Source organism: Orcinus orca, chromosome 1, assembly GCF_937001465.1.
Source record: "Orcinus orca chromosome 1, mOrcOrc1.1, whole genome shotgun sequence".
NCBI lineage: Eukaryota > Metazoa > Chordata > Mammalia > Artiodactyla > Delphinidae > Orcinus > Orcinus orca.
The window spans coordinates 9394972-9523434 of NC_064559.1; the positions used below are offsets into that span (position 1 = coordinate 9394972).

Below are 128463 nucleotides of genomic sequence, written 5' to 3' on the forward strand. Positions count from 1 at the left end.
AATGGGGGTAATAACAGTATGTATCTCATACGGTTGTTATAAGGATTGAAATGTGTAAATATTTATAATGTGCTTAGAACAGTGCCTGGATAATAAGTGCTATATAACTTTTTTTCTTTGTTCATTTAAAATCATGGAAGGCTACCAGATTCTGCTTCAAGATGCAAGCCAACCATGCTGGCTTCCAGATATGGCTTTTGCTCCATCTTTTCCCTAATCCCTGCCGTCCTTGGTAGCACAGTTAGAACTTCAGACTGGTAGAACTATCATTTAGTTCTACCGCCAGCCCAAGGCAGGAATCCCTTCAGCATGCCACACCTGACCAGTTGCTGGCTGCGTTCTGAGCAAGAACTCTTCATTCAGGAAGCCTGAATTTCTTAATTCTTTGGAATGCCAATGATGTCTGGCTGTGAGGTGACAGTGAGAGTTCCCAGAGGCTGGAAAGCTAAGATTCTGTGTTCACTGTATGCACTGCTAGGTCCTCCAGTTGTTTCCACCATGACACCTGGCATGGGTATTTGCATCTCCTATGATAGGAATAAGCTCCATGGAGTGGGTCTCCTGGGAACTGGCAGCTCCTGGTTCTTGTCACTGGGGAAGCGAATTAGGGGCAAGGGTAGAGCTGGCTTCTCTGCCTTAGCAACTGCCCAGCTCCTGAGTCAACACCTGAATAAACTCTGGGCTCTTTTTATTTAGCCCCATTGGGGATGGGAGAGGAACGAGGCTCAGTCTTTTCAACATGGCACGTTAAAAAAACAAGTAGGACTCAAAAGTGTCTCATTCCTGGGAATTCTTAGCTAGAAGATCTCAGTTTCAGATTTAACATGAGTCTTTTTTCTGTTGCAGCAGCAGGCAGCTTTTCTCACAGAGTATTGTTACATAAACAAGCAAGAGATGGGTTTGCCACAAGCAAAGTCAAAATTTCCATCTAAATTTTAGCTAATAAGACTATTAGGACTGATTCAGGCTTTAGAGTTTTACATTTCCTGAGCCTGGCAGCTGTGTTTTCCCTCTTTCCACTAAATTCTGTAGTCTAGAATTTAGGGAATTATGGAAAACACACTTGCAGCACCAGAGCTTAAATGGGGTAAGATCCCTGCCCAGTAGTAATTGCTGATGTTGGGGGAAAAAGTCTCTTGAAAATCATCCAGCTGCAGGAGACTGAGCAAGGGGTCTCAGGCCTTCTCAGTTCCAGGACTATTCTTTTTCTTAAAATACCCTTGAGAACTGAGTGCAAAAATATGCCAATGTCACATTTGCTGTGTGCATTTAGTAACAGAAAACTGTGCAGTGCAAAGGCGTGTTTATACAACTAGCAATTGTACTGCAAAACCATCAACAGCTCACAGCCCAACCAGTCTTCCAAAATACAAGTGTGAAGCATTTAAAATCTGCAACTCTGCAACGAGGTGCCCACAAAGTACCTTCTTCGAATTTGCATATTTGTGTACAAGAACACAAACCGTTTATATAAGGCTTTAGCCCGTTTTAAATGTTAAAAAAGTCCCCATGATTTGCTTTGCTTAAAATGCACGCTCAAACTTTATTAAAAACACTTTTCAAAAAATGTTTCATCAAGCTAGCCGTCAGCGAGGCTCACTGGAGGGTGTGGAAAATGGATCGTATATCTTTAACCCGCAGAAGTTAAAAGGTTTTTTTTTTTTTTTTTTTTGGTTGTTAGCTAACAATGGAAACTTTTTTTTTTAAGTGTTTCCCTCCCTCGGTCTTGCCAAGCAATAGAAAAAAAAGAAGAAAAGAAAAACTTGTTCCGCTGAGTTCAACCCCAGACAGGCTCACAACTTCCTTCCTGCTTTCCTCCCCCAAGCCCCCGCCTTTCTCCCTCCTCCCTCCTCCCCCCCAAACCCCCCCGCCCCAACTTTTTTTTTTTAATCGCACATTGAACAAACACTGAAGTAGCAGGGAGCAGACACTGACAGGGGTAGTATCTCAACAGCCCACAAGGGCGTGCAGGGCCGGCCGGCGTCGCCACCGCCCGGATCTCCCGCCCCGGCCAAGGAGCTTTCCCTCTTTTTTCCCATTCCCCCCTTTTTTTTTGTCTTCCAAAAGAAGTGAGGAAACCATTTACGAGCTTTTTTACTTTTAAAGCCATCTTTCTCCTTCGAGGTCTGCTTCCCCGGGCCATGTAGTCTGCACAGGACGCGGGAATCTTGAGCAATTGTAGGTAAGTTTGGCGGCTTTTTAATGGTTCTCGCCTCCGAACCCTCTTTCCCCTCTCTCTCTGCTCTGGAGCGAATCTGAGGGTTCCGTGTTCTGAAAAGGCGCAGAGAGGTGGGCCAGGGAGACGGGCAAGGGGGTTTGATTGGGGAGGGTGGCGTGGAGAGGAGGGAGAAGCGAGTTTTCGGCGTTTCCCGTGCTCGCCTTCCGGGCCGCTGACTCCCCGCCGCCTACCTCGGCGCGCTGCAGGCGTCCACGGGCTCCGGCCGCCGGGCAGCCGGCTTGGCGCCGGGCGAGGCTGCCCAGGATGCGGAGAAGCCCTGCACTCGGCCGCGCCGCCTCCGGGCTTAGAGCGGGGCCCCGGGAGGTTTGCAGAGCCCGGGCTTCCGCCTGGCTGCAGCCATGCACACCCTGGAGTCCTTCCGAGTGGGCAAGGGTCCCGGAGCCCGCAGAGGCAGCCGCGTCCTCCGGCACAGGGTGTGCGGAGTGCGGACTCGCTGTCCGCGCGCGTACACACACACACACACACACACACACACCCCTACGCGGGGGGCGACAGCGTGCGGGGGGGCGGCGTGTATTGGTTCCGGTACAGGGGACGAGCAGCGCCTCGGCCCCGGGCGCGCGCAGACGCACCCACACTCACAATACACACTTGTTTGGGGACTGGCGACAAAGCCAGTGCTGAAAAATGCCTAGGCTGCGGCCCCGCCGCGCGCCCAGGTCGTCGTAGGCCGAGGGACACAGCACCAAGGCCAGGGTCAGGAAGGTAAAAGGCAGGCACGCAGGGGTCTTCCTAGATCCGGGCTCAGGCAGCGACCGGGGAAGGCAGGTCCAGCTCAGGTTCCCTCCGAGTCGGTCCCTGATGGCCAGAGAGGGTGGAGCGAGGAGATCCTGAAGCCCAAGGCGGGTGGGGGGAGCTGCCCCGTTATACCCGATGCAACCAGTGTTTGCAAAGCCGAGGGGACCCAGAGACGGTGGAGGGGGTGTCCTCACTCTCGGAGAGCTCGGAATCTGCCGCGCCCCGCACATAGCCCGCTTAGCAATCAAGTGGTTGTACAGTCCCCCGCCCGTCCGCGCGGCTCTGGAGGCAACTCTTAGAATTTGGAATTTGAAGGGACCTTCAAGCGCATCACAGTCTGGGGCGAAGGGTGGGAGCGCACTCGGAAAACACACCCACAACCTAGCTGGCGACCGAGGGCCCCCGGGGTTTGTGTCCTCGCCGTGCCGCACAGCCCCTGTAGATAAGATGTCCAGTGGCACCGATCCCCGACAGATTGGGGGATCCCAATCCCAGTCCTAGTCCCCTAGCCGTCCCCCGCACCCGCCCTCTAGGGTCCTGACTTTTCTCCTTGTGTCTCCACAGCGGCGCTGTTGTTTACGGAACTCGGCGGGGGCTGAGCCCGCGGTCTTGCCCCCCGCCTAACGCCCAGGCCATGCCACCCCATCCGCGCGCGGAGCCGCGGCCGCCGGGCCTCTGGGGCTGAGCCGGGAGCCGAGAGCCTCGGGAGGAGGAGGCGCCGGCGGCGGAGCCGGAACAGGAGCGGCGGCGGCGGGCAGCGCGGCGGACCCAGTACTATGGCTATGTACTGCTATGCACTCAACAGCCTGGTGATCATGAATAGCGCCAACCAGGTGAAGAGCGGCGGCGGCCCTCGGCCCAGCAGCAGCGAGACGCCCCCGCCGCCGGGGAGGGCCGTGTTGAGCCCCGGCAGCGTTTTCAGCCCCGGGAGTGGCTCCTCTTTCCTCTTCCCCGCAGCTGAGTCGTCGCCGGAGGAGCCCGGGAGCCCCCTGGGCTGGCGGAGTGGCCGGCGCAGGCTGAATAGTAGCAGCGGCAGCGGCAGCAGCGTGGGCAGCCCGAGTTGGGCGGGTCGCCTAAGAGGCGACGGGCAGCAGGTGGTGACCACCGGTACCCTCTCCCCTCCGGGGCCGGAGGAGGCCAAAAGGAAGCTTCGAATCCTACAGCGCGAGCTGCAGAACGTGCAGGTGAACCAGAAAGTGGGCATGTTCGAGGCACACATCCAGGCGCAGAGCTCCGCCGCTCAAGCGCCCCGCAGCCCGCGTTTGGGCAGGGCTCGATCGCCCTCCCCGTGCCCCTTCCGCAGCATCAGTCAGCCCCGAGGAAGGGTCCTGGCTCCGAGTGAGGGGCGGAGGACAAAGTCCTGGGGGGAACAATGTCCGGAGACTTCAGAGGCCGACTCCCGGAGAAGAGGAGGGACGCCCAGCCAACGCCTCTCGAAGGACAAAGAGGGAGTAGCACCTTTCCCCGGCCCTGCTGCCCCGGCAGGATCAGCGGCTCAGGGTCCAGGCGCTTCGGTGAAAATGAGAAAGCCGGTCCCGGCCGGACGCCACTGTGGCTCACCCATTGCTATGGAAGTTGACAAGAGGGTTTCTCCTCCTTTGGGAACTCAGAATTACCAAGCTCCCCCGTTGGGGCTGGTCGGAGTGAACATAACGATGGCCGCAGAAGTGGCAGCGAGAGCCACATCCACTGGGCCACACCATCCACAGGACCCAGCCCTCACTGAGCTGTCTGAGAGGGCCCGCGAGCTTGGGGGTGTGTACCCTCGAGAGGCCCTGGCCAAGAGTCAGGGGCAGTCTTTGGGCAGTGAGACAAGTCCGGCCCCAGAGAGGGGCGGGCCCCGCAGTGGAGAGCCCCCTGGGAAGGTGGGGAGAGGAAATCTGCCCGGTGGCATGCCGGGCTCCGGGGCGCCTGAAGCGGACAAAAGGCCAGAGGAGAGGACTGTGAACGCGCAGAGTCCAGCGGACTCCTCTGAGGCCCCGGGCTGGTTCAGGCAGCCCAGAGACTGGGGCTCAGTAGGCTCCGAGGGGACCCAGAGTGGGGCCCTAGTGGCCAGGGAGGCACGGCCGCGCTCCAACAGAGTGGATGAAGGGTCTGCGTCGCTGGGCTTGCTTGGGGGCAGCAGCTCAGCACAGCCAGGCCCCGGGGAGTTGGAGGCGGGGATTCCCTCTGGCGGAATGCTGGAGCCTTTGCCCTGTTGGGAAGCAAAAGATCTGAAAGAACCTCAGTGCCTTCCTGGGGACAGGGTGGGTGTGCAGCCTGGGAGCTCCAGGGTTTGGCTGGACTCCATGGAAGAAGCGGGTCTGGCCTGGACGTGTGTCACAGGGGTACAATCCGAGGGGACTTGGGGAAGCCAGCCTCAGGGCAGAGATGCCCACCCCAGCCCAGAGCAGCTCTCCCCAGATCAGAAGGACAAGCCTTCCAGGGGAGAGGCCTGCAGCCGAAGCAATATCCCTGCCGTCATCATTACAGACATGGGTGCCCAGGAGGATGGTGCCTTGGAGGAGGTGCAGGGAAGCCCTCTGGGCGGCCTGCCGCTGAGGAAACTGTCCTCTTCCTCTGCGTCTTCCACTGGCTTCTCCTCCTCCTATGAGGACTCGGAAGAGGACATCTCCAGTGACCCCGAGCGCTGCCTGGACCCCAACTCTGCCTTCCTGCATACCCTGGACCAGCAGAAGCCCAGAGTGGTAGGTCTTGCCCTGAGATTTTTCTAGAACTTGTGCTGCTTTCATGCCCACGTGTCCCTTTTTCTTACCTTCTACTGAGTCAGAAAGACTCTGACCAGGGCCCTGGGGCAGTCACAACTTATAATCCTCTCCAGGTGTGTTTGCTGGGGAGGTACCTAGGCACTGGCCATGCACTTTGTAGCTTGGACAGTGAACCGGAGTCATTTCTGTTGTTATTTCCATGTACATCTTAAAAGACATTTTTTAAGGTATCTCTGGTAGGTCACCACTCATTTTGGGGGAAAATAATATTCATGAGTGTTACCAAAAGCTTCCTGGTGAATCTCCAAAGATAGTGAACAGAGCTGCTGAGTGTAGCTTTTGTCTGATCAGGTGAAACACTTAATTCTGTGATTCATTTAGGCAGAGGAGAACTGACAAGGATGTCATCGAATTAACTCAGACTCTACTAATAGGCTAGGAAAATGAGTGACGTGATTCTGGAACAGGGCCCTGAAACCTGCAGATGTGGCATTGGCCGGTCTTTTGGGTGAACAATCACCTAGCCTCAGTAAATTGTCAGGACATTGCAATATTTGTGGGGCCAGCAGAAGATACAGTTTGATGTATGAATTAAAATGAAAACTAGGCTTTGAGCTAAGCAGATAGTTTCTTTAATAACAGGATATTACATTACATTAGGTTGAATTGCATCTGGGTGATATCCCTAGGGTAGATATGTCCTCATGGATATGCTCATTGGCTGGTACAGGTACATTTCAAGTACGTTTTCAAGTGCATCTGTTGTGATTCAGCACACTGACATCTTGTTCTGGCTATGGCGGTAGACGGGTTTATTTCTGTACACAGTTCATCTCAGTCCTAGGCTGTTTTTACTCTTAGGAGGATCAGAGCATCGTATGAAAGATGTAAGAGTTGAAGCTAGCACTTCTGAAAAGGTCTGGACTTTCTCTTAGCTTTTCCAGAGTCTGGGGAATTTCCTAGTTCGGCGTGTAAGGGGTTCTCGTGCTACCTTGGGCGAAAGTCTGCATTTTATTGTAGTAGGTAGTCTTCCGATTTAATCTTGAATATCAAGTACTATTCGCTGTACCTCAATAACGTAAACCACAGCAACTGAGAACTTTATATTTCTACTCTACATGCTGCTCTAAGTTATTCTGGACTCCAAAGCATGTGTCTGTCATACTCCCACTTCAGAAATCACAGTCTGAATCTTTGTAGACCAGGCATTTCTTTTCATGAGACTCTGCCTTCTGCTGATGATGGGGAGGCAAATATGTATGCAGAATCTGGCCCCAATCAGCCTGGCATTTTGTGGCCAGCACAGGGCATCTGGCACGGGCACACCACCTTTAGAGGAGGGATGGTCCACCTGGAAGGGGACGGATGGTGGTGAAGGGCAGGTGGAAAATGCTTCTCACTGAAGGAATGGCTCAGGTTTCTCGGCCTTCTTGCCCACAATTAAAGGTCTATGAGATGGTCCTCTGTTCCAGTCCTCCCTTTGGCTTTTTATACCCTGGAGCGTAGCCAGCATAGCCAAGTTGTTTTAACTTGTTCTCCAACTTTCCATTTGCCCTTTCTAGTGGTGGATTAGCAGCTCCTACTGGCTGGCTCTCAAAGTATTTTGTGTGTCCCGATGTTTGAAAAGGGCTCTTGTCTGGAAGTGAGTTAAAGGGGAGATAAATAATGATAGATGACGATTTTCTTTTTTTCATTTGCCAGAGGGATGCCAGCTGAGAAACCAGAGGGTTGAGTGGTGTCAAGGTAGCGAACAGGTCCAGAGGTAGCAACGAGGCCTGCCTGTGGTCCAGCCTACCTCCCTTCTTTAAACAAGGTTTCAGACACCCACAGAGAAGGGCCAGGGAAAAAGTCCCTGCCAGCCTCGCTCTCTGGTCATGTGCGGCTGATAGGGAGTGTCTGTGGGGGAAGGGTGGGTAACCAACTGGAAATTATGGGATCCTAGGGACTTTTGAGCTTTTGGTTGATTGCTTGCACGATACGCTCAGTTTTCTTTTTCACATACAGATCGTTGCGGCGGAGCCTTATCTGTGACACCAAAACATCTGCTCCTTGAGTCAAAAATCACTTGATTACCTGAGATTGATATTTTGTCTACAGAAGGCCAGACAACTTGATTGACGGGGCCTTTTGGCTTGGCTGTTCAGTGTTTTATAGATAAAACCCCAGCCGGCGCTGTTTGAGGCTCTACAGTATCGATACTCGGTCCTCTCCTCGGACTGTGCTGCTTCTGTCTACGCTGCAGCACCGCACTCAGGGGCCCCCGTCCTCACCTGTACGCACACTCACACATACACTCCCAGCAGCCCGTTCACACACACAGGTTGGAAATTGCATGTTCAGCCTCCGGTCACACAACCAACCCCTGACCTTCAGACCCATACTGAGAACACTTTTTTAGTGTGCTGCTGTGTCTTTGAGCAGAGTTAGACCTTTCATGCCTCGTGTGCGCGGGCGGTTCTTTGCTTCTGCGGAGGCATGACTGTGTGACGAGGTGCGCGGCAGAGGTGACAGCCCCGCAAAGCCTGGAGCCTGGCTGCTGGGTTAGCTCTCCTGCTGTGTGGCCTCCCTGCCAGCTCATCACTGTGAGAAGTCCCAGCGCCAGTGTAGGGGAATTCGAAGATGTTCCTGTAGTTAAAAACAAAGTGCAAAGCGGGTTGTTTGGAAGTGCACTCTGAAACTTATTTAGCCATTTAGATTATGCAAATTCGCAGAGGCCTTTTTACTGAAAGGGAATGTGTTGAGAAGCGCCTCTGCTCATTTGCTTCCATGGGTCGGAGCTGTATGCAAAGTGCTTCAGGCCTTTCCTACAGCTCAGGCTTCAGATATGCCTGTCTCTGAAATAGAGTGTTCCAGAGTTTTTGCTCCTCTGTGTCTGTTTGTAAAGGAGCAGGCGCTTGAAATTTGCTCACAAGTAGTTGTATCACGTGCTTTGTGTTCAATGGCTTAAATTCAGGCGTGTTCACATTTACGGTTTTCTGAGATCTGAACAGAAGCGAATTGCACTGAGGAAGGAGGGTGTTCTCTCTTGTTCTTTAAGACAACTAGAAATTAATCAACAGTTCTTGACCTCCCTGTGTTATGCCATTTAAAAGTAACTGGGCCATTGAAACACCAGGTTTAAAGTGCTAAATTAAAATAAGCATGCATCTTCCAAAAATAGGTTTTATTGATTTATTCCAAAGTTGTACTATCAATCATGTGTACAAAAACCAAAACAAAACGCTGGTCTAGTTACCTGGGGGACATTTAAGGAATTATAATACAAAATCCTTGCCTTCTTGGTGCTCACTATTTTTTCAGGGCCATTAGAATTTTGTTTCCTTTAGTTTTTTGTGTGTTGACTAGTTTTGTTGCCTTTTTTAAAGTAAAAAACGAACTAATATATGGGGTAAAAAAATTCGAGCAGTTTAAAATGGTTTTATGTGGTTTTTAAAAGTGTGAAATTTTTATCTGAGGGTAAACCCAATTAAAATTTAAAAGCCTTAGAGGGATACTTACTTAAAAAAAAAAAAGAATATGGTGGTAAGTACTTTTAAGTGGGAAATTCTTATCTGGAAGAGAATATGGAAGGTCCAGATTTATCGGGTCACGAGTTCGGGTCGCATATGCTGTTTTCTTAAGATGGGGCACCCTTCCCCCTCAGGTGTGCAGCCAGGATCTTTCTGGAAAGGCTTCAGGACTTTTCAGATCTGGGAGGACCCCTAGTCATTTATGTGAGGTTCTGGGTGTTACCCTGATCTGTTTAAGAAGGAGGAAACCAAGACTCAGAGGGGCAAAGGGACCCAAGGGCTGCAGCTCTGGCTCAGATTCCTCCTTTTAAAATATGCATTCTGCGTGAGGGTGAGCTCATGGGGGCCTGCAGAGTTCTAACTCTCTGTGACTATGTAATTCCAGACATTTGATTCAAAACCTGCTGTATGTGAAGTACGTATCATGGTGTCTGGAAATGTGACAAGATTTCTTTGGTGTGGACCTTGGGCAGTCGAGGCCGAAACTGGGCACATTTAATTGTGTGCTTTTCCTTGAGATCCATTAATTATCTGCCTCTCATCTCTCTTAACTGGAAGAATGGTTCTTTGTAATTTCACATTGAAAAAGTATCATCAAAATAAATGAGTACAATACCCAAGATTCTCGTTAATGGTTAGACTGATTGATATTAGAGGCTGTGCTGGTAGGATGCCAGCACATTAACCTGACAAGTGAAAAATGCATTGTTCTCTGAGGGCTTCGGCCTCCTCAGATAGTTCAGTTTGGAAACTGAGGCTTTGCCTCTGCAGAGCCAAAACGTCACTTCAAAGACCTCGTTTTATCAAAGATAAAAGTAATTCATCCAGCTTGAATCCTTTCAAATAAAGGTGGGGCATAGAGAAAAAGAGAGATTGGTGTTGAGGCATCACAAAAACACAGCTCAAGATTTACCAGGCTTTTAGGTTTAACAAGAAAAAACATATTAAACTGGACGGCTTCTGCTTTTAGAGAAATGTATTTCAGGTGTTACAGAAAGCATTTTCAGAACTTTGCTTTTTAGCGCCAAATTGCTACCGAGCCACTTTTCTGATTTTGGTGGCACATGCCAGTTAAATGTAGTTACAGATTAGATTAGTTCTCTGTAGTTTATTTATATTCCTGGGAGCATTGATAACATTGTTTAGGCTTATTTTATTTTGTCGGGTTTCAATGTAGTTGTCTAAAGGCAGAATTTTAAAATATTTAATGGTAAGCGTTTTATATCTTGATTGAAAAAACTTGTAGACTTCAGGTCATCAGTGATTCAGGATTAACTCACGAACTCTTCTAAATTGTGTTGTGGACACACTGTCAGCATGGAAGGATCTATATATATATTTTTTTAATTTATTTAGGTTGCACCAGGTCTTAGTTGCGGCACTCGGGATCTTCAGTTGTGGCATGACAACTCTTAGTTGCAGCATGCATGCTGGATCTAGTTCCACGACCAGGAATCGAACCTGGGGCCCCTGCATTGGGAGCGTGGAGTCTTATTCACTGGACCACCAGGGAAGTCCTGGTCTATGGGTTTTGATAAGAGACGAGATCTTGGCATTGTAAGCTATACACATTGTTCCCTCCAGTCCATGACAAATGTGCCTTGCAATGATTTTTTCCTGACTGGGTGGAATTGACGTTGTGAATGATGTATTTTTCATGAATTGGGAGCCCATTGTTTACATAACTGCAACAAACCCAACTGTGAACTCTCTTGTAACGTGAAAAGCCAGTTAGAGTGCCAACCTCCATTGTCTCATTGGGATATTTGGGATTTTGTATGTCCGGTTCTCCTGAGACTGTGTGCCCTCCTGTGGTTGCATACTGTTATCTTAGTTAACTAAGGAGTGAGGTACTACAGGTGGCCTCAACAACATGGAAACACTCAGCATTGTAGCATTCCCTCAGACCGATGGGTCCAGTCTGCTAGACTGTGGAGGCCACCCTGGGCGTCTGGAAGAATCTGGTCCAACCTGGTCCCATGATCCTGTAGTCAGACATGACTTACTGTAGTTCTGCCATCAACTATCTCGTTGTGGTTCCCCCAGACACCTGGTCGTTCATTTTTCCAGGGGTGTATTATTATTTTAAAGACAATTCAGGTCTCCTGGGCTAAAAGACACTATAGATATAAATATGATCTCATTAGGGAATTAGGCCTCTGTTCTTAGAATTTAAAAAATAACAATTTTTTTTCTATAACCTACATAAGTATCATAATATAAATCTGAGTCTGGGAGAGGCTTTAGAACTCATTTTCTCCAATACCCACATTTTACAGGTGAGGAAAGCGAGGCCAGAGCGTATTCAATACAGTCATGTTTACATTTTTCTTTTCCCTTAAAAAACTTCATTAGTGGATAAAGTCCTTACTCACCTGGGGAGATCCACCTTGGCTTTAAACATAGGACGTGTTTTTAAAATGTTTGTTAAAGGAATGGATGAATGAATGAATGATAGACAGTAGCTCTGCTGCATTACCTACCCATAAAAGAACTGTCGAGTCATCCGGGAGAGGAGGAACAAAAAAAGGGAAAAAAGAACAATTAAGGCAGGCTCATTGCTTATTTCTGTGACCTTCCTGCCATAGGAGTAGGGGTGCCAGACTGGGGTTTAGGAGACCTGGGTGAAATCCCAGTCTGCACGTGGCCTGCAAGCCCTCTGAAAAATGGAGAGAGGAGGCATGACCTCACGGGGTGGGGGATGAGAGTTCAGGGACGCAGTGTTCTAAAAGTGCCTCAGATGGCTCCTGGCACATGGTACAGGCTCAATCAATGTTAGTGGAGGTGGAATTAGGAGACATCTTAAGTACTGGTGAGGCAGTGTCTGTCTGGAAAATTCATGGGGTCCCTTGGAAGAAATGCTTGGTAGCAACTCCAGGATTTTGTTGAGGTGCCACTTTCACCCAGTACCATCCTGGAAGATGATTCTGCCTCACCCAATAAGGCTGCAATGAAATGGATTTCTCAAAGACCGGTATTCACAGGCTACCCATGAATTCACACGCTATTGTGGGACCACAACAGCTTCCTGAAGTGTATTTCATGGAACATTGAGAAGAAGGCTGGTCTTACCCTCTGTCTCTGTTTCCTAGTGTAGTTTCCTTTGGTTCAGTTATGGGGCTGGGGATCAAAGAGCAATACAAGCCTCAGGGAACAAGGTCAGTGACGATACCTTCTCACAGTGTGTGTGCAGGGAAGACCACTCTGCATGGGGAGGCAGGGCCCTCCAGGCTTTCTCTGATGAGGAATGATTTATGATCATCATTTCCCTGGTAAGCCAAGACGCGCAGGCTTTTGACTAACTTGTCTGGTGTGTTTCTCAGCAGTTCCATTAAGAATTCACTCCTAGGGCTTCCCTGGTGGCGCAGTGGTTGAGAGTCCGCCTGCCGATGCAGGGGACGCGGGTTCGCGACCCGGTCCGGGAAGATCCCACATGCCGTGGAGCGGCTGCGCCCGTGAGCCATGGCCGCTGAGCCTGTGTGTCCGGAGCCTGTGCTCCACATCGGGAGAGGCCACAACAGCGAGAGGCCCGCGTACCACAAAAAAAACGCAAAAAAAAAAAAAAAATTCACTCCTAGAGATCTGATCTTTCCCCTCCATTGAGCTTTACTTGGGCATTTTATTTACTTGATATCACTTTATGGAAACCCATTCAACAAAAGGTATCTCTTCAGGCCGCTAGTCAATACTACATGTTTTATTTCCTGAAATGTGTATTTCTATTTTGCTCCAAACCAGCTGATAAGTTTTATAAGTAACCAAAAGTAGGAGCTGCAGACAGTAAAAGTGGTGAAAGTGGCACCTCAACAAAATCCTAGAGTTGCTACCAAGAATTTCTTCCAAGGGACCCAACGAATTTTCCAGACAGTAAGCAAAAGCGGAATGAACCTCTGCAGTTCATATGTATGTATGATTTGATGGGGTAGGGGGGAGCGTGGAGGGGGAGTATACTTGTTGTACACTCTAAGTATACTTGTTGTTTTTTATGTTTTTATTTTCCCATCTCAGAATGAGTAGGAAAAAACTTCTCATTCGACCTGGTGGTAACCAGTATTCAACTGAAGAGACTCCACCCTCTTGAAGGTCACTGTTATCCTGTGAATCTAGCATTTTAACTTTGTGGTAAGATTCTGGGTGGAAAGGGAAAATAAAATGATACAGCATCTCAGACAAAGACATTGAGATCATTTCCATTGACCTGGTGACTAAGATTAGGGTTCGCCTAACCCAGAGATTATGTATGTATTGTGAGGCCCGGTAAGGCTCTGTCCTTGGAGAGCTTGCCGAAAGGGTGGTCTGGTCCATTCGCTCATGTTTATAAAATTGGTCTTAATGCATCCGGAGGGCAGGAATGAGGTACTTTGGCCTTGGGCTTTGGGGGCTGTGACAGTTGTTTTCTTTCTTTACCCTTCTTAATGGGTCCTCTGCATCCTGCCCCCCCATTCCATTTAATCAGGAGAAATAAACTGATTGTTTATTGTTCTTCCAAGAAGAAGCTGTAATACATTTTATATTAGCAGTGCTCAATATTTTCATTCACTATGGGGAGTCTTCCGTGTGCCCTGGGACGGAGGGATTTGCCATCCACCGGCTCACCTGGCAACTTCTCTTGGTATGCTGAGAGTTGGTGGGACCCCGGCAGTTACCGGGGAGGTCCCTGCACCCCCAGGCGGTTCCCAGCGAGTGTTTTTCCAATTGCACTGACATTCTTTCCAGGCTCAGCTCAATTTGTTTTCTTCTTCTCTATGGTAATTGATGACTGAGTCGTAAAATGTATAATTCAGCAGGATCTTGTGTTAAGTGCTTCTTCCACAGTCGTGCAGGAGCTGGTGTTTGGCTAATCCTCTGCTATACATGGGTGTGTAAGATTTTCTTTTTGCAAGTTAGCTATCTGGAGAGTAGGTTTAATACAATACATCTCATAACAATGGGGAAAGGAGACCGGCTGGGGTATGGAGAGGAACTCAGGGAGTATCACTTCTGTAATCCTTATCTAACCTGAATCTATTAGCAGGAAACTGAAAAGGCCTGTGTATGACAATGAGATAAACAGTTTAATCTATTAACAATGTCAAGTGGAAAATCCAGCCGCAGCCAGTAACTTAAGAAATGGCTAGGAGGTTTTGTTGGGACAGCAGATCCTGAGACCCAGGTTGCTAAGCCAAGGGTAGGAAAATTGGTTGCTGTATGTTCAAGCTGGGAGGTTGGGAAGACACTGGTTTGAGAAACTACTGAAAAATCCTTACGGATACAAAACTATGCTAACGTCGGAGACATTTTGAATGCGTTATAATTGATATTTTAGTCTGTATGAGGCCATTGAAACCTTTTCCTCCTCTTCACCGTTGTCATCATCATTGTCACAGCATTTAAGTATTCATTAGTATTCAGCATCTTGCTAATTCCAAGTAATTTAGGACATGTAAGACCTTCTCTGAGAACTTTCCTGGGCATACTCTAGGAGTGCAGTGTGCTGGGAAGACTAGGACTCTCAGATTCGGTGCTTGGCCTCTTTGGGCTTTGGTGTCCTCATCTGTAAAATGGGTGCATCGATAATCTTCCTACATCATGTGGACTTTGTGAGTCTTAAATGAGATCGTGTTTGTAGAGTCATTTTGAGGGTGTATTCTTTCCCACTTAAATTTTTTTTTCACGAGTACTATGATGTTGCCTTTTTCCCCCAGATTTTCTCTTGATTTCTACAGTACTCATTTGTTTATTTCTGTCATGCACACTCTAAGTATACTTGTTGTTTTTTAATAAACAGTGATCTATTTTATTTTTGTAATTGATGTGTAATATTGCCTTATAATATTATATTAGTTTCAGGTGTACAACTGTGATGTTGTTTTTAAAGCTTTCCCAGAAGAGGATGGACCAGGGCAATCACTGCACCAGTGCAAGATATTCCCACATCTGTGTTGCTGAAAGAGAAATTGCTAAGGACTCTGTCAGAAACAACCTCTATGTCCACAGCAGAGCCAGTTCTGACGTGGGCGTGGCAGTGGGCCCGGGGAGCAGGGATGAGTAGACGTTCGGAATTACATCCTATTTCCACACGGCAGCTGCTCAGTAGCACCGCCTCCTGCCCAAGGGACCATCGAAGCCAGTGCTGACTGTGGACGAAGCTTCATGCCCCTGTGGTTTGCTAACTGGTCCATGGAGATGCGAATGTGATGGACCTGAGGAAAGGCTGGAGGGAGCGAGGAGGGGCCACAGAGCAGGGGTCTGATGTTCCTGGAGCAGGTCTGTCAGCTCCTGAATAATTGAGAGCAGACTCCGCTCCATCCAGAGTCCGAGGATGCTTAACGGGAGCATTGATTTTTCCAATACCGAGTTGTGGTTTTCCCTTCCGTGTCCTGGAAAGTGAAAGGGAGGAATTCAGCAGTCTTGGGTTTTTTTAAAGCAGACATTACATTCAGCAGCTGTTTCCTGGGCACTTCCTAAGTATGGCCGGGCCCTGGGCTAGATCCCGAAACCCTTTCACAGGGCTGGACCTCCCTTCTGGTGGCTGCCCACGTTGAGAGGCGGACGTGGCACCCCCGTGGCTGCCAAGCAGCAGGCATTTATCCACCGTCTGCAGATACCTGTGCATCGGAGAATGGCTTAATTGATGCTATCCCTGTCCTTGGGGATGTACCCTCTAAGGCAGAGTGGATGCCAACAGACAGACTTGAGATTTGTGAAACTCAAGAACAAGTTGTCTGGCCATTAAACGAGCACATTCATTAAATATGAGTTGATAAATAATGAACCAGTGTTGGCATGGGAAACGCAGGAGGCTTCAGTGCGTGTCGTGGAACAGGGAGTAGAGGAATTGAATTTGGGCGACAGCCACTGAAGACAGTCAAGGCCTTGAGGGGTTTGCTGCCTCTGTTAGAAGTGGTCAAGCAAAGGGACTATTCTGGATCCAAAGACTCTGCGAGGTTGGAAGGGAAGAGGGCACGCCCCTCCCTCCGTAAGCCTTAATGCCCTGCGTTGAACACCACACAAATTGATGCTCAGCAGATAAAGGATGTAGTGCTTGGACGGCTAAAATGGGGCCTCGGGAGAACCCCCATCCCCACCCCAATCGACCAGAGGGACATGGTCAGGAAAACTTGGGAGGGACTTCTGCTCAGTGAGTGTCTGCTCAGTCTGAAGCTTTGGAAGAGCCCTGGGGGTGGCTGGGCTGGGGGTTGTGTAGACCCTTCCAGGGAGAGAACCCTGGCGTGGCGTCAGGACAGTCCTGGGTTTGAGTCTAAGCTCTGCCACTTCCTGACTGTGTGACCCTAGAGAAAGGTTTTACCTTTCTGTCCCTCAGTTTCACCATCCGTGCAGTGGGGCTAATACCAGCCTTAAGGTTGTGAGCCTTAAACGAGGTCATGTGTGAAGTGCCTGGCACAGCGACTGGACATACTATATATGCTCAATAAACAGCAACTGCGAGGACTTAGAGGCAGCCGTGCTCTCGTTCCTGAGCGTATTATGCTGAACCTGCAATGTCCACCGTTCTCTTTGTTTAGGTGAAAGTGATGAGGGTAACCAAGGGAGTATTGCTTGCTGGTGCCCTTCTTCCCCTAGCAGAAAAAATGGGGCCTGGGGGCTCTTTGATGCTGAGGTTAGTAGGAGGTCTGTGCTAGAGTGGGGAGGAAGTGAGAGGGTCTGCTGGAGAGGGGGCTCCGGCCAGCCACACCTGAAGCCATGCCCTCACTCCGTCCCAGACCTCGGCAGGGACTTCACTTCTTTGAGCCTTGGTTTCTTCATTTCCCATGTGAGGGTGACAACCCTCTGTCACGCGCTGTTGTGAAGATGAACTGAGACCGTGCGGCCCGAGGACCTGGCACAGAACAGGCAGGGATGGAGGCAGCCCCTCTTCTGCACCTGCACCCCCCAGTTGTGACGCTAACTTGCCTTCACTGAGTGGCCTCAGCCACCTCATCCCAAAGTGCAGTTACTTGTCAAGGATGATGACAAAATAGGCAGCAGGACTTATTTTTCCAAGAAGGTTTCTCAGTTGCAGGAGAGGCCTCACTTTGTCACCAGGGCTCAGAGCTTCAAGTTTAAAAAACAATCCATTTTATTCAGTAGCTTGGCAAGAGGTGTCAGGTTACTCACCGGGGACCAGCCTCTTTTTATTCTGTTTTGGAGGTGGAAACTGGCTGAGGTCACCCAGGCCCGGGAGGCCCAGCCTTTGCAGGTGAGGAAGCCTCCATCTCTTCTCTCCCCTCCCCTCACTCCTCTGCTTTCTTGGTGTGTCTTTTAGAGTCACCATTGCTCATAAGAGAGAGAATGAAATAGACATACATGTGTATGAGAAACATCACCGCTTTGTGTAGCTGTGGCTCTTCCTGCCAGGGAGGTCTTTGAACTTGTACGTGATTTCACTGGCCTTCATTGCTTTCCTGTGCTGTGTCTGGTGGCGGGCTGGACACATGCTTATGAAGATGTTTCTTATTCTCTTAGAATAAGGAGTTGCTTTCTTCCACTGCAGACCCAGTTGAGGTCTTGAGGCCCAGGCTGGTGGTCTCTGCAGCACGCTTTGCACACCCCAAAGGAGAGTGAGCAAAGGAGAGCCTGCCCAACGCTTCCTAGCCACACGGCTGCTTTTTGCCTTTGTCCTGGCTGAGCAGACCCGGCCTGCTGGCCTGTTCTCAGGGCTGGGAGGGTGGACGGTGGTACGGAGGGAGAACGCAGTCAGGCGGCCGGGCTCAGCTGGACTGACCTGGGCATACCAGCATGCTTCGGAGTTCCAGGAGGGCCTGTGGGAGTTTGTGCAGACCCTGGCGGGAGCTGGGGCTCTGTGGCCACAGGTCCCCGCCGAGCAGCACAGACGGTTCCGGGGCCAGACATCACCATAGTCTTGGGCGCCCTGCCTGCCAAACACGGGCTTCTACTTTGCTGCACACTCGATGTATGATGTGGAAATCCCTCTTTCCTTCTTGGCTGTAATATGGGGTGGCCGCCTGTGGTGTGCACCCTTGGGGTTCGCATCCTTCCTGTCTGCCGCTGGTCCACGCTCACCTTCCCACCCCAAGACGGCCACTAGGCATCCGGGCAGAGTTTCCAGGCCCTAAACTGTTGGGTCCTTCACGTGACGTTACTGGGCCACGCACCTTTCTGGAGAGATGGGTCTCAGGGCTGGCCTGTGCTAACATCCCCCCTCCCCCGAGCCCCAGTCTCCTCCTGTCCTTTGCAGGGATGGAGGGGCTGATGTCTGGAAGGAATGAAACCACGAAAGGAACTTGTTAGTATGTGGCAGCCTTGACCTCAGAGGCAGTCTGGAGAGTGAGTGCACAGGACAGTAACTCCCTATTGCCTGGACCTGGAAATATACACAGGACGGTAATTAGTTTCCATCCCAGGCTAAAGCCATATGGAGCAGCGTCTGGGATGCTGTTCACATTGCGGTATCACACTGCACATCAAAAATCAGCCCGCTCCCTCCGGAGAGCCGCCTGCCCCCTCACTGTGGACCGGCTGCTGGTTCACGCTGAGAAGCTGAACAGTCTTGCAGGTCAGAGGTTCTTCCTGGCATCCTTGCTTTGGCATTCTGCACTGGCCTAGATTTTCTGATCTGTCACCATTGGCCTCAAGTACCACATCCCCAGGGGAAGGCGGGAGTGTCTCACCAGGAGATGCAGAGGAAGGGAACTGGCCCTAAGGGTCGAGGGGGGTGAGCCTGGCGGGAAGTGCCCTGAATGTCCCAGGTGGCACACTGCTGGGGATCATGACTTTGGAAATAAGATTTCAAGAATTTGAGAAAATAGTTCAGCATGACTCCATGACCAGGTATTGTAAAAGAGGATGTAAGTCCCGAGTAGAGGTTTTGCAAAGTCAGCTGCACGAAGGATGGGATGGAGGGGATCCAGCTCAGCAATATTTCTTATGAAATTCGCTGGGAGTTATAATGTTAACAAAAATTCAGCGTGCATTAGCTGGCGGTGCAGCCGTTACAAACGCCCAGCAGTCTCAGGCCGCACAACAATAATCAAATAACAGTGGCTAGGATTTCAGAAGTATCTGTTCTGTGCCAGGCACGTTCCATAAGTTACGTCATTCAATTTCTGTAAGGTGTATATTACCTTCCTCCTTTTACAGCGAGCAGACTAGGGATCAGGCAGATGAGGTTGCCAGTCCCAGGGGCACAGCTGGGCATCGGCAGGGCTGCGATCTGAGCTCATGGGTCTCTCCCAGCTCCCTGCTCTTTCCGTTGTCTGTCACCCGGAGGAGAGAGGAAGGGGATGGAGCTCTGTGCAGAGGGATGCTGAGTGTAGTTCTGGGCTCCGTGCTTTAGGAATATGGGGACTAATTGTACTGAGCGCAGAGGAAGATGCTGGGCTGACGAGGGGTCTGCACCACAGGCCTTGGAGATGGCTGAGGGAACTAGAGTTGCTTGTTGCCGCGGGCATATTACATCTGGAGGGGGCAGGAGGTTGCCTTCACATGGTTGCCTTGGAGTAGCATTTTAGTCTGGTGCAAGATCAGTTTTCTGTTCACAGGGGTGGAACTGAGAGGGGATTCTTTTCCTTCTAAATCAATGGGCCTTTGTACGGAAACACAGATCGGCAGATGGAACCGCAGCAGAAGCGAGCTTCTGGAGCTGCCTCTCGGCCCCCGGCCTGGTGGAGTGGAAAAGTGGAGAACTCCTAACCCAAAAGGGCAGTGAAAAGTGAAAGCTCCTCACTGCTCGGACAGAGCTGGGCTGTGAGCCCCTCACCGTGGCGGGAGGGGAGGGCATCAGGCATTCGTCCTGCAGCCCCCAGGGGCCCTGGGGACTCGCCTGCCCCCTCCCATAGGAGAGAGAGGGCAGTGCTGCCCGAGGACAGGGGTCCCCGCAGAGCAATGATTTGTACGTGTCCCGTTTCCTCAGGCCACCCAGAGGGGCGTCACGGGTCTCTTCGTTTCATGGGTTCCTGGATTCAGTTATAGGCGCAGCCCCAGGCATTCTGGCTCCTTTCAAATGGCACAGGTGAAAGCCTGTCCTGGGTTTATATTTCAGACACAGTATTAGCACCTCACTTGGAAGTGGGTGCATCAGGTTGCATCACCTGCCTACAGACTTCAGATAAATTAGGAGACACTGGATGAGCTAAGGGAGGAAGTTTATTCCAAAGGGGCAGGTGGCCGGGAGGCCCAGGCTTCCCATAGGATGGTTGCCTCGGGGCTCCTGACCTACAAGAAGAGACTTTTCTGTGCATAGCCTCAGTGGGCAGAGCTGAGACCTGAGGGTGTGAGCTCCGAGGATGCCGTGCGTCTCCTTAGAGAGGAGCACAGCACCGTCACCACGTGAAGGTGACCTCCGCTGAGCACCATGTAGGGGCCACGTGGGGCAGCGAGCAGTGCCACAGGGCAAAGGCAGGCCGGGGCGGAGGGACCGCCAGCCTCTCACGGGGTCCCTCAGCTTGTCAGTTGGGATTCTCAGCCTCGGCGTGGCCTTCTGAGACTCTGAAGAAAGTCTCACTTTTAGGAGGGGACATCTAGGTGGTTTCCAGTTTTTGGTTCTTTAGACAGAGCTGCTGCGAACCTTCACGTGCAGGTGTTTGTGAGACCATGAGCTCTCATTTCTCTGAGCTGAATGTCCAGGAATGCAGGCGCTGGGCCATAGGCTGTTGCATATTTATTACGTTTTTAAAAGAAACTGCAAAGCTGTTTCCAGAGTGCCCACACCCTTGTATGTTCCCACCAGCAGTGATGCCGTTTCCCCGCATCCTCGCCAGCACATGGTGGTGGTACTAGTTTTTATTCTAGCCACTCTGATAGCTATGCAGGGCTGTCTCTTTGTGGCCTGATGGTGTTCAACATCTTCCCATGTGCTTATTTGCCATCTGTATACCCTCTTCGGTGACATCACCTGACTTAGAAAAATAAAAAAATTCCACAGAGCTGCTGTGAAACCATGGGCAGGGGTCAAAAGCCTTGGGCATTGGTACCCCGCCCCCGCATGAGCTTCCCCTCTCAGGGCTTCAGGTTGGGGGTGATTGGTCGTCTCTGAGGTCCCTTCATGCCCCCAAGCTTCTCTGACTCCAAAATAGCATGGTGACCTAGAGCAGCGCCTCCTTGGCGGGACCGCGGTGTGCAGGAGGGAGGTCCCGGGCGTCCGCACCCACACACCGTCAGCTCTTGTGTCCTCAGGATCCCGCCCAGGCTGACTCATGGGTGCTATATTTAAGGAAAGGTGTCGTTGGGCCTGGAAATAAAAGGAAAAGCAAAGGAAGAACTGTCGAGTGTCTCCGTGCCCCCTCTGGGCCTCCTGGAAGGCTGCGGCCCAGCAGGCCCCCGGCCCCCAGATGCTCCTTTCCTCTGCGTCTCCTCAGCGGGGCCTGTGCTGTGCGGTTTAGTTTTGCAACAGGGTCATGCTGAAGGTCCCAGCAGTGCTTCCCTTTTTATGTTAATTAAACAAAAAATATGTCTCTGTAATTTAAAACGGCTAAGGACAGTGGTGGCTGAAGTCACTTTTCAGGGTGCACTGAAGTCACTTTTCAGGGTGCACTGAAGTCACTTTTCAGGGTGCACTGACTCGCACCCTCTCAGCCTCAGCTGCTTGGCAGTGTTGTTGATTTTTCTCCTCTTGCCTCCTGTGTCAGGAGTAGGGGCGGCCGGAAGTGGTCTTGAGTGTTAATGGAATTGCTACCAGTTTGAGGGCCTGCTGGAGGGCTTGGTCTCCACTGGGAAGCAGGGGAGATGACATCTGCTTAAGAATGTATTTATTTTTGTTTTTCTGCCTAATGATGTATATGGGACTTTACAGCGCGTGAAATAAGCATCCTTGATCTTAGCGTCAGTGAGTCATAAATGAAAAGACATGGTTGTTTCTCCCTCGGTATAATGAAGTATAATATTTGCAAAATCTCCTTTGGTGAAATTGTACAAACAATCTGTCATAAAGAACGAATTGTTTTCTGTGTGGGCTTAGAGGAGTTTCGGAAAAAGAGCAGAGGAGTGTCCCTTGAGCCCGGCCTGGGCGGTGGAGATAGTCTCCTGAACGTAGATGGTCACGGGCTTTTCCCCGTGGCCCGTTAGAATATTCCAGCACATTGTAGTGGTCATTTGATTGGGTCCAAGACCAAAGATAGAGCTGAATCACATGATGGTTTGGTTCAGAATACTTTTCTGGTTTGGTACTTTTTGAAAATCTAGGTTTATTTCTGGTTTGAACTTGTTCAATAGAGTTAAGAAAGAAAAAAAAAACTCTCTTGTTACGTTCCTCGTTCAAATTAAAATTTTATATTTGCACTTGGTTTGAGGTTGAATAAATCAAACGTATTATGGCTATTGGTGAGAAGTTCATTTTGATTCAAGTCACTTCTCCAGATAGCATCACTGTTATAAAACTCATTTCCCATGAACTTGCATTCTTCCAGGATGGTGTGTGTGTTGACCTCATTTCTTAAATATTCTGGATAATGAGAGTTACTATACTTGCATTAGTACTTTGCAATGAACTAGAAGTAATAAAATACTTAACATTAAAACCAGCAGAGGTTTTGCTAAATGCACAGACTTGGTTTTCTTGGGACCGGCTGGAGGGTTTTATCTACTATTTGCAACTAGCTAACTTTCAGGAAGGGTGAACTAACTCTTTATTCCTACGGCCCACAAACATTTATTGTGTGCTGACTGCATCCAAGTTGTGCTGACAGGTAGGGATCTGTATATTAGTGAAGCTTAGTTCCTACCCTCTAGGAATTTTCAGTTCAATCGAGGAGGCAATTGACAATACCTAACATCTGTCATGCATTTATTTATTTCATTTTTTTTGTTTTGTTTTGTCTTTTGGTTTTTATGGCCATGCCACGCAGCATGTGGGAACTTAGTCCCCTGACCAGCGATCGAACCCGTGCTCCCTGCAGTGGAAGCTCGGAGTCTTAACCACTGGACTGCCAGGGAAGTCCCTATTACGCATTTATTATGTGGTGGGCATTGAATGAGGAATTAAGTGACCTGCCTAAAATCACAGTAGTAGAAGAGTCAGAGTATGAATCCAGACATTCTTATTCTAGAATAAGTTTTCTCAACTTTGGCACTATTGACATTTTGGGCCAGATATATATATATATATATATATATATATATATAGTTTGGGGGACTGTTCTGTGCACTGTAGGGTGTTTAACAGTATCCCTGACCAATAGCACTCCCTCAGGTTGTGTCAACCAAAAATATCTTCAGCCATTGCCAGATGTCCCCCGAGGGGCCAATCACCTCTGGTTGAGCCACTGCTCTAGAGCTTGTCCTAGTAACCATGGCTCTATACTGCCTACCCAGGTAATAAGTGCTTAGCACAGTATCCACGTGTTTAGAACGATAAGTCCATGCAGAGTCCTGTCGGAAGCAGAGGACAGATGCCACTCTATCTGGGGGTCATTGGGAAGAGAAGTCTCCAAGATAGTGCTGTTTGAGTTCAATTTTGGAGGAATTCACTTAGGTGGAGAAAGGGGAAGGATATTCGTAGTAGAAGGACCCACAGGCACAAAAGCATGAAAGCGTGAGAAGACAAGGCGGGTTTAAGGGATGACCGTTCACTCTAGACCCTTCACTTCCCTCTCTTGATGTTGTCTTGTTTCCTTAGCATCAGGCTGTGTTCACAGCAGCCGTATAATTCTTACTTTCAATCAAAGGTGTTGTATCAGTCAGGATGAGCTAGGTTTTGTTGCATAACAACCTCGCAGTCAGCGGTTTAAAACATCAAACGTTTGTTTCTTGCTCATGCCTCCTGCCTGATCTGGGTCAGCTGTGGGCTCTACTGCTTGTCGTCTTCACTCTGTGACCCAGGCTGGTGGTGCAGCCACTGTCTGGAACACTGCTGGGCACCAGGGCAGAGGGAACGAGAACGTGGCGTATCCCATCCTGGCTCTTAAAGCTTCAGCCCAGAAGTAGCATCTATCACTTCTGCTCATATTTAATTGGCCAAGCGAGTCTCATGTCCTCAACTTTAAGGCGACAGGGGATTCGAGTCCTACCACGTGCCCGGGGAAAGAACCGGAAGTGTTCTGGAGACAGCACTCACATCTACCACAGGTGTCAAAGGTCTTCCCCTGGGATGCGCGACCACGGACACCTCATCCTCTCTTTGAGGGCCTCCTAGCTTGGCTTTCAGTGATGGCCTATTGCCAAAGCCAGTGTGAAATCGCTGAGCAAAAAGAGAAAATTAAACTATTAAGATTCCAAAAAATTTTAATACTCTGAATAAGCCAGAGAGGTCCTTGTGGGTTAGGACCAAGTCACAGGCCCTCATTTTAGAGTTTGGACGTTGGGGGTGGGAGTGGGAGAAAGGAGTCGAGAAAATAAGACCTGGATGCCGTAGGTTGTTTTATGGAAGTGGGTGTAGTTGTTCAGGACACTGGTAGTTATCTCAACACCCACCCAGGAGGCTTTCCCTGGCTGGTCCTGTAGTAAGTAGAACAGCTTTCAAGCCCGAGCCAAGTAGCAAGATGGTGTCCTTTGTGGACTGTAAATTTATGGGGCTGTTCTGAGACAGAAGGAAGGCCTGGACGAGAGCAGGAGCCACCGAGAGCATTTGGGATGATTTTAGAAAGTCTCAACCGACGCCTTATAAATAACCCAGGAGCATTTTCCTTGCTGGAAACTCGCTCAGACCGCGCCTCTGTCCCAGGCCCTGGGGTGAGGAGATAGAGACAGAGGCTGGCTGCAGTGGATCTAAAATGGGAAAAAACCGGAAACCTGTGGGGAGGATGCAGTCCTTGTCACCCCTAGGCAGAGGGGGCACAGAGGTCTTAGAAAAATAGAAATAAAGATAGCAATCGTTGGCCACTTCCCTCCCCAGTGAAGTGCTCTCTCCAAACCTGGTTTCCAAACTGTTTCTCCCCGTGGTGTGTAGGGAGACAGGGCAAGTGAGGTGGACAGAAATGGGGAGGGCGGGGGCGACACACAGGCATCGACCCACAGGGAGACAGGATGAGTCACAATCTGGGAACTTGGAGGTAGGGACTCCAGGCACCAGAAGAGCTGAGAACAGCCAGCTAGGTCCAGAGTCTCCTTACCTCTGGGGTCTTGCTGGAGCGTGTGTGAGTGTGAGTGTGAGTGTGTGTGTGCGCACGTGCGTGTGCAGCTGTAGGGGCACGTGGGGTGCCTGTACCCAAGGGAGGGCTGCGATGCCAGGTGTGCAGTGGGGTAGCGTTCCTGACCGTCCTGCGGTTTGCTGACAGCTGCCTAACCTGGGTTGCACGGGCTTCCTCCCTCTGCTGTCGGATACCCCAGGGTGCTCCGTGATGCACGGTGGCTCCCTTCCATTTTTCACACCCCCAGCCTGTCCTGTGCTTTCTCCCTCTGAGAGCATCAAAGCCGATGGTGCCCCTCAGCAGGTTATGCAGGACCAGACGGGAACAGACAGGTGGGCCTGTGGGGTGCAGGGCCAGGGCCAGGCCAGCTCCCCCTCCGCCCAGGCCAGGGCTCCCCAGTCAGGACCAGCGTCCCTTCAACACCTTTTTCTCGGCTGTAAAGTGGGCATGCTGCAGGTAGCCGAGCAGGAGCTGTTTGCAAGTGCACGGGCTCTGGGGACCTGTTTGGGCAGAGGAGGCCTGTAGCCCAGCTGCCTTTGCCGTCTTTCTCAGTTGCCCACTTAGTGTGGGGAGGCTGTGAACTCTTGCTAACCCTTCACTCATCCTCGGATTGGCACTGTGCCCACAGAGATCAAGAGTGCAGGGGACCCAGACTGCTGTGGCCCCCACAAGGGCCCGACCCTCCCCAGCAGGGCTCCGAGAAGGGCTGCTTCCTGGTAAGCCCTACCCACCCCTGGAGAGGTGGAAGGTGGTTAAACCTGTCCTTCCCCGCTCTGAGGTCTCCGGAAGACACAGGTGCTATATATAAAACTCAGCGATTATCTCACTCTTGCTAAGTTTCCACCCTGGCTTGGCTCACTGTAGCCACTGCAGGGAGATTTCCTGAAGCCCTCCTCCCAGTCCCAGGGGCTGGGGGACTCTCCCCGTGAGGGCATTGCAGGGTTTGCTTGGGACGAGAGTGGAAGGGAACGAAGGGCGTCTAGAAGAATGATTAACCTCACGCTCAAGCTCCTGCTAACTGACTTGGGGCCCCACATGGCCCCAGCCTGCTGTGAAACCCCTCTTTCTTGCCCTTCACGTGGGGCCTCGGGGCCAGGGACCGGCGTGGTGTGTGAGGGATGCTAAGTACTGGCAGACACCCCAGCAGTTCAGCTCAAACCTGGAAGAGACAACGGACTCCTGAGCTATTTCTGTTGTCGCCTCCATGACAAGGGAGAGGAGGTCCGGAAGGGCAGGTTTCCACTGAAGCTTCGGTGACTCGAAATTCCCCTGCGTGGTTTTTCTTCCTGGGGCGTTGCTGGCATATGCTGGGTAGGGCCCGTCTCATAGTTTGGGACTGCCCAGCACACTGCTGGCCATCTAGTATTTTCCACCACTGGGCAGTATTTGCCAGTAGTAACCCCCCTGTCCACTGTGCACCCCCCCTTCCAGACACCCCCTGGGGCCAGGCCACATACTGTGTCTGGTTAGGAACCACTGCAAGGAATTAGTTACTTGGGCAGCATCTCAGGAGGACACCAGTCACAGCCAAAGGATTTTGGAGAGGTAGGGAGAAGACAGGGGTGGGATATTAGGCAAACACCTTGCTAGCTTGAGCCAGCTATGGGCCTCATATATATATTTTTTGTTTTTGGTCATTTATTTATTTTTTAACATCTTTATTGGAGTATAATTGCTTTACAATGGTGTGTTAGTTTCTGCTGTATAACAAAGTGAATCAGTTATACATATACATATGCTCCCATATCCCCTCCCTCTTGCATCTCCCTCCCACCCTCCCTATCCCACCCCTCTAGGTGGTCACAAAGCACTGAGCTGATCTCCCTGTGCTATGCGGCTGCTTCCCACTAGCTATCTATTTTACATTTTCATTCCATCTTCTCTGAATCAGCACTGTTACCTCAGGGCCGGCTTCATGGGTGCGTGAGCAGTGCAGTCACACAGGGCCCCGTGGTCCCTGCAAAGTCCCCACCCTTGGGCTTAATGCTCTGCAGTCACCATCTTGAAATTCTTAATAATTCTGTCTTTGAGTTGTGTTTTGTAAATGAAGTCCTGTGAGACAATGGAGCCTGGGTCCCCTGGGTTGGGGCACCACCTGCCTCCTTTCCCCACCCCCCAGCAATTGCTGACGTCCCAGCAGGGGCCTGGGGGAGGGGTCAGGGAGGGCCAGGGTCTATGCCACTGGTGTCGCAAGGTGGGGCGTGGTGGCCATCCCCACCCCAGGCTGGCAACGCCGCAAAGCGACAACTTATTGGGTCGAGCCTCACTCTCCCTCCCCATCCAGGTACCAAGAGTGTCCCACACGGAGGTTGTGATCCTTTGGGTGCTCCCATCCTGGGGCAGGCGAGCCTGTGGGGAGAGGAGACCTCTCTGCCCCTGACCTGGCGGCCGGTGGGAGGGGACCCAGCAGCCCCCTTGAGTGGCCAGAGTCATGGGGTGAGACGCCTGGGTCCCGTGAGGGTCTGCATTAGCCCAGAGATGTTAAACAGCAGGGAATCAACACTACCTCTGGTAGAGAGAGAGAGACTGTGGAAGAAAGAAAAAAGTTTTATATTTTACTACCTTTCCTGGCCCTTTTCCCTGCATTTTGAACAACAGGTGCTACTGTTTTCACTTTGCCCTGGGCCCTGCAAATTATATAGCATTCTTACCTGCCATTTCTGTTTAGCTCTCCTTCCCGTTTCTGGAGGGAAAAGAGACAAGTAATTAAAAGGGATCACTGTGAATGTAGGAGGTTCCATGTGTTTTCTCCCTCTGTCCTTCTGAAGGTCATGGTCACCAGCCTCAGACTTCTCCAACAATACCTGTTGGCACAGCAGCTTCTACAGGAAGCAGCAAACGGGGAAGAGAAGAGAGAGGGGAGGGGAAGGGAGATCTGTCTGTCGCTGGAACGTGGCTGGAGTTTTCGATCAGTCAGTCAGATCTTCCTTAGTCGGTGAGCTGTTTCTTCACAGGCTCTTACTGTGTGCCAGTTCTGGGCCAGTACTGGCCTGGGCAGGACACTGGAGGGATACCAGACAGGAACCATAAAGCCAGGTTCCAGGAAATGAGGCTCCCCTCTCATCGGCAAGCTGTATTAAGGGATTGTCTGTGAGCAGGTGTAGATAGTGTCGCACCAAGCAAATTACACACACCTCGTGCTCGGCCTGGGGGACTGTGCCGTAAGACATGGCCTGCTGGAGAGAGACCATGCGGCCGACGTGACCACAGATGAGGTGAGTCTATAGACAGTGTACCGGCGCTGCCCAGAGGCAGGGGAGTCATATTCAGACAGGGCAGGCTCAGGGAAGTTTCTGCTTCATCAGTGAAGCTCTTCTGGGGGAAGTTGGAGGTCAGGAGCCTCTGTGTTTCTCCAGGTCCTCTACCGCCTGCTGCATAGCTGCCAGACCTCCCAGGACCATAGCAACGCCTGCCCCATCCCTGCATTTGAAGCTCAGCCGCTTCTTGTCTGTTACTATATCATGCTCATCAGACCTTCCTAGACTCATCGGAGACCTCGTGAGGCCAGACGCAGGCCATCCTCCTACCCATGGGCCAGACACACCCAGGGCAGCCCAGATGACGACCGGGGGTCAGGGGGGCCATCTCCATGTCCAGTGTGCAGACGAAGGCCTTTGTTCCTAATCTGATGCCTGGAAGAGGGGGGAGAGCTGGAGCAGAGGCATGGAAGCCTCACATATGGGATATACTTATACTAAAAAAGTTACCGTTCTTTATCTGACTCAAACTTAGCTGGATGTCCTGTACTTTTCCTGGCAGCCCTACTCCAGAGGGCAGTTTTGTCCTAGGCTTTGTGAAATGTGTGAATCCAGAAATGAGCGTTGGAGGCCAGGAGGCCTCTGGAGGTCCCCTCTTAAGGGGCCAGACGTCTGGGGCTCTGCTGCCCAGTGCTGTCACCTGCTTACTGTGCCACCTGGAGTTGTCCTTAGGCCTCTTTTGTAAGATGGGGATAGAAAAGCCAGTGTCTTCTCTTCTTCCACCTCCCCTGACCTCTCTCCCGGGATGGGCTACAATGAGGCCTCCTGGCAGAATCCGCAGGGCCCGGGGCTTCGAGGGGGCTGCACAGGCTCCCTGCCTCATTAGTTAAGATGCTCTCGCTGCAAGTATCAGAAAACTGCAATTCTGCGGGCTTGAACAGTAAGGAAAATACAACGTTTCACCTTAATTAATTAGCTCCAGCATAGGCAGCTGCAGTGCTGGGTAATTCACTAGAGCAGCAGAGTCACTCATGTCCTTTGCATCGATCTGCTCCGTCCCCACAGCACGGTGATGCCCCTCTTCTCTGGGTGGCAGGACGGCTGGTGCAGGTCCAAGTGTCCTGTGTGGAGGGAAAAGGGGGATGACTCTTCCTTGTGTCTGAGGCATCTTTCTCAGAAGATGGCTGGCAGATAGCCCCGTCTCGCTGAACAGAATGTGTCACAAGCTTGTGCCCAAGTCCGCCTGTGGCCTGGAAGTGACTTAAAACCATTAGTACGTGTTTACTCCTGGAAAGCTTCACCCAGCACACGTTTTGCTGGGTTCCTTCAGGGCGGATGTAGACACCCAAACAATATCAGGTCCCTTGCTCTGTTCCCTGCCTCATCCTGCAAAGCGTTTGAGGCAGTGTTGATTATTTCCTTTGTTCTTTTTTATTTTTAACATAAACATTAGGGAGAAAGACTCTAACGATAACCATGATCAAACGAGTGATTTCACTCATTCTGAGTGTACTTCGATAAGCTGCATAGTTTTGTTTTACATACGTGTAATCTGATTGTAGTATTGATAGTTTTATCTTTCGATTTTATCATTTTAATGTCATCTCACATTTTCATTTTCATGAATTGACATGGGGTCATCTGCTTGTCATTTTAAGTGAATATAATAGTGATAGCACCTAACTTTTATCAAGTACTTACTGTAGAGCAGGCACTGTTCTAAGTGTTTTCTATGGATTATTTTACTTAATCCTCATAGCAGCCTATTTTCAGATGAGGAAACTGAGGCACACAGTATCTAGAAAGGTACTGCAGCCTGATTCCTGAGTCTCAGCTTTGAACCGCTATGTAATTTACACGGTCATGCCTTTACTGTAGCAGCAATGAGCATTTTCGTAAAAATTACCCTCTGTCTACTCCCTTTAGTAACTAATTTGGAAAATGTTCCTCTTAGTGGTATTGTCTGTCAGAGCCCAAGAACATATGGCTGTGTCATCTTTCCACCTTACCCTCTGGAAAAACTGAACCAATTCAGGGTCATCTGCAAGGTCTAAATGCTCTGGCTTCCCTGTCACCAGTGGGTTTTCTTTCTAGTTTGGTATTGTCTAATTGTCCCTTAAAATTTTTTTTCCCCTAAAATTTTAATTTGTAATTCTTTAGTTAAAGTGAGACCCTACATGTTTCCTTGTGATGATGCCTTTAATTATGCAAACTGGCTGCTTGTCCCCATTGAGCAACCATGTAATTGAATTGCGGTATTAATGGCCCGTGTTGATAGCATTTTTCTATAGTAAGTGATCAGTATATTATTTACAAATGTCTTTCTATTCTGTGGTTTTCTCTGAAAAGCATACTTTATTTTGCAACAGTGTTTCATTCCGATTTATTCTAATCTATCTCTTTTTTTTCCCCCGTGTGAAACTGTTCTTAATTGTCCTGGTCTGGAAATAGGGACCATGTGGTACTTGAGGGCAATGATTTTTACTGATTTTTCTTATGCAACCAACCTTGGTGATGGGTCCTTGGAGGACTGAACTGTGTCTCACCCTGTTTTTTGAAAACCCCCTTTTGAACTCCCAGGAGGCATTTTGGTGGAGAGCTGGTGCCTGGGTGCTGGCTAGCTGGCGGCTGGCCATATCCAGCCATCCCCAGCCCCTGGGCCATCTGTACACCGTGGCAACCGAGTGGCGACCGACACACCCAGGCCCAGAAAGCCAGACAGAGTGGCGGCTGGAGACTTCACGGAATCCTTGTAATTAGAAAGGGAAAGAGCCTGTTAGCGCATGCGGTGTCCTCCCCTCCCACAGGCCCAACCAGCTTTAGAAGGTGGCTTGTAATTTGCTCTGTCACCTGGAGCACTCAGTTGAGTTTCTGGGTCTTTGAAGTCCAGGAGTTGGACTAAATCAGTGGTTTTTAACCCCTTTTTGCGTCTTGTGCTTTTGGAAAGTGGTTGAAAGCAGTGCACCCTTTCCCTGGAAAAATGCACATTTCAAAAACCATTTTGCATGCTCTTTCAGGACGTGTGCAGCTAGAAGCCCATCTCAACTTCATTCCACAGTCTGCAGGTTTAGAACCCAAAGACTTGTTGATCTCTGAGGTCCCTTTTTAGCTCAGAAAGTCCAAGTTCCAGAAAGTTTCCGGTCAAGGAACCTGGGATTAGAAGTGGGCAAAGGAGAGGCTCTTGTATGTACTTGGAGGAAGCAACTGTCCAGCCCGAAGTGTTTTACTATCTGGTTTGTTTGTTTGTTTGTTTTGTGTTGTTTGTTATTTTCCAGGGTTGAGTTCAACTTTGTGATACCATGTTCTTTTATCTTATTCTTTCAAAATTTTGTAGTGCCTCTGAAACTATTGAAATCTTTTAGGGTTTTGGGGGTGGAGATGGGTTCCGAATGCTTTTTGACATTCCTGTCACAGGAAGGGGGAGGGGAACATCTGCCCAGATGTTCCTGGCAACTCCCAGCAGCTATTAGCCTTTGCCTGCTGACCCTTCGCCTTTAGCAGCTTGGGACATGAGAGAACGGGCTGGTTGCATTGATGTTTTTGTGAGCAGATGGGTCCTTGGGAGTTGGAAGAGGGGGAGGAAAATTTCTTCGGGTTCATCAGAGTGCTTTCCCAGCACCCCTGGGCCTGCTTGGTTAAGAGGCTTTGCTTTAGTTCCCAGGGACTTTTCTAATTCCTCAAATGACCTGCCTGAGAGGGAGCTGAAAGGAATGACTCGGGTCTCAGAGATCTGTTCTCAGGGGTCAGGAGAAAAGTCCCAGTGTAATTTGGTATTAGCTGGAGGGGAGATGCCCACAGTCATCAGCTGGGCCTCCAACTGTGCAGGCCAGCCCAGCCTCCTGCAATGGGACGGAGACAGTCACAGATACAAGTCTTTCTGGTTGGAGGTTGAAGGTATGTGTGCATATGTGCGCACACAGCTGCTTCTCAATATTTGGATTCGACCCAGGAAATTGACAGGACTTGGGGCAGGAGGGAGAGAATCAGAATCTTCAACCCCGATTTTATGTTTCTGGGATCTCTTCCCTCCCACTGGCCGTCAGAATGTTTACGTAAAATGTGGGGCAAGTGATAAAGGAATCAGCCCCTAAATATTTTACAAAATTTTAGGATGATTTTGCTGTGTGGGAGAGTGGCCTGAGTGTGGGGAACCTATGGACCTGGTTCTACCATAGTTACTGGTACTTTTTTTGTTTCCTGCGTATTCTGGAACTCACCTCTGAACATTTAGCACTTTTAACCAAGCAGGAGCAATGCTATGATTCTTCTAAAAAGCACACACACGATTTTGCCAGTAGTTCTCCCTTCCAGTTCTAAGTTTTGAGGAGTTTTTTCACAGTGCAAGAGAGCCTACAACTTTAAGAAAGTTCATTCCAGCACAAGATTTCAAATGAAGCTGAAATTGTGTGAAGTCACAGTTCTTCCCGTATCAGCTGAGGAGGCGAAAGCCTCTTACTCCTAGACTGGGCACTGCATTGTTGAACGTCCATCACTTACTGTTTAAGTAGCCAGTGATCCCTGAAAAAAGCCTTCCTGTAAAGTTGCCAAAATGATGCACTGCTTTGTTTCAAGCCACTGTAAACTCTCTTTCCCCATGTCATTTTTATCTCCAGTGCTTTGGTCAAGGTCTTTTTCTGTTTGTTTCTGCGGAGTGAGAAAATGTTGCATTCCCCAAGAAAATCTCCCAGAAAGACAGTTTTCATTGTTGCCTGCCCAGTTCAGTTCTTCATAATGACCCAGGAAAGAAACTAGCTGGGTTTTTCTCCAGTCTCATACATTTTCATCAGCACACACAAGTTTTATACAGGAAATTCTCACAACTTTGACCAGTTATGTTGGCTGTTGCGGGGTGGGTGTGTGGCTAGCCTGGATCATATAACAATTTTTAAAAAGATAAGTCATTTTTATTACTTTCTTAGTCATGTACAATTACATCGGGGACCTAATTTTGTAACAGTTAATAATTTGTAAATGATATTTTATGGCATGCTAAATAGATTTTTCTTAAGTGCTTGTACTGTTAATGTTTATTCTGCTCTAAACTCTTAGTTTAGCAGCCCTCTTTTTTCATACATATTGAATTCAGCCTAAGACTGAATTATCCCAGGTTCTCTGGGCTGTGAATAAATAGTATTAGAGCCTGACCCTCTCAGTGTTTGAGGTCTAGGGAAATACAAGCTTAAGTCTGTCGGTTTCGTTTGCGGAACAGGTTAGTACCCTTCGCAACCGGTCAGTACCCTTCGCAAGCTGTCCGTGGCGTTGGGCACAGTGTTTTATGAATAAATGAAGGGTTTTGTTTCTTTGTGGGTTTTGGGGTATCAGCCCTTACACAAAAGTTAACCAACAGTGAGACCAGAAGTTGTTGCTCCTGGGGTGTGAGAGGGATGGGGAAGACATAAGAGCCGGTAAGTTCGGTAATTCAGTGTGGGCTGAATTCAACATACTTGGCGGTATGAAAAACGGGGACTGCTCAACTAATGAGTCATATAAATAGTAACAGTACAAACACTTTAGAAAAACCTGTTTAGCGTGCCATAAAATACCAATTACAAGTTATTGCTAACTCAGTAAATTAGGTCAGCAGACCTAGATTGTCCCTTTCGGTTCTCACAAAATCCCTACAAAAGAGCCATTCTACCCATTTTACAAATGCGGAAACCGAGACTTCGATAAATCCTCCCAAGACCACGGAGCTGGCAGATAGCGGCACTGAGATTCCTTCCCAAACGGTGCAGTGGCGGACCCCAGACTTTCCCACCGCCAGGGCACCAAGCAAACGCCCAGGAGAGCCTGTTAGGTCCCCTTAACCCGGCTGCGGGCAGAAGCGCGGACCCGCCCCTGCCGTCACGTGACCGCCGCGGGCGCGCGCCCCGCCGCCGAGCATGCCGGGAGACGGTGGCCCCTTCCAGGCCGCGGGCTTCCGCGAGTGGGCGGCGGGCGGCGCGCCCCGGAGGAGCGCGCGCTGGGTGGTTGGGGCCGGGCGCGAGGAGGAGCCGCTGGGCGGCCAAGCCCCTCCGAGTGCCGGCTCTCTTCCGACCTCCCTGGCAGGGCGAACCAGAGCGGAGGGCGGAAGGCCCGGCGCTCCGTCGCTTAATTGTAAACAGCTCGAGTGGGAAATGAAGTCAGGCTTGGCCCCCTGGGTCCCTGGTGCAGGCTTCGCTGGTTTCAAGGGAAGCTCAGACCTTCACACCCAGGGGCGCTGCCCCTCGCTTTTTCTCATGCTTAGGCGATAGGACTTTGTGTGCAATCTCATTTTTCTAGAGATGTCTGCACCTCTTTTCCCCTTCACCTACTCAGACATTCCCGTGTTTCTTCATAATCACTTTCTCCTACTTAAACATACACACTTAGCCCTTGGCAAGCGAAGTGGAATCTTGGGTCCTTGTCAGACCTCAACGTTTAAGCTGCTGAAACGCAGGGCATATTTGGTTTAGATATTTTACTGTTGTGAAAATAAACCACCTCCTGCAGTCTCACCAGCTCAGATTTTTCCTCGTTAGGGTCAATGTAGATTATCTACTGGAGGAAAAAATGTTTAATTAGAAAGGAATGAAATTATTCTAACTCCTGGTTCCTTGAGACTGGGGGGAGCTAAGGCAAGGAGCAGTTACACAGATGAGTACAAAACATACCAGGGACTAAAGAAACCCCTGTTGAAATGCAACGTCTGTTGGCTCCTGGTGATGGACTCGCCTTAACTTTGCTTTCTGGCTCACAGCACGTGGCCCCAGGTTCCCTGGCTCTGGGTTTCCCTGTTCTTACTCCGCTCGAGTCTTAGAGAGTTCTAGACCGATGAAGTGGGAAGGCGCCCTGTTAATGGGTCTGCATTACCACCTGCCCAGTAAAGAGACTGAGCAGTTGTTCCATGGGTTTCTTAGAGCCAAATGATGGGAATTAAATCTATGCTCTTATCTATGTGTAAGTGTAGTCGCTGCCTCAGCTCTTCTCTCTCTAGGCATAGTGCCTGTTGTTTCCTGCCTTTTTAACAGAGATACAGTGAGGCCCCAGGAAGATGACAGGCAGCACGGCAGAAGGTAACTCGTGGTACCTCACTGTCATGAGATAGAGGGGGAGTCTCAAGTTGATCTTTCTGTTAGGGAACTAGTTGCCCTGCTCAACAAATACCTGGTGCAGTTTTCTTGTCTCTTTCTGTTCTCTGGTATTTTCTCTGGCCTTAGGCAAGCATTTCCTGCTTTTTCTGATCCTCTCAGTGTGTGTGCAGGGGTGTTAGAGGAGGAAGGAGGAGGAAGATTTCTGATAAGGGAGCAGCTGGTGAGCAGGAAATGGCTATTTGGTACTGGGTGTTCTGCAGAAGTAGGGAGTGTCTATGGTGCTGATGCTGTGAGGTCAGTGAGAAGCATTCAGTTCATGACCAGGAGCCTTCTCATCACAAGCGGGTACGTTAGTGAGGGTCCCTGAAGTGTGCTCATTTCAGGCCCAGTCAGCAGTGGGCGGAATCCCCACCTCTTCTACTCCCTGCCGTGCTGACAGTTCACTGAGCAGGTCTCCCATGTTTCCGTGGCGCTTAAAAGATGAGGTCCTTAGAGGAGATGGGGAAAGTCAAGTTTTCGAAGTAGGGCTCTTGTTAGAAGATGTTAGTGTCCTCAGAGCCTTACAGGAATTCTCCTGTTGGGATTGTACTTTCTGTTCTGTAGAAATGGTACTTCCAAAAGCAGGAAGTTCCCGGCTAATATAGCAGCGAGCCTCACCTGGAGCTCACACTGACCCTGCATGGCTGGCTTCTGATCAGAGTGCCAAGAGTATCTGAAACTCTTGGAAGTGTGTTCACACGAAGAATGGAAGGCACTGTGTACTGCCGTGCAATGCCCTGTGCGATCTGAAATCCAGAGTCCAAGGGAAAGCTCAAATGATGACAAACCTAGGTCCAGAGAAAGACACAGACCTTTACGAGACAGTGAATTTCTTCTGAGGTCCACAGCATCTCTTTTTATATTCTCTTCTTCTCTTGCTAGACTTCTGTTTGGGCTTCCGTTCCCGTCTTGCTCTGTGCTGAGCAGGTGGTGGTTAGCAGTCAGGCAGTGTAGCCTGTGGGAAGAAGAAGCAGGCTCTGTAGTCAGAGGCTGAGTTTCAATCCCAGCCTGGACAGTTACTGGTTTCATCTTAGGCAAGATATTTACCTTCTGTGAAAATACTTCCTGCATTGGGCTTATGTGGGGAGTGAGTGATATAAGTCTCCATGGTGCATACGTGGTAAATGGTACTAATTGTTTTTGTTTTACATTGATGAGGCCGTGCTACACTGGGCACTGCGGAGACTATCTGAGTGAGGACTGTTCTCAGAAAGCTGACGGTAAAGATGATAATAGTTAACTACTGTGGGTTTACTATGGGCCAGGCGTTGTTCTCGGCGTTTTCAGTCTCTTGGCTTATTTAATCCTCATGATGGCCCTGGGAGGTAAGGCTGTTAATATATCTGTTTTGCAGATGATGAAACTGAGACACAGGTTAAGTAACTTCCCAAGTCTCAGAGAAAGTTCTAGTATGTGAAAATAGGCAGCCTGGCTCTGGGGTCTGGGCTCTGAACCACTCTGCTCTCCCCTGCCTCTCAGTATAGGCTGTTAGACTAGGGAACCAGTGTGGTCAGCAGCCAGTGGGTGCCTGGTGGTGCTGAGACCCTCAGAGGTCATCCTCCAGGCATCCTGCCCTTGAACCTTTCCTTACTCTGTCCCAGTGCCACTGTGACTGGGAGGCCGCCTACTCAGCTTTCCTACTAAACAAATGGCCCACTGAATGCTTCCCTTTTGGCTGAGACCTTTCCCTCTCTCTTGGCCTGATAGACCCTTATTATCAATGTGTTAGAAAGTCAAGCCTGTTCTTTATGGAAGATGGTTGGGGGGAGAGGAGGCCACGGGGGGAGAGGAGGCCACAGGGCCATGGAGAGTTCAAGAAACCCGAGGGAAACTTAAAGCATTGTTCCTTGGCCATCAGCTGCTCCCTGGGTCCTCCCCAGCAGTTTGTTGGAGTTTCCAGATGACCCTGGTTTGATATGAGTTTTCCAGCTCTTTCTTGAGCTGCCAGGCTTCAATCTTCTTCATTTTAAGCAAGTAAGTGCAGCAGGTTGGAGAGGCCTGAGCTGTGACCAGCATAGCAGAGCGAGTGGTGCCCAGGGCTCTTCCTGGAGCTCATCAGCAGATCTGTGAGTGCTGAGTCAGCAGCAGGGGAGGAGAAGCCAGGTGCAGGGCTGAGCTCGAGCTCAGTGGCCTGGCGGGGAGAGGGTTGCCCCATCCAGGATGCAGCCTTCCAGAACCTCCTGCAGATGATGCCTCTCCTCTTCCTGATGCTCTGGCCTCAGTCAGCAGCTCCCGAGCTTCGGGATCAGCCACGTGCAGGAGGAGTCTGTCTTTTCTGTTTGTCTCCAGCTGCTGGAGTTATGGAGTTATGACCCATTCAAACGTGAGTGAACAGTACCTGTCCCCGAGCCTCTGTCTTTCCAGGTGTGGTTTGGTTGGGCCCTGCTCTGAGCTTGGGGAGAGGCAAAATGAAGTGAAAAGACACGCACTTTCCAGCCTTATGATTCTGAAAGGCGCTCCTCCTCTAATTAGCTCAGAGCGTCCACATTCTCAGTTAAGCGAGGTTTCTCGTCACCCATGCATTCAGCATCCCGAGCCCTGCCCCTCTGCCCTGAGGCCAGCCGTGTGCAGTCCAGAAATGAGCTGTAACCGCTGCTTTAGAAGCCTTAAGGAGTCAGTGACCTTTCTCATCTTTCACATCAACAGAGATTTCCTGAACATCCACGCCATGCCAGACACCATGCTAGGTGCTGCAGAAGCAGAAATTCAACAGATCTTCTGCCCTTAGGAAACTGTCCAGTATGAGTGATTCCTCTTGGCCCCTTGACAGTCACATCCATGACATTTAGGGAACAGAAAACAAGGTTTGAACGGGTTGGGCAGAGAAACCCAAAGCTGCCCTTCAGCCTGTGGTGCTGTCCTGCCGCGGGACAGTGCCACACCATCTGTCTGGAGGGGGCAGTGTGACACATGTGCCTCTGGGCCTGGTAGCTTTGACCAGCACTGTCCCAAGAGGCTGTTTGCTCCTCTCTGGGGCCCTTTGTGTTGCTGGCTGTCCTTGCCCACTCTGACAGGGCCCTTCCCTGGAATGATCTCTGAGGAGCTGCTTCAGCCTTCATGCACGTGGAAAGGCACTTTTGGGGGATAACGTGTAGCAGAGGACCGGCCACATCACCAAATTCTGCACTCCTTTTAGGGTTCGGCTTTGGAAGTTACTTTTCCCTTTGAGGGCTTGGCTTGGGAAAGGAAGGCTCGAGAGCCCGTTGCCCCTCAGTCCTAACCCCTCAGGCCCTCACCCACCTCTGTGTGGTCTCCCAGGAGACACCAACAATCCTAGCTAAGGGCCCTGGCCTGGGGCGTGGCTGGGGCCCAATGTGCCAGGCGAGGCCAGAGACCCGTGGCCTCGCTGGGGCAGCCCTTGCTGGGAGAGCTCAGGGTTCTGGGCAAAGATGCTGAGAGTTCTGTCTCTCTCACTCATGCCACCCGGAGCGGGGTGCCGGCGTCTTCCCCTGTAATCACCCACCCTCCAGCCCCGGCAGTTGTGCTGAGAAGTGACTGAGCCCTGATTAGAGTGCTGCGAACCACGTGCAGCCCGTCTTCATGTGAGATGTGCTCCATTTCAGCTTCCCCCTCAGCGTGGAAGTGGCTAGATGTCAACTGCAGAGTTGGAGAACCGGAGCAAAGGGATCCCGGACCCGATGTCTGAGCAGGGAGGGTGCCAAGAAGAGGAACCGGTGCCTTCACTGGCTCGTGCCAGAGCTCTGTCTCCTGTGCTCGCTCATCTCCAAGGCGGGGATTCTGTTTCTCGTGTTCGCTGTACTGTGTGTTCGTGATCTTTTCAGATTTGCTTACTGGTGGAGAAAAGGGAAAGAAAGTTCACCTCTGTTGAATATTCGCCAAACACTGCACCGTGCCCTTAAATGCGTTAATCCTTCATCACACCCCACAGTGATTATTTCCGCCATCTCTCAGCCAAAGAAACAGATGCAGAAAGGTTAACCACCTTGCGACAGGCACGTAGCCTGAATCAGTGGATTTCCTCCTGGACCTACCAACTTGTAGTCGACGCTTGCCCATGTTTTCTGGTTCAGTGAACTATATGGTTATTATTCTCAGATGATTACCACTCCAAATTCAAGCGAACCAGTTTGTTTAGTGGTTCCTGGTATGGTTTGTTCCCAAGAAGCCTGGATGAATGAACGTCAGGGTGTGTCCTCTTTTTAATTAGGGACACTCTACCTGTCCTTATGTAGGAAGCTGGCGTCCCTGAGTGTGATCCGTGCTGGGGATGTTTCCTGGGAGTGGGGAAGGGTTGTGCCGAGCTCCCTGCAATCCCTACGGGGGACTCAAGCCTAAGGGGGAGGCTGGGACCGTGTCACCTCTGCAGTGTCTCAGCTCTGAGATTCTGTGACCTTACTAAGTGTGATGAAGCACTTAGAAGCTATGCAGAGCCCTCACTGGATGTCAAGGCGTTGCGTGTTGTTTTTCTCACTGCTAATGCCATCAGTGACTTCTCCGGAGAAAATCGGTCATCTTAGTGGTCACTTTGTCTCTGAAGGGACCCTGAGAAACAGGAGCAGCTAATGCTCCAACTGGAAGACGATGTCCTCAGGAAACGGAGGAGAAGGTGCAGGGCCTGGCCCGCCACCGTTTCCTCTCTCAGCTGTGGCCTCGTCAGAGGTGGGAGCTGGCATTCGGGGTAGTAGAATAAGGTTACTATCTACCTGCCAGGGTTGTCCATTACATCTAATTCTACGTACCAGGAGCACTTTCTGTGGGCCAACCTAATTCTCATTTAATCCTATAGCAAAACTATGAGCAAAACTATTATCCCCATTTCACAGATAAGGCAACTGAGGCTTAGATTAAATAATTGGACCAAATCATACAGCTAGTAATTGGTAAAGCCAGGATTTTAACCAATTATATTGAATTCCAAAGACTCTCAGGTAGGGCATTAGTGAGTGGGTAGTGGGCGAAGCTGGGTGTCCTAGGTGAGGGGCAGGCAGGAGCTGGAGGGACGAGGGAAAATGAAAGTGGGAATGACAGTTGGAGGACTGGGGAGGAGGCCTGGGGACCATGAGTCTTTTCCCCTGCTCCGCCTTTTTCTCTTTTCTTCTTGGTCCTGGGCCTAGGGCCCTTCTGCCCTCTCCCTGCCCGCATCCTCCTGCAATGCCCCCGCACTGGGGGTTCCATTGGTGGTGTGGGCCTTGCCATATGTTCTCCATTGCCCTCCTCCACTTCTGGCCATTTCCCCCACCTCCCTTCCTTTCCCCTCTCTTCCTTCTTGCTGTCTGTCTGCCAGTTTTACGGCACGCCGGACTCCTCGGAAGGGCAGGGTGAGGATGGGGTGGAGGCAAGTTCTCCAGGGGCAGCGGGGGCTCTGCAGTGTCTCAGGGTCCTCTGCCATGGGTGGGGAGGGGAGACAGGACCACGGGGCGGTGCTGGGGCAGCGGAGCTGGACTGAAGGGCGGGAGACACCTGCACTTCACGAGCTTGGCCCCCGCCCCTGGTCTGCCGCATATAACTGCTGTTAAACTGGCATCAGCCTTACTGCACAATGGGTATCTTTAACACCAAAATACGGACTCCATTCTCTTTTATTATTGATTTTGGCCTAACATTTCACTCAAGGTAATTCTGACTCCTGTGAATTTCTGTGATTTATCCTATTCACTGTCCCGCCCAACTTTTTGCAAGGGTAGGAAGAATAAGGAGACTTGAATGCAAATACAGCCCTGGCAACTTTTTAACTCTGGACCTAGAGACATTTTTTTGTCTGTCACAACTACAAGGGAGGGGGTGCTACTGGTATTTTATGGGTAGAGGTCATGAACGCTGCTCAACAACCTACACGCACAGCAGAACAAAGAATTACTCCATCCGAACTGTCAGTATGGTAGAGGTTGAGAAACCCTGATGACTGACTCTGAGTTTCTTCAGCTGCAAAATGAGTGTCCTGATCCCAGGCTCCCTCACTTGGGAGGCTCAAATGAGATAAGATACGTGAAAGTACTTGATAAAACTGTGATATGCAATATGGGCGTCCAGTTCATCTGGTCAGTTATGATGGAAGGCATTCCAGACCAGTTAGTCCTGCTGTATTCACCAGTTATAAGAAGTCATTGATATCAGTGAAAAGGTCGTCTAGGGTTAGACTCAGGAAAGAACACTGTGGGGTCCTAACAGAAGCATCTCTGAAGGTTCTTAAAGGTCTGTTGTCAATAGTCCCCAGGATGTAGTTCAAACAGCTTCAAAACTATTCAACCACGCTCTCGGGCAGATTTTATTTCTCTGCTTCTTCATGCAACTTGGTGAGATATAAACACATTCTCTGTGGCATTCTTCCTGGTTTTGTAGCCTGCATCCAAAGAAGAAATGAGAGTGGTTTGTTGAGATTTTTTTCTTACTGAATGCATTAGACTGTTAGCAATGTCTACTTTTCTCTGTTTGTTCACAAATCACTTGTTCTATAATCCAGCCCTTTGTTTGCCAGTTGGCTGGCAGCTTCCAGAATCCAGGTTGGCAGAACATTAGGCAAATACATATTGACCTGTCTGTAGTCCTCTGAGCCTTCTCATACTCTCTGTGCTATCTTAAGGGTTACTGGTAGCGGTTCTGTGAACACACAGTGGAGTTCTTTTGGGCTGTCCCTGAAGACAAGTATAGTAAGCAAAGTGCACTGGGAGATCCCCTGTGGCTGGGGCCCTTGGATAACTTGAGTTCTCTTAAAAGAACCACATGAGGCTTTGTGGGGAAATTGGGGTCATCCAGGAAAGGGGAATAAGATACACATCAGCCCCCGACGTAGCCCTTCCGTCTGACCCATGGTGTCAGCACGTGATGTGAACTCAGAATGGGAGGACTGCCTGCTATGGACATAGAAAGTGGTTCTAAAGTCTAGAAATTACGTTCTTAAAACCATGACTCTTAGACAAGCGTTTCCCTAATCTCTGTGTATAAAGAGGTTCTCAGCATTGCTTGATGGTATTCGGTTTAGACCAGCCAGGAAAAGGCAGGAGAGGTGGAAGGGGGTGATGGAGGGCCCTGACTCCTTCCGGAAGCCCGAGGCAAACTTAGCTCAGTGTCTTCCGCGCTCTGCTTTTGGGCTCCTGGGCCTCCCATTCCACGCAGTAACTTTAACCCAGCTTCTGGAAAAGCTCTGTGCTGTCTGCTCCCAGCAGTTGACCAGAAGGTCTGTTGTAACGGTGTGGCCTTGAAGGACTCTTTGGTCCTCGGACAAAAGCAGCAAACTGGACCGAAATGCCTGCTTTGTTCCCTGACCAGCGAGCTCTGTTCCAGTCGGGTCCGAAGTAGGTCCAGGGCCAGGAGACCAAAGCCGTGGACTTAGGGTCAGATGTTGAGATTTTATTGTCTGCCGGTTGTTGGTACGTGTTAGGAAAAGAGGAGGAGGAGAAATGAGAGACAGCGTTCGCATTGGCAAAAATACTTCCACAAGGTGCTGTCGCGCGGTGAGTTGGCCTGTCTCTTTCGTTCTTTCCATCTCTTAAGAAGTTGGCGTGTTCCTCAAACTCGAGTATTTATATTCTGGACATTGATAGTTATGCAGGTGGAGCTAAGTCTCTGGAACACCATGTGCCCTCCAGCGCTTTCTTTGGGGTTCAGCCGGGTGGTGGTGTGATGTGACTTTTCCCTAAAGTGGTGGCTCAGAACTAGCCGGCGTGGCCCAGACCCCCAGGCTTTCTAGAGGCCAAGTTCAGCCTCAGCTCCTTTGGGGCCGGGTAGGGTGGAGATCGGCCCTGGTTTCTGTGGAGGATTTCAGGGCTGCAGAATGAGGGTGCTTTCTTTAGAAGCTTACCCCTTTAAAAATAAGTTCCAGTTTCCTATTTATTTGAAGAGGCTTTTGGACTTGGGTTTTTGAAACCTCTTCCCGCCATTTCACGTGACTTGGGACACAGCAGCTGGGAAGATGTTCTTTTAACTCAAATGGAAAGTTGGACTGGGCTGGGGCCTACAGAAAACTTGGGAAAGCTTAGAATACAGACAAGTGAGATTTGAAAAAATATATAAAAGGCATTGTGAGAGGCAGCTGAGCGTAATGGAAAGAGTGTAAACTGCAGAGTCAGATGACTTGGAGTGGAATTCTAGCCCTTCTTTTTGGGCAGATTGCTGAATTTCTTCTCCTTCATTAAACTGGACAGCTATACGGTTGTGAAGACTCATGAAAAATTAAGGTCTAGCATCGTGCTCATAGTAGGCCCTTGATAAATACTGACCCCCCCCCCCATCTCCCCACCCCAGGCCTTTTATCCTTGTTTTCCCAGAGCTGTTATGTTTCATTACTGGCCCTTCATAAGTCACCATGTGGACTCCAGCCGGTACCTGGGAGCCCAGGACAAAGAGTAGCCGCTATGGACTCTGGGTGGGTCATGGTTGGGGCTCCCGGGACCCACTGCGACTTGCCTTGGGGATTAGGGCTGATACAATCTAGAGCTGCTCCCAGAGCTCTTCTGTGTTTATTTTTAGTTTGGGGTCATTTAAAATTGAACTCATCACGTACAAAGACTCCATGGGGAGAGATGGAAGCAACACAGAAGAAATATTTGGAAGCAGAGTACACAGCTGTTGAGGTGACAGGACAGACTCCTGGGCATTACAACATTATTATTTATCAGGGAAAGTTGAAATTGGTCAGAGAACAAAGTTTTCCTTAACACATCAGTCTTAGTACCAGAAGTCTCTTTTTATTGTTCCTGCATCAAAATTATTTGCTGTGCTCTGTATTGGGCCAACCACACGAGCCAAAATACTATTTTGCAAATTGGGAGGGGGCATGTGTCTGCTAATTCTAGGTCCTCCGTTTCCTCCTGTTGATTCAGGCTCGAGCTAAGGCATTTATATACATTTGGGGGCTTTTTCTGGGGCTCATTCTAGAATGTCTGCTTACTGTGGGTGCAGCTGCATTCGGCCACTGCCTGCTGCTGACACTGGAAGCCTTACGGCCTGAGGTTGGGAGGAGAATAGAAGAAACTTGATCTTATGAATGTGTCTGTGGTTAATTTGAGGAAAAGAATATGCATCTTACTCCCAAGGAGAATAAACAAATTTTTTGTTAAGTGTGTGTGGAAAATTTACTTTTTTTAAAAAAAAAATTGAAGTATAGCTGATTTACAATGTTGTGTTAGATTCTGGTATACAGCACAGTGATTCAGATATATATATATCCTTTTTCATTATAGGTTATTACAAGATATTGAATATCGTTTCCTGTGCTATACCGTAGGACCTTGTTGTTTATCTATTTGATATAGAGTAGTTTGTACCTGCTAATCCCAAATCCTAATTTATCCCTCCACCACCCCCTTTCCCCTTTGGTAACCATAAGTTTGTTTTCTATGTTTGTGAGTCTGTTTCTGTTTTGTAAATAAGTCCATTTGTGTCATATTTTAGATTCCACATATAAGTGATATATTTGTCTTTCTCTGTCTGACTTACCTCACTTAGTGTGATAATCTCTAGGTCCATCCGTGTTGCTGCAAATGGCATTGTTTCATTCTTTTTTATGGCTGAGTAGTATTCCATTATATATACACACCACATCTTCTGTATCCATTCATACATAGGTGGACATTTAGGTTGCTTCCGTGTCTTGGCTATTGTAAATAGTGCTGCTATGAACATTGGTGTGCATGTATCTTTTCGAATTAGAGTTTTCTCTGGATATATGCCCAGGAGTGGGATTGCTGGATCATACGGTAACTCTATTTTTAGTTTTTTGAGGAACTTCCATACTGTTTGCCATAGTGACTGCATCAGTTTACATTACCACCAAAAGTGTAGGAGGGTTCCCTTTTCTCCACATCCTCTCCAGCATAAAATTGACCATTTTAACCGTTTTTAAGTGTGCATTTCTGTGGCACTAAGTACATTCACATTGTTGTGTAACCAACATCAGAGCCATCCATCTCCAGAACCTTTTCACCTTCCCGAACTGAAACTCCATACCCATTAAACACTAACTCCCCATCCCTCCCTCCCAGCCCCTGGCAGCCACCATCCCACTTTCTGTCTCTAGGAATTGGACCACTCTAGGTCCCTCATATCAGTGGAGACATATAGTATTTGTCTTTTTGTGACTGACTTATTTCACTTAACATAATATCTTCAAGGTTCATCCACGAGTCAGAATTTCCTTCCTGTTCAGGGCTGAGTAACATTCCATTGTAAGTGTAGCGCACGTTTCGTCCATGCATTCGTCCATTGATGGATACTTGGGTGGTTTCCACCTTTTGGCTATTGTGAGAAACTAGTTTTGACATGTTGGGACGAAGGCCTGCTTTCCCTGCCTCCTTGTGAGGTTGACAAGTTGCGTGGATGGTACTCTGTGTGAGTGAGTGAGGCACATCTGGATGTGTCTGAGTGTCCGTCTGTCTGTCTACGTGTACATACATTGTTAGGGTATAAGAGTCCTGTTTAATATCTGGAGAAACTCTCCCTGCCCACCTGGCTTGTCACAGAGTCCTGACGAAAGGATAAACAGTAGGCGCGTGCAAGGCAAGCTCTCGACACGAGAGGAGACACGCGTGGCAAGCTCCTCCCCTGGGCCCAGGTGGAGTTTCCCTGCTCTGAGCAGCCTCTTCTGACCAGCCCCACCTCACCTCCTGTACTAGGATGGCCTGTTTACTGCCGGGTGCTGCAGTGGTGGGAGATCCAGCTGGGAGCCTGGCAGCCTGGGGCCAGCACCGGTCCTGTAATTCCCGGGTTGTGTGACTTTGGCTAAATCACTGAACCTCACTCAGTCTCAGTCTTTGCATTTGAGGGGACCTTTTTTTTGGTGTGCGTGTATTAAAGGCAATGTAGCAAAAGCTGTTAGCCCAGTACCTGGCTTATGGCGTGCATTCCCCCCAAAATCTTTGTTCCCTTTCTCCTCCCTTCTCCACCAGGTAGTGAGCACCTTGCTGGGACGGGCCTTGTTTTATTTACCTGGATGGCCTCGGGGCCTAAACAGTGCCTGGCTCACAGTAGCAGCGGCTAGTTCAGTGCTTGTAACATTATGCTGGACTATATGCAAAACAGAGGCTCTGCTACGACGGGACTTCCCAAAAGTGTTCTGAACAAACAAAGCACCAGTGCAGTGAGGGCAGGGCCCCCTAAGGAGACCCCTTTGAAGAAAATATTGTTTATTTGGTTGGGCAGATTCTGGCTTGATTGAAAAACAAAAACCTAATACTGGTCTCATTACTTTTTTGCTCATCGCCTCCTTGTCTGTGTGTAGGGTGCCTCTCAAAGATTATTGGTTGGGACTTTAAAAATAGGCCAGTTGTCAGATATCTTGGCAAGAAAACATACCCCAGTAGCTTTAGGTATTTTCGTAAAGCTAAACATCTCTCCTTGGAGAGAGCTCTTTGGATGAAGAGTCACTAAATACCCTGAGGAAGTCGGAGAACAAACTCCGTCTGTCCCAAGCTAGTGGCGTGGAATCTGGATATCAGTAAAGTGGGGAGGGCTTGTGTGTTGGCGTTGGGGGCCGAAGGATGGGTGACTGGAGGATAAAGGGTCCAAATCCGACCCCCACCCTCCCCTCCCCCCCACCAAGGGTGTCTGTCTTTGGTTTGACCAGTGAATCATACCAGCCTCCGTGGGTAGTTGGTGACTTGGGCAGAGAGGAGGATGCAGGGATTGTTGGTGGTGTTCCAGACGCCAGGTGGAAGGCAGAGGAGAAAGTTCTGGCATAAAAGCTCTGTCCTGGGCTGGATAGGCTCCTCCCACACATGGGAATGTTGCACTGGCTCTGAGACCCCGGGGCTCTGAGCCTCCCCCTAACTGCGATGGGCCTCGTTAGCATCGGGCCATGGGCCCAGCAGTGCGTCTGCCGTCAGGGTTGCTTTGGTGACGAGACCTCCCTTCCTCCTTTCTCCTCGTGGCCTTCATTATTACCTAATGCCAGATATAGCGGGATGGGGGTGGCTCTTCTCTTTGTCTTACAGGAGACGCTAAACAGATGGGGCGGTCCTGGCAGAGCCGGGGGTTTACATTCTGGGTCTCCAGGAACAGCTCTGCCCAACATGGCAGCTGTCACATAGAGGGCTGCGGTGATAAAGGGAGCACTCTTCTCTTCTGAGCCCTTCAGGGCTGCAGGGATCTTCTTTACAGTAATATCACTAGTCTAGTTTGTCATTTCAGAGGGACTTGGAATTGGTGCTTAGCTCTATAAGACGGGTTAGGCCCAGGGTTTTTTTCCCTTGCCTTGGATTTGGGCCAGACTTGGTATATAAGCTTCCACTTTTCCTTATCCTAAGGAAAATTTAGGAAGATTGGGTGCTTTCTCCTGTTTCTTGTTTTAAAAAAAAAAAAAAACAGGGGGAAAAGGTTGTTGCAGACACCCTTGGCTGGTCCTGGTTCCCAGGGGCAGCTCTCCCCTCTCCCCAGATGCCTGCAGGAGCTGGTGAGCTCCCTGAGGAGGTGTGGGATGCTGTCTTTTGACCTCAGCCTCTGTTGCCTCGCAGAGGGCCACGTGTAAGGGGCCCTTGAAGGTGCTGATCGATCACGGAGCCGCCCTGGCCCTCAGTCGCATCTGCTTGGCTGTCTCTGCTCCATGCAGGGCCGAAGGAGGGCAGGAGGCACTGCGTCTCCAGGTGAGTGGAGCTGCTAGGACCAGGATTTCAGGGAACTCCTCGGTTTCACTGGCTTCAAGTCTGCAGGCTCAGAAGCAGACTCTGTGTCAGAGCTCGCTCACGTTCCTTTATGCTGGAGGAAGCAGTTTCCAGGGACAAAAGGCAGAGGCTCTTTTCCAGGCTGACCCCTGGGCTGGAGAACAGAAACCAGGGAGCTTTGGGGGACACGGAACACAGCAGACGGCAGCTGAGACCCTCCGGTGGCCCCTAAAAAGGACCACTTTTGGCAGCTCTGTGGGGGCAGTGGGTGAGGTTTTTGTTTCCGTCCAAGGATGAGAGCCGTGGACTCATGACCCTGAAAGAGCTCTCTTCACAAATAATTTATGGTTCCGTCCCTCATGGGCTAGATATTCGGCAGCATTCCTATTTCCTATCCCTATGCTCTGTTTCTGCTTTCTCCTCTTAACCGGAGTTTACTTTGCTCCACCCTGAACTTAACATCAGCCCACGTGTAAATGACGCTATAGAAAGATTCCTTTTTTAGGTATTCCTTTTTGCTCACCAACTACAGAACTCGAAACTCAAGGCAGCGGATGACTTGTACCACATCAGTGAGGCAGGGGTTGGTCCAGGGCCGCAGCACTCCCTGGAGGTTCGGGCCGTGCACCCAGCCAGGCGAGCCCTCTGGGGGCTTTTGTTGTCACAGTCAGATCCTCCCCAGCAGCACCTTTCCTCTCCCCACGTGTCCTCCTGCACCTCATGTTCTGCTCCAGCCCCTCCCATCGCCATAAACCAGCCCCAAGTAGCCCCCAGGCACATACACCCAAACCCTTTGGGTGCCCTTTTCCAACATTGTGCGTAGCTAATACTACAGAAGGGAATCCTAGGTGGGCAGGAGGCACTTTTAGCGCTGGGTTGGTCTGTGCTGGGTGAGGGCGCTCACAGCTCAGGCTGGAGGAGGTGGGGCCTCTCAGAGGCTGGGGAGGGGCGGTGCAGGAGCTTCGTGTTTTCCCACTGGGCATGTTTTCCCAAGGAGCCTTGCCTGAATGGTCCGATCCTTCTGAATTTATCCCATTTTCCCAAAGCCCAAGGTGGATCCCCAGCTCTGGACTGCAAAATGCTGGAGGGGACCCGAGTCCAGTAATGGTATCTGTGTGAACCCGAGGGAATTTTTCCATGTCCTTTGGTAACTAACCATGCCCTCCTTTTCAGTCAATACCAGGCGTGCCCAGAAGTGGAATTAGGCTCACTGGGCGGCTAAGGGATTGGAGACGTTCTCCAGCCAACCAGAGCCTCGCTGCTGATCTAAGGGCAGATGTTTCTGTGACCTGCCCCCAGCTTACTCACCTCTACTGCTTCCTTGCAGCAGACAAAACCAGTTGGGAAGCCTGCTAGCCCACATGGCTTTCCACTGGGTTCTCCTGAAGTTCCCTGGGAGTCCTGTGGGCATGGACCTTATCTACCATGCTGGACGAGCTATTCACTTTCCTGTGGCAACTTGTCCCGTTAATCGGGGGTGGGTATCGTCATCCTCCCCCGACTCTTCACTCAGCTGCTTACACCCATCTGCAGCTCCTGTGTTGCTCCACATTTATCTGCTCAGGGAAGGCCTCTTCCCAAAGACTGCCCATCAGTCAGTCCCCTGCCCTCCTGGCACTCAGAAGCCACTTCACTTCCCCAGATCAAGAGCTTTGTAATCAAGAAAAGGGATTTTTCTTTTTCCTTCTACAGTGTGTTTGGACTTTTCATTAGTTCATTTTATAAACACTGAACTAAACACTTGTTACATGCTAAGCATTCCAGCTGAGCGAGACCCAGTGCCTGCCCTGGAGGAGCTGGAGGTGTAGCTGGTCACAGGGGTGCAATCAGATCCAGAGCCTGGGAGGGGCAGGGCAGGGCCGTGGGGCACACTGGGAAGCCTCCAGCCCAGAGCCATCCGTGAAGGCTTCCCGGACGCGGGGTCAGTGGAGCCACGTCTTCACTGGTGAGCTGGACATCGGTGGCTGGACAGGGAGGGAAGAGTCCATGTCAAAAGAGCCAGCAACCAAGAGACTTGAGAGAGTGTGGTGGGACCGGGAAATGGTGAGTGAGCGGCGTCCCAGGACTGTGGGGCAGGGGGTGGGGAAGTGCTGGAGTGTCTGTACCGAGGGTACTGAACATTGAGCTCAACGGAGGCTGAATTTTGACGGGCATCACTCTCAGCAGATTCAGATATCCTGTGAGTGACAAGAGGACATGTCGAGGTTTGAAAACGGCAACAACACATCTAGGTGTGGAGAGGCAACTCCGACCACAGGGACTTTGGGATGACTCTCCGACCATGTTGTTCCCGTTGATGGACTGTTTCCCTCCTGGTGCATGGAAGGCTACCTCCTTCATTCCCCACCTTGCTTTCTTTCGTTGGACCGGTTGATCAGTCTGATCCTGAGTTCTATATTCTGCTGCCCCGGGAATGCTGACCCCTGGGCATGAGTGGCGGAGGGCAGGAGGCAGGGTGCCAGGATGGAGAGGACAGCACAGTGGCCTCTGAACCCCCCTGTGTCCCTCTGGGCGAGTCATTTAGGCTCCTGTGCCTGGGTTTTCTTATCTGTAGATGTGAATGACTGCACACTTTCTGGATTCTCCCTGAAAGGCAGACGATAACCCTGCATGCGTGCATTTGTAGTCCTGTACCTGGCCCCCGCAAGGGCTTTCACTGGCCATTGTGGAAACGACTTTCTGCCTGAGGAGAAGGGCTCTTAGAGACCCCAGTTCTGGGTCACGTGTGATTTCGGGTTTGTAGGGACTGTACCTGTGCATGTCCCTTTTTGGTTTTAAAAAAAAAAGAGCTACCTTTCGTCCACCCCTCCCCGCTCACCGACAAAAGGGCTGCTCCGTGAATCCAAGTGTAGGCATTCCGCACAGGCTTTTGAAGGAGGTTGGTGGGGTCTAAGGGCTGGCTGCTCTGCTGCCTGGGTGGTGCTCATTTCCTACTGGAAGCCTTGTGCCAGGCGGGCCGGTTGGAGAGGGCCTGGTAACAGGTGAGCAGGAGTTTCTCCTGCCCTGAGTCCTTTGGGGATGAGTCTGTACTTCTCCCACATTCCCTTCTGGTAACGCTTGTGCGGGTTCCATCTCATTCCCCTCGGTTTTGTTCCTAATAGCGCCACATCACTACTTCACGCTAAGGGCAGGAGAGAATTCTGTTGGTGAGAATTGGGTGCTGTACAGGGGCTATTTTTCTACTGTTTCAAGTTCATTTACTGTTTGTATTGGACATTTCCCTGAGACCCATCAAGCCAGATGGTTTGTCAGTATGGAGCACGCCTTGGGGAATTAGCAGGATATCTGTGCCTTCTTTGGCTGGAACTTAACATTTCCCACTTGGGATCAGCAACTAATAAACTCTCTTTGCAAAATACCTTGCACTATCCTTATTTCCTTAATTTTTTAAAATGAAGTTTGGTAAGATTAAAGCTCTGCTCTGGGGCATAGATCTTGTAAGGGGCTTGGTGACTGGTTTTTTAGTCCTCCTATAACCTGGCCTTGGGTAGGTGGCTTGGCCATTTGTCAGTTGAAGATAGGAGACAGGCATAGAAAACAAGGAATGATGTGTTGCCCACATTTACAGTTTTGGAATTGAAAATCAAGCCTGCCACCTCTCCTTATCCCCTGCCCCCCATATTTCACAATTGACTTACACTACACAGCTAGCGGGAGGGATTTTGAAATGGGTAGGGGCAAGGGGACATAGCGTGGTGGAGAGAAATGGGTTCTCAGTACACAGACATGGACTCAAGTCCTGGTTATGCCCCCTGATGAGTTCTGTGACCTTGAGCAAATCATGGGATCTGCTGAGCTTCTGTTTTCTTATTGATGAACAAGGGTAATTTAGTCCCTGCGTTGCCTGCCTCACAGGTCTGTTTTGAGCATCAAGTGACATAGTATATGCAGAAGAGCTCCATCAACTCTGCGGATGTGGAGGAAGGAGAGGAGAGGAAAAGGAGACATCACCATGTTGGCAGCAGGGTCTTTTATGCTGGGCTGCTCAGAGCATGAATGGGGAACTGTTGTTCCGGAGTGGGATTCCCCCCTTCCTCTCTGCCTTCGGACACCTGTCACAGATTCCCAAGCTCTGTCTCTTCCACCCAGGTCTGCACACGTCTGTACAGGACAGGTGACAGTTTGCTGTGGTGTGGCCGCCCCCCTGGGGCCTGGCTCCCCTCGGAACGTCATGACGTCATGGCATCAAGTAGGAGGGAGGGAGCAGGCATGGGTCCCTGGGCGGACAGACTTGTCCTGGGCAGAGCTGCCTCGGGTGACATAACCCAGGGTGACACAATCCAGTCTGATGGCCACGCACTTTGGGAGGTAGAGCTGTAGCCAGATGCATTTGGATTCTCCCCTGAGTACACACCTCCTCCTGAGGCTGAATTTGGAAGTGAAAAGGGGACTGGAGGTGGGGAACCAAAGTGGGAGGTGTCCTGGAGGCTTGGAGGGCTGCCCTGCCTGTCTCCCATGCCACTTCAGAGCTTCATGGATCTCCTCCCCAAAGAGGTATGAATCTCACTCACTCAAGGGGGCTCCGCTGAAGACTGCCGTCAGCCCACAGCATCCCTTCTCTTCATACCAAGTGCGAGTTAATCCTAGGTGGTTTGTTAACACGGCATCACCTACCGAGGACCTAATACGTGCCAGGCAATGTCCTAGTACAGCTAGTCCTTAAAACAGCCCCGTGAGGGAAGTATTATTATTAACACCTCCACTTTACAGACCAGGAAACTAAGGCTCAGAACCATTCAGTGGCTTGGCCTGGGTCACACAGTGGGCAACATGCTGGAGGTAGGGTTCTGATTTCGGCTTGCTTGGCTCTGAAACCTATGCTCTACCTTGCCAACTCACCTTCACTGCTGGTCAACAGAAGTCCTCAGGAACCCCGAATGGCTTGCTGAATGTTACTTCTGTTTTCCCAGCTCTTTGGGGCCACTATGACCAAACACTAGCCCAATGGTTCTTCCCTAGGCTGCACACTGGAAACGTGGGAGCGTTAAGCAATCCCGATGCCAGACTGCAGTCCAAACCAAATAAGTCAGACTCTCTGGGAGTGGGACCCAGGCAACAATGGCTGTAATGCTCCCAGGTGGTGCTGTGCAGCCAGGAGTAAGGACCACTGCACTCGCCCACCAGGCCTCTAGCTGGCGGTGCTCCTCTGAGTAACGGAAGTTAGGTGGTGGCAGCTGCCTGGGATCCTTCAGGAGGCCAAGAAGTTCTTCAGCCCGCCCTTTAGGTGGCCCACCTCCACGGCTGCTACACTCTTTCCAGATAGCTCTGCCACTGACTTTTCATTTAATGGTGTCAGACAGCCTATAAGCTTTTTTTTTTTTTAATTTATTTATTTTTGGCTGCGTTGGGTCTTCGTTGCGCTGCACGCGGACGTCTCATTGCGGTGGCTTCTCTTGTTGCGGACCACAGGCTCTAGGTGCACAGGCTTCAGTGGTTGTGGCATGCGGGCTTCAGTAGTTGTGGCTCGCGGGCTCTAGAGCGCAGGCTCAGTAGTTGTGGTGCACAGGCTTAGTTGCTCCGCGGCATGTGGGATCTTCCCGGACCAGGGCTCAAACCTGTGTACCCTGCACTGGCAGGCTGATTCTTAACCACTGAGCTGCCAGGGAAGTCCCAGCCTATAAGCTTTATAAGCAGCATGAAAACTCCCAGTCTGGGTTTCTCAAGACAGATGTGGGAATGAAGGTATTTGTTTTGAAGAGGGAGGTGAGGTATTGTCAGGAGAACTGTCTCCTGCAGGGATGCCAAAAAGATGGCCAGCTAGTAGACCTGCATTCACTCCCTTTTTCAGCACTCGGGTTGAGGCATGTAAATGTTGCAGGTGGGAAACGCTAAGCACAGATCCAAATCTGTACAATGCAAAAATATGCAAATTGGGTTTTAAAATAAAATACTATATTTAATTTTTAAATCAAATCTTCTACCTTGATGTAGGTGCCCCAGGCAATTGCAGGAAGGCAGCCTGACATCTAGCAGACCTGGGTTAGATCTGGGCTCTGGATTTATCAAAATTTCTACACTTACCCACTCTGTGCCCTTGCCAGGGTGGCGGATAAGCCTGAGAGAACGGACACAGTCTCTCTCACACAGTGCCAGGCATGGAACGCACACCCGATGCATATGAATCCTTTCCCCTTCCTTCTCTGCCCCATTTTAAAGACGGGGATGTCTGCTGCTCTGCAGTAGTGAACCTGCCGGTCAACCCAATGTTAAGTGAAGTAAAACCCCTCAAGAGCCGAAGGCCTGGTCTAGGCAGGATCCACAGGCTGGGAAGAAAGGAGCTATTTGGCTTCTCCGTGGGAACTGGCAACAGCCCACCACACAGTGTTAGATCTTCTCTCAAGACCACCCGGTTTGACATGGTAGAAGAAAGCGGATGGTTAACTTTCTGACCAAGGTGCTCAGCTGAAAGGCCACCGGAGGTGGCACTAATGATTCTGCCATCCCTGGTGAATTTTGGTTTCAGAGGACAGTACCTCTCAAAGGCACTGTCAGGCACAAGGACTTCACCTCACAGGCTGACCATTTCCCGTTTGGGGACATTTTCTCAGCATATGAAGAAACACACCCACCTAGCCATCACAAGGCGTGTGTGTGTGGGCTTATGTCCAGTGGGCTTCAAGGCAAGAGGGTAGCATAAATCCCTGTGATGACAGAAGGCATTTAAAATGTCTCCTGGACAACAGTTCTTGGCTTAAGTTCCTTTGATCTGACTTTTCTTTGGCTTGAGTTGCATCCCAGCTAAGCTGAAAAGCCAGGGTCCCCTTGCTTCCTCCCCAGATTGTGAGACTTTGCTTTCCTTTTTAATACAAATCGTGGCTAACTTAATACAATTAATCACGGTAAAGTCAACTGTCCAGTAACTCGTCCACCCGCTGTTCTTAGACAAGGACCCTGAAACGTTCAGTCTTATCTCTTTAGGGGAAGAGTTTCTGTTCCTCCTGTCGGTACTCAGCTGCCCTCGCGCTTTCCTGCCTTCCACCTCGCGGCCAAAAGGGATTTAGAACCTCAAATCTCAAAGGAATGCGAATTAAATTTCCAAAAGCGTGGCGCTCTTTCCGGGTCGCGCTGATTTGGGCGGCTCGTGAGCCCAGTGCGCCGGTCCCTGCGCTCCGGCCCCGCCCTCCAGCGCCGCGACTCTTCAAGGCAGGGGCGGGGCCGCGGTCACGTGGTCGGCGTGAGGCTGGGAGGCTCGGCCTTCTGACTTTTGGGTTAAGCTTCAACCCCCTGCTGGGGCCGGGGCGTCCCGGGAAATTCACTACCCGCCCAGAGATGTGTCTTAGGCTTGGAGGTGGTCTCCGTAAGCAGGTTAGAGGCGTAGACGCGGGGCCAAGGTGCCCACATCAGTAGGAAAACAACAGGTTGTCAGGGGCTTTTCGCATTTCACTTTCTCCCACGCCTGGCATCGCGTTAACTCTTGTCAGGTTTCTGCCTGGTTGGGAGCGAGGGCAGTTCACAGTGGTGAAGAGGGATATTTCTGAAGTCAGATTCTTTCTTAACCCTGTCTCAGGAAATATAATATGGAACAGGAACGTTTAAGTTTCTTGAAAACGTTATACGTCCGTTGTAGACAATTGGATAAATCCAGAAAACTATAAAGAAATGAAAATCACCTATATTTATCGTGTTAGACATTTTAAAGCATTTTTTTAAAAAATTGCTTTCATACTGTCAAAATGCAATTTTAAGTATACTCTTTTGGGTTACTCTGATAAAGTACAAATTTTCCATTCTCTTATCTGCTTTCTCTCTTAAAAATCACTTCAAAAGGGAAGCAGAATATTAATGCAGGTCAGTAACCACAATTTGGCCTTTTTTGAGATTATCCCAAGACCACGGAATTTCAGAGCCAGCTATTGTTTTTCAGTTTATGTGGTTAACCCTTCCGTTTTGTGGACTGAGACTCAGAAGTGACATGACAAGCTTGGGGTTGCCGATTTAGCTGCAGATCTCCCCAAACTCCAAGAACACGGAATATGACAACTCATTTTCAGGTTGGAAATCTAAACTAAGAAAGGCAGAGAAGGGTACAGGGGAAGTAGGCAGTCAAGTTAGAGAGAGACAATTTTCTTTGGAATTTTGATACATTCTAATTTCTTTTTACAAATGGAAATAAAATGACGTTTTCTAAAATTCTAAATAGATGCTGTCCCCATTGGAAGAAAACACCAGCAAGGAGATGGATACATAGAGAGGCAGAGGTCTCTGTCTTAGAGAGGCACCCATTTCTTTGGGATACATGGCCGTATCTATGAAGAAGTCAGGCCCCAAATCCTCTAGCCAAAATCCTGGAGGCTGTGTGCTTTCTCCTGCTGGTCTGTCCTCTGGGCTGCCACCATTCTCCATTCGCCCATTACTAGCACCTTCTCTGGGGCCTGCCCCTTGGGGATGCTCCACTTCCTGGCATCTGCTCTGTGCCTGCCCTGTTTCTCTTCCTGGGAGAATTCATTGACACTCCTTGTCACTTCCTGGGAGGCCTCTCTCTTCACACAGGAAACCTCTTTCCTGAGAGCAGCCTAGAGTAAGCCTCTTGTGAACAGGGTTGTCAAGACCATGTAAAATCCCAACCAAAGCCTTAGCGCAGCTTGGCTCTTTTTGGAATAGATAATTCACTCTTTTTCTCTCTGACTGGGACGGTAATGATAATAAAAATGGACACCTATGAGACAGGAAGGAAGGGGGCAGGGCACAATCATTAAAAGAATGACACAACCATTAAGAAGAACAGGATCCCACAAAAACTGGTTAGAACCTACTAGGCCCAAAATGGCAGAAGACTTGACTTCCAGTAAACCTTGAGCCTCATTATACACTCATTGTAATACATCAGCATATGCTAAATGACACACCCACAGGTGCCTTGACAGTTCAAAGGCCAACCATAAAAGGCCAAAAAGTGGGTGGTGCCCAATTCCTAGAAATTCCCACCCCTTCTCCAGTATAGTTAGAATATTCCTCCCCCTCATTAGCCTATGAAATTACCCCGCCCGTAAAAACTAACCACCCCACACCTCGGGGCCTTTTGAGATAGACCAGAATGCATTCTGTCTGTGGAATGTGTTTCTCCCAGTGCCCTTTCCAACCCCATGCCCTGGGACGGCCTACACTCTGTCTGTGGAGTAGGTATCTCTCTAAATAAACCTGTTTTCACTTAACTATGGCTTGCTCTTGAATTCTTTCCTGCACGAAGCCAAGGACCCTCACTTGGCGGCCCATCCCGGGGACTCAGGCGATACCTGGGACATGACCATCCTCTTGCACCCCATTTTTTCCTACAACACCTAGAGAGCATTTAATGCTATCTCACTGTGTCCCATGCTCATTTCACAGATGAGGAAACGGATGGGGCACAGACAAGCTTACCGGGAGTCATAGGGCTAGTAAATGGCAGAGCCAGAATTCACACTTGGCCTGGCTCCAGAGATCATTTTTCTAACCACTAGACTAGACTAATTGGTTTCCTACAGGGGCTCAGCCCTTTCCCTGTGTGACAGCATACTATAAGAGGTCTGAAGCCAGCTACGCAGGGATATTATTTTCTTCTCTCCTGAGCCAGAGTCTGAGGTCTTGAACACTAGGTAGAAGCCTTGGTTCCTATGCTCTGTCCTAAGTTTGCATGGCAACCAGTTTTCATTTTGTGTCATTTTCTTTTCTTTCCACCAGGCCATTTTTGTCATGTTTAATAACAAATTGTCATTTAGTAACTGGTTCTTTTGTAAAATTTTTCATAGCAATAATGTTAGAAAAATAATCTTGGTCAGCTTCCATGTCCTGGTTTGGGTTTGGACAAGTGTAGATGTGTGACCAGAGATCATATTCTGGAATTGGACAAATCTGTTTAAATATAGATCACCACTGACTGGCAACATATCTTTTAAAAAAATTCCTTCATTTGATGTTCAAGTAATGCCTATACAAGCTTGATACAGCAAGTGAAATAATATAAGTGAAATACCCGTACAGGCGGGATAATACATTACAAGATGTATAGAAGTGAAGTTAGTCATCTCCCCCTTCAACGCTGTCCATCTTCATCAGTGTTAGACACTTTCTTCTCCTGGGCAATTTACTTAGCCTCTCCAAGCTTGTTTTCTTGTCTATAATGTGAGCATGATGCCCCACTTTGTGAAGGACTGAACGTGATTTATGTAGAAGGTCCTGTTTATTTATTTAAGATTTTTTTGATGTGGACCATTTTTCAAGTCTATTTTGAATTTGTTATGATATTGCTTCTGTTTTATGTTTTGACTTTTTGGCTGTGAGGCGTGTGGGATCTTAGCTCCCCGACGAGGGATCGAAACCGCACCCCCTGCATTGGAAGGTGAAGTCTTAACCACTGGACTGCCAGGGAAGTCCCTAGAAGGTTCTCTTCAAATGGTAGTTGTTTGTGGAACCCCCCAAAAAAAGATATGAAGGAATTTATTTACAAAACAGAAACAGATTCACAGACACAGAAAACAAACTTATGGTTACCACAGGGGAAAGCGGGGGTGGGAAGGGGGATAAATTAGGAGTTTGGGATTAACAGATAGACACTACTGTATATAAAATAGGTAAACAACAAGGGCCTACTGCAGAGCACAGGGAACTACATTCACTATCTTGTAATAACCTATAATGGAAAAGAGTCTGAAAAAGAATAGATATATATATGTATAACTGAATCACTTTTCTATACACCTGAAACATTGTAAATCAACTATACTTCAATAAAAATAAATAAATAAAATGGTAGTTGTTACGCAGTGGGAACATATGTCCGTTAGGGCTGCAGTAAGTTGCGTTTTTGCCATGGAAAGAGGGGCTCGCTAGCTTTCCCACTCGCTCTGTTTTTCCAGGCTCCTCCGTCTCGCAGCCTCTGGCACAGCCCGGAGCTCGGGGGGAGTGGGCAGCGGCGGCTGGTGACTCCCAGCGAGGCCCAGAAGGCGGGTGGGAGCTCACCTCTCCGCTCCAGCCAGAGTGGGTCTGGGTCTGGGTCTGAGTTCCAGGCCTTCTGATCCTGGGCCTGGGCTTGTCTGAGGTTCAGATGAGGTTAGAGAACTGAGGAGGAAGGAGAGACAGCCTTAATGCCCCCTCCCTCCCCCTCAAACCTCAAGCAGCTCTTCATGCTACTCTCCTGCACACACACCTCTTCCTGCCTTCTCCACCTTGACACACAGGTCTCTCCCCAGCCCGGTGGCATCTTGCCTGGTGCTAAAAATAGAGAGGGGTATCTTGCCAGGCAGTGTATTCAGGAGGCTGTCCCAGCTCTGCTCTGGCAAACTTGCTGGGCTGACTTGGTAAATAGCCTTTGTGAGCAGAATATAAGCCTTTGTGTGTCCTGGAAACTCGTGCTGTCCCTCCCTGAGGGCAACACCCTCCTGGAAGTGTGATGGGGATGCCTTTGGCCTGGAGATCTTAGGGAAACCTAGTTTCAAATAGCCCTAGACTTCCAACCCAGCTGGGGTCTGGGAAGGGAGGGCTTGCAGGTTTGGCCAAATTGCTGCCCCAGGTGCTGGGGGAAGAAGTGGGAAGGCGGTGTGTGTGTGTGTGTGTGTGTGTGTGTGTAAATGTGAGGAGGCTACGCTGCATAGTTCTACCTAAAAGGCAACACAATATGCTTACGGTAGTCCTTTTCAAGGCTCTAAAGCAGAAATCAGAGTGAAAGAAGAAAAGTAAAAGATTTCCAGTTTTCCTATTAAAAAAAATCCCCGAAGCCTACTGTCCAGTTCATGTGGTGGTTTTTGTAACTTGCTTGTATGAACTCCTTTAGAAATTGTTTAAGCATCCCTCCGGGCAACTACCTTAAATTCTTGTTAAATGAATGCAGGATATATGTCCATTGATGGATTCAATAAAACACTTCCAGATTTGGGGGTTATTCTCCAGGCACTTCTGCTAGGTAATACCTCACACTTGGATGATGTTTTGTGGTTTGCAAAGCACTTTCACATCTGTTTTCTCACTTAGTTGTCACAATAACCTTGGGAGCCAGGCAGGGCATGTCTTGTTATTATCCCTGTTTCACAGATAAGGAAGCCAAGGTTTTGGAGGGTTCAGTGGCCTGCTCAAGGTCACACGGGGAGCGGAGAGGGCCCTGGAGCTCAGGCTTTCCTTAACTGGCCTGCCTCCCACTGAGATGAAACAGCAGGATGGTTCCTGGGACCCAAGATCTGGGGGTGGGGTGGGGGTGTTCTTGGATTAAATTAATTCACAGTTCTTTCAAAAATAAATTTATTTTTGGCCGCGTTGAGTCTTCGTTGCTGTGCGCGGGCTTTCTTTGGTTGCGGCGAGCGGGGGCTACTCTTCGTTGTGGTGCGTAGGCTTCTCACTGCGGTGGCTTCTCTTGTTGCGGATCACGGGCTCTAGGCGCACGGGCTTCAGGAGTTGTGGCTCGCGGGCTCTAGAGCGCAGGCTCAGTAGTTGTGGTGCACGGGCTTAGTTGCTCCGCCGCATGCGGGATCTTCCCGGACCAGGGCTTGAACCCTTGTCCCCTGTATTGGCAGGCGGATTCTTAACCACTGCGCCACCAGAGAAGTCCCCACAGTTCTTTATGAGTGTGTGGACCTGCTGGTTGTGGCTTTTCTTCATTAGAATTTGCACGTAAACAAAGATGGCTGACTTCTGTGCCAGACCCAGCCTGCTTTCGCACCATGCACAGTGGCGTGGATTAGCATGGGGGTGTCCATGATTCTCTTCTCTGCATTGCTTTACACATCAGAATTGCCCTGCAGGTAATCGTGAGTTAAAAGGCCATACACAAAGGCATCAGGCAGCAGCCAGATGTTCATTTTAATAAATGGAAAATATGACTCTGAACTGGGGCCACCCTGACCCACCAAGCAGGCAAATTAGCCATTGAAGATGAAGTCTTTGTCTTTGGATGGATTGTAGAAGATGTGGGAGCAGGGGCCCAGGGTTAGGTAGTTTTGTTTCTTTCTCCCCACTTTTTCTCTTTGGTCTTGCTTAGATCCTCTGACCAGACTCTATAGGGTATTCTACCAAAATTCTAAAGAACTGTGGGCAGAATATTAAACAAGGCTCAGAAGGATGAGTTGGGCAGGTACTCAAGTGGAAATGTAGCTGAGGGGATGGACTGGAGGAGCCGGAGCTCAGCACTCAGGAAAGCTTTGTAAAGACTTGAATCTTGTTGATGGTAACAGCCTGCATGGGCATAGCACGTTGGAGCGTCCTTTATGCCTTCACCTTTATGCCTTATTCCATATCAATCTCACAACAGCCAAGGATGTGAGCAGAGCAGTTAATAATATCCCCGTTTTATAGAGGAAGTAGAAACCGAGAAGCAGGGAGGTTGAGTAACTTGCCGAAGGTTCCACAGCTAGTAAATGGCAGAGCTGGGACTAAACCCGGGTCTTCCGACCCTTGCTTACTTGAGTGTTCTTTCCAATCCACTTTCCAGGCTTCTTCCCCTTCTCCTCCCCTCAGCTGCCCAGGGGGTCCTGGCCATCCCTCTGCTTAGAGGTAAGGGAAGTGATCGTGAGAATTTTTCCAGTGCTGAGATGTTTCTGGAAAAAAGTGGAGCTGTATCTGTGTCCTGATCTGTGCTTTTTAAGGTTTAGGGTAATAGGACTGAGTCTTAGACACTCAGCGCTGGAGAGTGCTGTGCAAGCGTTTCCAGGTGTGGCCGGTTTCTTGCACGCTGCTAGTGGAAAGTAGTAAGAGTTCCATTTTCCTGTTTCAAGCGAGCATTTCCCCCTTGGGGTTATAGTAACCACTTCCTCCTCAGCACCCAGTGGAACATGGTAAACACCAGTTACAGAAGAGTATTCCCTTCTGAGAGCCTCATCGGGTTCCTTTTTTTCCTTTTGTCTTTAAATACACACACAGGGCTGTGAAGGATAGGTCCCTTTCCCCTCGGGTGTAGGGTTTTCGGAACACAGAAAACCTACACACAAGTCAGGTGCAGGTCTGCCGAGGTGCCTTGTCATCCTGCTTCATTTTGGAGGGAACTGGGTTGGAGGCAACTTAGTAGGAATACGGAGCCGTTAATTATCGGGGGTGGAGGGGGACACACTGCATCACATCGCAGACTCGATGGTCAGGTTGTTAGAGGAACAGACCCTGCAGTGGTTCTTTTGAAATTGGCAAGGGGAGCAGAGCAGGACTTGGTGGTTAGGTAATGATGAAAAGGAAGCAAATAGGGATTCTAGAGAAATTAAAAGGGTGTGGGGAATATAAGGAAAGGGTCAGTAAAGGATGAGTAAAATGTCTGAAGGTACTGTTGATTTTAGATATTTTTCAAGTACTTTAATAATGAAAAAAAAAATTGTAATTGCTGGTTTGGGGTTACAAGAACTTCTGAACCCACCGCAGTCTTTCTTAGAGCCTCGAAGACCGTGAAATCCCATCACCAGAAAATGCTTATGATGTAGATCACCCTGGTCACCCCTGACTTTGGAGGGTGGCAACTGAGGTCGACGAGGAAGTGGAGGAGTTTGAGGCATGTATGGGCTGTAAAACCTCCTGACTCTGTCCTCCAGTTATGCGGTCACTGAGCCAAAGGAGGGGGAAGAAAAGTAAAGCCACTCTTTGTGTAGTTTGTGCTTAATCTTTATGCGTTATTAAATGGAACAATACAAGAGCAGATCTCCGAGAGATCTCTCGACAGAACAAGAAGGAGCTTCCTGCAACTCTGGTAGGGTCGCAGGGCAGTCCAGATATAGGAACTTAAATTGCACACAGACTTGTAATGTTTCTCGCTTCGCGCAGATAGATAATAAGGCTGAAAGGCCAAGAAACAAAAATATATGACGTATACCTAATGTAGATGATGTATTATGTATCAGTCTATAGCTACGCTATACTCTGTACCCTACAGGCTCCAGAAGGCCTATCAAATATTTCCGTATGTCTAGAGAATTTAGGAGGGTCCCCTGATAGGTAGGAGTTGAGACTGGCTATGGGTTGGGTGTCGGTTGAACTGGTTACTAGTACCGCCCCTGGTTGCTGTGCTTGTGTTTAGACGGACCGAGACGTCTGTGTTGGCCTTCTTCACATCATCTCCGCTCCTGAGCAGAACTGAACCTGTTTCCACAATTTCTCCCATGCATCCCTTTTTTTAAAAGTGGGAATATCTAGAAGAAGATTCTTGTTGTTACCCTTGGTACAGTTTAAAGCATGTTCTCCACTTGTCAGAAGCAGGATTCTGGTTAGGAAGGGCCAGTGTTCTGAACGTGGTGGGGATTTCTCATCCCTGGAATTGGGGGACAGAAACCAAGTGCAGGTTCTGTACCTGGGACCTACTTCCTGTTTGTCTGCCCAAGTTCACACCTCTCTTAGGAGCTGAAGTCTGGAGTGAGATTATTGCGCCCCTAATCAAACATGAATTCTTTCCAGGCTTCACCTCCCACCGATGCCCACCCAGGGCAGCACCCCTTACCTGCCCACAGACAGGCTCATATCTCTGGCACAGGATTCCTTCCCACTTCCCTGTTGTCAGGATCCCAAGGTCTTTGGAAGCACCTACTTTGAACAGGGATCTCGCCTCCAGGCTAGAGTGGGCATGTGAAGGAGCTGTGCTCTCACACCCAGAGACCAACAGTCATGGTCCAAAGCAGAGAGCTGTTGGTTTTCTTAAACGTCTGTCTTCCTCTCTTACCTGGACGATTACAGCAGCCTCAAAACTGATCTCTCTTCTCTGCCCTTCTTTCTATTCCCCAGGTCTGCTCTTCACAGGCTGAGTGAGCCTGATTTTTTTTTTTTTTTTTTTTTTTTTTTGCGGTACGCGGGCCTCTCACTGTTGCGGCCTCTCCCGTTGCGGAGCACAGGCTCTGGACGCGCAGGCTCAGCGGCCATGGCTCACGGGCCCAGCCGCTCCGCGGCATGTGGGATCTTCCCGGACCGGGGCACGAACCCGCGTCCCCTGCATCGGCAGGCGGACTCTCAACCACTGCGCCACCAGGGAAGCCCGTGAGCCTGATTTTGACACTCCTCTCCCAAAACCCTCCAGTGCCTTCCTGTCTCACTCACATAAAATCCAAGATCCTCAGTGCAGCCTGAAGAGCTCTGCCTGAGTGGACCTGGTTTCATTCCACACCCCCCTTTGCTCACTCCATTCGGCCACTCTGTTGCTCTTGCTGGCCTTTGAACCTGCCCAGCACGCCCTGTCCCAGGCCTCTGTACTTGGCTGTTCCCTTGGCCAGGACCAGGAGGTGTGCAGGGTTCAGCCCCTCACTTCCTGCAGGAAGGGCTTCCCTCAGCGCCCAGCCCAGATGGCACACTCTCCCCCTGCCCTCGGCCATACCCTTTCCTCCACCTCCCGTTCTCTTTCTTCAAAACACTTGCTGCCATCCAAGGTACTGTGTATGTATTTACATGATGTACTATTTATGTATTTATGCCTTTTTCTACTTGGAAGGGAGGGGCTTTGCTGTGTCCACTGCTGCGTCCCCCATGCCTAGGACCCTGCATGTGGTAGGTACTCTATAAATATTTGTCCAAAAGCCAGCAAAGAAATGCACCCACAAGCTGTAGCATTTATGGAGCTCTTGCTTGGGCGTCGTGTTTGTAGCAAGGGGCACAAGGATGAATCTCATAGCCCTGCTCGTTGCACAACCTTGATCTCTTCTTTGTGGGAGGGTTTCACACATAATTCTGTTCCCCATTCCTGTTCTTGCCTGTGCTTTTTGAATATTGGGAAGGCCACTCACCATGTGCTTCTAGCTGTTTGTTATCCTCTGCTAATGTTCCTGGGCTTCCAGAGTTCCACGGGGTCCCATTCAGGGAACCGTGTTCAGTCTCGACCTTGAGGAGCCTACCCAGAGGGGAAGGAAGGCTGCTTCTCGCTCAGATGAAGAGGCGTTTTGGAGGGGGCTGTGTTCTCAGATCAAATGCAGGGAGAAGCACTGAAGGTGCTGGAGGAGATATAGCAGCAGCGTATTCATGTCGCCTGTTTAGTGTGTGTGTGTGTGTGTGTGTGTGTGTGTGTGTGTGTGTGTATGTGTGTGTGTTTGATCTGTACACTTTTTTAAATTATAAAAGCAGACTAACCACACGCAGACATTTAAAAAATAAAGCAAAAGGGCCTATAACCATACTATCATCATAACCCTAAAATCTTAACTAAATCTATTGATTCTGTTGATTATTAATTGGTTACTTTATATTCCATCTTAATTCAAAAAGGTTTGAGGATGCTTACAAACATATGTAGTGCAATAGAATATAATAAATAGCTAAGAAATCAAAGGGTTAAATACGTTTATAGAAGTCAGTATAAATTTAATATGCAGAAATGCGTACTAATGCAACTATTCATATAAATTGATATAGTTCTTCCTGGCCTTTTTTGTTTGTTTGTTTGTTTTTTTTGGCGCACCACATGGCTTGCGAGATCTTAGTTCCCCAACCGAGATCGAACCCGTGCCCTCAGCAGTGAGAGCGCAGAGTCCTAACCACTGGACCGCCAGGAAATTTCCCCCTCCTGGCCTTTTGAATATGCACATTCTTCACAGTCTCTTCTGCTTTCGCCCCCGCTTAACATTTTACCAAATTTTCCATGTTTCCTTCTAAGTCTTATTGTTCAGGACTGAATGATAACTCCCAAGGACAGACCCCTAATTTATTTAATCATTCCTCTATTGTTGGATCTTGGGTTATTTTCAATGCTATTGTTAAATAACAATGGCCTAATTAACATCTTTGTGCTTGTAAGTTTTTCCATATTTTAGAGTATTTCCTTAAGGAGATTTCCAGAGGTAAAATAATTAATGCAAAGTTCAGACATTTCTATTGCCTTTGAAACATATTCGAGGGTTGCTTTCCCCGAGGGTCCTGTGCACTTGGGATGTCTCCAGCAGACTTCTATGGTGTCCTGGTCTTCACAATCACTCGTATTGATTATTTTTCTGTTTTTTTGCTCATTTCATAGGGAAATCGTATATTGTTCTTTTCATTATGTGTTTGTTGAATTTTGTGTATGTTGCCAAGTTATCTGTTGGCATCTAAGAGGGTTTTTTTCACCCATTTCTTTAAGTTCTTTATGGACAAAATGTGTTAACCCTTCCACCATAATGTATTTTGTAAAATATTTTTTCCAGTTGATTTGACTTTTATTTTGATTTGGGGGTTTCTTTGCCCTTGATACTTAGAAGTCTTACAGTTTGGATAGTCAAAGCTCTTGTTAATTTCCTCCGTCGGTTCTACCTATTTCCCTAGAGACTGTCGTCCAAGTTCATTAGCCTGGCAGTCCAGGCCTTGGTGATCTTGGCTTCGTTCTCCTTTGCCAAAGCCTCACCTTCTGCTCTCTTCTTGACACCTTCTTGTCAGGAAGCTGAATCAGTCGCATATCTAGCATATTTGGCACCTGGCGTGGATGATTTTTTTTAACACTCCTCTCTTCTGTATGACAGAGTTATTTTCAGTGATAATTAAGAGAGAAAACAAATAATGAAAATGGCTAGAAAAGAATTGCAGACAGTGAAACTTTTCTCTTACTGAATTTTGTGTATATGATCATGGCAGTAAATAAAAGCTGTGTGTTTGGTGGGGGGCTGGGGATTAGTAGTGGAGGGAGCACAGCTGGACTGTTTGCTCTCAGTAAGGATAGACCCTTCTGGAGAGGAGGGCTGACAAAGAGAGGTGACAGACATACTTGTGGAACCAGCTTTGGCCTGGGTACGGAGAGACCTGGATTCTTCTCTGCTGAGCTTGTGATCTGGGCAGGTCCCTTCCCTCTGGGCATCCTCTGCGTGATGGACCTGCACAGGGTGGCCTGAACGGTGGCTGCTTCTTGCTCCAATGGTCAGAGCATCACACAAGGTGCCTTTGGGGGATCTGCTTTCCTTGTGTGTCCTAGTCCCCAGGCGGCCCTGCCCTAGGTCTGCGGGAAGAAGCCGACCACAGTGTGTTGTGTGCAGGCCAGGACCAGCCTCTGACAGCGGGGAGGCCTGGGGGCCCACCCAGGGATACCTGCCTGGTTCCGGGGTCTGGGGCTCTCCCTGAGGGGCTGGCCCTGGTGGCGGGACCTCATGCAGGCCTCAGAGGCTGCTGCCTCTAGTTCTTGACCTCTGCGTGAGTGTCAGGCGCCCCTTCCTGGTTTAGGAACCTCCAGCCTTCAGCCAGACTCCTTAGTGAGGGCTGGGGATTCCGGGCACATCTCCCTCCTGCCTTCCCACCCAGGCTCTGAGTCTAGGGGGCTCCCAGCAGTTTAGTGTTACGGGCACGTACTGCTTCCTGACCCTGGGAAAGTAGTGTGCTAGGGCCTAGGGGTTCAGCTGTTCGCTGCCCTCAAGGATGGCTCTCTGTAGTGGGGGTGAGAGCCGGGGTACAATCAGGTGAGTTGAATACACTCTAAGAGGAGCAGCGAATGCATGTACAAGGTACGGAGTAGCAGGTCTGCAGAGGAGGAAGCAGTGAGCTTTTTCATGCGCTGGGCAAGGGGAAGTGGGGTCTGGGGAAGGGCAAGGAGCAGGTGATAAGTGAGCATGGTTTGAGAGAATGGAGGAGAACTCTCTGGGCAGGTTAGCGGAGGGCTCTCCAGCCAGAGGGAACCGCACAAAAGGCTCAGAAGCGTGAAGCAGCAGGATGTGTCTTGGAGGATCGGTCAGTTTTTCTTCAGCATAGGGGGTAAAGGGCCTGGCTGGGCAGGAGCGCTTGAGAGTCCATCTGAAGGAGTTTGGTCTTTGTCCTGAAGGCTTTGGGGAAGCTATTGAATGAAGGTTTAAAGCAGGGAGGGGTGGGCTTCCCTGGTGGCGCAGTGGTTGAGAGTCCGCCTGCCGATGCAGGGGACACGGGTTCGTGCCCCGCTCCGGGAGGATCCCACATGCCGCGGAGCGGCTGGGCCCGTGAGCCATGGCCGCTGAGCCTGCGCTTCCGGAGCCTGTGCTCCGCGGTGGGAGGGGCCACAACGGTGAAAGGCCCGCGTACTGCAAAAAAAAACAAACAAAACAGCAGGGAGGGGTCTGCTGGAATTGGTGTGATGAGCTTTACATTTTAGAAAGATCTCCAAGGCAGAGGTATGGAGAGGGGCCTGCAGGAGGGCACACCTGGAGAACGAACGGGAAGGCTGTCAGATCCAGGAGAGATGGGAGGAGCAAAGGGGTGGCACAGGTAGGGACGGGAGAGGTGTCAGTGTGGTAGAATCGGGGGCCTTTGGCCATCTCCTGGATGTCCTGGAAACACAGTACCAGGGTCTCCTTAGCTCCCCTGAGGGGAGATTCCAGGGTCCCCCACGTAAGTTGTGATTCTCATAGTTGCATCAGGCCTGCTGGGCGGGAGCGACAAGGCCGGGCATTGCAGCAGGAGCCCCTAGAGCCCCCAGAGCCCTTAGAGCCCCCAGTCACCAGGAAACCGGTTGGAGGTGAGGACAAGCAGTGGGGCTCCTCCCCTCTGGATGCTCTGGGAAGGAGCTGGTAATGCCAGGAGCAGTGAGCACTTGGGCCCCGCCCTCTGAGCGCCTCTGGCTTTTGGGGAGGCGCCCTGATTGGGTGGCCCATCGCCGAGTCCCCAGCCCCTAGCCACAGGCACGCAAGCCATGGGATCCCATCCCGTGCTCCCTGCTCTTCTCGTTTCACAGTCGCTCTCTCCCCAGCCTTCCCTTGTGCGTTGCCTTCGGGAGGACTAAAGGATGGAGGTGGGACCAGGGCATTTACCACTGAGAGCTCTCCTCGCCTGGGAGAAGCCCTTTGGCGGCTAGCCCTCTACCTTCGAGTCTGTCATTTCGTTCTTATTTTCGGCAGGTTTGGGGGAAGAGAGAGGATGGGGCAGGGGCTCTGGCTCTGGCGTGGCGACTGTCCTGTGAAATACTCAGAGGCCGTGGGACCCTCTGGTTTTCCCCTAGCATTTGAGTGTTAAGTTTCATAGCCAGGATGTGAGGGTTCCTCCTGACCCGCTTCAGATGCCATGGTGCGTGTCACCTCTCCAAGGCTTGGCCACAGCTGCCAATCCCAAGGGCCAGGCACCCCCAGTTCTAAATTCTGCTCTAACTGACTCGAGGCCCATCAGAGCCTGTTCTGTTCGGCCGTGACTGCGCGATGTCCCACCTCTCTGGTGAGCAGGCAGGGGTTCAGAAGCCCCCGGTTCTATTTCAGCTCCTGTAAGCGACCACTGAGTCACCTGTTGTCTCCCCCTCCCCGGCTACTAATCCATTCATAGAGGCCAACTTTCTCTGAGTGTTTTATTTTATCCTTTAGACCTAAATGGCCATCTCACCTTGCCTGTGGGGTGGGCAGGTGTTCAAAGCACTCCTTTTGTTTCCCCACGTCATCCTCCCTACGGTCTGAGAGGTGGGGGGAGGTTCTGAGCACTGTCTGCAGATGGAGAAACAGAAGCTCAGGGAAGGAGGCAACTTGTCCATGTTACATGGCAGTGAGTAGCCTGCTTACGACCAGTTGGGGTCCTAAGGCTGTCCTTGGCACTCCGTCCCCTTCATCTGTCCTCGAATGCCGTCGGGGGCCGGGCAGGTGACGCACATGAACAGGGCCTGGTGACAGGGGGCGAAAGGCATGTCTCAAGGTGTGCAGTTTAGCTCCAGCCCACAGACGGTCGCTACCGGGAATGTGGGCCCAGCATTTCAAAGAACTCTGGAGATGTGGATGTTTCTGTGAAATGTCCCGATTTTTAAGTGTTGGCAACTAATTTAGAACAACAAAAAAAAATTGTTGCCAAAGAAAATAAGTCTGCTGGCCACTGGCCGGAAACTCAGCCCTGCATCATTGGTCACTAAGTGGCTTTCCTCTGGGTCTGATTCAGGGTTGAGGGGGAACTCCACTGACTGACTTCCCTGGCGAAGGGCAGGGGAGAACTGAGCTTGGGAAGTAAGGGAAGAGGAAACGGTCCCAGGAGCTGCCGGTGCCTTCGCGTCATGCTGTCCAAGCACCGTGTAAACAGCTCAGCCGCCTGCGTTCGCAGGGCAAATACTTTCCATTTTCCTCTTGGGTCACCCTGAATTCTGGGGTTCTTTGGAGGTTTATCGCCTCACTTCCTTTTCCAAAGATTGAAATGACGATGGCTTGAAAATATTTTCTTCATTTGGGTTTTTCCTTGGTGACCTCATTCAGAGACAGATGTGCCCTAATAATAGCATTGAAAGTTGAAGGGAATAAATCAGCCAGCTGGTTCTGTTCCCTAGAAGTGATCTTACAGTTCCTAAATGTGGGCCGTCCCCAGAGACCCAGGGGTGCGGGCGGAGCCTGCGACAGGGCCACGGTCATTGTGAGACTCCGGAGTGTCCCTCCCTCTGGGACAGAGTCCCTGCGGCTCTGTTCACCCAGGAGGGCAGCGCTCACGTCTCATCCAGGCTTCCAGCTTAGCTGCCGGTCTGCCGGCACACGGCAGGTGGACATCGCAAAGGTGGTTTGCACTTGTCACAGATTGGCAGACAAAGCTCTCACTCAGCTCCTGCCTTTTCCCTGTGCCCAGAGGCCCGGAGCTTGGTGACACCTAAACCCAGTCTGTCTCGAGCAGTCCAGTCCTCCAAAGGGTCTCTCCAGTTCCTTTGGTTCAGGGCCACTGGCCGGAAGGACCCTCAGTCATTAAGCCCCTACCTCAGCCCCTCCCATTCCAGAATACATTTTCCAGACAACCCACTCGCATCTCTCAATAATGTTTCACTTCCTCTAACTCAGTAGGAAGGGGATGAAACACGTCTAAGAGAAGCAGAAGCATTCCATAAGCTGCACAGGCAAGAGGGGGACTTCTGTGGGTCAAGCTGTGAGGTAGAGGGTGGTGTGTACCTTAGATAGAAAAGGTACCACCCATACGCAGGTGCTGATGCTGGGTTGTGGGTTAGCTTCTCTTTAAATCCGAGGGAGAGGACAGGAGGGACTGCAGCGGAAGCCGGCTTTGCCCATCTCTAACACAGGAGATCCCCACCACAGTGCTGTGAAGGTCCGTCCCCCATGTAATTACCCCAGGAGCTGCTGTAGAATACCTCAATATGAATTAGATGTTAATGCATTGTAGCCTAAAGCCAAAAGGTGATGGAAACAGGGATGGGGTGTCCTTGCTTCCAGGGTGCCAGGGTGTGGGAGACCCCCTTGCAGTTGGGCATGCAGGCTGCCAGGGATAGGGGTTGGGGCGGGAGCCCCAGGTCTGTCCCCTGATTGGGACCCAAGCCTGGCTGAGCCCCTTGGCCCCTGCTGCTCAGGGAATGAGAGGTGAGTCCGCTGCCTGTTTCTCAGGGCCCCGGGAGGCTCCTGCTACACAGGAAAGTGCTAAGTAAGCACTCAGGGCCCCAGTTGACAGAGATGCACGGGGACGGGCGATGAGTCAATCTGTTTATGAAAATCACACATATTGACACAGACGTCAGGATGACCACCCCCGCCCCCGGGGTCATCTCACAGCTGTGCTCTGAGAGCTGACAAGTCTTGCTTATACTTGGGGGTTCACTGGTGTGTCTTTTTGGCCTCCAGCAGTCTACACGTGAACAGATGCATGACCGCCTCGCTGAAACAGGTCTGTGCCCTGAACAGCCCTGGTCGGGAGAGGGAGGCCGGGTGACTCAGAGCCGGCATTAGAGTTGTTCCTCAGCCTCTGGTGGGCAGGGCTGCAGCAGCTGGGTTTCTGAGCCTCTGCGAGTCTGCCTTCCCATTTGCTGAGCGCCGTTTAGCCACAGGCAAATCAGTGTAATCTGTCAGAAATATGAATTGCACCAGTATGTCTTGCTGGGAAATATTTTCTAAATATAGCTAAATATTTGATACTGCACATGATTTGTTCTCATGTGGTATTCATGCTCTTCCTGAAAAGTTTCCTTGTTAGAAATTCCTTTGGTGGGAGTTCCCCCCAAATCTGACTTTGGAGTTAGTCCAGAGTAAGCCCCTTACCAATTCCCTTACCAGTGCTTTCTGGGTTCTCCGAAACTACTTAAAAGGTAGTATTTTGTCTGTGAATGTTCTTGGCCTGGAGAAGTAAACTTTCAGCAAACTGGAGATTGAGGAAATCTTGTCCCTTCTACTATGTACACAGTAGGATCCTTAGGTTCTCAAATTTACAACCAGAAGATTTTCAATCTCAGAGAATCTCGGAGAAAATACAGGAGCTGCTAACACAGGAGAAGCTTGTTTCCATAAGCAGGGCTGTGCTTGTAAGAGCTGGGGGCAGAGAAGAGGACTTTTCTGATTCTTCCTCATTTTGCAGAAAACTTCATTTCAGATTGCTGGCTTAATTTAAATGTCATCTTCCAGCATGGGATGAAGCAGTCTGTTTCCACATGGGCCACCTGTCAGAGCCCATGAGCCCTGTTGCTGGGTTGAGCCTCCCTGGGAACAGGCAGAGTTACTTCCTTCAGACTTTGGGTCCGTGGGGGGGACTGGGGCGGTGGGAGGGAAGGGTCTGCAGGAAACAGAAGGACCGCTGGTGGCTTCCGTGCGAGGCCGCCTCCTTATGTGCCGCCTCTCACACCCATCCTAGAAGGGCTCCTGGGCATTCTGGACTTCCAGAAAGTCTCTGTTTAAGGCCAGCCCCCAGCTCCTCCAGGGTTCATTTCATGGCAAGGAATCGGCTAGTTCCTGGGGACCCACTGCCTGCCGTCTGTGGCCTTCACCCTCTGCCCTTTCCTCTTGGAAAAGTGGCCCCTGAAGGCCAGGGCTGGGATAGAGGAGGAGGTGATCAGACCCTGCTGCTAATTCTGCTGAGCCAAGGCAGAGTCTCCTCCTGTGTGTTTCATCCCACAGACAGTCTCATGCCCTCAGGGGGCTTACAGACCAGACTGGACACATGAGAGGTTTGTAGGGTAGGTGGTATTCCCATTTTACAGATAAGGAGGAAACTGAAACTCAGAGAGGTTTGGTAACTTGCCTGATACCACCAGCCAAGAATAACAGGATCTAAACCTAGGTTTATCCGGCTATAAGTTTACATGTTACAAATGACCAATGAGGCAGCCTAGCAGAGTGATGGAGAGCTTGGACCCTGGAGCCAGACTGCCTGGGTTCAAATCTTGGCTTTGCCACTTATCATGTGTAGAACCTTGGGCAAGTTGCTTAATGTCTCTGTGCCTCAGTGTCCCCATCTGTAAAATGGGCTAATGAGATGACCTGTGTGACAGGTTGAGATATTTGTATCATGCATACATAATACTTATCAAGCACTTGGCATCGTGTCTGGCTGTAGAAAACAGTCGAGACATATCACCTATTTATTACTAGAACAGCCCACAGTGCTATTGGCTCCACCGTACTGCCCGCCTGGCCTTACGTCTTGCGAGCTGAGAAGGAGGGATTGAGCTGCAGGAGCTGTGTTGGGGCTGGGGGTGTCATGACCGGCCCCTGTGAGGAAGTCGCCCAGGAGGGGCACTGGGGGTGCTCAGCCGTCCCAGGCCTTCGGTGCCAATTGTCTGTTGACCAGTGAAGACCTTCAGTAAATTTCCACCCTCTGTAACTCGGCCTTGTTTTTTGCATTTTAACCAAAGTAAAAATAAAATCTCTGGGGAGGGGTGGACGAAGCGGAGGGAGGGAAGGGACCTGGTGTGTGTCGCAGGGGCCGCCTCCACCAGCTGGGCAGGGCTCTAGATGCCCTTTCCCAGAGGAAAGGCTGAGCCTTTCTGTCCTGTGAGCTTTGTCCATTAGGAAGTCAGCTACTAGAGGCTGCCATTCCCCATCCCCCAGGGCTCTTCCTCAGCCCCCTGGCCACTCCCTGTTTCCTGCAATTGTTGCCTCCCCCCAGCCTCGGCTCCAGCGGCCCCGGCAGGCTCCTGGTGTGAGAGGTAGGCTAGGCCCCTGCGCACCAAAGCATTTCCTTTGCTTTCAGCTGCTTCCCCTCTCTGGCCTCTTTCTTCTAGCGCTCCATTATTTTTAGTTCTTAAGAAGATGAAGTCCAGGAGGGAGGAGGAAGGAGAAGCCAAGCCTGTGACCTTCTAGATCAGAGAAGGAGCATTTGCCGGGCCTTCCTGGTAGGGAGTATTTGGAGCATTTCCATTTTGGGTGAAGGATACCTCCATTCCTTGGTAACCAGAAAAAAAGGCTGGTTTGGCAAGACTGTGAGCCCCTTTGTTGCCAGCTCCTGTAAAGTTAGGAAGAGGGAAGGAGGGTGGATCTGGAACAGTCATTGGGAGAAGTGCTTTCTTTGCTGGGTTGACTAACCAGAGTGAACGAGTGTCCTCCAGACCCTTATGTGTGCATGTGAAAAGGCCCTGGGGCCGGGGCCCACTGTCCTGGAGGCTGGTGGTGTGTAGTGAGCCCCAGGCAGATTGGACAGGAAATCCCCCCAAGTCTTCCCCCTGGAGATGTCTCTGGAAAGCTCCAAGCTTCAGCATGCCAGCATAAAGAGGTACGAGCTGGTGGAGATTCCAGAAGATGGAATCAATTCCCAGGAGATGGCACGCATCAGGGCCTGAGCCCCGGCCGTGTGATGGACCTGTAAAATTTTCTCGTCGGTCACGCAGCTGGTAGTATTGTGCTCCCACTGTGTGTCCAGCCTGGAGGGGAGTCCAGAACAAATTCTGGACAAATTCCGGTTCTCCAGAAGCTTACCCTCTGATGGGAGACACAGCACAGGACACAGGGATCACGAAGTGCTCAGAGCCTCTCCTGCCAGCGGGGAGGGTTCTTGGAATGGCCTGTAGCTGGTCTGAGAAGCTTTATGGAGACGGTAGGGCCAGTTCACGGACTCCAGCACCATCAGCTGTGGGGACAGGTGGGATGTGGATAAAGAAAAGGAGGGGGGAGAACACTGCAGGTAGAGCACCTGCGGGAGCGGGGACCTAGCGGTGGGGTGGGCATGGGACAAGAAGGTGGCCAGCCCTGTAGGATCAGAGAGGGCGTCCGAGAGCGTGAGCGTAGGAGAGGAGGGTGGGCAGGTGTCTGGGGCGGCCCTCTGTCCCTGGTGGGGGCCTTGATCCCGCCTGTAGGTGGTCAGGGAACTCTTGGGGGCCAGTCGGGCCAGCTGGGCCTGGGCGGACTCCTCAGGCAGGGATTCTGGAGGATGGTAGGGGAGGGAGAATGGCAATGAGGGATGGACCCCTGTGTGCCAATCTGGGTGCTACCCTTGTCCCAGAAACTGGGCCTCTGGTTGCGACAGGAAGAAGGCAGCTGCTCAGGGTTTTCCTGGCCCTCAGGAAGGGCCAGCCCGAGCCGAACACTTGCATCAGGAGCTCCCGTTTTTCAGCAGGAGCTCTGGACCCTGCCCGGGTCCTACGCTCCAGACCCGGAGCAGAGCAGCCCTCTGATGCGACCAGCAGTGGAGAGGACAGAGCACCCACCCTGAGACCACAGAGCTGGTCCTGCCTCTCATGCCCTCAGTAGCCAAGGGGTCCAGGCCTGCAGGGGCTGATGAGGGCCCGGCCGTCCTCATCCTCCTGCCCTAGAGCAGCCGCTGATGCTGTGGGAGGTACGTCGCCCACCCCACTGCCCTCAGCGTGATCTGTGGGTGGGTTCCGTGCAGGACAGGTGAGGAAACGCTGTGCCAGCCGTAGACCCTGAACCACTCATCTTGTGGGAACACCGTGTGGGGCGGGGAGAGAGGTAGGGATGAAATTCAACGTTACTCAGGTCTTTCTCAAAGAGTGTTTCTGCATTCGGTTTTTAGGGGAGTTTCCTTGTCTGTTAAAGGGGAAAGACGGTTAGTCTTAAAATCCAGATGCTTATTTTTAGCCAGAGCTACCTGCCCTGCCAAGTCCTTGGGCTTTGTTTCTCCTACCCTTGGTGTCTTGGTTTTGAAAGGCCTTCCCTCCTCCGCTCCAGGCTCCCAGCTCACTTTGGCAGGGGTGGGTTTGGCCCCAGCCAGGTTTCTAACCAGGCCTCCAGGACGGAGCTATTGAGCCAGGGGCCCCTACCTGCCTGGGCTTGCACCCAGCTGCCGTCACAGGAGGGCCCTGACAGGGCGAATACAATGAACAAAGTTGTCTTGCCCTGGCTCTGCCTCCTGGGAGAAGCACAGCCTTTTCCCCAGCGAAGGAAAGAACGATCACTAGGGAAACCCAAACTGCTTTTTTAGAAAGAGCAAAAGAAGAAAAGAAGGAAGAAAAAAAGCATTTTTTCCAAACATGGACAACTCAGTGCCTTTTGCTCAGACTTCTGCAAGGCCAGAACAAAGGCACTGACACAGAATGAACCTTCCCGGGCACGGGCGTCTTCACCCACTTTCAGCGCTTTGTTAATGTGTCTTCCCAAAGTGGGTGTCAGTGAGGCTGTTCTGGGAACCACTTGGAAAGGAGGGCAAGGCGGGTCATTATTCAAGCCTGCCCCATCTGAAAGGTCACTCTTTTGACAAAGCACTTTCTGTTTATCTGAGGCTATTTTTTAACTGGAGGAGAGACGATGGGGGCCCAGTTACCCTGTTGGCTGAAACAAAACAAAATCCTCGGAGCAAACCAGGAAGCTGTGTGACCTTGAGCAAGTTACTTAACCTCTCTGAACATGTTTCATCATTTGCAGAATGTAGATAAGCATCAGTGCTGTGAGTAAGGATTACATGAAATATTAGCATAGTACCTAGCAACATGTTAGGCATTTAATATGTGATTTCTCTGCCTCTTTCCCCGGACAAGCCAGGTTATCACCACTAACCAGCACATATGCACAGGCATCATAGACACATGCACACGTGTGCAGCAAGGCAAAGGATTCTGGCAATATTGCTTTGAAGAGTCATAGAGTCCAGGGATAATTTCCCTTTTCTGATATTTTAGAGATTTCCCTTCATCTCTTCCACTCAAAAAAAAAAAAAAAAAGGATACTCTTTATAATTATCTAAAAATAAAAGTTTGGCAAGTGCTCTATTTACATAAAAAGGGAAGTACTGGAGGAAAGAGCAGAATATTAGGGGAACAGCTCAGATGGGAAAGGGGTTAAGAAGAGTGTGTAAACCCTCTGTATAAAATGAAATCCGTTCAGCAGTCTCACTGTTTATTATGTACTTCGCTGGTGCCTAGCAGAGTTCCACACGTGTGAAGTGGCGTTCTTTGAGGAACTCTTCTTTATCCTTTTAGCAACTTTACTGACCTTCTGAACCAGAAACTGGTGTCGAGGCACCTGGACGCCGGCCGGCTCTGCTCTCCCCGAGTCACAGAGCTCGAGGCCCCAGGAGCCGCCCTGTGTGTTCGCAGTTGCCATGAACATCCAAAGGGAAGTTTTGTAAGCAATTAACCACACAATTAGCTCATCTTCTTGCCACCGGCAATGACTGACCCTATGGAAGTGCCCAGCGGATTTTTGCCAGTCTCCTATGCCTTGGAGGAGAAAACTGTTTCAATTAAAACAAAACAAAACAAAATAGACACAGAAGTACAAACAAAGTGAGCATCTAAGGTTCACCTGTCCAATGACGGTGTACAGAGCACCCGTGTACATGTGTACCACCTCATCAGTTCTCTCAGAACTGATCAGGTAGAGTGTGCCTCAGGGCAAGTGTGATGTTATCGTGCCCAGTTTACAGGTGAGAACGCTGAGGTCAGAGAGGTTCAAAGGCTTGCTCACAGCTGCAGCCGGGAGGTGGCAGAGCCAGGGATCGTTCTAGCTCCAAAGCCTGGGTCGTGTGCTGTCTTCTGGAAACAAAATCCAACACTGTGGCCTGCCTCAGAGGCAGAGGATTTTAAACACACTCGAGACGGAGGGGAAGAGTGCGTCGCTTCAGCCTGAGTTTGCAGGGCGGAAACAGCGGCAAGCCTGGCAAAGCCAGCGGGAAGGGAAGCTGCAGGAAGGGCCGGCTGCCTTGGGTAAAGAGGCTTTGTCAGGAGCTGTCTTCAGGAGGCCTGCTTCTCCGGACAGGAGACAGTGCAGGCACTGCTGGGGCCGACAAGAGGGCAGCAGAGCCCGCAGGACCCTGGAAACTTCAGCTTACTTCCAGAGGCTCTGACCAGGTTCCCGCCTGCAGGCCTAGCTGACTGGCCCTGGTGGCCTCTCCTGGACCTGCGGCAGGGGGTTGCCAAGTATCTGGCGGAGCCAGCTGCTGGGGATCCTGGCTGTCGGGAGGGTACACTCGCCCAGAGGAGAGCTGGGGTGCAGGCGTGCCCCGGGCACTGTGGGAGCACCCAGGAGGGACAGCTCGAGCAGAGGAAGGGCCTCCGGGGTCTCTGAGCTGCCTGGGGGTTAGCGGAGTCCTTTGCCTCCACTCCATTGCTTGCAAAAAATTCCTGGTGGCGGAAGGTGTCACCCTTGCGGTGTCTGAGGGTGGGTGAGCAGGGGTACATGCGGCGAGCCAGGGGTCGCCTGCAGAATCTCCTGGGCCTGAGAGAACATGTGTTTCCTGAACTGCAGATACCTCTGTGTGTGGATGGGGGAGGAGAGCTAGGCCTGCAGACATCCTAGGGCATGTGAGGCAGTCCTCCAGCAAAGGAACAGCTGGCCCCCACGTCACCACCCCTTCTGGGCCATGCATATCATGAAGCTGATCCTGATGACAGCTAAAGTGTCCTGTGAGTGGGGTGCCTAGAGGCCCCCTCAGCCCCCAGCCTTGGCTCTGGGTCCCTGCTTCCCCGCCTTCCTCTCCTCATCTCCACCAGTCCTTTTGGCCTGTTTGATGGAAGTCAAAGAAAGGCCTGCCTCTGAGGTCATCCACTTAGCCTTTTTATTTAAGGCAGTGTTCCCTGCAGCACGAGGCGGATGACTGGCTGGGGGAACCAGCCAGAGGGTGGCGTTTACCCAGGAGCCATTAGCATCCCTGGGAGGCTTGGAGTCCGGTTTAGATAAACACAGAGTCCGAGACGCTGCCCAGGCTTCCTCCCTTGGGCCCCACTGGCCAGTGGACCGTTTCCACGCTGGGCTCTCAAGGGCTCTGGGTGAGTCCAGGCCAGAGGGATGAGAAGCTGCCCTTCCTCGCCAGGGCTGCCCCGGGCACCCTGAGGCACTGTGTGCTGAGGGGAGAGGTCGCCACACAGGGGTGTGGGCCGTTAGGGAGCAGATGCACGTCTGCTGTGAGGCCAGAAGTCTTCAGGCAAAGAGGAGGAGGGAAAAGTGAGAGCCCCCGAGCCTTCCAAGGGCACCAGTGGCTGCAGAGGGCTCAGCTGGGGTTCTGAAACTCCCTTTCCAGGTGACTTCTGTCACCTCAAGCTTAAAGAGGGGTGGGGTTTTGTTGTTACTAGGCTTTTTCTCCTGCTACAAATCCCTCTCCACATTCTCTGAATATTTCAGCTCCTGTCAAGTCAGGTATGAAGGGAGGGAACTGCCCAGAGCGGCTTCAGAGCCCCAGGCAGTCTCCAGCCGCTCTGAGTCGTAAAGGACCAGCCTCCACTCCCCAGGTCTGGCTCTTTTCTGATCCTTCTGAGCTCCTCTGTGTGAATGAGGGCCCTACCTTTTCCTGTGCAGCCGAAGTAGAGAACATGACCCCACCTCTTACAGAGCGAGGTCAGGGCTGTAACAAAAAGGCCCTGCCTTCACTCAAGTAGAAAACAGCTAAACAAAACCAGTGCTTATTTCACCCAGGAGTGCAGGCGTCTAGGGATTTGTGGAGCTGGGCCATCCAAGCCCAGGAGCCCGAGGTGTCACCTGAAAAACCTCACTTCTGGTCTGCAGTTGGCTTACACCCAGCACAGAATCGAGGTTAGAGCCGTGTGTCGTCAGCCCGCCCTGTGGCTCCTTCCCTGCACAAGAGGCAATCGGCTTTGTGGGGCTTGCCTTTCCCTTGAAGTGCTGCCCGAGAACATCCCAAGTGTAACATTCCAGCCACAGTCTAGGGGCGATTAGCTGGTCTGATCGGACTCATGGGAGAGCCTTGTGTCACCTGGTAGCTAAGCTGGAAGTGGCACCTGCCCAGCCCTGGAATGAGACCTATCTGGGGTTTTGATGGCCAGCTGTGGAGCCTCTCCCGAAGGCTCTGGGCTCCTCTGCTGAAGAAGCAGCCGGAAGACCCCCTGCCCCGGAGCACTGTCCTGCCGGCCCAGCGGCCTGGCTGCCCAGGGGAACCTCCTTGAAGGAATCTCCTGGTCCTTCCTGCCCGATCTTCTGTCCCCATCCCCTTGCCCAGCGTGCTCTGGGCTGGAAGGACCCCTGCTTGTTGATAGGCACAGCAGTTGGTGAATCGCTTTGAGGTTCCCAGGGTGATGTGGCAACCTACTGGCGGGGAGGAGAATGGAATGACTTTGGGGAAGCAACTCAGCTTGTAAGATTCTTCATCTTACAGAGAAAAGAATCCTATCTACCACCAGGTTGTTTGAAGATGAGAAACGAGGCCATAAGGAGCCCGGTCCAGCTCCTGTCACACAGTGAGAGCCCATAGTGATGAGTCGTGAACGCTCACGCCAGGCCCAGTGCTGGGGGAGGCTGGCCATGCGTCCGTCCTGTTGCACATCTAGGGAAAAGAGCCCTGCCGGTGAGATGACCACTGATGCCAGCTTGCAGGGAGTTTCTAAGAGCCATTCCCTTTGCTCTGTCATGCCCAGTGGACTTAGGAAGAACACCCCAGCATATCCATTAGGTGGGCCATTTTATCTATCAGATCCGCGTGTAAGGAGCGTGCCAGGGTAGAGCTTGGCGGAGTCAGCTGGCCGACTCGTCAGATTTACACAGGAGGACCCCGCCACCCAGAGAGGCCAGGGGGCCCGTCAGGCATGTGGAGCTCTGGGGGGCGTTCCAGGAAGGGTCAGCAGAGGGTGTTCAGATGACCCTGGTGATTGGGAGGTGATGGAGGGACGGGGCCAGTGAAATCATCCGGCAGCCAGCGCTGCCGAGGGGGAGGGACCAGGTGCCCTTTGCCACACCGTGTTCACGGCATTTGAGAGCTGCCTGTGTGTCTGACACAGCTCAGCTCGAGAAATTCGAGACCTGGGACTGTAGTCTGATTGCAGAGAAGTGACTGAGGCTAATTGAGACTCTCCCAGGAGAGAAAAGGGGATCAATTCCTCTGGATGGAATTCTTCCAGGTTGTTGGGCTGCCCTCCTTTCTTGCCTCGTCGGCTGTCTTTGGTGGGGAAGAGGCCTGGTGTCCATTCCTGAGGACTGCGTCCTCCTCCATCGAGGGGCTTGCAGGGAGACTGTTAGCCCAACTGACCCTCTGGGACCCACCACCTGGAAGCGGCTTCTGCCTAGAGTTGGTGGTTCTTAAAGGGGTGCTGTGGTCTCCCAGGCATCGTAAGGGAATCGATTCTCTGTCGTCTCCTGCCCTTTTGTTTCTCTCCACTCCCGTGGGCCGGCGGTAGGGGCGGTGGTCACCCTGCCGCCGTCTTTCCTGGGCCTTTCCTGGACCTGCGTTTCTGTTTAATGTTTGGCAGCGACTCTAGGCACTGCCTGGGTGCCGCTATTTAAAAACCACAGGAAAACCCCCTGCTTGCTGCTGCCAGCACAGTCGAGAAATCCCGTGGTGTGCAAACCCGCCCCAGTGGAATATTCCACCTTGGAAGCAGGGGGACTCTCTGGCCTTGGCCATATGGGGCCCGATTTTCATGCTGAAGAAATGCTCCCTTGTGGAGGAGGTGTGGGAAAGAGGAAGCTACGCGGGAAAATGCCCCATTTACTCAGAGCTCAGCCGTGTTGGGAGGCTCTCGGGTCCCGCGAGCCATCAGAGGACCCCGCCCTGGAGCACCCCTCTCCTTTCTGGACCCCTGAAGAGCGGTCCGGGAACTAGAGGTTTCGCAGCTCAGATGCCCCTGCTGGACTCGAACCTGGCTGTCCTCGCCCAGCTCTTTTCCCTCCTGCCTCCCGGGTCCCAGGCCCACTGCCCAGTGTGTCCCCATGGATCCCCAGAGAGCTGCATCCTGACAGGGTGGGTTTGGTCCAGCCCCAGGCTCCGTGACCTTTATTCCTGAGTAACTATGGCAACAGCGCCACTTGGCTCCGGACTGACTGTTCCTGGGATGACTTCAGGGGCACCCCTCCTTGAACTCAGACCACTAAGACTCTTCCACAAACACCCCTGTACCCATGAACTTCTGATGGCTTTACCTCTGGGGCTCGCAGACGCAGCTAGGACTCAGGCCCAGGGCAGCCTGCCTCCCCAACACCACACTCCCCAGAGTCCCAGCGTCTTGGCCCCGCGTGCAGAGCTGGCCTCGCCCTCTAACCCTTATCAGCCACTGCTTCCGGCTCCCATTCCCAGCATATCCGGCCCAACTGCTCCAAAGCCCAGTCCCGGACCTCTGTTCCCACAGGCCCCACTGCCTGCAGTAGTCTTCTTCTGCTCTGTCGATTGTGCCCCCAGCCTGCGTCTGTGGGGTCAGCCTCTGTGATGACCTTCCTCCCCGGCAGGCATCCATCTTTGCAGGCCCCCGACCCCGGCAGCGGGACACATCCTCCCTGGGTCCTCTGCTGGCATCGCATCTGCAAGTGCAGTAGGAGGTGACACGCTGCAGCTGGGTGATCGTGGCCTCTCTGGTCTTCCTCTGAGGGGCCCTTGCTCTTGGGATGCGAGAGGTCATTTTTCAGAGTCCTAGAGTGTCCACTGATCCAGAGAGCGTGGGGGGGACCAGTTGTCCATCCCTCACTAGACAGATGAGGAAGCTGAGGCCCTGAGAAGGGGGCATGGAGAAGGGCAGTGTGGGTTTAGTGGTCCCCTGATGGGGGAGTGGCGTGGGATGGGGTCCGCCCTGGATGGAGAACGCTCTGCCCTCCCCCTCCTCCCACCCCACTCTGAACCCGTTGGACCCTCGTCCCCTCTGAGCTCTGTTGCAGGGGTATGACCAGCAGGTGGTGAGAGCTGTGCACTTCTCTTCTGGACAAACCATCACTTGGTTGGTCATCTCATGTAATTAGGTTTTCCCATTGCTGCCCTCGTGCATTGTGTCTGTCCTGAGTGTTTGTGCAGCCTTCTGGGTGCTTAGATAAGAAAAGCTGGCTTTCCTTAGCCTTCTTCGGAGATCTCCATCAGAAGGATCTGGGAAAAACACCCTTGTCGGTGAGGCCGGTCCTTTGTCACGTGGCCTGGCAGAGCGCTGCCCTCGCTTTAGACTAGGTCTTGGCGGTGGAGTGAGGGTTTCTGGGGTGGGGTAAACATCGCCAGGCTCGGTAGGGAAGAATTCTTCTCCTTAAACAGACTTTAACTTGAAACCTTGATGACAGAAGCAGCTGAGTCTCACCAGAGAGAAAACAACAAAGGAGACTGATTTAACCTCGGGCTCCAGCAGCTGGAGTCAGTCCAGCAACCTCAGTGTGGCTGCTAGCGGACGCTGCAGGACAGAGAATGAGGAACCGCCTCTCCTGGGGTCCACTGTCGGGGCAGGACCACTCCTCACCTCCCTCTTCTGTAGAATTCCCAGCTTCTCCTTCCCAGCGCAGAGCCTTGGGGGTTTACTGTCTGGTTTTGCTGGTCAGAGATCCGCTTCTCAGGAGGTTGAAATGCTTCACTTCTCATCACTCCCTTCAGGGGCTCATGTCTGGGGACACTTGATCTTCATGTCTACAGCCCGTTCTTATTAAAGTAACTTAGGGATATTTTTATAGAGAGAAATGTTTATAGCTGGGGATAAAAAGGATTTTCTTTAAAGTAGTCATATAGGTGGAGGTTTAAATGCGGCTTTATCACTTACTTGTCTGAGGCTTGGGTTCTGCAAATGGAAATAATGATTACCTTGCATCCTTGCTGTGAAAATAAAATAACAAGGTGCTCAATAAATGTTAGTTCTCCTTTCTGTCCAAGGAGCCCCTCCTACACACACACACACACACACACACACACACACACACACACACACAGAGTTTTTACTTAAGAAATGTCTTGAGAAGGAGAAGTGCAGTGGAGAGAGAGTCCTGCGGGCTGGCTCACCCCTGTGTGCACCAAAGCCTTGGAGGCTCTGCTGTCCCCGGGGAGTTCCCTTTAAAGTCTCCTCAAACCTCTCACAGGCAAGAGGTGCCTCTGCTGGCATCGCATCTGCAAGTGCAGTAGGAGGTGACACGCTGCAGCTGGGTGATCGTGGCCTCTCTGGTCTTCCCCTGAGGGGCCCTTGCTGTTGGGATGCAAGAGGTCATTTTCCAGAGTCCTAGAGTGTCCACTGATCCAAAGAGCATGTGGGACCAGCTGTCCATCCCTCACTAGACAGATGAGGAAACTGAGAGGGGGCACAAAGAAAGGCAGTGCGGGTTTAGCTGTCCCCTGATGGGGAAGTGGCGTGGGATGGGGTCAGCCCTGGATGGAGAATGCTCTGTCCTTCCCTTCCTCTGTTCCCAGAGCCTGTCAGATCCTTGTCCCTTTGATTCTGGGTGTTTTGCTCAGCCTGTTTGTAGCATGGGACAAAGCCCATAGATGCATGCCACGTAGTTGATGGAGGTGAAGTCCTCAGACTCAACCTCTTGTCCTGTGCCACAGGCAGGGGGTTCCCTGGTTTTGAATTCATCCTAACCAGAAAGTAGTAGTTGTGTTTCTAATGGAGAGCTTTTCGTTTGCTTGTTTCTAGAGCAAATCATGGAGGAAAATAAAAAACATGGTGCATTGGTCTCCCTTTGTCATGTCCTTCAAGAAGAAGTACCCCTGGATCCAGCTGGCAGGACACGCAGGTAGCCACAGCTCTCCCGGACTTTCTGACAGGATGTCCGGCTCTCTGGGGAGGCGTCCAGCGCGTGTGGGGGACGGGCCTGGCCCTGGATGCTCCCGGGGATGAAGCATCTGAACAGGTGCTCCCCGAGAGACTTCGTGGTCTGCAGTCGCAGGCGTATTTGAGAGACGGGCCTTAACACTGCCTCGAAAATGCACATGGACACCCGCCCTCTCCACAGTCTGTGCCCCCTCTCCACAAATCACACACATTCCCCCCTCAGTCTCTCTGTCTCTTTCAATCTCTTTCTTTCAATCTCTCTTCCATTTTAATTCAATAAAACAGTTGAAGTCATCAGTCTTTATAGCTTGCCTGCCATTTGTCACCTGGGACAAAGAGACAAAGCTAAGTGTTTCCCTGAGTGCCTGTTGTATCCCCTCATCAGGGTGCTCCTCTGGGTGACAATACGTATGTAGATATAGTGTCAGCCCCGAAGGAGCTCGTAGCTGGTGGGAGAGGCAGGCAGGTCGCTCCAAGAGTGTTAAGACGTAGTGGAGTACCGGCTGCAGTGGCCATGCCCTGGGCTAGCCATGAGGTCTCCAGGTGGCCCCTCAGTGACAGGGGAGGATGTCTAGAGCTGTCTAGCCCACCATGGTGGTCCTTTGGTGGGCATCGTCCCCAGGGGACAATTCAGTGGCCGCCCGTGGATTTCAGGCCAGCACAGGGTCTGACATTTTTTTGTACACCCTTAACCACGTTGGCCCAGACCCCAAGGCAGGTGGATGGACACCCTTCCTCAATACTTACCTGAGGGTGTGGTGCAGAAGGAACACCACCCAGCCCTGCAGAGCCTTGGACCGCTGCTTCTCAGCCGGTCTCCCTCTCCTGGTGCTAAATCCGGTTCTATCAAGGCTTCTCCTCCACTGAGACCGGAGACACTTTTGTGGCTGGGAAGCAAGGTCGATGGTGGGGTTGGGAGGTGGTAGTCGCACAGAGAGGGGTGAATAGGTCCTGGCACAGACCTCTCACTTCGTCTTGCTCACCCTCCAGTGGTGAGCACTGGTGTACTTCCATCTTCAGAGGAAGAGCCTGGGGTCTGGGAAGTCCGGGAGCCACCGTCAGGGCACGGGGCGTGGCCGGGGCGGGGCGGGGACTGGGACTTGCACCCGCTCCGCTTAAAGGGCTCGGTCCACCGGTGGAGACCTGGGCACACCTTCAGCCCCGCGCTTGGCAAGCTCCACAGCATCCCCGAGCGGCCCGGGCCCTGTGACGGAGGGCGTGTCTGGCAGGGGCGGGGGTCGGAGCGGGGAGGGCTCAGGCTGGGGACCCAGGGCCTCCTCCCACCTTGCTGTGCAGGGAGCTTCAAGGCGGCTGCCAATGGCAGGATTCTGAAGAAGCACTGTGAGTCGGAGCAGCGCTGCCTGGACCGGCTGATGGCCGACGTGCTGAGACCCTACGTGCCTGCCTACCACGGGGACGTGGTGAAGGACGGGGAGCGCTACAACCAGATGGACGACCTGCTGGCCGACTTCGACTCGCCGTGCGTGATGGACTGCAAGATGGGCGTCAGGTGAGCCAGGCTCCTCAGATGGGGCACACCCGCCCCTCAGCCCCCAGCTGGCCGGGCGGCAGATACCAGGCACGGCATTCCAGGCTTCCAGGAGGCCGGGCTTTCCGGGCTGTCCCTGAGGCCTCATGTGGACGAGGCCGGGCCAGGGGTCTGGTTGGACCCCACTCTGGTCATCTCACATATGTGCTGGCTTTGCTCAGGACGGCCCCTTCCCTTCTCTGGTGAGCCAGGGGCCGGCGGGGGAGGGGCCGGGAGCCGGTAGCCGGTGGGACCAGAAAGGGGACCTGGTGGATGCGGAGCCTCCCCAGGGAGAGGGCAGAGGGAGCTGCCCATCTGGTCAGGTGGGATTGCTGGGGAGAGCAGGGGGCGGCTTCCCGTTAATGTGGGCTGCGAGGGGGAGACTGGAGTAGAGGCTGTTCTCATCCCACCCTCCCCCGCCCCCCACACCCCAACACCGAGCCAAAGAGGCAGCCGGTTAGCAGATTGTGTTGATTTGCCAAAAGAGACTTGCGCCTGTCATAAGGGTGCAGTGGAGGAGAGAAGAGTGCGAGAGGCCCTGACAAGTCACCAGCTTGCCGCATCCTGGACTGGGGCTGGCGGTGACCCCAGCCCAGTGGCTGCGTGGTCCAGGGCACAGGGCCAGATGGGTATGTGGGCATGTGTGTGGACATGGGTGTGTTCCCCCCACCAGGCTCCGCCCAGAGAAGACCCAGGAGGGAAGGAGGCGGGAGGAGTGGGCTAGAGAAGACAGGGTGGGGGGCAGAGCCAGGAGGACCCAAGCCCCAGGCGCCTGTGCTCTGGGCCCTGCTTTGGCAGCAGGGTTTCCTCATCTCCTCTCAGACTCTGACCATTCCGTCTCAGGAGTCGTGGAGTAGGTCCTCCCCGGCGGGTCAGCGGGTGGTGAAGTCCTCTGAAGCCTCAGAGGGCCGCCGACTGCAGGTGCCCAGACGGGACGGCCAGGCGCGGGCCTCCTCCATCCAGCCCGCCGCTCTCCGGGGAGACCAGGCTCCCAGACGCAGAGCTCACAGCTGGAGCCTGCGTTTACCTTGGATGGTTTAAGCGGTTTTATTTCTTATAAGAGGAGTTTGAGAAAGGGGTGTGTGTGTGTGTGTGTGTGTGTGTGTGTGCGCGCGCAGGAAAGAAGCCAAACCAGTCAGTTTTCCTTCCTTCCTCATTCCTCCTGGGAATTGTGTCATAAAATCAAACCCTGACCCTGCAGGCGGACCCGCTGTGTTCCCTTGGCTTGGCCCCGAGGGCAGGGACGAAGGGGTGGGGAAGTAGAGACCCCACTCTCTGCGCTGTCCCCAGCCTCTCCCTCCCTCCATCCAGGGGTCTCACCATCTCCAGCCCACAGGGAGAAGACAGAATGTCCCTCCAGCCACCCCTCGGCCACTGCTCTCCCCAGAGTCTTATTTCTGTCCCTGGAAGGCCTTCCCGTGGTGCACCAGGATGTGCCCTCTCAGGGGGAGACACATACATATTCTGATCGGTATTCACTCAGACCAGGGCCAGAAAAAGTGCACCCTGTGGGTAGAACGTGTGGCCAGTCCTAAAAGGCTGCCGGGGTGCCTGTCTGTTCCCTGGGAGGCTGCTGGGGACAGGAGCCCCCTCTCTTACCAAGGCTGCCCCATCCCCCTGCTGCCTGGAGCTTCTGTCCCACTGCACCCAGGGCTCTCAGGAGAGACCCAGAGTGACCAGCAAGGCTGGGATGTGTTTAACCCAGTCCTGGGCAGGGCCGCCTGGAGGCTGAGGGAGGAGGTGTGTGAGGATCCCCTATGGAGGGGAGGAGGTAGGTCTCCCCAGGACCAGTCCCACCCCAGCACCCCCTTCCCTGTCTCATGGGTCCTGAGGACGGGGTGAAGGCCCTTCTGTGCTCTGAGCGCTGGGTGTTCCTTACAGCCGCCCTGGCAGATGGGCCACCATCCAGTCTGAGCAGTCCCTTTGACACCAGAGGCTAAGGGACTCCCCGGGGCCACGCAGCCACACAGCCTGCCTCTACACCAGGCCTCTGACTACCAGGTTGAGGCTGGGCTCCAGCTCGGCGCTCCCCAAGGGTTCTGTGCTTGCCAGAGGGAGGAGGCCGCAGCCCAGGGCCACCACCAACCCTGAGTCCGGGGCACGAGAGGTTGAGGCTTGTCACAGACTTGTCACAGTGGTGGAAGGGCTGGCTGGTCAGCAGACCCAGCCATGGTGAGGCCTGAGGAAAAGGGGATGCAGCCACCCGTAGTGTCCTAACGAGGGGTGTCTTGGGACCCCAGTTCCACATGGACATGAGCTCACGTTGCTCTAGGGCGTTTTCTTAGGTTTGACCCCGTATCTCTTGTGTGTCACGTAGCCTGCCGTGGAGAATCAGGAGTGTCTTCCCGACCTCTGGACCAGGGCTGGCAGGTGGAGACCAGAGCTGTCTGTAGCACCTGTGCCCTGGTGGGAAGCAGGTTGGAGAGAGCGTGGTGGGAAGTGGATGGCTTTGGTGTGTCACCTGTTGGCTCCCCATGGGCTGGCCGACCTTCCTGCTGGGGTGGGCAAGGTGGGCCGGGCCAGTGTCGGGACACCAGGGTTGGGGAGGCTTTGCAGCTCACCTCCCAGTGGATCCCTGACCCCACCACCAGGCTCGTGACCCCTGTGGGCATCTCTGCCCGGCCCTTTTCCTCTCCCAGAGGGCGAGCAACTCTGCCCAGACTGCGCCGCACGGGCCCTTTCTGGAGCAAGCCCCATGTGGAAAGGGATTTGACGGTGAGAGCTGCCTCCTGCTTACGGAACTACTGAGAAGTCTCTGCAGAAGTGCAACACCCACCCACCCGCAGGCCCCTGCAGCACGCTCAGGAGCACTGGGGATGGCAGACCCTTTGCCCACCACACAGCACACACACACAGATACACACACGGGCCAGCATGTCACAAGTCCACGCGAAAGCAGCCTGCCTCGCAGCTCTGCACTGTAGCGCTCATCGGCACTGACCGGGCTCTGCACGCGGTCGTGTTCGTACATGCACGTGTGCATGCGTGGGCGTGCATACAGTATTGCGTGCGTGTGTGTGTGTGCGTGTGTGTGTGCAGGGGCACAACCAAGGACAGAGCCTCCATATGGTCTGCATCACCCGCTGGAAGGTCCTAAACGACCAGACCCAAGTTCACCACCAAGGATTTGCTTTTTCCTTGAAAGAGTTGCTACAGTGGTTCTGGAAACTTATCTTTTAAAGGATTTGACCAGTCTGTCCTAGGTCCCAAGCCGGCAGGTTGGAGGTATGGTGGGAAGTGGTAGAGCAAGGCCCCGGGGACAGATGGAGAGTGGAGGCTGGGCCTGCTGTCACAGGCCGCCGTGTGGGCAACGCCCACGCACACAGGCCCAGGGAGAAGACTTCCCTCCACTCAACTGACATTGCGGATTCCTGTTTCAGGAAGGGTCACAGGCAGCAGCTGAGCCCACTGTGGGGGAGAAGGGGAGCTTCAAATAGAAGCAGGGAGGAGGGTGGGCGTCTGTGATGTGCAGCAGGGGTGACTCACCCCGTTGGCGAAGGGGGCCAGGGAGGCGGCCTGGGGCCGGGAAGCCGGTCTCGGGCTGCCCAGATCCTGTACTGTCCCCAGTCCTGTTACCTCTGCCAGTTCCTAGGGGACCCTACCAGCCCGTGCGGAGGCCAGGGCGGTGAACAGTTTACTTGGCCACGTCGTCTTGAGGCCTGGGGTCCGAGGGGCAGGAAAAGCCCAGCACGTCTCTGTGGTAGAAGAAGAGCCCCGAGGCTTTGCCTCCCATCACGGGCTTCTCCCTCCAGCACTGGGGCCACTTCAGAGGCAGCCTTCTGGCCTGAAGGTGCCCCCTCTTTGGAGAGAGCCCTTAGGCTGCCGGGGCACCAGGGAGACGTGGACAAAACGCACTCCGCGACTCACACAGGTGCTGGCTTACGAAGCCCTCGCCTCGTGGAAGGCAGCCGGGGGGGCAGCTGGATCCTGGGGGGACCCGCCCTCAGCCCCCTGCCCCACCCTACGCCAGCAGGACGAGCCACCAAGCTGCCCCTCTTCCTCGCTCCTCGGCTGGTCCTGTGAGGTGCCCAGAAGGAAGAGCTCCTTGGGCTTTGTCGGGCCTTCCCAGCGCTCTTGGAACGAAGCTGCTCGCGTTAGGCAAGGCTGCCCCGTGCTCGGTCGACAGCCAGGCCCAGCGCAAGCAGATGTGCGCCTGTCCGGGACGAGGCTGACTTGGCTAAGCTGACTGCAGCCCTCGGGCAAGGCACCAGGGGGCCGCGCTCCGGCCACTGGCCCTCACGTGGCTTCCCCTCCCTCCCAGGACCTACCTGGAGGAGGAACTCACCAAGGCCCGGAAGAAGCCCAGCCTCCGGAAGGACATGTACCAGAAGATGATAGAGGTGGACCCAGAGGCCCCTACCGAGGAGGAGAAAGCCCAGCGGGCTGTGACCAAGCCGCGGTACATGCAGTGGAGGGAGACCATCAGCTCCACAGCCACGCTCGGGTTCAGGATCGAGGGCATCAAGGTGAGGACAGCCTGCGGTGGCCTGAGGCTGCCTGAGCCGCCCCGCTCCTGGGTGGGGAAGCGACTGGGTCCTGGGGCTCCAGCAGCGTTCACCCAGCGGTCCTGGATGCTCTCAAGACCCTACGGAGGCTGTAAGATTCCTCCCCATATGGGCCCAGGGCATGGGCAGCCAGCCCCAGGGACAGACATCTGGGGAAACTGGCCTACTCCTTGGTCTGGGTCTGGGTGGGATGGCCACGTAGGGGGCTGGGGCCTCGGAGCAGGGCTGGCTTCTAGCCCCACCCAGCGCTGAGCCCTCCGCCGAGGGCCCTACATCTAGCCCAGACCATGCCCAGCACAGAACCCCACCCACCCAGGAGGCGGCTTGCCACGTGCCAGTGCCGGGAGCTGGCTCCTTCTGCCCAGGGCCCGAAAATCAGGACTGGCAGTGAGATGCAGCCAAGGGAGGGAGCGCACCGGCTGCCTCTGACACCCGAGCCATCTGCCTGGGAGGCAGAACTAGGCGCTGCTCCTCCGGTCACCAAGCCCCTCTGGGGAGGCTGTACCGAGGCCACCCCCCGTGTCGGGGCCGCCTCAGTGTCTTTTCTTTCCTCTCACTCTCCCGAGAAGGGCCTGAGAACGCTCTCCCTAGACCCAGGCTCCCACACGCCTCCTTTGCTGCTAGATGTGAGAGCCTCTGCTCAGACACACGCTTCACCCCAAGGAGCGGGGCTGTGAGGCGCTGGCCCCTCGGTCTCGGGCAGCCGTCCCTCTCAAGCAGAGGACAGTCCGAGCGTACTCGGGTTTCTGTTCTCTGCCCATTCCTGGCCCACGTTGGCCAGCCCTCGAGTCAGAGTAGGGCAGCGGGGAGCCCTGACTCACGAGCGAGAGAAGCCAGGACAGCCTCCTTGCCGATGGCATTGGCTGGAAGTTCCTGCGGGGCAGTGCCTCGCTGCCGATGGTTTCGAGTGGGGCAAAGTTTTCGCCTTCTCCCGTGACAGCTGCTTTACGACCCCCAGGCTGAGAAAGCCATCTGCCCCTCCCCTGTCTTCTGAAATCGGCTTTTGCTGTATTTTTGGATCCAGTGGGAGAGTAAATTATATGCTCATCCTCTTCCTCTTAAGGCTCCTTTCCTTTCTGTATCTGTCTGAAACAGTCTGCTTTTCCCTTGACCTCTCTCTCCGTCTCTCACTGGATCTCCTGGTCTCTGTCCACTGTCCAGCTGCAGGAACGGCCGACAGCCCATCTTCTCGGACTGTGGGCCACCAGCTCCGAAAGAAGCCAGCTGCCTTCACCAGCACACCCCCGCCTCCCCCGTCCCTGGTCCAGGAAAGGCCCTGCAGAGACCCCTGTGGGGAAGGCCCAGCCCTCGGCTCTCTCCCTCTGCCCAGGGTCCTGCCTGTTCTTGCAGAGGCAGCGACAGTGCTCAGCGCCACCCTGGTGGTGCACAGATGCACGTCTGGGGGCCTAGTAGAGCCAGCCTTTCTCACCCTTTGATCTTAAAGAACAGCTTTCCTCGTAGAAAGGCTGAGCCCCACGTGCTGCCTGAACAGCCTGGAACAGACATAGTACTGGGCTCAGGAAATGGAGCCATTCCGTGCACTGGGTGGGGAAGGGAGCGGGATGGGCTGTGTTTTATCCTCGCTTTCAGGGAGCCTAAATAAGAGACCTTCCATTACAAGGGAATCGAGCTGAGCTTGGGGCGAGGAACGCCTCTCTCCTGTGGTGAGGGAGGGTGTCCCTGGGCAGCAGGGACCTCCAGGCACCCCGGTTCCAGGGACGTGGCCCCTCGTGGAAGCAGAGGCCCATGCATCTCCCTCAGCCCCCAGTTGCTCACACTCAGGACCCCCAGGATGGACGCGCGGGCCCCGCAGCCTCACTCCTCCAGTCTTGGTCCAAGCGCCCCTCGGGCCTCCGGGCCTCCCTAATGCCGTTTACTCTGCCTGGGATGCTGGTGCCACCCGCTTTGTTCTCCTCAGCGAGGGCGCAGGACAGGCTCCCCCGTGCCGTGCGGTCGGATTGACCACGCGGCGCCTGCCTCCTTGTGCCCCATGTGGGCACCTGGCTGCCCGGGGGTCAGCCTGGGGCTCGTGGCTCTGAGGCACGGTGTCATTCTCCTTCTCAGAAAGAAGATGGCTCCGTGAACCGGGACTTCAAGAAGACCAAAACGAGGGAGCAGGTGATCGAGGCCTTCAGAGAATTCACTAAAGGAAACCGGAACATCCTGGTGAGTCAGGTGCCCCCTGTGAAGGGGTCGGGCCGTGTGGTCTCCGGGCAGGGGTAGCTGCACCCCCTCTGAAGGTTCTTGCCCAGCCTGAGACGGAACCGAGATTCCCACACAGAAAACCCTGGCCCCAAGCTTCTGCTTGGAAGGTGAAGAGGGAGGTGGTGTGGTTGTCAGCCCGTCCAGCGGGTGAACACGCGCTCACTCTTTCCCTTAGCCAGCAGCTCAGCTCCCAAAAACGTCTCCATCCCCTTCAGAGCAACCCTTTCGGATGCCCGTATTCCTCTAAGGCCAAGTATTGTGCCAAGTGCTCATCAAACCCTCGTAGCAGCCCTCTGCCGCGGGTTGGCATCCTTGTCCCCATTTTACAGATGAGGAGACTGAGAGGTCAAGGGCACACAGCTAGGAAAGGGGGAGCTGGAGCTCACACCCAGGTGGGCCGGCAGCCTGCTGGTCCCTGCGCTTCTAGGCCTGGCTGGGCCTCCGCCAGGCTGAGACTGAGTGAGGGAGGTGTGTGGGCATTGCAGGGCGAGGTGCCACGTCACCCTCCCCAGCCAGAACTGATGGGCTCTCTGAGCCTGGAGGTGTGGGTGGCAGAGGTTCACGACAAAGTGACTTCATTCGCTGCAGGCAGGCTGCTGGACAGAGGCTCTGAGCACTGAGATCAGCTGAGGTAGGGTGTGTTGAGTCCCCACACCCCAAGGACAGGGCGCCCTGTGACAATCAGAGACCTGGGTATACCAGGGACCTGGGCCCTGGAGCCCCTGTGAGAGGCATCTTCCCCTGCACAGGCTCCCGGGATGCTGAGTGGGGAGGGCTGGACCCAGACAGCCTTTCTCCAAGGAGACTCAGCACCGGCTGGAACTGGGGAGTTTCCCTACCCCCCTTTTCCAGCTGGGAGACTTCGCTTGGCCCATGGTAAGGGCTGAGGCTTCAGTCACGGGGCAGGCACCCCAACTCTTCCATAGCTGGAACCTCTGGACGCCGGGTCAGCGGCCGGGGAGGATTCCGGCTCCTCAGCAGAGTTTGCCACAGAACGCACGCTGCCTGCGCCCGGACGAGAGGGGTTATTCCTGGTCCTGAGCCCCAGGCTGGCGCTGCTTCAAATGGGCATCAAGGGACCCTATGAGCCTGTGTGCGACAGGCTTCCCTCGCAGCCCCTGGGGAGGGCGGGCACCCCCAGGGCCAGCACAGCTCTGTGGAGAGGCCACTGGCAGAGATATTTGTGGCTCTGGCTCTCGTATTCTGTCCTTTTCAGGAGTTCAGGGCGCTGAAGTTTGTATCAGGAAGACAAGCACCATGGCAACCGGGCTCTCTGGGTGCTGCCTCCACACTGCTGGCGTTCCAGGATAGACTTAACCCTCGCGCGAGGGGCTCCTGGAGGCCTCCGGGCTGTTCGGGAACTGTCCCCCGCTCCCCCGTCCCCAAACCGCGCCTCCTGTCACAAAGCAGTGTGTAGTGGAGGGAGTGTGGGACCAGGGCCCCAGCTGCTCCGCCTTCTTTGGGCCTCAGTTTCTTCATTTCTAGATGAGGAGGTTGGAATAAGCAGGGTGTAAGGCCCTCTCACGCTGACTCTCAGAGACTCTAATGGGCCAATTAGCACCCAAAATCCACCTCCCACGCCCACGTGTTTAAAAATCTGGTCCTCTTTTCTGTTCCCAGATCGCCTACCGGGACCGGCTGAAGGACATTCGGGCCACCCTGGAAGTCTCTCCCTTCTTCATGTGCCATGAGGTAGGTGTGGGGCTTTGTCCTCGGGGACAGAGAGCCGTGTTCCGTGTGGTTGGCCACGACCCCTGGGCATGCCCGCCTGAGCTGTGCGCCTGACCCCCGTGCTAGCAGACCTGCTTGCTCCTGGACGGGCCGCCCATAAGGAAGGAGTGGGGCATACGGAGGGCCGGCTCGGCCTGGCTCTGCCCTGTGTAGCTGCACTGGGTCCGGCCATCCTGGAAATGCCCTCTTCTCCCTTCGTCCTCACTGAAGCCCGGCGTCCCTGGGTCCTTGGCTTCTCCTGGGGTCTCTCTGTCTTCTTAGCTTTGTGCAGCCAGCAGAGCTTCCTCCAGCTGGCCTGCTTTCTCTGGAGGACAGCCTGGGGCCGAGGCTGAAAGGACCTGAGGCCGAAGAGCCGCCCATGACCTCCTGCGTGGACGGAAGGACCCGCGGCTGCCCACTTGGCAGCCCCAGGCTTCGTCTCACGGCTCTGCCCCCCCTTCTTCAGCACTTTGCTGTTACTTCCTGAAAAACTGTTTTGCTGTACTCTTTCTGGAGTTTCACTTGGAAACTTCAGGTCCAGACTGAGGCCAAATGAGCTGGGGCTTCTGCTTTTTTCCATCTGGGAAGAGAAAGCCCCCTTCTCTGAGCTCAGCACGTCCAGGGGGTCTTCCCTGCCCTGGCCGGGGCCCTGGGAGCTAGAATGACACTTCAGCGCCTTGCCACACCTCCACGTCTCCTTCGGGCCTCACACAGGTGACCCAGGGGGTCGGAGGGTGTGTTCATATTTGGGAAGGCGCCTTACCCCGCGCAGGTGCTCTGACCACAGCAGGGAGGGTGCCCGCTGTCCCTGGCAGAGACCGTGAGCAAAGACCAGCCTCAGAAGCCCTGTCTGCCCAGGACTTGCAGCAGGTGTGCTCCCGGGCTGGGGGTGACCTGAGCCTGGCGGTCCGCTGTCCCCGAGGGGCTGTGAGTGCCTTGGGACAGGGTCCTTTCCGGTCTCCCCACAGACGGGCGTGTGGCATCTCCTTGGCATCTCCCCCTCGGGCAGTTGGGTAGCACTCAGAGGTGCTGAGGGATGGGTTAGCTGTGGTCTAGAAATAGAGGAAAGTGTGCAGGTTGGGACTGGGGGATGGGGACAGGGTTTGTCGTCCTGGACATTCCTCCCTGGCAGTGTGGGCCGTCATTGTTCTGGGTCCCATGTCCCCCATCCATGGCGTGGCCACTCGGGCAGGCTCTGCCGCTCAGGTGAGAATGGGGGACAGAGCCCATCGGCTGAGCAAAGCTCGCTCCACTTCCCTGATGTCTCAGGCTTTTCCAAGTCCCCCTAAGGTGCCGGCTTGTTGTCTGGAGGGCAGGGCGGGGCCCCAGCCCTTCCCCGCCTCACCCCCCTGCTCCCCTCCAGGTCATCGGCAGCTCCCTCCTCTTCATCCACGACAAGAAGGAACAGGCCAAGGTGTGGATGATCGACTTTGGGAAAACCACGCCCCTGCCCGAGGGCCAGACCCTGCAGCACAACATCCCGTGGCAGGAAGGGAACCGGGAGGACGGCTACCTGTCGGGTCTGAACAACCTCGTCGACATCCTGACGGAAATGTGCCCGGGCGCCCCCCTCTCCTGAGGCCACCCTCCGCCCCACCTCGTCGCCACCCTGGCGTCTTCTCCCCCTTGCTTCCCTTCTCCTTCTGAATTTTTCCTTCACTTCCACCTGGGTGCAAGCCCGAACGGCACTACGAGACACTTTGTCGACGAGACGAGATTTTCTAGTTACTGCCTGATTGAAGGGTTTGGAGCTGGGGCTTCCGTTTTGCTTTCTCAATAGGATCTCCTACTGGCAGAGAAATGCCCAAACCCAGGCTTGGCCGCCTGCAGGGAGGTCAGTAGGGTTTAGACCTGGAGGGAGGTTCAGGTAGCCGTGGGGTTCCTGGCTCCAGCTAACAGAAGAGCCCCCCACCCCAAGCCTCTGGGCAGGTTACCTGTGGAGGCCTGCTGCCCCCTGGTGGCCAGTGCTATTGGCACCACTGTTAGGCACAGCCGGTTCCTGCCCCATCCTCTCAGCCTGGGGATGGGCTGGTGCTGTAAAAATAGGTGCCTGGTGCCAGGCTTTCTGGTATTTGGGGCACAAAACCACTGGGAACAGAATGTTGGCCACGAATAAAGTACCCTCTGCCTAGCAGCCTGGGGACTCCGAGAGATGCCGTGGTGGCCTTTGTAGGGCCGCTAAAGCAGAGACCCCATCCATCCGGTATTGAAACCCTCCAGCATTGGGACAGACCCAGGAGCCAGAAGTCCAGACCCAACCTGACTGTGCTGTCTGACACTGGCCTTCCCAGGAGGGGGCAGGCAGGAGCTGCGTTCTCCCGTCTGTGATTTTCGCCCATGAATTCAGAGGGACATTCTGCAACCCTGAGCTTCCAGGGATGCCACCCAACCCCCAGAGCCACTTATACCTCCCACTCCCCACCTTGCTGTGACAGGGTCCTCAGGGCTGGAGGGCAGTGGGCCAGGGCCCAGGCAGCCCCAGGGGAAAAAAAGACAGAACCTGCCAAGGACATTCCTCTCCTGTCCCCTCACCTCCCAACTTCCTGGTGCCAGGTGGTCCACCTGCTGCACACCCAGGATGCTCGTGAGGCCCAGGGTCCCCAGCAGTGATGGGGCAGAGCTCCAGGCCAGCGCTAAGCAGGGAGGAGGCAGGAAGCTGGCTTACTGCCATCATTCCCCCACCCCCACCCCCACCCCTGAAATAAGTCTTAACGGCCTGAAGGGCTTAGACCCGCTTCCCAGATATGGTGTGAGCAGCTTCCAGAGTATGTGGAGGGTGCCAGGCATCTCTTCCTGGCGTCTCTAGGTTGCTTGAAGATTCACAAGGAACCAACTGTAAGCCTTATTTTAATTGTAAAGCAAGTAGGTCTACATTATTGAGAAGAATGTAAATTTGCGTGAGTTGTAAAGAACAAAAGTCCAGCTCTTTGGCCATTTGGAGCTGGGCCCCAGGTGTTCACCTTTGCTGTCGGAGGTTGGACCCATTGCTCTGCAGGGAGCTGGTCCAGGGACACTTGGAGATGATGTGTCCCCAGGGGTGTGTGCCTGGAGGACCAATCCAGGGGGAAGCCTTCCTGGGCTGCCCCCTGTCACCGCAGGGTCTCTGCGGGAACTGTCAACTTGCCCACGTGACACGTTCGTTTCCCTTTTCATGCTGGGTGAGTGACGGTTGGTGGGGGCAGAAGGTGGGACACATGAGGATGCATAAGTACAGAGTTTAAAAATGGAAATCACTTTTGAACTTCCTGGCTCTTGTTCAAAACAGCAGTGAGCTCCCGTGTGGGCTGCCTTGCTAAAGGTCACACCCCCTCCCGGCTGAGCACGAGAGACCTTGTGACACCACATGACCCTAGAAGGCAGAAGCACCAAAGTCAGCCCGGGGTCTTGGGAGCTGTAGTCAGCTGGGTCAGAAGGGACCCCGGGGGTCTGGGCTGCTCCTGTCTGCAGGGAAGGGACAGCGTTAATTCAGATGTAAAATTCTACGACTGTGGGCTGGCCAAGTTACCCTCATTCTATCTATGAAAAGAGTTTGCTAAAGCAAATTAATGCTATGAACAAAAATTACAGGGGACCAACTTAACCAATTTAAGAGAACAAACTTTCCAAGCACTTTAGGCAGGCACCAGTTGTTTGCAAACAATGTGCTAATATGCCAGTGACTTGTTCATTAAAGGAGGCCCATAGGGCCTCTTACTGGCGATCTTTTGCTTTGAGTTACAGTATATATGTGAATGGTAGAAAGTGGCATCTTTCTAGGGTTAATGCTATTAGGGGTTTGGGGGGTTTGTAGTTCCCATGCTAGTTCTCTTGCACACCTACTCTCTCTCTCAACCCATTCTCCCCTCTGTCCCCCCACTCCCTTGACCGAGCGGGATAGATGGATCCTGGAATGTGATTTCCCAGAACCCCTGCCCAGGCGGTCTGAAAACCTTCCCCAGCCAGCCTGGTCCAGGCAGGGACTCCCTGGGTCCCGGCCGTGCAGGTGCCAGGAGGGTGGGACGTGGTGTGCACACCTGCGCACAGGTGAGTGGGCGCCCTTTCTGCCCTGTCCCCATGGGGCCCCGGGGCCCTTGGGGTTCAGCACTGCTCAGCAGTGGAGGGAGGTATCTCAACTGCTTGTCCCAGATGTGCCTTTAGTGTCATGTAAGAAGTTTTTAAGTTATATTTATTTTGTCGGGTTTTTTTAATTGCACAAAACACTAAGTCTGAGAGGCTGGATTCTGTTTCTCCTTTAAAGCTTTGCCTTCTTTCCGAACTTCCTTTCCCACCCAATGGAAAGAGCCGGATGCAGCCCTGGCCATCCTCCCACCCTACCCCACCACCCTCCGCCATGGACTCTTTCCACGCTTCGCTGTATTTAGCTTTGAGTTTCTCTGCGTCTGGTCAACCCCCGCGTGTATATAACCCAGGCCGTTGCTTGGGAAGAAGCAGGGTGCTCACCCCCTGCCAGTGCCTTTTTCTGGAGGAGAGAACTCCCCTGAGCGTCCTCCTTCCTCCTGCACCCCTCTCCCCGCCACACCTTTGGAGAAAACTGAGCTGTTACAAATGCCCGCACAGTGCCTGGCAAACAGACTGCAGACGCTCTGTACCTTCCTGAATAAAGGCCCTGGAGACCACGGTGCTGGGTGCTGTCTGCGTGTGGTCCTTGTCACCCCAAGCCCTCCAGGAGTGTCTGGGGGTGAGGGGGTCTTTGGTAGCTGGAGGATCCAGTGGGGGCTATGACAACCCCCAGGGGTGGGGGTCAGATTTGGGTAATATTTTAATCTGCAAAGGATTTTAAACACTTCAAAACTGCTCTTTTCTGCTCTCTCCATGAAAACTTACATAGCAGCTCAGGGACGAAGCAACAAACTCCTCCCCACCTTCCCCACCCCGGGCTGGCCGAGCTGCCAGCAACTTTTGCTTATGGTGCTCTGTACGAGGCACTGGGTGCTTGCATCTGTAGATCCCTGTATTAACTCCATGACTAAGGCTGTATTGTCTACAGATGTGGAAACTGAGACTTAGAACAAACACCTTGACCTGGGAAGCAGGGATTCAGATCCAGAATTTGTCTGTTTTCAAAACCAGTTGTCTTCCTCCCTCCCTAGGGAGCATCTAGACGGCAGAGAGCTTGGCTTATCTTTACCCTGCATCCCAGGCGCTAAGCACCGGGCCTGGCACGTAGTAGCTGCCCGGCGAGGGTTTGATGGACTCATGAATGGCCGTGTGGCTGGGATGGCCAAGAAAGACAGCTGAGAACAGGAGCCCCTGCAGCACATCAAACGTTCGCCATGCACTTCCCTTCAGGCCTCTCCAGCTCTGGATAGCTAGTGGCTTCATTTGCAGAACTCAGAATTCTGGATCTGGGGGCTGGTGCCTCCTTCCTTTATCATTCTGAAGAATTATAGGACAAAAGTACAAAAAGGCCACAGTGCCTTTGCACCTTCTGTCCCTTCTGCCTGGACTGCTCTCCCCAGGTTATCATGTGGTAACTGTGCTCGTTCCGGATTCTCACACCCGTATCTCATTCCTGCCCCACAGCTGGCTCAGTGGGCTCCAACCATTGTCTACACAGGTTCACGCAAACTGCTTCCTGCCCTTCCTCCCCTGTCAGCCCAGAGCCCCGGGAGGTACCCAGCCCCGTGCCCGTGTAACCCTGAAGTCTGGGGGATTTAATCCCCCTGTGGTACAAACTTTTCCCCAATGGGAGATGAGAACAGGTCAGTAGGTCCCTGCCCCTTCACCACACCCCTCCCTGACGGCTGCATCCTGATTGGCTTCCCCGAAAGTGGTCCTATGAGATCAAGCAACCAGCTGCACTTAGTGGGGCTTGCACTCTGACAGAGCAGCAGGAAATAAGCCTCCTCCTCAGGCTTTTCTCCCTGGGGAACCTGAACAGAGATACACCGTCGTTTAGATCTTGGCTCACATGTTGCCTCCTTGGAGTGGTCTCTGAACCCCCAGCTAAAGCAAGCGTACCCCAGCCGCGCTCTCAGTGCCCTGTCTCATCTCCCACACTGTTGCTCAGGGTTCAAAACCATCTACAGGACTTGGAGTCTGTCTTTTCCATTGCAACACTGCCCCTGAGCGTGGAGACTTGACCTTTTAACTGTTGTTTTCGGTGTCTCGCAGTGCCAGGTACAGGTGCTTAGGGAATGTTGATGGGGTCCCTGAGCACCCTGCGTGGCCATGGCAGTTAGGCACACAGACACCCCTTCTTAGGCAGGAGAACAACTCCCAGGTCGTGTGGCTTCTCTGGGCTCGGTCCTCTCCTGCGATCTTATCTGCGCCCCTTCCAGCCAGCCGTTCTCAGGGTCTTTCTCCAGGTCTTGCTGTTGCCGGTAATTGACCAGTAAAGGCACTCAACAAGTACTTTCTGGAATGGGTGAGTGACACTCCCTCTTCTCATCCTTTCTGCTGTGGTTACCCCCCGCCCAGGGCTTTGTGATCACCCCCAGCCCATGTGGAGCCCCTGTGGCCATGAAACCCCGGCCTCCTGTGTCCGCCTGGGTTTCCCTGCTCAGCCTCCTGTGTCCAGTGCACAGGCTGATGGAGATGCTGCCTCAGCCCTTCAGGGGTGGTGCCACTGTCCCCCACTCCCGCCTGCCCTGGGACTTGGGCCACCCACCGGAGGACGGTCCTCTCAAGCGCTGCAGTTAGGGCACCTGGGGGCATCCAGGCCTTCTCAGCTTCTGCACCCCTCATCCTGCTAACCTGGAGTGGACGCCACACATCCCCTAGAGGCTCTGGCCACAGAGAAAGGACCAGACCCCAGGCCATGGGGAGACCCTCAGAGGAGCCTGGGCACCACCAGGGCGCAGGCCTCTGGGTGGGGAAGAGCTGTTCTCTGGCTCAGTTAATGGGATCTTGGGTCTTTCTGCCTGCTTCAGACAAACTTCACTGTCGAGCTCTGCCTGCCCTGGGAAGGGAGAGTCAGCCTGGGAACCAGTGGAGCTCAGGGAGCCTGCTGCCTACAGGCCCCGTCCATCCTGGATGGAGATGGGATCGGCGGGGTAGTGGGGTTCTGAGTCCTTCCAGCGCGGCCCAGCCAGCAGGGAGGTCCCGGCAGCAGGGAGGCGTGCCACCTCTTTCCCTCATGGTTCTCAGCTGCTGGGCGTCTGCACAAAACAGCCGGAAGCAGCTGAGCACATTCATCTGCTTCTTGGGAGAATCTACCCCAGTCAAGGCGCTGCAGTGAGGTTCCATCCGCTGCAGATGAAACCCATTTCAGTTATACCCCTGGGAACCAGGCTGGCTCTGTGGACCCACTGGACTCGCGGTGGGATGGCTAGGGGCCCAAACTCCTTCATCCCACGGACTCTATAAGCCCCTCTCTAAGCAGAGGCCCAGGGTGGCCTTTCAGGCGCCAGGCAGCTCTGTCAGCACAAACCCCGGAAGACTGACGGCTGGTGCAAAGGGAAAGCGCTGGCCCTCCCAGCACGAGGGCAGCCCACAGAGCCCGGCCACTGACTGGGGCCTTCCCTGCTTGCCCTCCACCTGCCCCTCGCTCCACTGGACCACCTGCTGACACAGCTGCCTCGCTGCCTCCAGACCGGTGGGCAGGCCGACTTCTCAACCCCACCCGGAGGTTCTGCTTTCTAGGGTGACAGACTGTGGGGGACAGTCCTGCGTCATGGGGAACCTGAAGGTCAGTCACCCTGCTGCTTCCCAGGACCACTTCTGGCACCAGCCACCTCGGCTGGGTTCCCTGAAACACGGAACCCGGGGTAAAAGCTTATGAGATAACACTTCATTGAGAAGAGCGGTCCCAATACTGAAGTCTGGGGAGTCACGGGGCTTAACACAGTGGATTTTCACCTTTTGAGGATCACAGATGGCTGAGATAATCTACAGGGAGCCATGAGCCCTCTTCCCAGAAAAATGTGCATAAGCATATACAGAAACAAACGTATGTACAAATTTAGGGACTCCTAGACACCCCCCAAAGTCCCTTGAAAATATCCCAGATGGTCTACGGGCCCTGGTTTAAGAACCCTTGGATTATAATAGCCCTTCCTAATAATACATTAGGGACACGTGCCCGCCTCCCCTCGCTGCATGGACATCTCTGTGCATCAGAGACCTGCCCGGCCTCTGCAACCCCCGTTTCCCCTCCCTTAACCACGCAGCCTTCCGTACAAGCACCACCTTTGAACTACGGCCCACCTGCTTTTAAGCAAAGCTTTATGGGAAACAACCATGCCCATTCCTTTATGTACTGCTTCTGGCTGCTTTCATATTAAACAGCAGAATTGAGTAGTTGCCAGAGACTGAACAGCTGCAAAGCCTAAAGTATTTACTATCTGACCCTTTATCGAAAAGTCCTCCAACCCCTGCCTTATGGAATAACGGTGACCACTGATGAAGAATTGCTACCTGTCAGGCACCATACCAGGTAATTTAAGGCTACATAGTTTAATCCTTATAAAAACTTCATGAAATGAGCTTTGTTAACCCCATTTTGTACACAAGAAAGAAGAGGCACAGAGAGGGTGAGTAACTTATCTAAGATCACACAGCCGATAAGCAACAGACCAGGTTTTGAACCAAAACTCGAGATCTTTCCATGACCCTGCATGACTGAGTTTCCTCAAGCAGCAGGCCTTGTCCCTACACCTGGCTGCATCACAGGATTGCTGGAATGGCCCGTTGTCAAGCCAGGAGTCCTGGTTTTGGCGACTGTAAACCTGACCAGGCCCTGGGAATGTTAATCCCAAGCATGGCCTTCTCCTGGGGCTGGGGGATGAGCTGCAGAACCCCCAAGACCAACAGGCTGGACCTGGTCTCCAGCCAGCCTGGGGCAGTCGGGGGTGGAGGGAGACCCTGGATCAGGTGCTTTCTGATGAGGCACTGTTTGTTCTAGACTCTGTGGGACCCTGCAGGGAAGTGCAGCCTGCACAGCACCGTGACACCAACACTCAGACTCACACTGCTCCCCCCACCCCACCCACAGCAGACCGTGCAGAGCCAAGTTCACTTGCCAGTTCACAGGCTGACTCACACGCCTTTCCACAGAAAAACAGAAGACGCGTCCTAGCTCTCAAAAACACCAGGAAACAGCACGTGTGTCGTTTTTCTCTCTTTACTGTGACAGCTGTGGCCTGCTCCTGGCTTTCGGTGTGCCGTGTGCAGGCCTGAGGTGACAAACTCAGCAGAGAAGTCAGGAAGGGAGTGGAAAGTGCTGAGTGAGAAGAGGGCTTTCACACTTTAGCAAGAGGTGAGGGCTTGCGGTTATTTCGTTTTTTTTAAGAAGAAAATAACTAGTTTGATATAATACTGACAACAATAATAATATAAGAAAGGGAAGTGCTTCCCTGACTAGGTACCTGTCTCAAAACACAACCCAAAGTCACAGACTGGGTGGCTTAAACAACAAAAATTAATTTTCTCCCACTTCCGGAGGGTGGAAGTCCCCGATGAAGGTCTGGCAGGGCTTGGTTTCTGGTGAGGGTTTCTCTCTTCCTGGCTTGCAGATGCTGCCTTCTCACTGTGTCCTCACACAGCACAGTGGCCGGGAGTGGGAGAGTCAGCTCCTGTGTCTCTTCCTCTTCTTCTAAGGGCACCAGCTCTATCTGATTAGGGCCCCACCATTATGACCTCACTTAACCTTTATCAGGCCCTCACAGACCCCATCTCCAAATACAATCACTTCTGGGGATTAGGGCTTCAACATAGGAATGGGGCAGGGAGAGACACAGTCCATAACAGAGCTCCTGTGCTACCTAACTTCAGAGACTGTTTCCAACTCCATCTTCCAGTCCTGTACCTTCCAAACTGGTGAATTAGTAAAGCAGTTTGGGGGTGGGTTTGGGGCGTGCAACGCTAGTTTCTGTGGTTTGCAATGTGGTTTGCAACCTGTATTTGGGTTATTTTAAAAATAGTTTCTGCAAATCATGGACAACCAGCATCTTACTGAGACAATTTGCTGTCGACAGCAGCCCTGTTTTATTTCAATGGGAAAAAAATGCCCAATTTTAGTCATGCTTTCAAGAACACATGCTGGAGTGAAATCAAGACTGCAGCCTACAGAGGCTGCTGAAATAATGCGGCCACTTCAGGGGAGGGTGCCCCCTTCTGGACAGTGATGTGCATTACAAGGTACATGAAGAAAAGGAAGATGGATGGAGAGTTCGTTGAATTTCCAGGTCTGGGAGCCCCGCTGCTCAGCGAGACTCCTTCTTCTGCTGTCCCCCAGGAATGCCCTGGGGAAGAGAAAGTTCCCTTCCTCTCATGGCTTCTCCAAGCCTAGCTACATCTTTAACTAACAGGGACGCAGTGGCCGTGGCAATGATGAAGGAATCACCAACTACCATTACAGAGGGTTCAGTGTCGGGTGGGGAGGCATGGCGGTGAGCACAGTACGTACATTACCTCATTTAATCCTTAAAACACCCAGCTGAGGGAGGTATTGTTAGTATTGCTACCTGTGCTGTCTAAATCAGGGAACTGAGGCTTACAGAGGTTAAGTAATTTGACCAAGCTTGCACTGCAAGTAAATACCAGCTGTGGACCCAGGCGTACAGGCGTGGCGTGGAGGTGGGCAGTAAGCAGGCACGTGTGATGCAGTGTGAAGAGGGCCATGTTGGGGTAAACATGGGGCTCCATGGGGCACAGAGGAGGGTGCCTGATCCAGGAGAGGCACAAGAAGGCCACTGGAGAGAGTCTTTGCAGAGGAGGTGCCAACCAAGGTCGGTTGACAGGCTCAGTAGGAATTATCTGGAAGGGGAGGGCAGGTAGAGGGAAGAGAACCTGCAAAGCCACAGAGGCACATGGGAGGACACGGGTCAGCTGTCACTCAGGTGGCAGGAGCACAGGGTCTGTGCGGGGCTGAGGTGGCGGATGGGACTGAGGGAAGGGCAGGGCCCTATTACAGGGCTGGTGAGCCCAGTGCGGTGCGTGGACTTCCCCCCCGCCCCGATAAGGGGCCGTTCTATAGGCTCTTACACCAGGACGTGACGAGATCGCCATTGGCACATGGCGGATGTCTCTGGCTGCCTGTGCCTTGGGGGTGCGCTGGGGGGACGGACGAGGTGAGGGGATTCATTAGGAGGAGGTTAGGATAAGCCAGAAGAGAAATACTGGGGTCCTGAAATGAGGCGAAGGCTGTGGGCTACAGAGATGTGAGAGACGCAGTGTGGGTGCCCTTCCATGAGTGGCCGCAGGAGGGCTGGGGATGGGGGGCCCAAGAGTGACCAGCTGGTAGATTGGGGCAGGGTGACACCACTCCCCCAGGGGAAAGGCGGGGAGGAGAAGCAGGATCGGGATCGGGCTAGGGGGAGCAGATCATGAGTTTAGTTTGGACGTCCTGAGTTAGAGGTGCCTGGGGCACATCCACGTGGAGCCGTCCTCGGACAACTGGGCACACGGGCCTGGAGTTCAAGAGCCAGGCCCGGGGGGAAACGATGCTTCTGGAGTCGTCGGGATAGACTGTGGGCTTCCCCAGGGAGGCTGGAGCAGGGAGAATGCACAATATCACCGTAAGTAAGAAAAGTAGAATTCAGAATTGTACGTGCAATTTAGCCCAGGTTTTTGGAGTTAAAAGGAAACCATCAGATTATTAACGGTGTTTTTTGTGTGTGATGGGATCATGAGTGCTTTTAATTTCCTTCCTTACCGTTTTCTATTTAATCAAAACTTTCCCAGCAAGCATAATTTGCTTCCATAATCAGAATTTTGTTTTAGTCACTACCTCTGTAACCAGATCATCTGGAACCCTCCCGGCAGTGGTGGGCACCCCTTTCCGAGTCCCCCAGCCCTTCTGGTGCTTATCACACACTGTTGTATTTGTTGAACTGCAGGAGGGTCCAAGTCCTGGTCATTCCAACGTCCTCAGCTCCAGCCCAGGACCTGGCACACAGAGGTGGCATGATAAATGTCGCATGAATGGAAAAATAAAACCTAAAAGGCCTACCACAAAGCATGTACCCCAGAGCCTTGCCAGTGCCCTTGTCAGGGTTCACGGGCTTGGGCAGCAGACAGGAGCTTGCTTTTTACGGAGCTCTCAATCCTTGGCAAAATCTGTTTATAAAGAAAGATATATTTGTAAAGGCTAATGAAATGCTAATATGAAATAAGGATCAGTAATGAATAATATATCAACTCAGAAATGAGCTTATAAAGAGCAACGCTACTCATTGACATATACACACTACCAAATGTAAAATGGATGACTAGTGGGAAGCAGCCGCATAGCACAGGGAGATCAGCTCGGTGCTTTGTGACCGCCTGGAGGGGTGGGATAGGGAGGGTGGGAGGAAGACGCAAGAGGGAGGAGATATGGGGATATATGTATACATATAGCTGATGCACTTTGTTGTACAGCAGAAACCAACACGACATTGTAAAGCAATTATACTCCAGTAAAGATATAGTAAAAAAAAAAAGATGCCATATAAACCCAGGCTCTAACCACCTCCTCCAAGGTACTCATCACCGGGTGCTCCCATATGTATGCACAATGCACACATTCATAAACTTCTGTCTGTTTTTCTCTTGTTAAAAAAAAAAAAAAAAGCAACGCTACTTTCATAGGGGAAAATTTGGTGGTAAATAGTCCCAAGTTTTTAAAGCACATACATACCCTCTGACTGAGCAAAACTGTCCAGGTGTTTACTTATAGATACCATAGCCCATATGTCCGATGACACTGACACAAGTATATTTATTCCAGGACAGCAAAAGATTGCAAACGCCCTCTGTGTCATCGTGGGGACTGTGTACATGCATCCTTCTAACGCAGCTGTTACAAAGAACGAAACGGCTCTATCAGTACTGAGAGGCAACCCACTCCAGAGCATACAGTTAATTGGAAAAAATCTAGGCTGATAACAGTGTATGTTCGTTATTGTGTAGACTCTTTGGCAACAATACTTGCTTCCGGGGGTGGGGAGAGCTGTGGGTGGGATCCTGTGGGAGGGGGCCTTTTCTCACTGCAGTGTGTCTTTTTGTTACTTTGAGTTTTGTACCATGTTTAGGTACCCCCATATGAAAAAATTAATAAAATAAGATAAATAAATATTTAGTGAGGCACAATACCAAGCTATAGCAAATACATATTTTATTTTATCTATTAATTTTTTTGGTTGTGCCACACGGCCTGTGGGGATCTTAGTTCCCCGACCAGGGATCGAACCCCAGCCCCCGCAGTGAAAGCATGGAGTCCTAACCATTGGACCACCAGGGAATTCCCAGCAAATACATATTTTAAACCACAGCGTGTTGTATTTTGTTTTCCCCTTTTCAGACAAAGTTCTGCTCAGAAACACTAACCTCTCTTATTTTCAGGCAGCGCAACTCTCCTACCTATGTATCTTAACAGATTCTCTTGAAAAAAGTTTAGATGAAGGACCGGTTTGGTTGTTTATTTAGAAAATGAGATTGAGGGGCTTCCCTGGTGGCGCAATGGTTAAGAATCCACCTGCCAATGCAGGGGACAAGGGTTCGAGCCCTGGTCTGGGAAGATCCCACATGCCACAGAGCAACTAAGCCCGTGCACCACAACTACTGAGCCTGCGCTCTAGACCTCGTGAGCCACAACTACTGAGCCCGCGTGCCACAACTACTGAAGCCCGCATGCCTAGAGCCCGTGTTCCACAACAAGAGAAGCCACCGCAATGAGAAGCCCACGCACCACAACAGAGAGTAGCCCCCTCTCGCCGCAACTAGAGAAAGCCCGTGTGCAGCAACAAAGACCCAACGCAGCTGAAAATAAATAAATAAATAATTTTAAAATGAGATTGAATGTGCCATATCTGACTTTTCTGCCCTTTTCTTGCTTCCAGTCCCATGAAGGGGTCATTCAAGGAGCTACCAGCTGCTACGTGGAGCAGATTAGGTTGCAGGTGGCCTGTGAGGATGGTGGTGGGCTACTGGGAAGGTGCGGGTGGGTTGGAGGAGCCATACGTGGAAAAGCCCCTGACCCTCATCTGCCTGAGGTTGTTGGCCCTCTCATTTGCTAAGTGGTGTGAGAAGAACCTTGCAGGGTCCAGAGGTGGGAACTACTGCTCGGAGCTGTGTGGGCTTGAGCTTCAGTTTCCTTCCCTATGACATAGGCATCACCTCAGGCTCAAAGGATCACAAAGGAGGGAAACTGCTGCACCTTCCAAGCAGGATACAAGCTCTGGATCCAGCCCCATAGCATCATTCCCTTGGATCTCCTGTGAATGGTGCTCCCTGGAACCCACAACCTGGGCCTTTGGGCTTTATTCCAACTGGAGAACCCCAGGAACCACCCCTGAGGGTCTGTGGTGGACATTGGCCGGGTGGTGGCTTGGGGTGTGATCAGAGGGAACGAGTGTGTCCTAGGTCCCCAGGGGAGTGGGAGGTCAGTATCCAGGAAACTGACCAAAGAGTGAGTAGGACTTTAAACAGTGTGGGGTCAAGAAGCAAAGGAGCACAAGAACATGAGAGGAGGGGTCCAGGGCAAGGTGCTGAGGGCTTGGTTTTGCTGGGTGCTGGGTGAGGGCTGGACAGGCTGCCCCTTAAAAGTGAAGGGCCAGGCTCACAGGTGGGAGTTTTGTTGGACTCCACAAAACAGAAGGAGAGATGGTCCTCAACATTCTTCCCCTAGACGCTGCCTGGGGTCTCCCTCCAGGCTGTCCTCCCACCCTGCTGAGGCCCAGGAGGTCTGGCTCCCCTGGCTGCTGGATGTGGGCATTGTGATTCACACAGGCCTTGTGCTGGCAAACACCCAGGGTCTTTAGAGAAAAGTGTTAGAGATTTGTGATTTGGGGGCCTGTTCAGGCTTTAGTTTCCAAGACCTGTACTTCTATAGGGCACCAGGGGCTCAGGGCTGAGTCAGACTGGGAAATTTGGGACATTACTAAATGCACCAACATACATGTATGTAGACTACGAGAAGGAGAGGAGAGAGAGAAAGAAGCAGGGAAAAAAAATCATTAGAAGATATGTATGAAAGACAGACTTTTAACATTTGATGAAAATCACTAATCTACACATCCAAGAAGCTCAACAGACTCTTAGTATAAACACAAACACTTCATAGAATAAATCCTGGAAGACAAAGCTAAAGAGAAAATATTGAAAGCAGCAAGAGAAAAATGACTTGTCACATATAAGGGAACCCCAATGAGATTATAGCTAACTTCTCATTAGAAACAATGAAGGCCAGAAGGTACTGGCATGACATTTCAAAGTGATAAAAGGAAAAAAAAAAAAAAAGAGTCTTATATCCAGCAAAACTATCTTTGAAAAATGAAGGTGAAATAAAGACATCCTCAGTTATAAAGACAATAAAATATGTTGCTAGCTGACCTATCTCACAAAAAAATACAGGGAGAAGGGAGAAGCAGAACTATTTCTTTTCACAAGCAGCATGATCTTGCATATGGAAGATCCTAAGTATCTACTAAACAAACTATTTGAACTAATATACAAGTTCAGCAAGGTTGAAGGATACAGGATCAATATAGAAAACTCAACTGTATTTCTATATACTTGCAATGAATTATCTGAAAATAAATTTAAGATCTATTTAAAATAGCATCAAAACAAATTAAATAGGAATAAATATAACAAAAGAAGCGAAAAACTTAACCTCTGAAAACTACACAGCATTACTGACAGAAATTAAAGAAGACATAAATAAATGGAAAAGCATCCCATGTTCATAGATTGGAAGACTTAATATTGTTAAGATGTCACACATCCTAAGTTGATCTACAAATCCAATATAATCCCTATTAAAATCCAAGCTGGTTGGATTTTGCAGAAATTGACATATTGATCCTAAGATTTATGTGGAAATAAAGGGATCCAGAATGGCCAAGACAATCTTAAAAAAAAAAAAAAAAGAACAAAGATGGAGGACTCATACTTCCTGATTTCAAAATTTTCTAAAAAATTAGAACAACCAACAGAGGTGTGACCAAGATGGCAGAGTTAGAAGACCCTGAGCTCATCTCTTCCTGGCACATCAAAATTCAACTATTTACAGAGCAACTACCTATGAGAATGACCTGAAAACTAGTAGAAGAGATTTTCCACAACTAAACTAAAGGTATAAAGAAGGAACCATAATGAAATGAGTAGAAGGGGTGGAGATATGATATAGTCAAGACACATATATTGTAGGTGAGCCACAAATGGGAAGATAATCACAACTGCAGAGGTTCTCCCCAAGGAGTGAGGGGTTTGAGCCCCACATCAGGCTCCCCAGCCTGGGGGTCCTTCACCAGGAAGATGAGTCCCCAGAATGTATGACTTTGAAGGCCAGCAGGGCTTGCATATAGGAGAGATGGAGGGCTGTAGGAAACAGAGACTACAATCTTAAAAGGCTCATGTAAAATCTCACATGCTCTGAGACCCAGTGCAGAGGTAGTAATTCAAAAGGAACCTGGATCAGACCCACTTGTTGATCTTGGAGACCCTCCCAGAGAGGCAGGAGGCAACTGAGACTGCCTCTGGGGCCATAAATGTTGGCAGCAGCCATCTTGGGGAGCTCATTCTACCACAAGGACATTGGTGCTGGAAAGCACTATTTTGGAGTCCTCCCTCTAGCCTATTAGTGCCAGAGGCTTGCCTGCCACCAGTAGGCCAGCACCAGCTTCAGGTGTCCCCAGGTCCCACAGCCAGCCACCCTGGAACCCAGCCCTGCCCACCAGCAGGCTGGCAGCCCATTCACAAGGCAGGGCCTAGCAGCCAAAAAGACCATGACCCAGCCCTGCTGACCAGTGCACTCACAGTAGTCAGCCCTGCCACAATAGAAGGACCCATGTAGCCCAGAACATATAGTTCTGGTGACAAGAGGGGAGTGGGCTGCTGGACCCCATTGAACTTCTCCTATATAAGGCCACTTCTCCAAGATCAGGAAAGGTAACCAACCTATCTAATACCTAGAAATAAACACAGAGAATTAGACAAAATGAGAAGATAAAGCAATATGTTCCAAATGAAGGAGAAATAAAAGAAGAACTAAGTGAAGTGGAGATGAGCAATCTACCTAATAAAGAGTTCAAGGTAATGATCATAAAGATGCTCAACAAACTCAGGAGAAGAAAGGATGAACCCAGTGAGAAACTTAACAAAGAGTTAGAAAATATAAAGAAGAACCAAGTGGAGATGATGAATATAATAACTGAAATGAAAAATATACTAAAAGGAATCAACCAAAGATTAGTAGATTAGTAAAGGAATGGATCAGTGAACTGGAAGACAGAGTAGTGAAAATCATCCAAGCTGAACAGAAAAAAGAAAAAAGAATTTTTAAAAAATGAGGATAGTTTAAGAGACCTCTGGGGCAACATCAACCATACTAACAGTTGCATTATATGGCTCCCAGAAGGAGAAGAGGAGTGAAAGGGGCAGAGGACTTATTTGAGGAAATAATAGCTGAAAACTTCCCTAACCTGGGAAAGGAAACAAGCATCCAAGTCCAGAAATCACAGAGAGTCCCAAATAAGATGAACCCATAAAGGTTTATACCAAGATGCATTATAATTAAAATGGCAGAAATTAAAGTTAGAGAGAGAATCTTAAAAGCAGGAAGAGAAAAGCAACTAGTTACTTACAAGGGAACTCACATAAAGCTATCAATTAACTTTCAGCAGAAACATTGCAGACCAGAAAGAAGTGGCATGATATATTCAAAATGATGTAAGGAATAAACCTACTGCCAAGAACACTCTACCTAGTAAGTCCATCAGTCAGACTTGAAGGAGAGATGAAGAGTTTTACAGACAAGCAAAAGTTAAAAGATGTCAGCATGACTAAACTGGCTTTAAAAGAAACGTTAAAGGGGGCTTCCCTGGTGGCGCAGTGGTTGAGAGTCCACCTGCTGATGCAGGGGACATGGGTTCGTGCCCCGGTCTGGGAAGATCCCACATGCCACAGAGCGGCTAGGCCTGTGAGCCATGGCCACTGAGCCTGTGCATCCAGAGCCTGTGCTCCGCAATGGGAGAGGCCACAACAGTGAGAGGCCCACGTACCACACACAAAAAAAGAAATGTTAAAGGAATTTCTTTAAGCAAAAAAGAAAAGACCATAAATAGAAATATGATAATTATGAAAGGAAAACATTTCATTGGTAAAGGCAAACATACAGTTAATGTAGTAGATCAAGCACTTATAAAGCTAGTAGGAACATTAAAAAACAAAAGTAGTAAAAATCATCTATATCAACAATAAGCAGTTAAGGGATACACAAACAAAAAAGATGTAAAATATTATATCTAAAACATTAAACATGAAGGAAGGAGTAAAAATTAGGGGTTGTTAAAATGCCTTCAAACTTAAGAGATAATCAACTTAATCATGTATGTATATGAAATAATAATAGTGTTATATATGAACCTCATGGTAACCACAAACCAAAAATCTATAATAGATACATACACAAAAAAGAGAAAGTAGTCCAAATATAACACTAAAGATAGTCATCAAATCATAAGGGAAGAGAGTAAAAGAAGAAGAAAGGTACAAAAAAGAACTATCAAAACAGCCAGAAAACAATTAACAAAATGGCAATTAGTACATACATATGAATAATTAGTTTAAATGTAATGGACTAAATGTTCCAGCCAAAACACATAGAGTGGCTGAATATATTTTTTAAAAATTTTTAAAAAGACCCATATATATGCTGCCTACGCGTGACTCACTTCAGATATAAGGGCACACACAGACTGAAAGTGAAGGGATGGAAAAAGGTATTCCATGCAAACAGAAACAAAGAGAAAGTTGGGTAGCAATACTTATATCAGATGAAATAGACTGTAAAACAAAACCTGTAAAAAGAGACAAGGACATTTCATAACGATAAAGGAATGAATCCAGTAAGAATATGTATAACAATTGTAAGCGAATAAGGGCCCAATATATAAGCACCTAAATACATAAAGCAAATATTAACAGACATAAAGGGAAAAATTGACAGTAACACAATAATAGTAGGGAATTTTAACACCCCACTTACAACAATGGACACATCACCCAGACAGAAAGTCAATAAGGAAACACTGGGCTTAAATGATACATTAGGCCAGATGGAATTAATAGATATGAAGAGAAAATTTAATCCAACACCAGCAGAATACACATTCTTTTCAATTACACATGGAGCTTTCTTCAAGTTAGATCACATACTAGGCCACAAAACAAGTCTCAATAACTTGAAGAAGATTGAAATCATATCAAGCATCTTTTCCTGCCACAATTATATGAGACCAGAAATCAAATACAAAAAAAAAAAATTAAAAATCACAAAAATGTGGAGGCTACTAAACAACCAATGGGTCACTGAAGAAATCAAAGAGGAAATCAAAAAATATCCGGAGAGAAATGAAAATAGAAACACAATGATCCAAAATCCGTGGGATACAGTAAAAGCAGATTTAAGAGGGAATTTTGTAGTAATACAAGCCTAACCTAGGAAACAAGACAAATCTCAAATAAATAATCTATCCTTATACTTAAGGAACCTAGAAAAAGTTTGCGAATATAACCCAAAAGTAGTGGAAGGAAAGAAAAAATAAAGAGCAGAGCATAGGGCTTCCCTGGTGGCACAGTGGTTAAGAATCCACCTGCTAATGCAGGGGACATTGGTTTGAGCCCTGGTCTGGAAATATCCAACATGCTGTAGAGCAACTAAGCCTGCACACCACAACTACTGAGCCTGCATGCCACAACTACTGGAGCCTGTGTGCCTAGAACCATGCTCCACAATAAGAGAAGCCACTGCAATGAGAAGCCCATGCACCGCAACGAAGAGTAGCCCCCGCTCACCACAACTAGAGAAAGCCTGTGCATGGCAGTGAAGACCCAACACAGCCAAAAATAAACAAATAAAATAAAGAAATTTATTTAAAAAAAGATCAGAGCATAAATAAATAAAATGGAGACTGAAAAAACAATAGAAAAGATCAATGAAGCTAAGAGCTGGTTCTTTGAAAAGATAAACAAAATTGATAAACCTTTAACCAGACTCCTCAAAAAAAAAAAAAAAAAAAAAAGAGGGCTCACATAAATACAATCAGAAAGGAAAATAGAGAAGTTGCAACCAGCACCACAGACATACAAAGGATCATATAAAGATTACTGTGAACAATTATGTGCCAATACAATGGACAACCTGGAAGAAATGGATAAATTCCTAGAATCTTACAATCTCCAAGACTGAATCAGGAAGAAATAGAAAATATGAGTAGACTACCAGTAATTAATTTGAATCAGTAATAATAATAATATTTTAAAAACTCCTAACAAACAAAAGTCCAGGACCAGATAGCTTCACAGGTGAATTCTACCAAACATTTAAAGAAGAGTTAACACCTATCCTTCTCAAACTATTTAAAAAAATTGAAGAAACAATGCTTCCAAACTCATTGTACAGGCCAGCATCAACTTGATATGGAAACCAGACAAAGATAGCACAAAAAAATAAAATTACAAGCCAATATCAATGATGAATATAGATGAAAAAATCCTCAACAAATATTAGCAAACCAATTCAATCATACATTAAAGATATACACCTTGATCAAGTGGGATTTATCCCAGGGATGCAAGGATGGTTTGATATCTGGAAGTCAGTCAATGCAATACTACACATTAAAAAACTGAAGAATAAAAATCATGTGATTATCTAAATAAATGCAGAAAAAGCTTTTGACAAAATCCAACATCCATTTATTATAAAAACACTCAACAAAGTGGGTAGGGAATATACCTCAACATAGTAAAGGCCATACAAGACAAACCCACAGCTAACATCATACTCTGCAATGAAAACATTTCCTCAAAGATCAGGAACCAGGCAAGGAGCCCACCCTAACCACTTTTATTCAGCATATTATTGGAAGACCTATCCACAGCAATCAGACAAGAAAAAGATATAAAAAGAATCCAAATTGAAAAGGAAGAAATAAAACTGTCACTGTTTGCAGATGACAAGATACTATATATAGAAAATCCTAAGGACACCACCAAAAAATATTAGAGCTAAGAAATGAATTCTGTAATGTTATAGGATACAAAATTAATATATAGAAATCTGCTGTATTTCTATACACTAAAAATGAACTATAAGAAGAGAGATTAAGAAAATAATTCTATTTATAATGGCATCAAAAAGAATAAAATACCTAGGAATAAATCTAACCAAGGAGGTAATAGACCTGTACTCAAAAGACAATAAGATATTGATGAAAAAAATTGAAGATGACAAAAACAAATGGAAAGATACCATCCTCATGGATTGGAAGTATTAATACTGTTAAACTGACCATACTCTCCAAGGCATTGTACAGATTTAATGCAATCCCTATCAAAATACTAAATGCATTTTTCACAGGACTAGGACAAATAATTCTAAAATCTGTATGGAAACACAAAATACCCCCAAATAGCCAAAACAATTTTGAGAAAGAAGAACAAAGGTAGAGGTATCGCACATCCTGATTTCAAATTACACTACAAAGCTACAGTAATCATAACAGTAGGTATAGACACATAGATCAATGGAACAGAATAGAAAGCCTGGAAATAAACCCACACTTATAGGTCAATTAATCTATGACAAGGGAGTCAAGAATATATAAAGGGTAAAAGAGAGATTCTTCAATAAATGGTGTTGGGAAAACTGGACAGACACTTGCAAAATAATCAAAATGAATTACTTTCTCACACCATACACAAAAATAAATAGTTGGTGGGAATGAAAAATGGGCACTTTGGAAAACAGTCTCACAGTTCCTCAACAGGTATGGAATTACCATATGATCTAGAAATTCCACTATAGGTTCATACCCAAGAGAAATAAAAACATATGTCCACACAAAAACTTGTACACAAATGTTCACAACACCATTATTTATAATTGTCATAAGTGGAAACAATACAAATGTCCATCAACTAGCGAATGGGTAAATAAAATTGGTATATCCATACAATAGAATATTATTTGAGAATAAAAAAGAATGAAGTACTGGTACATGCTACAACATGGACAAACCCTGAACACATTATGCTAAGTGAAAGAAGCCAGACGACATATCAAATGGTTCCATTTGGATAAGACATCCAGAAAAGGCAAATTTGTAGAGACAGGAAGTAAATAAGTGGTTGTCTTAGAGCTAGGGGGATTGGGATGAAAGGGAGAGTGACTGCTAACAGTTATTGAGTTTCCTTTTGGAGTGATGAATATGTTCTAAAATTGGTGATGGGTGATGGTAACTATCCTTATAAGGGATAACAGTGCATCATTTAGAAGGACAAGAAATAAATATTATAAATAACTTTTTTTAAAATAAATAACTTTAAATTTAACAACTCATATAGAATGGACAAGCTACCAATGCTCACTAAAGAAGAAATAAATAAATTGAATAGTCCTATATCTCTTAAAGAAAATTAATTTGTAGTTAAAAATCTTTCCACATCGGGCTTCCCTGGTGGCGCAGTGGTTGAGAGTCCACCTGCTGATGCAGGGGACACGGGTTCGTGCCCCGGTCCAGGAAGATCCCACATGCCGTGGAGTGGCTAAGCCTGTGAGCCATGGCCGCTGAGCCTGCATGTCCGGAGCCTGTGCTCCACAACGGGGGAGGCCACAACAGTGAGAGGCCTGTGTACCGCAAAAAAAATAAATAAAAAATATTTCCCCATCGATTGGTTCAAGATGGTGGAATAGAAGGACGTGTGCTCACTCCCTCTTGTGAGAGCACTGCAATCACAACTAATTGCTGAACAATCATCAACAGGAAGACACTGGAATTCACCAAAAAAGATCCCCCACATCCAAGAACAAAGGAAAAGCTGCAGTGAGACAGTAGAAGGGGCACAATCACAATAAAATCAAATCCCATAACTGCTGGTTGGGTGACTCACAAACTGGAGAACACTTATACCACATAAGTCCACCCAGTGGAGTGAAGGTTCTGAGCCCCATGTCAGGCTTCTGAACCTGGGGGTCCAGCAACAGGAGAAGGAATTCCCAGAGAATCAGACTTTGAAGATTAGCGGGATTTGATTGCAGGACTTTGACAGGACTGGGGGAAACAGAGACTCCACCTTGGGGGGAACACACAAAGTAGTGTGCACATCAGGACCCAGGGGAAGGAACAGTGACCCCATAGGAGACTGAACCAGACCTACCTGCTAGTGTTGGAGAGTCTCCTGCAGAGGTGGCAGCTTTGGCTCACTGCAGGGACAAGGACACTGGCAGCAGAAGTTCTGGGAAGTACTCCTTGGCGTAAGCCATCCTGTCCCAGAGTCTGCCATTAGCCCCACCAAAGAGCCCAGGTAGGCTCCAGTGCTGGATCACCTCAGGCCAAACAACCAACAGGGAGGGAACTCAGCCCCACTCATCAGCAGACAAGTGGATTAAAGTTTTACTGAGCTCTGCCGACCAGAGCAACATGCAGCTCTACCCACCTCCAGTCCCTCCCATCAGGAAGCTTGCACAAGCCTCTTAGATAGCCTCAGCCACCAGAGGGCGAACAGCAGAAGCAAGAAGAACTACAATCCTGCAGCCTGTGGAACAAAAACCACATTCACAGAACGACAGACAAAATGAAAAGGCAGAGGGCTATGTACCAGGTGAAGGAACAAGATAAAACCCCAGAAAAACAACTAAATGAAGTGGAGATAGGCAACCTTTCAGAAAAAGAATTCAGAATAATGATAGTGAAGATGATCCAGGACCTCACCTCAGAAAAAGAATGGAGGCAAAGATTGAGAGGATGCAAGAAATATTTAACAAAGACCTAGAAGAATTAAAGAACAAACACCTAGAAGAATTAAAGAACAAACAGAGATGAACAGTACAATAGCTGAAATGAAAAATACACCAGAAGGAATCAATAGCAGAATAACTGAGGTAGAAGAATGGATAAGTGACCTGGAAAACAGAATGGTGGAATTTACTGCCACGGAACAGAATAAAGAAAAAAGAATGAAAAGAAATGAAGACAGCATAAGAGACCTATGCGACAACATTAAATGCACCAACATTCCCATTATAGGGGTCCCAGAAGGAGAAGAGAGAGAGAAAGGACCCGAGAAAATATTTGAAGAGATTATCATTGAAAACTTCCCTAACATGAGAAAGGAAATAGCCACCCAAGTCTAGGAAGCACAGAGAGCCCCAGGCAGGATAAACCCAAGGAGAAACACACCGAGATGCATAGTAATCAAAGTGACACAAATTAAAGACAAAGAAAAATGATTAAGAGCAACAAGGGTAAAATGACAAATGACATACAAGGGAACTCCCATAAGGTTAACAGCTGATTTCTCAGCAGAAACTCTACAAGCCGGAAGGGGGTGGAACGATATATTTAAAATGATGAAAGGGAAGAAACTACAACCAAGATTACTCTATCCAGCAAGAATCTCATTCAGATTCAATGGAGAAATCAAAAGCTTTACAGACAAGCAAAAGCTAAGAGAATTCAGCATCGCCAAACCAGCTCTACAACAAATGCTAAAGGAACTTCTCTAAGTGGAAAACACAAGAGGAGAAAAGGACCTACAAAAACAAACCCCAAACAATTAAGAAAATGGTAACAGGAACATACATATTGATAATTACCTTAAATGGATTAAATGCTCCAAACAAAAGACACAGGCTCACTGAATGGATATAAAAACAAGACCCATGGAGAGACCTTCAAGATGGCAGAAGAGTAAGATGTGGAGATCACCTTCCTCCCCACAAATACATCAGAAATACATCTATATGTGGAACAACTCCTACAGAACACCTACTGAACGCTGGTAGAAGACATCAGACTTCTCAGAAGGCAAGAAACTCCCCATGTACCTGGGTAGGGCAAAAGAAAAAACAGACAAAAAATAGGGACAGCACCTGCACCTCTGGGAGGGAGCTGTGAAGGAGGAAAGGTTTCCACACACTAGGAAGCCCCTTCGCTGGTGGAGAAGGGGAGTGGGGGGTGGGGGGGAAGCTTCAGAGCCACAGAGGAGAGCGCAGCAACAGGGGTGCAGAGGGCAAAGCAGAGAGATTCCCACACAGAAGATTGGTGCCGACCAGCACTCACCAGCCTGAGAGACTTGTCTGCTCACCTGCCGGGGCGGGTGGGGGCTGGGAGCTGAGGCTCGGGCTTCGGAGGTCAGAACCCAGGGAGAGGACTGGGGTTGGCTGTGCGAACACATCCTGAGGGGGCTAGTGCACCACAGCTAGCTGGGAGGGACTCCAGGGAAAAGTCTGGACCTGCCTAAGAGGCAAGAGACCATTGTGCGAGAAGAGGGGATTCAGACCACCACCTAAACAAGCTCCAGAGATGGGTGCGAGCCATGGCTACCAGTGCAGACACCAGAGATGGGCATGAGATGCTAAGGCTGCTGCTGCAGCCACCAAGAAGCCTGTGCGCAAGCACAGGTCACTATCCACACCGCCTGTCCCGGGAGCCTGTGCAGCCCGCCATTGCCAGGGTCCCATGATCCAGGGACAACTTCCCCGGGAGAACACACGGTGCACCTTAGGCTGTTGCAATGTCATGCTGGCCTCTGCCACCGCAGGCTCGCCCCACATTCGGTACCCCTTCCTCCCCCCGGCCTGAGTGAGCCAGAGCCCCCGAATCAGCTGCTACTTTAACCCCCTCCTGTCTGGGTGGGGAACAGATGCGCTCAGGTGACCTACACGCAGAGGCAGGGCCAAATCCAAAGCTGAACCCCAGGAGCTGTGCAAACAAAGAAGAGAAAGGGAAATCTCTCCCAGCAGCATCAGGAGAAGCAGATTAAATCTCCACAGTCACCTTGATGTACCCTGCATCTGTGGAATACCTGAATAGACAACAAATCATCCCCAAATTGAGGTGGTGGACTTTGGGAGCAACGATATGTATATATTTTTCCCTTTTCTCTTTTTATGATTGTGTATGTGTATGCTTCTGTGTGTGATTTTGTCTGTATAGCTTTGCTTTTACCATTTGTCCTAGGGTTCTGTCTGTCTGTTTTCTTTTTTTTTTTTTAGTATAGTTTTCAGCACTTGTTATCATTGGTGGATTTGTTTTTTGGTTTGGTTGTTCTCTTCTTTCTTTCTTTCTTTTTCTTCCTTTTCTTTATTACTTTTTAATTCTTTTTTATTTTTAATAATTTTTTATTTTAATAACTTTCTTTTCCTTTCTCTTTCTTTCTTTCTTTCTTCCTTCCTTCCTTTCTCTCTCTCTCTCTCTCTCTCTCTCTCTCTCTCTCTCTCTCTCTCTCTCTCTCTCTTTATTTCCTTCTCTGTATTCTTCTGAGCCATGTGGCTGACAGGGTCTTGGTGCTCTGCCCAGCTGTCAGGCCTGTGCCTCTGAGGTGGGAGAGCCAAGTTCAGGACAATGGTCCACCAGAGACCTCCCAGATCCATGTAATATCAAATGGTGAAAGCTCTCGCAGAGATCTCCATCTCAATGCTAAGACCCAACTTCACTCAACAACCAGCAAGCTACAGTGTTGGACACCCTATGCCAAACAACTAGCAAGACAGGGACACAACCCCACGAATTAGCAGAGAGGCTGCCTAAAATCATAATAAGGTCACAGACACCCAAAAACACACCACCGGACACAGTCCTGCCCACCAGAAAGACAAGATTCAGCCTCATCCACCAGAAAACAGGCACTAGTCCCCTCCACCAGGAAGCCTACACAACCCACTGAACCAACCTTAGCCACTGGGGGCAGACACCAAAAACAATGGGAACTACGAACCTGCAGCTTGCAAAAAGGAGACCCAAAACACAGTAAGTTAAACAAAATGAGAAGACAGAGAAACACACAGCAGATGAAGGAGCAAGGTAAAAACCCACCAGACCAAACAAATGAAGAGGAAATAGGCAGTCTACCTGAAAAAGAATTCAGAGTGATGATAGTAAAGATGATCCAAAATCTTGGAAACTGAATGGAGAAAATACAAGAAACATTTAACAAGGACCTAGAAGAACTAAAGAGCAAACAAACAATGATGAACAACACAATAAATGAAATTTATAATTTTCTAGAAGGAATCAATAGCAGAAACTGAGGCAGAAGAACAGACAAGTGAGCTGGAAGATAAAATAGTGGAAATAACTACTGAAGAGCAGAATAAAGAAAAAGAATGAAAAGAACTGAGGACAGACTCAGAGACCTCTGGGACAACATTAAACACACCAACATTCGAATTATAGGGGTCCCAGAAGAAGAAGAGAAAAAGAAAGGGACTGAGAAAATATTTGAAGAGATTAGAGTTGAAAAATTCCCTAATATGGGAAAGGAAATAGTTAATCAAGTCCAGGAAGCACAGAGAGTCCCATACAGGATAAATCCAAGGAGAAACATGCCAAGACACATATTAATCATACTATCAAAAATTAAATACAAAGAAAACATATTAAAAGCAGCAAGGGAAAAACAACAAATAACACACAACGGAATCCCCATAAGGTTAACAGCTGATCTTTCAGCAGAAACTCTGCAAGCCAGAAGGGACTGGCAGGACATATTTAAAGTGATGAAAGGGGAAAACCTACAACCAAGATTAGTCTACCCAGCAAGGATCTCATTCAGCTTCGACGGAGAAATTAAAACCTTTACAGAGAAGCAAAAGCTAAGAGAAATCAGCACCACCAAAACATCTGTACAACAAATGCTAAAGGAACTTCTCTACTCAGGAAACACAAGAGAAGGAAAAGACCTACAATAAGAAACCCAAAACAATTAAGAAAATGGTAATAGGAATATACATATCGATAATTACCTTAAATGTAAATGGATTAATGCTCCAACCAAAAGACATAGACTGGCTGAATGGATACAAAAACAAGACCCGTATAAATGCCATCTACAAGAGACCCACTTCAGACCTGGGGACACATAAAGACTGAAAGTGAGGGGATGGAAAAAGATGTTCCATGCAAATGGAAATCAGAAGAAAGCTGGAGTAGCAATTCTCATATCAGAAAAAATAGACTTTAAAATAAAGACTATTACAAGAGACAAAGAAGGACACTACACAATGATCAAGGGCTCAACCTAAGAAGAAGATATAACGATTGTAAATATTTAGGCACCCAACACGGGAGCACCTAAATACATAAGGCAAATGCCAACAGCCATAAAAGGGGAAATCAACAGTAGCACATTCATAGTAGGGGACTTTAACACCCCACTTTCACCAATGGACAGATCATCCAAAATGAAAATAAATAAGAAAACACAAGCTTTAAATGATACATTAAACAAGATGGACTTAATTGATATTTATAGGACATTCCATCCAAAAACAACAGAATACACTTTCTTCTCAAGTGCTTATGGAACATTCTCCAGGATAGATCATATCTTGGGTCACAAATCAAGCCTTGGGAAATTTAAGAAAATTGAAATTGTATCAAGTATCTTTTCCAACCACAACACTATGAGCCTAGATATCAATTACAGGAAAAAATCTGTAAAAAATACAAACACATGGAAGCTAAATAATGCACTACTTAATAACCAAGAGATCACTAAAGAAATAAAAGAGGAAATCAAAAAATTCCTAGAAACAAATGACAATGAAAACACAACAACCCAAAACCGATGGGATGCAGCAAAAGCAGTTCTAACAGGGAAGTTTATAGCAATACAATCCTACCTCAAGAAACAAGAAACATCTCAAATAAATAACCTAACCTTACACCTAAAACAGTTAGAGAAAGAAGAACAAAAAAGCCCCCCAAAGTTAGCAGAATGAAAGAAATCATAAAGATCAGATCAGAAATAAATGAAAAATAAATGAAGGGAACAATAGCAAAGATCAATAAAACTAAAAGCTGGTTCTTGGAGAAAATAAACAAAATTGATAAACCATTAGCCAGACTCAACAAGAAAAAAAGGGAGAAGACTCAACTAAATAGAGTTAGAAATGAAAAAGGAGAAGTAACAACTGACACTACAGAAATACAAAGGATCATGGGAGATTACTATAAGAAACTCTATGCCAATAAAATGGACAACCTGGAAGAAATGGACAAATTCTTAGAAAAGCACAACATTTGGAGACTGAACCAGGAAGAAATAGAAAATATAAACAGACGAATCACAAGTAATGAAATTGAAACTGTGATTAAAAGTCTTCCAACAAACAAAAGCCCAGGACCAGATGGCTTCACAGGCGAATTCTATCAAACATTTAGAGAAGAGCTAACACCTATCCTTCTCAAACTCTTCCAAAATACAGCAGAGGGAGGAACACTTCCAAACTCATTCTACAAGGCCACTATCACCCTGATACCAAAACCTGACAAAGATGTCACCAAGAAAGGAAACTACAGGCCAATATCACTGATGAACATAGTTGTAAAAATCCTCAACACAATACTAGCAAACAGAATCCAGCAGCACACTAAAAGGATCATACACCATGATCAAGTGGGGTTTATCCCAGGAATGCAAGGATTCTTCAATATATACAAATCAATCAATGTGATAAACCATATTAACAAATTGAAGGAGAAAAACAATATGATCAATATGATCCTCTCAATAGATGCAGTAAAAGCTTTCAACAAAATTCAACACCCATTTATGATAAAAACTCTCTAGAAAATGGGCATAGAGGGAACTTACCCCAACATAATAAAGCCCTTATATGACAAACCCAGACCAACATCGTTCTCAATGGTGAAAAACTGAAAGCATTTCCTCTAAGATCAGGAACAAGACAAGGATGTCCACTCTCACCACTGTTATTCAACATAGTTTTGGAAGTCCTAGCCATGGCATTCAGAGAAGAAAAAGGAATACACATTGAAAGAGAAGAAGTAAAACTGTCACTGTTTTACAGTGACATGATACTATACATAGAGAATCCTAAGGACGCTACCAGAAAACTACTAGAGCTAATCAATGAATTTGATAAAGTTGCGGGACACAAAATTAATGCACAGAAATCTCTTGCATTTCTATACACTAATGATGAAAAATCTGAAAGAGAAATTAAGGAAACACTCCCATTTACAATTGTAACAGAAAGAATAAAATACCTAGGAATAAACCTACCTAAGGAGACAAAAGACCTGTATGCAGAAAACTATAAGACACTCATGAAATAAACTAAAGATGATACAAACAGATGGAGAGATATACCATGTTCTTGGATTGGAAGAATCAACATTGTGAAAATGACTATACTACCCAAAGCAATCTACAGATTCAATGCAATCCCTTTCAAACTACCAATGGCATTTTTCACAAAACTAGAACAAAAAATTTCACAATTTGTATGGAAACACAAAAGACCCCGAATAGCCAAAGCAATTTTGAGAAAGAAAAATGGAGCTGGAGGAATCAGGCTCCCTGATTTCAGACTATACTTCAAAGTTACAGTAATCAAGATAGTATGGTACTGGCACAAAAACAGACATATAAATCAATGGAACAGGATAGAAAGCCCAGAGATAAACCCAAGCACATATGGTCACCTTATTTTTGATAAAGGAGGCAAGAAGATACAATGGAGAAAAGACAGCCTCTTCAATAAGTGATGCTGGGAAAAATGGACAGCTACATGTAAAAGAATGAAATTAGAACACTCCCTAACACCATGCACAAAAATAAACTCAAAATAGATTAGAGACCTAAATGTAAGGCCACACACCATCAAACTCTTAGAGAAAACATAGGGAGAACACTCTATGACATAAATCACAGCAAGATCCTTTTTGACCCACCTCCTAGAGAAATGGAAATAAAAACAAAAATATACAAATGAGACCTAATGAAACTTAAAAGCTTTTGCACAGCAAAGGAAACCATAAACAAGATGAAAAGACAACACTCAGAATGGGAGAAAATATTTGCAAATGAAGCAACTGACAAAGGATTCATCTCCAAAATTTACAAGCAGCTCATGCAGCTCAACGTCAAAAAAATAAAAAACCCAATCCAAAAATAGGCAGAAGACCTAAATAGACATTTCTCCAAAGAAGACATACAGATTGCCAACAAACACATGAAAGAATGCTTAACATCACTAATCATTAGAGAAATGCAAATCAAAAGTACAATGAGGTATCACCACACACCAGTTAGAATAGACATCATCAGAAAATCTACAAGCAACAAATGCTGGCAAGGGTGTGGAGAAAAGGGAACCCTCTTGCACTGTTGGTGGGAATGTAAATTGATATAGATACTATGGAGAACAGTATGGACATTCCTTAAAAAACTAAAAATAGAGTTACCATATGACCCAGCAATCCCACTACTGGGCATATACCCAGAGAAAACCATCATTCAAAAAGACACATGCAGTCCAATGTTCATTGCAGCACTATTTACAATAACTAGGTCATGGAAGCAACCTAAATGCCCATTGACCGATGAATGGATAAAGAAGATGTGGTACATATATACAATGGAATATGACTCAGCCGTAAAAAGGGACGAAATTGGGTCATTTGTAGAGATGTGGATGAACCTAGAGACTGTCATACAGACTGAAGTAAGTCAGAAAGAGAAAAACAAGTATCGTATATTAATGCATATATGTGGAACCTAGAAAAATGGTACTGGTGAACTGGTTTGCAAGGCAGAAATAGAGACACAGATGTAGAGAACAAATGTATGGACACCAAGGGGGTAGGGGTGGTGGTGGTTTGGGCATGAATTGGGAGATCGACATATATACACTAATATGTATAAAATAGATAACTAATAAGAAATTGCTGTATAAATAAATAAATAAAATACGTATATGCAAAAAAAGAAAACATCTTTCCACAGAGAATAATTCAGGCCATGATGGCTTCATTAGCAAAATCTACTAATTGTTGAAAGAAACAAAAATACAAATTCTGCACTAACTTTTCCAGAATGTAGAAGAGAAGGGAACACTTTCCAACTCATTTTGTGAGGTCGGCAGTACGCTGTTATCAAAACCAGACAAACCATTACAAGAAAATGACAGATCGATTACTTTCAGGAACATAGACACAAATATTTTCAACAAAATGTTAGCAAATCATGTCTAGCAATATGCAAAAAGAATAATACATCATGACCATATGGGGATTATCCTGGGGATGTGAGGCTAGCTCAGATTTGAAAGTTAATCAATGCAATTCATCATATCAATAGACCAAATAAGAAAAGATATATGATCATATTAATAGAGGCCAAGAAATTATTTAACAAAATTCATCATCCATTCAACATTCAATTCCAGGTAAATAGGAATCAAAAACACTCTTTAACATAATAAGGGCTTCTACAAGAAAAACTGCAACTAACATCATACTTAATGGTGAAAGACTAAGTGTTTTTCTCCTAAGAATGGGAACAAGGCAAAGATATGTTCTCTCACCACTCCTATTCAACATTGTACTGAAGGTCCTATCCACTGAAATAAGGCCAGAAAAAGAAATTAAAAACATGCAGATTGCAAAGAAAAAAAATAAAATTTTCTCTATTTGCAGAATGACATTTTTGTCTACTCAGAAAATCCAAAAGAACCTTACAAAAAAGCAACTAAAACTAACAGGTGAGTTTAGCAATGTCTCAGGATACAAGGTAAATACACAAAAATCAAATATTTTTTCTATATACTAGTGATGAACAAATAGATATTGAGATTTTATGAACAGTACCATTTACCATAAGTCATGCCAAAAATGATGAAATACTTAGGTATAAATCTAACAAAATATGTGCAGGATCTATATGCTGAAAACTGTAAAATGCTGATGAAAGAAATCAAAGAAGCACTAAATACATGGATGGATATAACATATTCATGAATGGGAAGACTCAATCTTGTTAAGATGTCAAGTCTCAAAATTCATGTAATCAAAACCCTAGAAGGATTTTTTTGGGGTAAAAACTGATAAGTTTATCCTAAAATATACATGGTAAGACAAAGTAATTAGAATAGCCAAAACAATTTTGAAAAAGAACATAGTTGGAGGACTCAAACTACCTGATTTCATTACTTACTATAAAGCTAGAGTAATTGAGACAATGTGGCACCAACGCAAGAATAGACACATAGGTACATATATATAGTGGAATACTACTCAGCCATAAAAAAGAACGAAATAATACCATTTTCAGTAATGTGGATGCAACTAGAGATTAAGTGAAGTAAGTCAGAAAGAGAAAGACAAATACCATATGATATCACTTATATATGGAATCTAAAATATGACACAAATGAACCTACCTGCGAAACAGAAACAGACTCACAGACATAGAGAACAGACTTGTGGTTGCCAAGGGGGAGGGGAGGTGGGGGAGGGATAGATCAGGAGTTTGGGATCAGCAGATGCAAACCATTATAGATAGAATGGATAAACAGCAAGGCCCTACTGTATAGCACAGGGAACTATATTCAATATCCTGAGATAAACCATAATGGAAAAGCATTTTTAAAAGAATGTACATAGGGCTTCCCTGGTGGCGCAGTGGTTGGGAGTCTGCCTGCCGATGCAGGGGACACGGGTTCGTGCCCCGGTTTGGGAGGATCCCACATGCCGCGGAGCGGCTGGGCCCGTGAGCCATGGCCGTTGAGCCTGCGCGTCCGGAGCCTGTGCTCCGCAACGGGAGAGGCCACAACAGTGAGAGGCCCGCGTACCGCAAAAAAAAAAAAAAAAAAAAAAAAAGAATGTACATATATGTATAACTGAATCACTTTGCTGTACAGCAGAAATTAACACAACATCGTAAATCAACTATACTTCAATTTAAAAAAATAAATTAAAAAGAATAAACACATAAATCAGTGGGACATGAGAGAGAGTTCAGAAAGAGATCTATACACAGATTATGAATTCATTTTCAACAAAAATGCAAAAGTAACTCACTGAAGAAGGGATAGTTCTTTCAACAGATAGTGATGGAACAATTGGACATCCATACACAAAATAAACAACCTTGACTCAAACTTTGCATCACATGCAAAAGTGAACTCATGTAAACTGAACTTATGTAAACTCATGTAAAACCTAAAACTACAAAACTTCCAGAAGAAAATATGGGATAGCATCTTTGTGATTTGGAGTTAGGCGGAGAAACTTCTGTTCTTTTTTTTAATTAATTAATTAATTAATGTATTTATTTTGGCTGCGTTGGGTCTTCGTTGCTGCGTGCAGGCTTTGTCTAGTTGCAGCGAGCAGGGGCTACTCTTCATTGCATTGCATGGGCTTCTCATTGTGGTGGCTTCTCTTGTTGTGGAGCACAGGCTCTA

General features: G+C 50.1%; 1 protein-coding gene and 1 long non-coding RNA gene across 7 annotated transcripts; one reads left to right on the top strand and one right to left on the bottom strand.

Annotated features, from left to right (window-relative positions):
• The first annotated feature begins 2036 nt into the window (after positions 1 to 2036).
• On the top strand, positions 2037 to 98940 carry ITPKB (inositol-trisphosphate 3-kinase B). Of its 6 annotated transcripts, XR_007475405.1 has the most exons (9): positions 2041 to 2182; positions 3542 to 5664; positions 84234 to 84333; positions 85668 to 85881; positions 90161 to 90365; positions 92469 to 92570; positions 94230 to 94301; positions 94602 to 95033; positions 95683 to 95820. XR_007475405.1 is itself a non-coding variant. In XM_033430368.2 (8 exons), exons 2-8 carry the CDS (start codon positions 3754 to 3756, stop codon positions 95896 to 95898), a joined length of 2820 nt encoding a protein of 939 aa, XP_033286259.1. In that variant the 5' UTR covers positions 2037 to 2178; positions 3542 to 3753; the 3' UTR covers positions 95899 to 98940. The 6 variants fall into 6 exon arrangements, 4 of the variants coding, with proteins under 4 accessions (XP_033286259.1, XP_004271022.1, XP_049561594.1 ...); XM_033430368.2 differs by lacking the exon at positions 94602 to 95033 and having other exon boundaries at positions 2037 to 2178; positions 95683 to 98940; XR_007475402.1 differs by having other exon boundaries at positions 94230 to 95033.
• Positions 27583 to 28130, bottom strand: LOC117201761 (uncharacterized). The gene is made up of 3 exons (XR_004483850.2): positions 28000 to 28130; positions 27847 to 27878; positions 27583 to 27721 (listed from the first exon to the last, which is right to left on the bottom strand). It is a non-coding gene; the product is annotated as an uncharacterized LOC117201761 (long non-coding RNA).
• Positions 98941 to 128463: the final 29523 nt, after the last annotated feature.

What these genes read in the sequence shown, in the direction of transcription:
- ITPKB (XM_033430368.2), top strand. Translation starts at nt 3,754, where the DNA reads ATGGCTATGTACTGCTATGCACTCAACAGCCTGGTGATCATGAATAGC. An exon ending in GACTGCAAGATGGGCGTCAG is followed by an intron (nt 85,882 to 90,160) that starts GTGAGCCAGGCT and finishes CCTCCCTCCCAG; the next exon opens with GACCTACCTGGAGGAGGAAC. An exon ending in TCAGGATCGAGGGCATCAAG is followed by an intron (nt 90,366 to 92,468) that starts GTGAGGACAGCC and finishes TCTCCTTCTCAG; the next exon opens with AAAGAAGATGGCTCCGTGAA.